Genomic DNA, 121,940 nt, shown 5'->3' with positions numbered 1-121,940 from the left:
TGTGTTTCACCAGAAAGCGTTGACGATTTTGTAAAGGGGAATATTCAATCGCTACTATATTTATTTTACCCTTCTATAAAAGCTTTTATTTTTGTTGTTTTTATGATTCAAGTCCAGTTCGTGTTCAAATAAAAATAAATAGTATTTACGCTAAATGATTAGTTTAAATTGTGTAATATTTATAGGACTAAATGATTTTAGAAGTGAGAATATATATAATTAATCATAATTAAAGCTAAAAATCTATGAACACTACAAAAACTTATTTTGCATATATAAACTTTGATGTAAATGTAGTAAACATAAATTTTTACCCAAAATTATTGCATTTGAAGGAGGTTTTGTAAATGAAAATTTGCATGTGGGGTCCTCTTAATTTCCTTTATTTCCTTTTTTCATACCCCTCATTTCTAATAAGGTTGTTGAGGCATCAAAATCCAAGTAAAGTATTTTGATGGTACTTTATAATTTGTAAATATATTTACACATCCCATCATAATTATAGAGTTTTCTCAAGGGTCCCAAATTGTCCTTCTTATCACTTATCATAATCATTTGATTTTCAATATATTTGAGTTTTATGAGTGAAGTTTTATTTCATATTTGATATTTGATATTATATTTAAATTTAATTAAGTGCAAATTTGCACATTAGCAAGCTCATTTCTAAGAACTTACTATATAATTAAGGATGTATTTTTTTTTTTTGGGGGGGGGGGGGGATTAGTAACCAATTTTTTTTGTAGATATTAATTTTTTTTCAACATTTTTGCCAAATGGAAAAAATAAAATTGGGACCATTTGTGCAAGCATATTACTTTGTCCTTTTATGAAACATCAATAGACAATAATAGTAATAACAATTAGAGGTTTGAATTTTTCAAAAGGTCGAAATCAAATTTATTATTTTCTAGCTACTAATAATAATAGCTACTCTTTTCGTCTCAAATTATTATTATTATTATTATTATTATTATTAGTTTTTATATCAATATTAAGAAAATAGTAACTAAAATATATATTGTTAATTATTTTACCCTCATTTTTATGTCATAAATTTGTCTTCATTAAATATTTACTCGGTTGATATAATTATTTTAAAAATTACGATAGATAATTTGAGATCGGAGTATATCTCGCAACAAGTTCTTGTCTGTCCCTTTCCTTTTATTTTGAACTTTTCTCCTGCCCAATATTTTTTTTTATTTAAAAAAATATCCTCTTTTTTTTTTTTTTCTCATAAATCTCTCTAAAATATGAGATCAATATCTTAGTTGCTTGACTTGCAGGCTAAATTTGGTTTTCTCCTGGCAAAATGCCAAAGTTTGGTGACAACCTTTGAGAAGCTAAATTTGTTAAATTCCACACTAATCTATTCCTATTTATTTTTTTATTTTATAAAATATTATTTCAACATCATCCAAATAAACTATAGGCTAAACAATCTTATAAATAAAAGAATACCCTAATTTTGGTCAAACTTTTAAAAATTTGCTTGTTTCGAAAAGTTGAATTGTTTTTTGAAAAATTAATTTGGAAAAATAGCAATTTGTATTTTATTAATCAATTTTCAAAAATACTTTTAGCAAGTGTTGATCAAATTTAGAAAAAAATGTTAAAATTATGAGGATTGATGAGAAGTTGTTTCTTTTTTACTTTTGAAAAATTATTTCTATATAAATAAATAAATAAAAAATTCTTAAAATAAAACTTGTCATATTAAACATTTGAACCCTCTCAATTTTTTTTTCTTAAAATTTATTTTAAAATTTTTTAAAACTTGATCAAACAGATTATTAATAACTCGACTCGCAAAAGCTAAATTTATTTTTCTCCAGGCAAAAGTGCCAAAGTTTGGTGACAACCTTTGTGAAGCTACATTCATAATTTTATAATCCACACTAATCTCTTCTTTTTATTTATTTATTAATTCAATCATAAATTATTTCAACATCTTATCCAAAATAAACTATAGGCTACATAGAATTTATAAAATAAATACAAGATGACCCCACCTCAAGCATTATTTTGTTGGCCAACCAAATCCCTAAATATTATACATAGTCAAAACCTATCAAACCCCACACCCTTTGTTTTAATTAATTTTTTCTTCAATTTTTTCCTTTATTCATAGGGACAAGACAGCTAGAGGCAAATGTACCAATTTGTGTCAATTATGTGCTATGTTAATCTAATTTAGTATATATGTCCTTTTGTTAAATATCGAAAATAACTATAATTTCGTGAATAATTCTTTAGTTAAAAGTGTCAAAATACAATAAATTTAAGAGTGATAATACAAATTTACGTTAACGTACATTTTGATATTGATGAAAAATTCAATATTATATACGTTATGCATAATTATACGTACATATTATTTTAATGTATATATAATAATATCCGCATCATAATAATGACCCCTAATTCTTCATTTTATCTTGCCCATACGTATAACATAGTATAATTAAGAATAGATATTCAAGATATTTAGATGCATGTGTGTAGGTGTATATATTATTTAGCTTATTAATTAACTTATGTTTGGGACGATGTGATCCAAAAAAGGTCTTGTCAATGTGTTGGGGAAACTTTTATATGTCCAAATTGATTCCAAAATATAAAATCTTGATTAACTATAGATAAAGGATGTCCCACAAGAAATTTAAGAACTTTTTTTTGGTACTTTGCATTGTAATTCACAATGTTTTAAAAGCTTGATTTATAACGAAGCGATAAGTACTTCTTTTATTTTTAGTCAGGAGTTTGATCAGATTCGAATTATGTTAGATATCAAAAAGATATTCTGAATATAATCGAACCTAAATATAAGTATTAAATACTGAATAAAAATAAATTTAAAAGTTCTTATCAGTCTCAAAAGAAATTAAAATAATTCAAATTGTCTTTTTAATAAAATTACTTTTATTTTTCTAATATGATGCTTGTATTTTATTTTTCGATAACCTGTATAAAACATATCACATATTTTTAAAATAGAGAAGTGTTTTTTTATATTCATTAGTGTGCCGTTACATGAAGGTGCTGATGTAAATGGTTTGCAAGGAAATTCAATCTTATTCCATTGGCTAAAACTTTGTAGGAGAAAACGAATTCTTTTTAATTATATATTTACTTGAATCTTTACGACTTTAAAAAATATCGATTATTAATTTTAACTTTGTCATATATTATATGATATTAACTCAGTTGATTAATTGTTTAATTTTTTTAATGAGTGTTCGAATTCTATTATAATCTTCTTTTCCAATACAAAATTTAATAATTATATTTTTAGGAAAAAGTAATGAATTGTAGGCATATCAATCTGTATCCATATATGGATAATTTTAGAGAATTAAAATTTTATGTTATGTTTGTACCTAATGTAACAAAAGTGTAAATAAACTCTTCAAGAAAAATGTCTTTCTTCGTAAATATAATAATCTAGACAAATACGATAAATATGAAGGAGAAGGAGGTGGGGAAGGGCGGAGTCGGGGAAGACAATCAACAATGAGATGTTTTTTTATGATTTTTTCTTTCTACTTTCATTAAGAAATTTAAGGTATCGTTAAACTTATTTTTTTAAAAAAATTAATATGAAAGATTGCGAAAGCAACATACCCTTTACATTTTTTAACTCATTATCAAAAGCTACTAAGCAGAATAATAACTCGGAAACTTATTTAAAGGGGGAGTCGCACAATAAAAATAAAAATAAAAATAAAACTCAATTTTTATTTTTATTTTACATGAGATATTTTAGAGCAATTGTACTGTGGATAAATTTTTACATAAAAGAAATTAAAAAGAGGCCATGTTCTTATGTTATTGGACAGAAAGAAAAAGAAAATAGGGTATCATTTATTTCACAAGAGAAATAATGATTTTTTATTTTTTTTTAAATAAAGTGAGAAAGTGACTGATGAAGACATTTTTTTTAAAAATTTATTTATTTATTTCTGTTTATCAATACTATATACTTCTCATCACATTCATCATAGTTGTTTTTGGATTCTTGCTTTTGGTTTATTTTGGCAAAAAAAAAACAAAAAAACTAAACATTATAATTTCCTTACAAAAAAATAAAATTTGTGACACTTTAGAAATTCTTAAATTCTAAATCAAATGGCAAACCTCAACATACATTGTTCAAATCGTTGATTTATTTTATGGTATAATACTAATTTCTAAAGTAATTTTTGCGTACCTCAATAATTTCGCATGATATCTGTTATTCCGAACATTTTGTTTACCAAAGATTAAATTGATAGAAAAAGATCACTCAAAGGTCCAAAATTTTTTCTATTTAATTAATCATTAGAAATACTGATGTAAGTTGGTCTAATAATTAATTAGTAGTGTAAAATCAAGCATTGAATCTTAATTTAGTGTCTTTGAAAAAAGATATAAACATCCAAAAAAAAAAAAATCACCTGAAATTATTGCAAATAACAATTTGGTAAACCTAAAGACATCTGAAATTTTTCTCTCCAAAAGTTATAATTAATGAAAGAATTATTTGACTTATCAAATATTAATACCATCATATAAAATAAGATACTAATATTTCTAAATTGACCTTTTCTTTTTCATTCAAGGTTCATGTTACACTCTTTTGAAAAACAACACAAAAATAAATAAAATTTAAGGTAATGATATTCCTTTTTTTTTTTATAGCCTATAGGCATGACTTTGTCCATGATCACTTGAAAAGGACCCTTATGAATGTTACTTGTGAAAATTTGGAGTTAATAACTTGTATGATCACTTAATTAATATTATTTCTTTAAAAAAATTATTTTCTTCTTAACATCGATAGATTAATAGAGAATTTTTTTTCTTTGAATTATTAATCGAATAATTATCTGAAAAAATTGAAAAGTAAAGAACATAGTAAAAATTAAAGTGATATGTCAAATAGAATTGTCATCAAAATTGATGGTACTACACTAGTGTAGCAGGTGATGATAGGCTTTCAAGTCACATCAAAAATTAATTTTTTAATTTTATTTTATTGTTATAAAAATAAAATAGTATAATAAAAAAAAAAGCAAGTGAAGGGTCCCACTTTGAAATTATTAAACTTGATAGTTTTGTGGCCATGGTTGTGACTTGTGCACAAAAAAAATAATAACTTAGTGGTTGGTTATGAATCATTTGCCCATTCAACCTAATTCAATTATTATTATTATTTTCAGTAAAAAAAAAAAAATAAAGAGAGAGAAAATAATTATATTATTGTATATCATTCAGGAATATACTTCCAATTGGCTAACTTCTTAAATACACTCAATGTTACCTTGTCTTATACAAACCATATACATTTTACCACTATACTTTACATGTGAAAAAATAAAAAAATAAAAAAATAATGAAGTATAAGTCCATAGATAAATATCTTGACCTATTGAGATCTCAATTTTAGTTTCTATGTTTTCAAATGAAGTATAACGACGCATAACCATGTAGTGCAGCGAATGAAGTTGCTTCCTTAATTAGAAGTTTCGAGTTTGAGTTTTGGATATGATAGAATCTCTCCTCCAAATAGAGCCATGCGCAATAAGAATTCAATTAACTTAAAATAAAAAAAATAACTATACACGGTATAATTTCACAAGTGAATCGGGAGAATATAGAAAGATGTAAATCATATTTTTCTTTTTCTGAATTTATTAATGTCCAATATTTATTTTGATGAATGCATTGATTTGAGAGTAAGATTTACTAAAGTGAAAAATGCTCCCTGTTTATATTGTTTTTAATGTTCTCAAGACTTAAACCAAAGATAACTAATTAAGATTGGAGGAATCTTATCTAACTTATAAGAATTCGAATCTTGTTAGGTACGAAATCAATTTTATTAAAAGCGCGTTAATTTTAATATAAAATTTTCTCGTACGAATTTAAATTTAGTCAAACTTTCTTACAAAAAATCTAATCATTTAAAATCGAACTCTTCCATAATAACTAGAATGACTTTCAACGCAACAATAAAAAATAATAGACAACTAATAAATAGGATAATGACAACTCATTTAAAATTAAATGTCATCAATTTTTTTTAAGACATTTCAATTTCTGGGACAATTTTTTAACTATTTTAAAAGAACAAATCTGAACCTAGTATCTCAGATCTCTTATTCCTTTGTTCCACACTTTATCACCCTTTTTTTAAAAAATAAATAAATAAATAAAATAAATCAATACATCATCCTAAAAACATAAAATTATCAAAACTCAATCTAGCTTAATATATAAAATAATAAACATATTCCATGTAATTCTGTAACAGAGATTCAAAAAAAAATTATATACTGCTTAACAATTTTCAATAGATCTTCGACTCATGAAGTTGTCTCAGTATATAATTGGGCAAGAAATAAAATAAAATAAATATAAAAAAGGAAAATCCTACGAATGATTGTTTTTCCTGTATCTACATCTTGCCAGCTATTTTTTTGTTATTTTATATTTATTAAAATGCAATTTACCTGTCAATAAATGGTCCTTTTATTTTGGAGTCTTTATCATATTCTATGTTTGTTTCAATTATATGCATAATTATTGATCGTAGTAGCTTTGGAAGCATTTATTGTCAAATAAATACCTAGACACTATTAAAGAAGCTTGAATTATTAGATAAACCTCATACATGCCCCCACTTTATATTAATTAATAAGCAATAAGATGATAAACTATACTTTATAATAAATCGACTAATAGTTCATGAAAAGTACTGAAATATTTGCGTTATTAAGATATATATATTTCAGTCTGAGCATCGAGATGGTTACGTTAGCTTTTTTCAATTTTGAAAATAACATCTAAATTATCATACTTTTCACCTGACAAATATATGTTATCTTTTAGTAACACATAAACTCGAGATCGAATAATGCATGTTATCTTTCTATAGCACATGTATCAAATAACTCGAGTCGGTAATAATAATCCGAAGCCCAGCTAACGATCCAAGGGGAATCACTTGACATTTCTTATTCGAGCTAGCTTGAGCTAAGGAAATTTATTCGAAGCCCCTTCGTTGAATAATTATACTATATATTCAAAGTTTTTTTTTTTTTTATGTATATATTAAATGTTGATTCCCCCGATTTAATTTTATGAAATAGTGAAAATTCAGACTCTTCATCCTGGTAGAAACAAAAGCTTCTTTGTCATAAATATCTATTTTCATATGCACCTTCTTCACGAGAGGCCCAGTATTACATACAGAGATATTTAACCTAATTGTGAGGCTCATAATTTCGCATTGTACTGCTCTTTCTTTTGAAAAATAAAGACAGGCAATATCCTCTCAAATCAGACAATCAGAAAAACAATATTAATAGAGACAAATGTTATTAAATCCAAATCGATAGATAGTGAAAGCAAACCAATGGCAACAAACTTGTAGCAGTTGTAAGAACATAATTCATAATAATCGCGATTATTTCTAAGGGAAAGTGACACATCTAACTCAAGTAGAGGCTACATCTTCTGAGTCCTAGGAAAACAAGGGAGTACATAATCTACTCTGGTACCATGTTGCAACATATCCATGTTGACTACAAGTGCATGGCAATTCAGTAACATCAAATGTCGTATCCACCAGAAATGGGGACACACTCGGAGAAGGATGAGGCTCATTGTTGTTGTGTACTCCCTAGCAGTACCGAATTGTTGAACTTTCTAATAATTTAATATTGGCATATAATTGACGTTGCCAAAGCTCAAAGCTCAAAACTCAAGTACAGAACTAAGTTGTGCACTTATGGGACATTCATAACTTGAATGGACTGCAGCATATCAGAAACAGCGATGATGAGGTCACCTGACTTGATCATGCCCCGAGCTTTTAGTAGGGAGAAAGTTTTGTTTAGGTTGCTTTCCATATCATCAGAGTAATTCAAGCGGAAAGGCATTAGACCCCATTGCAGGTTCAGGCGTCTACGTACAGATGTTGCTGTCGTAAATGCAAATATTGGGCAATCAGGGCGACAGCGTGACAAGAGAGATGCCATGTGCCCATTCTTGGTGTAAACAAAAAGAGCATCAACTTCCAAATTGTTAGCTGCAGAAGATCACAATGGAGATAATCACTACACCAAATAGTAAGAGATTAGAAATCAAAATACCATGATTCAAATTAGGGTATGTTTTTAACAAGTACCCTTGTGAGTTATAAGCTGAGCATAAAGGACTTGTGACTTGTCCCACAGAACCGAAATGTAAGACTTCTAGAAAAAATTAGCTCTCCATATTAAAAGAAAAAAAAAATTATTTTGAGAAGCGCTTTCACTTTCAAATAACATTTGCTTCTCCTTGCTGGGAAATACGGCTTGGCTAAGTTAATTTTTCCTCCTCCTCTTCCTCATTCAGCATCTCTCTAAAAAGTTCTTTCATGAAGATGAACATTCAAAAGCAAATTCCATTTTGTAACCAAATAGTATAAAGACCTTGTTCATTATTTAAGAACATCAATTATTTAGATGATCAGTAATCATATTGCTATTACTAAGGCTCAGTTTATTTCTTAGAAAAAGCATAAGACCCTTTGGGTTTATGTTAAGTCTCTCTTATTTCTTAGAAAAAGCATAAGACCAAGTTCTCTAGCCTCCTGTCTTGATATTGACATATCAATGTCAGGCACTCTATGGATGACATGCACATATGGTACATGCCCCCCTCAAAGTAGATTGAAGAACATGCTTAAACTGTGTAAGACTCCTATATTACTTGGGAAGAAGCTATATCCTTACTGCATTTGACCAATATCAAAAGACAAACAGTCAACATGACTTCTATAAACTAAATTAAGGTACAACAAATGTTTAGATAGACATCCTCTTGGAAGAATTTATATCCTTGTTATATTTGACATTTTAACAGGCAACAAAAGGCGCACACAGCCAAATGACTTGATCATAAGGTGTATAAAGAGTCTTTACCTAGAAGATCCAAGGTATACTCTCCCTCCCACCTCCCACCCCCAGTTCCAATTGTCCACACTCATTTATCACTTATGTTCTCATCATAGAAGCAAATAGATAACTGCATATAGCAAAGATGCATAGCATGTGTGTGATAGCTAATAGAGCTACTCTCTATGAGACGATAGAAATAATGTGCGAGTCTTTTTTCCTTCTGAACATTTTAAGGCATCTAGATCTGAACCATTTGTAGAATTTACATGAATAAACTGACTAGTTATGATATCCCAAAAATTAGCAGTCTAATGGTTACTTGAATAACTCAAGAAACTGTTCTTGCACATTTTCCATCTGCAGTTAAAATCTTCTGTAGTTCCTTTGTTGACTAAAAATTATCAAATGATCTACTTTCAGTTGCTTGTAGCTGAGAATTGAGCTAACTTATGGCAGATAACAAAACACCTGTTGCCGTCATCCTAAAAGAGCAACTAGAAGTTGACGCAAGAACACAACAAGGGTAGAAGCGCAGTTACATGCATACACCAAGAGTAGCATGTTATGACATATAAGTTACTATTGCAGAATATGACAATTTGCAAAAGCTTAAAAATGTGCAGAACTCATCAAAAAGGGAATGGAATTTCCAGCTTGCACTTCAATTCATTTGAAACTGTACATATAATATATGTGAAGGTCTTATAAAAGACAACATAAAAATGTTTATTCCCTTTTGAAGGCTTACTCAAAATGGCTACTTATCTTTAATGCATTATCGATATTGCATGAACATCCGTTCATCAGAAAACTACCACTATAATTTACGTGCCACATAAGAGAAGAATTGAACTAGCCATCTCAGTCTCACCCTCGCAAAGCAATTCATAGTTGATCTAAGAATATAAAACACACGCATACAGATACACCAAGATAGTGTAAACATTAAAGTCAGAAATGACGAATTCAAGAAGCTTTCTCAAAATTGGGAGAGAAACTAAAGAAAACGGGAATGGGTTTTCCAGTTTTCACTTAATCGCATTTATACATGGGTCCTTCTAATCTTTATAAAAAGCATGTATAAGTCCATGTCTGTATTAAAAGCCAAAAAAAGAAGTGTGTTTACTCTATGGTTCATGCAGCCAGAAAATTCATGTTTGAAGTCATAAGGAGGTATATCAATTCTGAAATGTATCCAAATGTTACATTTTTCAGAGAAAACTTAACATGCTGCAAGGATGAGATCCATTAGTTATACACTTCTCAGCATTCCCTACATAGATGATAGAACCATAAATAGAACTTAATTGTTGTTTTATCCAGATTTAGCAATAATCATTTGATCACAGGGATATCCTGTCTCAATAAAATGCATGATATAATAGCTGTGCATCAGAACCAATAATCCTAAGATTCATGATAGCTAATCACTTTGACATGATTACGAGGATTTTACTATTCCCACTTCTAATTGTTTTTAATGTCGTAGAAAATTGAACAGATTTAACCCAGAAAAATTCCTCATAGCACACAAATTTCAGATTATTATATCTTGCTAGTAAGCTAAAAACATGCCCAGTTTCCTTAGGTTATTTACTAACTTTAGAAAATATTGGGCAAATGCTAAAAGAGCTTTAATGCAGAATGTCAAAGTTCACGATTTTACTATTTCACCATTTAATTGTCCAGTCCACACTCCACAGACCACACAACAACAATAGAAAAAAAGTAGTTTTACATCTGCAGGCTTTGAAACAAATAAAAAGCAATGAAAATCAAATCAATTAGTATTCAAGATAGAATTTTACCCATCTTGGCGGCAGAGTTGCAAATTTCTTCTGAAATACTATCAGAAAATGAAGATGCTATGGATGGCAATTCAATAACTTCGCGGCGTTTCTGTTCTCTCCACCTTCTTTCGATTCTCAAGCTAACAGTTCTTAGAACAGTCAATGCCTTCTCAGGAAATTGTCCCATGGCCGACTCACCAGAAAGCATCAAAGCATCCCCCCGTTGCCTAACTGCTTCGGAAACATCAGCAACTTCAGCTCTAGTTGGAATAGGGTATTCAATCATAGATTCCAACAACTGGGAAGCTACTATAACAGGCCTATTCAGCTGCCTGCATAGCTGAACAATCTTTTGCTGCTCTGATGGAACCTGTTCTAATGGAATTTGAGCACCAAGATCTCCTCTTGCCACCATAGCACCATCTGATGCCTGAATTATTTCTTCTAGGTTCCTCAACGAGTCAATGCTCTCTATCTTTGCAATTACAGCAATATCACTGCGCAGCACATCAAACCAGATAAATGAATAATTTGATTGCTGAGAATCAACTTCTTAAATATATTCGGAAGTAAAGGTCTGTTCTGCTAAATGCAGTTTTATTTACTAAGAAGGCTCTTACCCATCCCGGGCCCTGGCTTTAATGTAGCTCTTAAGATGCTTAATGACTTCAGCAGACTTGACAAATGATACAGCAATAAAATCTACACCCTCGGCAATCCCGAAGTCAATGTCTAGCCAATCCTGCAGCAGTGAAAAACTTGAAATAGTGACCATCTAAATATACTAAATTTCAGCAGTTAAAAAATTTAAGGGTGTGAGAACAACTGTGTGCCTGGATCCTGAAAAAATTTAGTGGAAGTCCAGGTATATCCTAATAGCTGTTGTACTAAGCTAGAATTGACTATGCATACTCTTTGTGAAACATAAATGTTGCAGGATCAACAGTTAAGTCCTTAGATCCAGGCTACAAGAGTTCTTAGTTCCCTTTAAAGTGAGAATCTGGGAATTTTAGCTGATATAAAAGGTACTGTTTGATAATGGTGGTGACTGGGCCACAACTTCGCATCTCACAACTATATCACTGGGTACCTGCTACCTCCACCTATACAGGTATACCAAGTAACTTTTGCCAACCAAAGCTTATCATTTCGTATTCTTTTTGCGACTTTGTCCTTCTTGTGACAGTTTGTCACCTATATTGTCAAGCCTCTTTTATTTGATCTTTTGCAATCTTGAATTAAGATTTGTTGATCGACATAATTATGCAATTTGTTCATATTAAGTGTGAATTAGAAATTTGTTTTTAATATGGTTCTTAATTCTGTTGATATTGGGTTTCGACCCTACTTGATTTAGGCTTCGATCCATCTTGATATTTGATGATTCTCAAAAAACACATGTGGGGGGCAAATTTGTTATTTGACAAACTTCCTTGAAATAATTTTATGAGCTCTCTTGACACTTGAGCCTTTCTATATTGATATTGATATTTGGAAATACTTCAAGATTTGGTATTTAGTTCTTTTTATGTATTATTTGTTTACTTGATTATGTTTATGCTCCATTTGAGCTACCTATAACTTAAAAGGGAATTGGAGAATGTAATGGCTTCAAGTCTAAAGTTCATGCGCCACTAAGTTTTATGCAAGAGATTTGAAGATGGCCATTTGAAGTAGACTTTTTGGAATCTTTTATGAACAGCATATCTGCATAGGAATCTATGTTTTGTACGGATTTGGGACTTGTACATGATCCGTTATATCACACTTGTATGTAATTTTGGAGGTTTGATGGATCATATAGCGATCAATTGTAACTTGAATTTGGTGATTTGTTTGGCTATTTCAGAGTGTGCAAATCCAAGTCTTCGTAATGTACTAAACTTACATTTTGATTTGTAATATATTTCTCACATGTATAAAGAAGAAAACTAATTTATCTTTTAATACTCACAAGTTTGAAATTCATGCGTAGTATTAACCTGGAGTGGTGTTTGTACTTGCTTGAATGGTAATATTATTGGTCCGAGTTATTGACCTTACTAATTTTGACAACATTAAGGGGCAATATAACTGAACAATATAAAAGGTGCAACAATAAGGCAAAAGGTTCATACCAGAACAGCTTCAACCAAAATATAGATCTCAATTTTGATTACGTAAACCAAGCTCATAAATTATTTTCAAAGAAGCTGGAAAGGAATATAGGTGCAAACCTTTGAGGAAATTGTTGGCAGCATAGCATTGCGTTCCCTTACTAATTTACCATCCCGCCAAAATGTCAGATTAGCCCGAGGTAAAAGAAGTCCAGGATCCGTGCAAAGACACTTAACATCAGGGCCAATTTTCTCAATCACTTCAAATCTCACCATTCCACCATCTACTAGAAGATCATCACCCACTTTTACATCTGCAGTGAAACAGTTAAGCCAACAAATTAATCAAAATTAACATATTTATCAAAGCGCAAGGAATGACACCGAAAGCATATTTCTTTGCAAAAATGGTCTTTTTTATTTTCTATAGCAGGCTATAGGGCAAACCTTCAGCAAAACCATCATAGTTAACAGTGATGGTGCGTTCTGGAAGCGGTGGATCAAATGCACGAACAGTGAAATTCCAAATTTCACCATCCTGTATAAAGAGAATAGTTAGATGTTATATCTTTATTCAGCATAACAGATAATGATATATATCCAGTGTTTTCCATAGACCCCCCACCCCCCAAGCAAAATTTCATAGATTATTGTTGGTGTTCAATATTTCTTTCTGATTCTACTATGCAGAAAATATCAAGCAGATTTAAATGCCAAGAACACAGTACTGCAGTAAAAACAGACAAGAAAAACAGTTTTTAGTTCAAATCTGTAGCAAGATCCAACATTTTTTCCAATCAACCACACTTCAGACTTCTGACAAATGCTCAGCCTGATTCTCGCTTACCTCTCTTCTCTATCCAAAGTAAATATTCTCGAATGCCACTAAGATTGACGTGGTTAACTTAACCTCAGCTAGAATTCAGCAACAGCCACAAGCAAACACAGAAAGGAAGGAACAAAAGAAAACTTCAAACAGAGATCATCATTGCGCAATATCTTCCTACAGAAAATGAGCACTATTTCCCCACCCAACACCCCCACTCCATCCCATCCCAGCCAAAATAAGTATCCTGATTTTAGCTTTATCCTCCCACATTAAAAGTTTTTAATTATGATCTTATACTTGACAGAACTCCAAATCTGAATTCATGTATGCTGACACCATAAAGAGACTAACAGTTATTTGTGTCACTATCTATCAGGCTATATCTACATCCCATCAAGTAATTGTAATATTTGTAAAGTTACTTTTAGTTTTGCTGATTTAGGCCAAAAACACTTATAGAGGAATCACTTCAGAGAAAACTGCTTTCCAGATTCAAATGTAGGTGATATTTTAGATGGAAGTTTCCCACTTTCAACTTAAAGCACAAACTTTCGCTGATGAAATTAATTTTATCAAAAAGACAATATACTTGCTTTCTCAAATTCTTGTACAAACACTTGAGCTCGAAAAGTATTTACTGTATAGAAGACGAAAAGTAAAAATACTTCAAAGCTATTGAAATGGTATTTCTTTTTATAAAGTAGTAGATAACTTCGGAGAAACTGCAGAACACCCAATAGGGACCTTAGTCAGTTAAGCAAATACACATAAATGAAAAGGTTGCACCTTCCAAAAGCATCCCAGTTCTACTCATACCACAACATAAACAACAACAGATTTTGTTAAATCCCATAAACAGCTACATTGGTAAACACAAATTCTCTTATGAAAATAACACGAGATTAACTCGTCCATAAAGCAGAATATGGTACTAATTTCCTGCTCACAATTTCTTAAAATGAAAAGTTGTACCAACTTCAAGCCAAATATATACCTCAGCTTGGGTGGATGAGGCGCAGCCAATCCAACTAATTCGGTATTTGGTATATTCAAAAGACAACTTCCCATTGTCAATTGGATGATAGTTTTTTTTCCAAGATTCATGTACCTAATATTTAACAAAGTGCCTAAAAGTAGTTCTGCAAAGAGCAGTAGGTGCTTAACTAAAGCTACTTTTTGAAAGTAGTACTTCAAAATAGGACTGGAAAAATTACATCAAAGCTACTGTACACTCCCAAACGAAACCTCAGTTTATTATAGCAAAAAATGCACCAAATTTCGAAAGGTTGCAACTTCCCCAAGAATCCTGTTTTTTGCTAACTGATAAATCTATATGTTTCCAAGTACCATACTCTATGGATATGGGCAGCCTATCTACCCTTCTCGAGTTCACTTAAATACTAGACTTGGATAACCAACATGATTCACACTAAGCAAATCATCCCAATTCTTGTCATACAACAACAAAGACAAGTATTAAAGAAACAAACTTTGCTAGTTCCAAGGCACTTAAGACTTAACTTATCATAAACCAAACTACAGTATAAAAGATTTAAACTTTTAATTTCATGCGATTTCGTAGAAGGGGTTGCTATACCAAATTCAAACTAAATATATACCTCAGCTTTAGCAGATGAAGCCCCGCCAAGGTCTCCCATATGAATCTCACTACCTTCAGTATCCATCATGATGGCAACAGCAAACCCTTTCTCCTCATTCAACCTCCGAACTCTCTCAATTACCATACGATGCCAATCACGTGTTCCATGACACATATTTATCCTAGCAACATTCATTCCTTCCACAGCCAAAGCCTCCAGCTGCTCAAACCCACAAGTAGCAGGACCAATCGTACAAATCAGCTTCGTCCTACGTGTACTCCTAAACCCATTCTCCTTCAGCTCCGCCTCTGTTACAGTATCCACTTCAATCGAACTCGAATCCGCTGACGATGCGACCGCATTATTACGACCATACTCCTTCGTCACACTTGATAACACCCCTCCCGAACCATTCTCCGACACTAACACCGGAGATGACTGTGACTCATCGAGATCTGACGCTGCCGACGCTTTCACAACTAAACTCCGCAACGATTTCTTCACCGGTACACGTAAACTACCGGTTGATACGAACGCCGAAGGCCTTGAGATTGTGAGAGATGCAGGCGAACGTGAAGGCGACGAAACAAAGAAGTTAATAGCGTGCGACATTGTTTTTCTCACTGGAGATTTCGCAAATTAAGGATATTTCCGGTGATCGGGTTGACGTTACGATAATTCAGCGGAAATCGTAGTCGCCGGCGGACGGCGGTGGTAGTTAACGACGGGAGCTGAGAGAGAATTGGAGTGAGCAATTTAAATAGGGAGTAAAAGGTAGGCGGAGATAGCGAGGCAGGAGAACTTTGTTATTATCGTTGAACAAACATTAACAAAGGATTTAGGAGGATCTACTAACAAAAAATAAACAAAACTAGTCCCTCATGTTTAGGTAGGTTTAAAATGGTCCAACAAATATATTTTATACCACTTTTAAGCCTCGTCGTAGAAGACGTTTGAATTTGGATAAGCATAAAATTGTATGTTAATCGGTTTAATTTTGAAGTTTATCGTTTATTGATTTACACACATGCTAAACTATTAAAGAATCATTAATATATTAACTTATCTGTTATTTGTTATTGATAATTAATCGTTATCTGTTCGATTATTGATTTATCCATTAAGATTTGATTAAAAAAATAAAACATCATACATATGAGTTGGCAGATTTTATTTTAATTAAAAGCAAACAATGTCATAATGTAAAATAACCGAGAAATTGAAAGGCACAGACAGTCAGAAATAAAAGTATGAGACTTAACTTTAAGTGAAGAATTTTATATACTAAATGGTATAAATATAATTATTTAATATACTGTCGAATTATCGATTAACTCGTTAAGAAAAAGAATCTCAAACTGTTAAGAATTGATAACCCAATAATAAAGACAAGTCAAAATCGTTATCGAAACTGCTTAATCATTAACTCATTATCAATAATTTAATTTTAAAAAATTGATTTAAATTATTGATTCCGATTAAATTTTAAACAACCTTAATCTAAATAATAAGATATGCATAAGAATCTACATGTCTACATTTAAATACACATAGGAACATTAAGTTTATCAAATTAAGTACATTTCTGGTCTTCTTTGAATATATACTCCTTTTCATTTTAATGTCTACATTTAAATACACATAGGACATTAAGTTTATCAAAATTAAGTACATTTTTGCTCTTCCTTAAATATATACTCCTTTCCATTTTAATGTATATATATATATATATATATATATATATATATATATATATATGCCCTTAATTTAACTTCAAATTATAAATTTGATCTTTAACTTTGATAATACACAAAAAGACACTCTAACTATCTAAAATTTATTTTTAAAAAAAACACTCGACGTGGATAGGTGAACCACTAAGTTGCAACCACCTAACTAAAATAAATACACCTAGATTTTAAAATAATAAAAATAAATTATAATATAAAATAAGGTGAAAAAGAAAACAAATTCATTTCTGGAATTGTTTTTACCAGCTCTTCTCCTCTTTCTCCTTAAAAAAAACTCTAATCTGAATTTCTGAAATTCATACCCTTATATTCAAATCAAAATCAAAGAAAAAATTGTTTAAGATATGTGCAGAAAATTCATAACTTGAATGATTACCTATTCTTTCTTTCTTAATTTAGTGAAGGTATCAAAGTTCAACACTTTATAAACAAGAATTGCATATTTTTGATTAAATGTTCAAGCTAAAATGGGAATAACTAGAGGAAGCTAACGTTTTTGTTGCAAAATTATTTCAGAGCAGCCCATAGATATAGGAAGTCACGGAAATCAACCAACTTATTCTTCTTTCTTAAGTTTGCAGTATCTTTGTGTTTTAAGTTGTCAAATATTTAATGAAAAAATAAAAGATGTTTGTATATTATGATTGTCATAGTAAGTAGCAAATTACAATTACGAATTTTTAGAGGCTAAGAAATAAACATAGAATGCTAAAATTTATTAAGTAAAATGGTGCACTTAAATTGTTTTGATAAATGTCTAAATGAACTTTTCAAAGATTTTTGTTAAGTTTGAATAGCAATTTGCCTAATCAAAATATAAGAAGTCTCGTAAGTGTGGATTGGAGTAGTTGATTTAGAGTCTTCGGACATAAATTGTATTCGATTTTTACAGTTATGTACTTAGCCCATCTTGCTTACAATAGATATAGGGAAAAAAAACGTCATTATAGCTTCTTCTTTTTTTACAATAACAAAAAATAATTAAATGTCACTTGTAATTTGTGCATTATTTGCAATAAATAACAAATAATGCCAGAAAAAAGGGGAAAATGTTCAAAAAAAAAATAGAAAGAGAAAAAAAGTGAAATTTCATTTTTAAAAAATCAATATATGTATATATATAGAGAGAAGAATTGATTAAGGATTTAATAGTCTTTTCAATGGTTTTTTACCGTTGGAATTCTCAAATTTTATCTCTGACGCGCCTAATTTAGGTGTATTTCACGCATTTTGCCAGGTAGAATTAGAGTGTTTTTTAATTGAAGTTTTAAATAGTAAAAGTGTCAATTTATGCACTGACAAAGTTAAAGGTCAAAATTATAATTTAAAGCCAAGTTAAGGGTCCGATTTATGTATTATATCTTCAATTTATTTGTGTGACTTTCATTTTACAGAATGTCAAAAAGTTGAAAGAACTAATATTTAATTTATTATTTTAAATTAAAAATGTGAAAATTAAATTTTAAATGTTACATTTTTTTAAACAGAGAAGAAGAAAGTAAGACAAACAAATTGAAACAAAAAGAATAATATATAATAATTTCTGAGTGCAAACCTAACAAAATCATAAGAATCTAATTTTCAATCAGAAAACATTAAAACACCAATAACATCCAATATAGTTTTACAAGTGAAATGTGCAAAGGATGGATTTTTCCATAACTATATCTTTTACCTATGTAAGATAGAGAGATAATTTTTGATGGATCCTTGAATTTTCATAACATGATATAAAATAAATATAAGAGAAAATTATGATAAAAATAGGCCAAATACATACGCAGGTGCCTAAAGTTGTTCGCGCTTTTCCCCAGGTACCTCAACTAACCAAGATTCCTATTAAATCCTTTAACCCCCTATAATTTGATCCTTTTAAATATTCTTGGCTGATGTGGAGCCAAACGTGATCTCACGTCCTTTAAGCACGTGCAGACTCTTTAAAAGCGCTGATGTGGATCTTGAACCACCCACCAACTAACTTCTTCCCCCTTTTAACCCTAATTTCTCCATTCTTCCATTTTTTCTCCTCTTTTGTTTCTCTTCATCATTATTTCTCCTATTTAGCTCATTATATTATATCTTTTTTTCATTGATTTCTTCTTAATCATCAAGTTCCAATGTAAGAATTTCACTTTTATCACTTTAAAATCTAAGAATTTCATCACTTTAATCACTTTAAAATCTAAGAATTTCACTTTAATCCACTCGAAATCACTTTAAAATCTAAGAATTTCAGCTGTAAAAGTCATTGAAAGGAAGAGATTCTTAGGGTTTTCTCGTTTAAAAACGGGTTAGAAGTGATTTGGGGGAAAATTGATTTTTAGGTTTGATGACTTAATATGTTTTTGTCATCAAACCTAAAAATGAAGCATTCCATTAAAACCAGAGGATTTTCAAGTGATTCGCCAGTTACCGGCGAAACTTCTTCTTTGGGTTTTTCAGTTTTACTACTACTTCCCTCATTCTCGGCGTTTCTCGCCGGCGATTGATTACCAGGTTTTTCTACTTCACGCGCCGCCGGACTTCTGTTTCTCACATTCCGACGTGCATCCACCGGTCCACGTTTCGCCGGAGAATTTGACCGCCGAACCCCATTTTCGCTGGGACCGCGTCGAGGTCCATTTGGGGGTCCCACATTACGCCTTTGTTGCGGCATTCCCCTCCCCTGTACTCCCCTTGACGAAGCCGGCGACCTTCTTTTCTCCGGAGACGGCGCCGATCTTCCCGTCTGAGACCGAAAACTTCTCTCTCTAACTCCATTGAGATCTCCAGTGTTTTGCCTCTTCCTATGTACTCTAATCGGTGACCTCTGTGTCACTTCCCCATCTTCCTCTCTCTTCTCCGTCGCCGTCGCCGTCGTGTGCCACATATTGATGACTTAATATGTGGCACTGACGTGTAATTGGGTTGGAGTGTATTGGTCAAAATTTCCACGTGGGGAAGGTTCATCTCACGCGCCTAATTATCAAAAATAATTTATTAAAATTTGGCTCCACATCAGCCAAGAATATTTAAAAGGATCAAATTATAGGGGGTTAAAGGATTTAATAGGAATCTTGGTTAGTTGAGGTACCTGGGGGAAAAACGCGAACAACTTTAGGGACCTGCGTATGTATTTGGCCATAAAAATATTAAAGAAAATGCTAGAGACAACCAAAGTAAAATATTAATAAAATCGAAGAATAAGATTCTACCATTGGAACATAGAAAATACTTGACTACCTACAAATTATCAACTCTAAATTTTTCATCGTCAAGCTCTCTATTCAGTCTCTTTGGGGAAATTCGATAAAAAAAACTCTCCTATTTAAAGTCATGTTTTTGATAAAATGATAATGTGTTGTGACATTTGTAATCACTTCTCTTTAATTCCTTTTTATCGTCTCAGCTCATGATCTTATTTATTCCACATGCTCACACAGTCATCGAAGCATCCTCGTTTATATTAACTTCATCTTTTGATCGCACGAATTTTTAACTAACACTATAGTCGATCCAACAACTACTCTACAAAGTTTACATTGTGCACAACACCTCAAACTACAGTTTTTAGACTCTTGAGGTCTTGCTTTCAAATCTTTAGTTGAGTTCATCGCATGTCTCATCAATTAATATCGTTTGCAAATAACAAACAATATAATATTTCTTGAATATATCATGTCAATTTATCCATCACCACCACGAAATAGTATGTATGATCGAGAAGACACTCGAAATTCTATATGTATATATATAGGATATGAATATTTCCTATAGGCGAATCCTTTACCCATGGTACGAATCCTTGCGCGTTAGTGTATAGATATGAGAAGCACACTTTCAATAATTTAGATATGAAACTCAAATGAAAAAATTAATGTAAGTGTGTTTTTGACTCTTCAAGTTTGGCTTTATAGATAAATGCATCCATGATATTACGAGTTAGGTTAAAAACGATATAATAATCTATCCAAACAATACATTCATCGAACATACCACGCTACATCATGAAACAACCAGATAGAAGTAGAATTACATATATCAGTCTACCAGTAGAATCCTTCATAGAAGAAACTCAAAAACAGCTGAACTGACATAATTCATCATATCATTAAGAGGAGGAATCCATTGAAAATGAACGAGCTTTATATATACAAAATACAGCGCAAGATTGATTACCCATTAGTATAGAGAACTTCATCCAGTGAGAAGCATCAGCATCAATATTCACTGTAATTGCTGTAATCATCTCTGGTTGCTATGTTGTTTTCAACTCTCTCTGCAATCTTGGCTTCTTCATACTTCAATCCTTCCCCTAATGTCAATCCTCCCAATGTACCAGCCACTGCTCCAACCGCCAATCCGGTGCCTAACCCCGTCCCCATTTTCCCACTACGCTTCTGATCATAAGGAGGGTAATAATCAACAGGGGCGCTTGGCCTCGAGCCCAAACTGTTATAGCTAGATTGCCGCTCAACAAATGGTCGTGGAGGAGGGGGAGGTTGAGAGTAATACCCAGGGAAGTAACTAGAGTAAGGATCAGCGAATCCACTGTAAGGAAAAGAATGTTGCTGCGGAGGAGGAGGTGGTGGTGATGGAGAAGCAGGTGGCGGCGGTGCAACTACAGGCGACGGAGGAGGATGAGGGTGTGAGGGGTATGGGGAAGAAGGAAATGCTCTGTAGGAAGGGGGAGGAGGAGGGGGGGCAGTAGAGTAATAATAACTACAAGGAGGGGGTATTTGGTAATCGAGGGGTGGAGATAATTCACGAATAGCAAGCTTGAGTCGGATCTTACCATGAGGCCGACCGGAAGGTCGCCGGAGCTCAAAAGTTCTGATTTTGTTGAAATCGTCGACGTTAACCAGTTCCTTCAACGGAACCCTAAGTGTACCGACTAAAGGTTTGGGAGTTTCCGAAGGTTTTGAATGGAAGACCTCAAGAGTAAGAACAGCATCGTGAGGAGGAGATTGAGATTGGGGAAGATGGAGGACGAATCGTTCGTTCCAAACGGGTCGGGTATTGCCGGAATCATCAGCTTGTGTGGCGCGTCGTTGATCCGGGTCGACCCAAAAGATAACATAGGGCTTGAGATCGCCGTGATGCCAATTGACATTTTTCAGATGCTTGGCGGAGACGATGGTGATTTCGAGATCGTAGGTTTTCTGTGGAGGACGAGAAGAAGAACCAGTTGCCATTTCTGATTTTTGGGGAATGGAAGAAATGGAGAAGGTGTCTTATATGGGTCGGATAAAAGTGGATTTTGTGGTATACCAACTTTAAATTTTTCTAAAATCTAAAGAGCTAATTATTTAGATATATTTTGATTTATAATATCATGAATTTTATCGGATATATGTTTACATACATACATTTTGAAATACAAATAGTCAAAATTAGGTATACTTTATATTCTAGATACACAGTAAGTGGATTTGTATCCTTTTGTTCAAGATACATATGAATCACACGAGATACGAACAGATACATATATCTATTTATGTAAATCACACGAAATACAAACAGGTACATATACCTATTTAGTGTGTATCCTAGTTACGATGATTCACATATATCTTGAATACATAGACGAATCTCGCTTAATTACTTCATGTTTTCGCTCATCTCTCTCCCTATTTTAATGTATTTATCTGCTAGCAAAAATACATGTATCTAGGTGTATCCTTCTGAATATATGATAGAAAACTCTTAATTAGTCATAAAATACATAATTATTTGAAAATATATTTAAATTTGGCAGTATAGATGTACGTCTAGTAGTTTTTCCAAAATTTTGTTACTTTCTTCCGTCTCAAAATAAGTGTTGTATTGGCTCATGTTTGTGGAGATGATTTGCCAATCTTGTTCTTGTTAGGAATCAATTTGATAAAAAATATACAGCCACGAGCTCTCTCTTGCACAATTACTTATTTAGCTCCAAATCAAACAACTATGCCTCGGTCTCGAATAGATTGAGATTGGCTATATGAATCCTCGATATTTTATTTATGTTCAACTCATGTCAAGCTCCAAAATAAACGTTGAAACAAATAACATACAGTGGTTCTTGATTGAAGGTTTAGCAACTGAGACAGGTATTATGAATCATTTCTAACCACAACAAATACTTTACTTGTCATTATGATGTTACAATAGAAATTAGAAAATGTCATCTGCACAATGCTGAGTGACCTAGCAATAAAGATTAGAAATCTTGAATTTCAACTCTTGAGGAATACTTTTAAAAAAAAAATGTTCATTTTCTGCACATAAGACCTCTGTATAAGGCAACAAACTGTGAATACAAACACTTCAACTTCCTCTCCAATCAGTAGAACTTCCAAAATCAGATGACAAATTCACAATATCCAGCATCTGCAACCTGATGCGTCTTGTGCTCCTTCAAACCATCGATCCCAAGAAGGATTTGTTGGACCGTGTGTTCTGGTGGAGGAAATATCATAAAATTTAGCGAAATATGACACTCATAAGACGCTGCGATAAATGAAGGGTAATGCTTACATTGGTAGTAATGGATCTGGCCTTGTTTCCACATTACTTAGCATCCTAAGCCCATGTAAGAGAATCAAGTTAGATAACCATAACATGCACTGAACAGAAAGTAAGTCATCTAGCCAATGCTTTTGTGCAGATCATGTTACAAAAAGGGGCCTTGGGGCATGCACGATCGGCTCCATACCCAGAGAAGGAGTGGGATGATCTACTGTCTCAAAGCTTTACAGATATCAAGTTAAATATATTATGCTTGTACTTACTCCTTGCAAGCAGCTGATGCCTTTTCCATTTTGTCAAGCAATTCAAGTTCTTCCTGCACATGTTACATCATCAGCAATTTTGTAGTATGTATTGTCGGTTATCTACAGAAGAAGGCTTAATAAACAAATAAAAATTTGCCCAAAGGCTTTGATCAGTGACAAGAGCCCAATTTATGGGTTGGGCGCACATCATGGCTTAGATTCCTACCACAAACAAAAGTCGGGTACTTGAGAGGAGAATGGTAAATGAGTGGATCCATTATCCACCAAGTTTTGAACTGTAGGCCACTAGCCCTCATGGATTTGTTGGTTATTATAAGTAAAACAAAACAAGTAACAATCAGCAAGAAATAGATACTGTATCATGTCTGATGTTGGAACATGAAAAACAACTGAGACCAACCACTCCTAGCCTTAAACCCTTGCGAAGAAGATTGAGGCAATGCCACCAGATATGGCACGACATGTGGAAGATAACTGTCCAAATAACGGAAAGCACAGCAGCTGTCAAATTAAGGTAAGGGCTCAAAGAAGGAAGGGAGACCCTGGGAAAGAAACACAACATCAAAAGGAGTCGAAGGATATTCCATTAATGTATAAGGTCCATATTTACAGTATCCTGTTGGACTTTGTGCAACTAAAATTTGTTCAAGGATTCTAGAGCATAAGAGCTTTGCTATCATATAGAAGAAAAAAGAAGCACAACTCTTAACCCGGATCACATCCGTAGCACATATCTTTTTTGTTTTCCTTTTTAATAATTCAGGATTATTTAATGTTACACCACATTGGTCTCAGATGTATCATGCACATATTAATACAACACATGTCAAGCCCCCCAAAATGTCTTAGCCTATCATCTATACAGGTTGACACACTATCACCAAGTATTAGCTCAACTAAAATTGCCAACACTGGACGAACAGATAGAAGTATTCACTATTTTTTATTAACCACATTGGAGATACTCAAGCAAAGCCTAATGGTTGCACGAATCACATTTGCGTTGGTGCACAAACATTCATAGAAACAACAAGAAGTAGAGGGAGAAACAATCAGGAAGAGTATTGAGTTCCACGTAGTACATATCTAAGTTAACAGAAAGATTCTTGTAATTTTCTACCTGCAACTCACATATGTAATATTTAGGTTACTGAGCAATCAGAATATATCAACTGATCAACCCTGCTTTACACAACTCAAGTCTTATATACAGTGAAAAATCCAGTGACTGAGATGTTCAATCTGCATTGCGTGCTTCCTCATTAAAGTTCTAGAATCCTTAGAGAGCCCAAAAATGATTATTTTTAGATCTAATCAGGTCATATGGAACTGATAATTCCTAAATGGAAGGCCTTTTCTTACCAATTCGAATCAGCTTGTATACTACACATTTATGTCTGTGTGGAAAGAACATTTTACAGATCATCTAAGTTCGATATGGCAGTGTGTGATGGGAAATAACATATCTACTGGACAAGAGTACATAATTTAAATAGAGAAAGATTTGATTCTCCATTAGCAAAGGGGGTTCATAAGATATACCACAAAGCTCATGCCATTTCTAGTTCTCTATTAGGTGATAAATTAAGCAGTATATATGACAGACTTATCACTATAAATGAGCTTCCTTTCACAGATATGAGTCAGGAGAAACTCGGGAAAAAATATGTTCTGAATAATCACATGCATATGTAGAGAAATTGCAAATATAGTAAATGTGCTTTTTAAATGATATGTTTGACAAAAAAGTTGCCATTTTCAAAAAAATGATATGTTTTGACACTAATAAAGTGTTTTCATGAAGAAGATTCATAATTCATTTAGGCAAGACTTTCAGTAGCCATTATTTTGTGGCTTCACATATTAGGAGTGTTATTTGAACTTTTGCAGCTAGAAGTCAAGGAAAAAACATCCTTCTCTCTCTCCTAGAAACTCCTTTACATGAAGTTTACTGTAAGAAGTAAGAACTCTTTTCTCAGGTTGCTTTGCATGAACCGGAACTCTTGAACTGGTTGAAGTCCTTTGAAGCAACTCTAACCAATAAAGAAGTTCTTGATCAGAGGATAGAACATTTTAGAATTCGAAAACCAAACAAGCACGAGGTGTTGTATTTCTCTCAACATGTTCTATTTCCCAAGTTTGATGTGTAAGATCACAGGGACGTAAAATTAATTTAAGCAACTATGAACTAAGACTAGGTCAAATATTCATAAAGGTAACACCTTACAGCTCACAAAAACATCAGCGTAAGCTCACATTTTATTTTTTATAGTGGTGGTATCCTGGACAGATTGTGCGCACATCAACACACACAACCCCCCTCCTCAGCACATTGGCAGACATATTAGATACCTACACCTCCAACCATGCTAAAAGAGATGTAATTTGATAAGATTGGGTCAATTTCTAGAGAAAAAGTTTCGAAAGTCAATATATATGAATCACATCGAAATGCTACTTGTGAGTGATAATTAATCACTCTACGAACTAATATTTATGAGCATTACCAGACATTTAAGTTCAAATTATTACTCTATCTTACTCATTCTTATGACGTCTAATCATGATTGATACCATTCTGTTTTTGTACAGCTTTCACAATTTTCAAGAATTCAAATTGATAAAGTGGTTTAAATTTTAAACTTTGATGTAATGTTTTTCTATTAAATTCATGTTTTCTCCAGAAGCAGTAATATAGTTGCAAGTCAAAATTAACATCTTATTTACAATGTTCAATCAAGTCTTTCCATATAAAAAAGGACGAAGCCTGAAGGAGTAAAATATTCTAGACCTTTCTCAGAGATAATGAAATGATTAAAGGAGTGAAGCTACAAACTCATGTCAAGAAGCAAAAGTCAAAAAACAAAGATTCTAATTGCACAGTTAGAGAAGATTCTAGTATCTGTCTCCTTCCATATATAATCCGATGACCATGAAAATTTGTCTGCTTTAGAAATCCTCACAGCTAGATACCCCCAACCACCACAAAATCTTCAAATATTTGCATTTATATCTCGGAATCTCCTCCACATGTATTCCAGGGGTGACGAAGAAGAAGATTCCACTGTGTAGCTAGGTAAAAAAATTCCTTTTTATGGATATATAGTACATATTGACTCCCCTTAACTTCTTCGTAGGTCTACTCCTTTAGAATTTTGACTCCAGATATATTAAAAATCCTAGCTCCACCACTGTTTCCCATAATAAACAACAAAATTCACAATCAGGAAAAGCCAAAATAACAGAACAGCTTATTTTGTTTTCTGGCAGTGAAGCAACTCAGTTTAATTACTTTGATTGGTTTGTGGTCCGATGATACTTTTCCTACTCCAGGTTTCTATTTTCCTTGTACCACCCCACCCCCCTGCCCTACCGTCTCTTTCTTCCTCCCACTCCAACATCAAATAAGTAAGGACTTCCAGTGTTCAACTAACAACTCCATAATGGACTGAAACAATGTTCACTATATTCTTCTGATTTCAGATGTTTATAAAAAGGGGATACCTGTTAATGCCTCATCAGGTACAATATCAACAGTCTTTTTTATATATAGTTGCAAATCAAGCCTTCAAAAACTTTTAAGCAACACAAATAGAAAGGCATTTCAAACAATAACATGTAATATTGTGCAGTCTGTGCAGCAGTTTTTTAGATGGCCAGAATTCATGGTTGAAGTTCGATACTGGTTTCCAATGAAACATCAGTGAGCCCTAAATGTCCTATTTTCAACAGGTTTATAGGCTCTCGGTAAAAACTCCATGCCAAGTCCAAAACATATTCAAATAATTATTATTCGAACTCTCAAAAACAATAAGATTTCACTTCAAAACTCAAATGAACTCTCCCTACTACATCGAAAATGAAATGAAAGGGGACATACACCCTCACACTTCCACGACTCAAGAACTTTAATCAGATATGTAACATGAAATAGCTCATTTTTCTATGACAAGGGACTTCACAGCCACTACTCCTTGGGTGACCACAGGGTAAACCTCACAACAGCTCGGAAACCACACAGGAGAGGTAAACCACACTATGAAAGTGTGTGCTAGAAGATGAAATAGCTCATTGGTACATTAACTCAACCAAAAAGGTGAATAAGCCCCTCTTTTCAGAATTGAAAGTAAAGAAAAGCTCTTTTTTTTCAGTTAATGGTCAATCCATTTCACATATTACCAAACACATATAACGATAAATCCCTTTTTTTTAACATCATTCATTACTCCTATCTGCACTGTGTACCAATACAACACAACACCCCCTTTGAAGAAAGATTCAAACTTTTCCTCATACATATCAAATTCACAACAACCATATTCAGCAAACCAGAAAAAACAGACAATTTTTAAGCAACAAAACAAAAAAGTTAATAAGAGACATCAGAAGAACCTCTAAAAAACGAGTTTCCTGCTCAAGTCTCTTCAATTCAGCAGATATCCGATGCTTCCCTCTAGTATCAGCTGCTGCCACAACCGATCTCACCTGTTCTGAGCTCTCTGATTGCATTTCTCACAATTAATCAAAACCCAAATACCTATAGAATCAGAAAAGTTCAAAAACCAAAAAAAGGAAAGAACTTCATTTTATACGAAAAAACAAATCCCCAAAGAATCAAAATCGTGCAAGTGAAGCCAGAGATTCTGTAACTATTCAAAGACTAAAAACAAAAAACCCCATTTGGAAAAAGAATCAAGAGAACACTCAATTTTCATTAAAAAACAAAAAAAAATTGAGATTCTGGAACTGTTCAAGAAACCAGAAAAAGGGTTTTAGCAGTTTCTGCAGAACAAGAAATGGACAATCGAAGAGACAATGCAGAAAGTGGGGGTAGTAGAAGTGGGGTGGGGGGTTTACTTTTGTTTTGTTGTTCTACAAAGTGAATTGAAATGTTCCAAGGGATAGGCAAAACAGAAAGAACAAAGAAGAAAGATGAAACCAAAAAAGAAGAAAAAAAAAACAAAAAGGAAAGTTGGCTTTTTTGGTTTTTAAATTATTTTTTCTTTTTTGAATAATGAGAAAGTTGGTAATCTTTTTTCACTTATTTTACTTTACAAAAATATTCTTCCTTTTTTTGTCTCTTTTTTCTTTTTGCTTGTGTTTGGGTTATTGTGGTTTGAAAGTAGCTGTTTGTGACGTGAAATCAGAATTTTAATTTTATAAATAGTATTATTATACCGTTAAATTCTATATTTAGTATACTTCTTAAAAAGAAAAATGAGCTAACAGTTGAATTTATAGTTCAAACTCCAATTTTAAAATACTAAGAGGATTGAACAGGATAAGGGAAGTCTTTCGCAAAATTAGAGTTTAAATTTTTTGAACTTTAATTTTTTATAAGGAATAATGCATAAGTATGCCCTTATATATTATTTAGTGTACTCTTTATTATAAATTATATCATTTGAATAAAGATAATTGAATTCCGTATTTGAGTTTTTAACTCCACTTCAAATGAGTGTCAAGAAGGTTAAAGGGAAGAACCCACTGTTGAGTTCAACTACTGAGCACTTGGAAGTTGAAACACTGATTTGTCACCCTCAACAGTAAGCTACAATATAAATCAATATCAGTACCATCTATATTGATTTATATAGGAGAGAAATTATAATTTATATATATACAAAAAAGTTTATTTATCCTAATTTAGGTAATATTATTTAATTAATTATGAGATTTAAATAATTTATTGATTAAATCATTGGTTTACAACAAATCATTTTTTTTTACGTTACATTTCAAATAAAAGATCATTAATCTTATCTTGCTTGTAAACGATAAAAATAAAGAAAAGATAAATTAGGAAAGGAAATAACTTAACTTTGTATTTGTAGTATAATATAAAATTTAGATATTTATATAATTGGAAATTATCTCACTAAAAATACAAAGTGATTCAAGTTAATATTACAAAGGAAATAAGCGTTCAATAAAAATGTATACATGAATGACAATGATGGATGTTATTAGAGGTACGATGAGTTAAAAAATGTTAGATGAAAATGAATCGACAGAACATGAAATATTTAAATTCATACGGTATGCTAACCTAAGTTTTTGTTTTTTTTTAATTGTTGAATTTAATTATTTTAAATTCATCTAACTTCTTTATTCATATTTTTTTTCAAACTTTTTTTGAAATTTTTTTTTAAAACCAAATGACTAATAGGAATTAACTTAACATACAGTGCTAAGGTAATATAGTGTGAGACTTTGCACTGTAATATACTTTTAATTTTTTTTTCAAATTTCACTTAATGAAAAATTATTAAATAGATTATATATCGCTATTAATTTAAGTTATCTTCAATTAAGATAAAAGAAGCTCCCAAAGCTGGCAGAGAGGAGCACATGGGATTTATTTTCTGTGGGAGGAAAATAATTTATTTTTTTCCATTTTTAGTGAAGACAAGTTTTTTTCTGCTTTTTTTTTTTGGTATAAATAAATTACCTCCAGAATATTTTCTTGCCCATATTTGATATTTATCACGTGTACACGTTTACATTCAACAATTCTATTAGCGTAAAGAGGAAAAGAAACAAATAAATAATAATGCGATCATATTTGAAATCTTTTTCAAAATTTATCAGAATTCGTAAATTTAAGTCTTATAATAAATCTAAGTATCTAATCGAAACTCTGTTCAACACATTAATTCGAAATGACCTATAATGAAAAAATTAGGTAACTTTCTTTAATTTTTTAATATTTTTTAGTTAAATCAGTTGAACACTTTAATAACAAAATATTTTATAGTAAATGTTTCATGTTTTTTATAGCATGTGCCTGTTATTTTTTGGAGCTGATGAAAGTTTTTTTGCTTTCTGCATTTTTATTAGTAAAAAAGAAACTCTTCGATCAAAAAGGCATTCTAGTACGAAGACTGATCACTACTTAAGTCGCCGTTGATCACCAAAGAAATTTTTGTTTTGTATGATTAATTAATAATATTAAAAAGGGGGACTTAGGGGAAAAAATATGATAATAGATATTAGCTGGCTAGCTCCCAATTTTTAATTTATTTCTACACAGAATGTCAACAACCTTGAAATTAACATTCGAAATATTTAGGGAGTTGTGATCCATCTCAGTCCATATAATTAAGTGATTAAATATAATCAAATTGTAATGAATGCCAGATCATTTTGAGTTGGTGTTGAATTCATTTCTTATAGATTATAATTATAATGTAATGTAATTATAATATAAGCCTATGGAATTTATTGCTAACAAGAATAATTACTTCACTGTCACGCTAACCACACCATATTAATAAACTAGATCAACTTTTTAAGTTTGATTTTTTTGATGTTGTATGATTATTTTATATATTTTTTTACTTGTAACTAAGTATAATGTATTCGCATGAAGTTGCAAAGGAGTGAGGAACGTTAGTGGTAAGATGTCTTGAATTTGAGTTTTGGAAGTATATGATTTAAATTCAATCAAAATTTCAATGTAAATTTTTGATACCATGTGAAAAATCAAAACAAAATGTTTGAAGCTTGTTGATGCTTGCTAAACTTTTTTTAAAAAAAAATTAAAATTGACTATATTTTAAATGATGTTGTGCACAATTACTTGGTCTATTTAAATCGTAGTTAAAATTTCTTAATTTTTGTAAGCTTATTCTCTTTAAATTAACTTTAGGTGTCTGAATTTGAAGTTCAGATATAAACATAACACCTTTGAAATTTGACTTGTCAATGCTTAACTTCAGACAATTTAGAAATTTGTGAACTCATATATTTTTGTATGAAGTTCAAACCTATATAATTGAACTTTACAGTGATATCTCATCTCTCTGAAAAATAGTTTAAATAGTCAATCGTTTCATCTCTTATAATGTTCAAACTTTTGTAATAACACCTATATGATTATTTTTGACCTACTCACGAATTATCTATCTAACTTCATCACTAGTCCATCGTTATTTCGCTTGTAACTAACAGAATTCTTCTGCTGAATAGAATTTGTGAAAATTTTTGTTTTTCAGCTATAAAATTTATCTGTCGCTATTTTCCATTCTTTTTAGGAAAAATTAGTAAAGTAGTCATAATTTCTAATTTAATTAGTAAAAACATCTACATTTTAAAATATTTAGTCAAAATGTCAAAATGTCAATATTTTAAAAATAATTTGTAAATACTATTATTTGTCTTTCCTTTATTTTAAAAATAATTTGTAAATACTATTATTTGTCTTTCCTTTTATTTCTCAAAACAGTCCTACATTAAATATAGGGCAACTTTCACATATATAGTAAACAAAAAATTCATATTTGTATGCTATAGCAAAGTTTGCATAATTACGCTCCATAGCAAACATAAAACTGTATAATTCGCTATACATGTGTAATTGTAATTCGCTGCCCTAAATTGTATAATTCGCTGCAATTGTATAATTCGTTATCCTATTTCACTGCGATTGTATAATGCACAATTGTATAATTCGCTGCCTATTTTGCTGCAATATTTTTATAAAATTTGTTTTGCATACAGTTGAATCGAATTAAAATGTATGTATATTGCATAATTATAAGTGTATAGCAAAAAGATATATGTTTTTCTCTCGCTTTATACAAAAACAGAAACACAATATATACACTTCTGTTGTATAAAGCTAGAGAAAATTGTATTTCACTACAATTGTATAATTCGCAATTGTATAATTCGTTGGCCTTTTTCTCTGCAATATTTAAAGTAAAATGTTTGTAAATTGTATAATTAAGTGTATAACACGAAGATATATATTTTTGCATGTGTATATACAATTTTCTCTCGCTTTATACAAAACAGAAACAAAATTATACACTTCTGTGTATAAAGCGAGAGAGGCGAGCGAGAATGGAGAGTGGCGAGCGAGATTTTTGGGAGAGAGACGCGGGCAAATTTTAGCTAAAGTTTGCTATGGAGCACAATTAAATAAAACCCTAGCTATTTTATTTATTTTAGGTTATTAGTTTGCTATTATATACAATTTTCCCTTAAATATATTCACTATCCATTCAGACTAATTTATTTCCATCTTTAAGATTTTCAAATTTTTTCTCTTTTGCCATTTCACCATTATTGTCTTTCATTGTTGAAGAAGAACTAATTATTCAAGTTCATATCTATCGATTAATTCAAGAAATCTCTCAATACATAAAGGTATTTTCATAATCATATTTTATTTTGCGAGATTTCATAAGATTTTGTTTTCGAAATAAAAAATTATGTTGAATTTTGGATTGTATGTATTATAATTTTTTCGTCATTTTTTTTATTTTTATATGAGTTTGTTAACATACTCATCAAATATTTATGCATTTCAAAATTTTAGTATTTGAAACACTATTTTTATGATTTTATTTTCATATTTTTATTAAGAACATTGTATTTCTTTTTTATTTGTAGTCATTCAAATACGTATTTCATATGAATTTGTATTTCTTAAGCATAGATGTATTCTATTTTTTAACAGTCAATTTATATTTTTTTAAAATATTGTATTCTGATTATATCATTTTCACTATGTATGCTATCTTATATGAATTTGTATTTCTTAAACATATATGTATTCTGTTTTTCAACAGTTAATTTGTATTTTTCTTTTAGAATATTGTGTACTGATTATATTATTTTACTATGTATGTTATATGTTTTCCAGAATCTTGTATTCTTATTTTTTTTCATAGTCAATTTGTATACAATTTGTAGTTTGAAAGAAAAAAAAATCAATTTTAATTTGAATGGTAAAATGAGCACATAAAATGTAAAAAGTATTGGTGTACAATTAAAATGAAAACATTACAAATGAAAGTTAATCTAATAGAATGAAAAAAGATTTTTTTTTTTTAAACTGTTAATGATGAGAATTTTAAGTGATATGTTCCTTCTCTAAAAATTATTATCTCACTTTTTTATCATACTACTTTTTTGTATTTTATATAATATTATACAATTTTCTTAATACAACTAGAGAATAAATAGAAATACGAATAAAATAAATATTGTAATGAATACGAAATACAAATTTTCGAAGAAAAAATAAATACACATGAAAAAAATATATGAATACAAATATGTTTCTTAAATAACTATAGATTCATTTGACATACCTATTGGAATGAATACAAACTAATAAAAAAAAGAAAAAAAAATTATTTGAAAATGTAACTGATGTTTACCTTTTTTTAAAAAATATCCTCTCCTTTTTGTGTAACGACCCGCTAGGTCGTTTTGAGAACTAGGACTAGTTTGACTCCTTTTGAAAATTTAAAGGGGTATTTTTAAACTATTAGATAACTATGAGTACCCAATTGATGAAACTTTTATTAAATAAATAATTAGATAATAGGTTAGTGGAGTTTCACGGTTAATAATTTCTTATTTAGAAGAAAAGGAAAACGAAAAGCGGGGAGGCGAAACCTTACCACAGGCGACCAGCGAGAGGGAGAAAAATCATAGCCATCGTTCAGGTACAACCGCCCTTCTCAGAATCTGTAACTTTACATGAATTATTTGATAATCTATTTTAGTATAAAATGATTCATTATATGTATTATATTGTTGGGGTTAGATTCGAGAAAAACCTGTCAGTAGGGTTGAAATTGTTGTTGACGAATTTTCAATTCTCTTTTGCTGTATATTATGTGTTAGTAAATGGTGGAGGGGGACAAACTTATTAGCCAATCATTAGGCAATTATGCCAATGATTGGCATTGAATGTATTATTATTAAAGGGATAGAAATTGGCCATATAAGTTTGGAGAAAGAAAGAACACGGTCTCGTGATCCTTATTCTCTTATATTGTTTTTTTTTATTTATTTATTTATCAAATTTAGTTACTAGTTTTTAAGATATTGAGATAGGTAATTAAATATTAGGTGTATATTATATGATTTAACATTGAATCTAGGGTACTTGGAGAGGTTAAGGTTAAGTTCTTGGCTTGAAATTTGACGAATTGGCATACAAATTATACCAAGATTTGGCGTTTGATTAGAGATATGAGTGAGTTTAGGATCTATGATATACCTATAATAATTTGAATGTCCACAAACTCGCTTACTTATGAATATTGCATCATTGGTAGATCGTGAACATTCCAAAACTTAACGAAAAGGGAAGGAACTATCTTGAGGATTCGTGACACGAGCTCGACACTTGAGGTATGTTAAGACTTTTAGACTTGTTGAAGGACGTTTTCCTAATTAAAGATTAAAAATGAAAATAGACAAAGGGGTAAGAGGGAAAGATGATGGTCTCGTATCAATGGTGCGACGGGCATTGGTACGAGTACCGGTGTTATAAAAAGGAAAATTTCTATTATAGAATGTGGATTGAAATTTGAGAATGCCAAAGCATATGGGCATTAGATGATATATTATTGACTTGAATTCCATGTGTGGTTGTGTTTTATTTATTTCACCCGTATAGTTGTGATAATTGAGGTGGTTATGTATTATGTTCATATTGATTGATTGAGATGGATCATCATCCCCTCTATTGAAATAATATTGTGCACATGCATAGACATGAGACTGAGTATAAGTTGGGCACGTGGAGATCGTCCGTGCTGGGGATGGTGAGATGTTAAGATTATAATTTGGGCACGTGGAGACCGTCCGTGCAAAAATTATTTGATATTATGATAGTGCGTTGAGATCGTCCGCACAGACACGTGGAGATCGTCCGTGTCGGTATATGGACCTCGCGAGTCCCCCATGGGTCATGAACTCTCGATGTATTTCCGAGGAGTATCATGTATATACGGTTGAGTGAGTACTGGGTATTCTGAGACATATCATTACATGGCATCATATTGCGTTGCATTTCATCCCATCATTCATTCTTGATGACTATATGTTTCGTTTGGTGTTTGGAAAATATTAAATGTTGATTTCCTTTATTGATGAAACTTAAATAGTAAGTGTAATATATATATATATATATACTTGTACAATCTAAGAATTTATTTTCTTATATAACTCCCGTCACTACTTCTTCGTTGTCGATCAATGAGACATACTGGGTACAAGTGGTTTCGTACTCATACTACGCTTGTTGCACTCTTTGTGGTGCAGATCCGATTCCGAGTAGAAGCACATCTCGTGGAGCAATTTGAGTCCGAGCTTGGAGTTGTGGTGAGCTGCTTGGCTGTTCCGTGGCCCACACCTCCCTCTATCTTTTATTTATTCTGTTATTAGTATTCAAACAGGATATCCCTTATGTTAGATTTGTCATTTAGTTTCAGACTTGCATCAAATTTTAGAAGCTCTTGTACTTAAGACACCAATTCTTGGGGTGATATATTTTATCTTCCGCATTTCGTACTTATAAGGAACTCAATGTTGGAGATTCTTGCTAAGCGTTGGTCTTTTTTACTCATTTGTTGGTTTAGTTGGGTTAATATGTTGGGTTGGCTTACCTATTGGTTGGGAACATAGGTGCCATCACGACTTGCAAAATTTGGGTCGTGACAAATTTGGTATCAGAGCGCTAGGTTCATCGGTCTCAAAAGTACAAGAGCAATGTCTAGTAGAGTCTTGCGGATCGGTATGAAGACGTCCATACCTATCTTCGAGAGGCTATAGGACATTTAGGAAATATTTTGTTCTTTTATTCCTTATCGTGCACACTTGACCTTGTAGAAATTAAAATCTTGATTTCTCATTCTCTCTCAGATGGCGAGGAATCGTACATCGGCAAGTGGTGGTCAGGATCCTATTCCTGCGCCTGCTTTTGGGAACACTGTCCGAGGTAGAGGTAGAAGACGAGCTCGAGGTCGAGGTAGGGGCCGTGTTGCAGCACCTGTGGATGTTCAAGTACCAGTAGCTACTCAGGGTCGTGATAGGACCGTACCTCCTGATGCAGAGTTATTCATGGGGGTGTACAAGATCGTGTCGAGGGGGATGGGCCAGCTCAAGCTCCAACCAGTACTATTGTCCCCCAAGTGCTTCAAGATACCTTAGCTCGTATGTTAGGAATCCTAGAGGGGATGGCCCAGGCAGGAGCTTTGCCTGTCACTTCTGATGGCTCACAGACCCGTGTTGGAGGTCAAACTCCAGATCCGATAGTTGCTACAGATTCTCAAACTCCCAGGACTCAGCCAGCTGTCGTTGTAGCTCCTCGTTTGGATAGTATGGAGTTTCCAGATATGACATCACATTTGGTGAACAGGCCTTTTATGACTATTGATGAGCAAAAGATGTTTGGGAGGTTCAGACTAATGAATCCTCCTACTTATACTGGTGACTTAGCTGAGGATGCATATGAATTCATAGTTAGTTGTCATGAGAGGTTGCATAATCTTGGATTAGTGGAGTCTCATGGAGTTGACTACACAGCGTTTCAGATGACTGGCTCTGCTAAGCAGTGGTGGAGGGATTATATTAGTAGTAGGCCAGCTAGATCCCATCCACTATCATGGACTGAGTTTACTCAGGTATTTCTATCCAAATTTGTTCCACGCAGTGAGAGGGAGCGCAAGAGGGCCGAGTTTGAGGGTTTGCAGCAAAATGGTATGTCAGTTGCAGAGTATGAGGGTAAATTTCATGCCTTGGCTAGGCATGCTTCGATGATACTTCCCACAGAGGCTGAGAGAGTGAGAAGGTTTGTTAAGGGGCTGATTATTCCGATCCGTCTAGGAGTTTCTCAGGTTGCTGCTTCTGGTGTTCCATTCCAGAAAGTGGTAGATGTTGCTAAGGAGTTGGAGATGATTCGACGTGAGGGATTTGAGCAGCGAGAGGACAAGAGGACTCGTTATTCAGGTGATTATGGTGGTGCTCCGCCTAGGAGTCGGGGTTACTTGGGCAGAGATTATCACCCTCAGTCCAGCAGACCCATTCATGCTGCTATACCAGCGTCTGAGGCTGGTTACGCTGGGCATAACTCTTCGAGCTCGGTACATACTTCGCAGGGTTCATCTTCTAGATCTGTAGTTCGTGGAGGGCATTCTGGTCATTCCGGTTCCTCTCATTAGTCGGCGTCTCGTAGGGGTTTCTTTGAGTGTGGTGATATGGGACACTTTGTGAGAGACTGCCCTAGGACCAGACGTGGTGGCTTACATCAGGGTTCTCAGGTTTCGACTTCCAGGGCTGCACAACCTCCAACTAGGGGTGGTGCACAGAATGGTAGAGGTGGTTCTCATTCAGGTAGAGGTGGTTCTCCTTCTGGTCGAGGTGGTGGTCATGGAGGTTCACAATCTGATGGAGGTCGTTCTCACTGTTATGCTTTTCCAGGTAGGCCAGAGGCTGAAGCCTCAGATGCTGTTATCACAGGTATTATTCCGATTTGTCATCGACCAGCTACTGTATTATTTGATCCAGGCTCTACTTATTCTTATGTGTCCATGTATTTTGCTCCTAGTCTGGATATATTGTGTGAGTCTCTTGATTTGCCGATACGTGTTTCTACTCCTGTCGGGGATTCTGTAGTTGTAGATCAAGTGTATCGTTTATGTACTGTTACTTTGATGGGGTATTATACTCATGCAAATTTAAAGGTCTTAGAAATGATAGATTTTGATGTGATTCTTGGTATGGATTGGTTATCTTCTTACCACGCAATTTTAAATTGTCATGCCAAGACCATCACTTTAGCTATGCCTGGAATTCCTATAGTAGAATGGAGAGGTAATCTTAGTCATCCTTCTAAGGGTGTGATATCATTCCTTAAGGCTCGTCGGTTGGTACAGAGAGGATGTTTGGCGTACTTGGCCCACATTCGGGATACTAGTATTGAGACTCCTATGCTTGAGTCTATTCCAGTAGTGAGTGAATTTTCAGAAGTATTTCCGACCGATTTGCCAAGTCTTCCACCAGATCGAGATATTGATTTTTGTATTGATGTGGAGCCAGGCACTCGGCCTATTTCCATTCCTCCTTATCGTATGGCACCAGCTGAATTGAAAGAGTTGAAGAAGCAGCTGCAGGATTTGTTGAGCAAAGGTTTTATTAGACCAAATGTATCTCCTTTGGGTGCTCCAGTGTTATTTGTGAAGAAGAAAGATGGATCTATGCGTATGTGTATTGACTATCAGCAGTTGAACAAGGTAACCATCAGAAATAAGTATCCGATACCTCGTATTGATGATTTATTTGATCAGTTGCAGGGTGCTTCAGTTTTCTCCAAAATTGACTTGAGATCTGGCTATCATCAGCTGAAGGTTAGGGCGGAGGATATCCCTAAGACGGCTTTTCGAACACGTTATGGTCATTACGAGTTTTTGGTGATGTCTTTCGGACTGACTAATGCCCCAACAGCTTTTATGGACTTGATGAATGGAGTGTTCAGACCGTATTTAGATTCCTTTGTTATTGTCTTCATAGATGATATATTGATATACTCACGCACTAAGGAGGAGCATGAGCATCATTTGAGGATTGTTCTTGGGATTCTAAAGGAGAAGAAACTTTATGCAAAGTTTTCAAAGTGTGAGTTTTGGCTTAGTTCGGTAGCATTCTTGGGACATGTAGTGTCCAAGGAGGGTATCATGGTGGATCCTAAGAAGATTGAGGCGGTTAGAGATTGGGTCAGACCTACTTCAGTTACTGAGATTCGGAGTTTCTTGGGCCTTGCAGGTTATTATCGACGGTTTGTTGAGGGTTTCTCATCCATTGCATCTCCATTAACTAGATTGACACAGAAGGAGGTGACTTTTCAGTGGTCTGACGAATGTGAGGTTAGTTTCCAAAAGCTCAAGACTTTATTGACTACTGCTTCGATTTTGACCCTACCCGTGGAGGGAGAGGGTTTTGTCGTATATTGTGATGCTTCTCGGGTTGGTCTTGGTTGTGTGCTGATGCAGAAGGGAAGGGTGATAGCTTATGCTTCGAGGCAGTTAAAGGTTCATGAGAAGAACTACCCTATTCATGATTTAGAGTTGGCGGCTGTGGTGTTTGCATTAAAGATTTGGAGGCATTATCTTTATGGTGTGCATTGTGAGGTGTTCACGGATCATCGTAGTCTCCAGTATATATTCAATCAGAGGGATCTAAATTTGAGGCAGAGGAGATGGTTGGAGTTGCTCAAAGACTACGATATGACTATCCTTTATCACCCAGGCAAAGCAAATGTTGTAGCAGATGCCTTGAGTCGGAAGGCGGTAAGTATGGGTAGCCTAGCCATGTTACAGGTTAGTGAGCGTCCCCTAGCTAGGGATGTCCAATCCCTGGCCAATAGCTTTGTGAGGCTTGATATTTCAGAATCTGGTAAGGTATTGGCTTATATGGAGGCTAGGTCATCCTTGTTGGAGCAGATTCGAGCTCAACAGTTTGATGATGGTGATTTATGTATGATTAGGGACAAGGTTTTAAAAGGAGAAGCCAAGGCTGCAATTCTTGATAGTGAGGGAGTTTTGAGGATTAAGGGTCGTATATGTGTTCCTCGTACAGGTGCTTTGACTAGATTGATCATGGAGGAGGCTCATAGTTCGAGGTACTCTATTCATCCGGGGGCTACTAAGATGTATCGTGACTTGAAGCAACATTATTGATGGTGTCGTATGAAGAAGGACATAGTAGATTTTGTATCCCAGTGTCTGAATTGTCAGCAAGTGAAGTATGAACGCCAAAAGCCTGGAGGTGTGACACAGAGGATGCCTATACCTGAGTGGAAGTGGGAGCGTATTGCTATGAATTTTGTGGTAAGTTGATGCTATATGGGTCATTGTGGATCGACTGACTAAGTCTGCACACTTTTTACCAGTTCAGACGACCTATAATTCAGAGAAGTTAGCCAAAATCTATATTCGGGAGATAGTTCGTTTGCATGGGATTCCTATATCTATTATTTCTGATCGTGGCACCCAATTTACTTCTCATTTCTGGCGGTCTATGCAGAAAGAGTTGGGCACTCGGGTGGATCTTAGTACAGCATTTCACCCTCAGACTGATGGTCAATCTGAGCGTACTATTCAGGTTCTCGAGGATATGTTGCGGGCGTGTGTGATTGACTTTGGTGGTCAGTGGAACCAGTTCTTACCTCTAGCGGAGTTTGCTTACAATAATAGTTTTCACTCGAGCATTGAGATGGCACCATTTGAGGCTCTATATGGCAGGAGATGTCGATCTCCAATTGGCTGGTTTGATGCATTTGAGGTTAGACCATGGGGTACAGATTTGTTGAGGGAGTCCTTGGACAAGGTCAAGTTGATCCAAGATAGACTTCTCATGGCTCAGAGTAGGCAAAAGAGTTATGCAGGTCGAAAGATTCGTGATTTAGAGTTTATGGTTGGAGAGAGGGTTCTACTTAAGGTTTCACCCATGAAGGGTGTGATGAGATTTGGAAAGAAGGGCAAGTTGAGTCCAAGGTACATTGGTCCTTTCGAGGTTGTGGAGCGTATTGGTGAGGTGGCATATCAGTTGGCTTTGCCACCTGGGTTGTCAGGTATCCATCCTGTATTTCATATTTCAATGCTTAAGAAGTATCATCAGGGTGGTGATCACGTGATTCAATGGGATTCAGTGTTACTTGATCAGAATTTGACTTTTGAGGAAGAGCCGATCACCATTTTGGATAGGCAAATTCGGAAGCTAAGGTCCAAAGAGATTGCTTCAGTAAAGGTTCAGTGGAAGCATCGTCCAGTGGAGGAGGCTACATGGGAGACAGAGGCAGACATGAGGAGTAAATATCCTCATCTTTTTGAGCGTCCAGGTTAGCTCTTTTCTTTTTTTCCGTTCGAGGACGAACATTTGTTTAAGTGGTAGGTGATGTAACGACCCGCTAGGTCGTTTTGAGAACTAGGACTAGTTTGACTCCTTTTGAAAATTTAAAGGGGTATTTTTAAACTATTAGATAACTATGAGTACCCAATTGATGAAACTTTTATTAAATAAATAATTAGATAATAGGTTAGTGGAGTTTCACGGTTAATAATTTCTTATTTAGAAGAAAAGGAAAACGAAAAGTGGGGAGGCGAAACCTTACCACAGGCGATCAGCGAGAGGGAGAAAAATCATAGCCATCGTTCAGGTACAACCGCCCTTCTCAGAATCTGTAACTTTACATGAATTATTTGATAATCTATTTTAGTATAAAATGATTCATTATATGTATTATATTGTTGGGGTTAGATTCGAGAAGAACCTGTCAGTAGGGTTGAAATTGTTGTTGACGAATTTTCAATTCTCTTTTGCTGTATATTGTGTGTTAGTAAATGGTGGAGGGGGACAAACTTATTAGCCAATCATTAGGCAATTATGCCAATGATTGGCATTGAATGTATTATTATTAACGGGATAGAAATTGGCCATATAAGTTTGGAGAAAGAAAGAACACGGTCTCGTGATCCTTATTCTCTTATATTATTTTTTTAAAATTTATTTATCAAATTTAGTTACTAGTTTTTAAGATATTGAGATAGGTAATTAAATATTAGGTGTATATTATATGATTTAACATTGAATCTAGGGTACTTGGAGAGGTTAAGGTTAAGTTCTTGGCTTGAAATTTGACGAATTGGCATACAAATTATACCAAGATTTGGCGTTTGATTAGAGATATGAGTGAGTTTAGGATCTATGATATACCTATAATAATTTGAATGTCCACAAACTCGCTAACTTATGAATATTGCATCATTGGTAGATCGTGAACATTCCAAAACTTAACAAAAAGGGAAGGAACTATCTTGAGGATTCGTGACACGAGCTCGACACTTGAGGTATGTTAAGACTTTTAGACTTGTTGAAGGACGTTTTCCTAATTAAAGATTAAAAATGAAAATAGACAAAGGGGTAAGAGGGAAAGATGATGGTCTCGTATCAATGGTGCGACGGGCATTGGTACGAGTACCGGTGTTATAAAAAGGAAAATTTCTATTATAGAATGTGGATTGAAATTTGAGAATGCCAAAGCATATGGGCATTAGCTGATATATTATTGACTTGAATTCCATGTGTGGTTGTGTTTTATTTATTTCACCCGTATAGTTGTGATAATTGAGGTGGTTATGTATTATGTTCATATTGATTGATTGAGATGCATCATCATCCCCTCTATTGAAATAATATTGTGCACATACATAGACATGAGACTGAGTATAAGTTGGGCACGTGGAGATCGTCCGTGCTGGGGATGGTGAGATGTTAAGATTGTAATTTGGGCACGTGGAGACCGTCCGTGCAAAAATTATTTGATATTATGATAGTGCGTTGAGATCGTCCGCACAGACACGTGGAGATCGTCCGTGCCGGTATATGGACCTCGTGAGTCCCCCATGGGTCATGAACTCTCGATGTATTTCCGAGGAGTATCATGTATATACGGTTGAGTGAGTACTGGGTATTCTGAGACATATCATTACATGGCATCATATTGCGTTGCATTTCATCCCATCATTCATTCTTGATGACTATATGTTTCGTTTGGTGTTTGGAAAATATTAAATGTTGATTTCCTTTATTGATGAAACTTAAATAGTAAGTGTAATATATATATATATATATATATATATATATATACTTGTACAATCTAAGAATTTATTTTCTTATATAACTCCCGTCACTACTTCTTCGTTGTCGGTCAATGAGACATACTGGGTACAAGTGGTTTCGTACTCATACTACGCTTGTTGCACTCTTTGTGGTGCAGATTCGATTCCGAGTAGAAGCACATCTCGTGGAGCAATTTGAGTCCGAGCTTGGAGTTGTGGTGAGCTGCTTGGCTGTTCCGTGGCCCACACCTCCCTCTATCTTTTATTTATTCTTTTATTAGTATTCAAACAGGATATCCCTTATGTTAGATTTGTCATTTAGTTTCAGACTTGCATCGAATTTTAGAAGCTCTTGTACTTAAGACACCAATTCTTGGGGTGATATATTTTATCTTCCGCATTTCGGACTTATAAGGAACTCAATGTTGGAGATTCTTGCTAAGCGTTGGTCTTTTTTACTCATTTGTTGGTATAGTTGGGTTAATATGTTGGGTTGGCTTACCTATTGGTTGGGAACATATGTGCCATCACGACTTGCAAAATTTGGGTCATGACATTTTGTTATTAAATAATTATATTCTTTAAATAAACAATTAATAAAAACATAAATAAGATACACAACAAATTAAAATTTTAACATTTTTACTCAATCTTGAAAGTATTGCTAATGAGCGCTCTTAAATATTAAAATATTGACATTTTGAAAAATTTCCCCTTTAATTAAATAGTTATTTTTGATATTTAGAAATCCAAACCACCAACTTCTCCAAGCTTGCAACAACGTAGCCCAACATGATCCCATTACCAATACATTTGGGCCTGTTTTGTGAAAACTTAGCATGTTGATTTATTGAAACTTTATTTTATTCTCCAATAAAAAAACTTTATTCTTTAGTTATAAAAAGAATTATTTCAAAATGTATTTAACAATCCCCTACTGAAGTTACACAGAAACTGACGGAGAAAATCACACACTAAATGAGTAAATAAAACTTAAAAAAAGCATAATCCACGTAGATTATGAAATAATGATGAGATTCTCACCTTCAAGTTTAAATTTTAAATAGGGAGAAAATTCTATAATCTCAAATTTAAATCTTAGATATGAAAATATTCTACTAAAAATATAAGTACGACACCAAATAATAATAAGAAATATATATATATATATATATATATATATATATATATATATATGATCACAGGAATTATTATTTTAATTTAAAAATTGTATAATATATCAAAATTTAACTTTAGAAATTAAATTTCAAATTTTAAGAATGTTCCATTCCAAGTCTACTTTTATAAGTTAAAAATAAAATGTTGCATGCCTTTCTTCTATTCTTCTTTTTCCGTAAAAATATAACAAAACATGACTTCATAAATTTTAAATAATTAAAATTTACCACCAAACTTCTCCAGTGCTGATTTCTTGGTGAAAGTTATATTGCATGGTCTCCATGTGTCATGTAAATATGAACTAATATTTACAAGTGTCTATTTTTTGGATTAAAAAATCTGTTACCTTTCCTATATTTAATTACCAATCTGGCAAACTCAACAAAGAGCTAAAAAAAATCTCAAAGGAAAAAAATGTGGAGAGTTTCAGCAATGCTCAAAAACTTGATGAGGAAAAGAATAATCCCAACTACTTCCAAAAGAAAAATGAGCGATCATGTCGAACCTGAGAATGTAATCAAGGACTCATCGGGAAAAATATCTCCAGCGGATTTTCCGACAATCACGTCACCGCCGATCACCGTACCGACCGATGCAACTGCGGTGCCGGAGTCCCAATTTGTACCGGATTTTGATGCAGATCCACCTATAAGGCCTGGCGATAATGATGATGATCAGAATGAGAGTAATCTAGAAGTTTCTACTCCGCAGCCGGAAGCGGCTGATGAAAAACCTCCGCCGTTCTAACTTTTTGTATTTGTATTTATTAGTATATATATATATATATATATATAATAGGCGGGAAGAGGAAAATTTTGAAAATTGGCTTGCTCATTTGTCAAACTTCCAATTTCAAATTTTGTGCAAGATGATATTGAGTTGAGCTAATTTAATAATTGGAGTTGTGTGGAATTAGTCTCATTAAAAAAATTGATATGATAGCGATTCCGTTTTATTCATTTTTCGTGATTGTTTTAGGCACTTCAATGACTTTTTTTTAATATATTAACAAAAGTCAATGTAAATATTAGTTGAAACTAAAATGATTAGTAAATATGGAGATGATAACCAATTGTGTGACAATTTTAATTTTTCGTGATTGTTCTAGGCACTTCATATATTAACAAAAGTTAATGTAAATATTAATTGAAACTAAAATGATTAGTAAATATGGAGTTGATAACCAATTGTGTGACAATTTTAATTTTAGATGGGAAAATGGTATATAATAATAAATTATTAATATAAATTAAATATCATAATTGCAGTTTAAATTAATTGACTCCGTATCAAATTCTACTGATTCGCCTTTCTCTTTGGTGAATTTTGGTCGACGGTCTCTTCTTCAAACTCTCTCGCTTTTATATAAAACAAATATGTAAAATAAACATTAAAATATGTTTATGTTCGTATAAAATGAGAGAATACAATTTATATATGTTTGTTTTACTCTTTCAGATATCTCTTGCTTGTTTTGTCCATCGCCTTTTTCGCTCATAATATGTAATTATATTAAAAAAAAATTATTTTGCTTAGTTTTTTTCTGTATTTTTTTTTTGCTTTATTCAATATAAATTATACAAAATATAATTTATAGTTTATGTCTATATTAAGTGAGAAAAATTTAATATACACATTTTATTTCGATTTATTTGTGTACGCATTTAAATTTTATGTAGATATATAAATACATAAAATTGAATTGAGAGATTGTTAACGATTTATACAAACGAGTGATTGACAATGATTTATACAAATGGTCTACTAGCAAAATATATAAATCAAGTGAAACCAGCGAATTATATAATTTAATGTTCCAAATTAGTGTTTGTTATAAAGCGCAAATATACAAATTGTAATTATAACATACAAATTAAATTTTTATGATTGACAACGAGTTATACAAATAGTCTACCAGCAAAATTATATATAAATTTAAAGTGGACAGCGAATTATACAAGCTAATGGTCCAAATTAGTGCTAACTATGAAGCGCAGCTATCCAAATTATAACTATAACATGCAAATTAAATTTTTATGATTGACAACTATTTATACAAATGATTTACCAGTAAAATTATATAAATTTAAAGTGGAGCCATCGAATTATACAAGTTGATGCTTTCAACTAGTGTTTATTATGAAGCGCAATTATTCAAATTGTAACTATAATATATAAATTAATTTTTTATGTTTACTATATTTAAAATTTGCTCTAAAATAAGTATAATAAAATATTCTTTTTATTTTAAAAAGAATGACCTCCTTTAATTTTTAGTCTATTTAAAAAAAATAATCTTTTTTTATAACATTTTAATTTCATCTTTTCACGTGATATGTTTAAGATCATAAAATTAAAGAATAATTTTGTACATTTAATCTATCTTTACGAGAATTAAATTTTTTTTATTCATTTAAACACAGTGTGAAGTCAAACTAAATTATTTATTGTAAATAAGAGGAAGTAATTTTCTAATTAATAATATTATAAAAACATAGACTAATACGTGTCAACTAAGAGTCCATTTTTTGCCACGTACGTACCTGTGCACGCAAACACTACTTTATTTTCCCTTCTCGATAAAGTCTTTTCTTCTAATTCTTCATAAGCCTAAAAAAATTCAAAAACTCCTAAAGAAAAAAATAAAAAATGAATCCAATTAATATTTTCCCTAAAATCTTCTCACAATTATCTTCACTTACTAATCTCCATAAGCTCTCACAAATTCGTATTTCTTCAACTCAATTAATAATTCACCACCGTGGAGCCCGTAAATATTCCTCCGACGATCATCCACCGGAAAAGCCACCGCCGGAATTTCCTGCGGCTCCGCAACCAGACAAGCCTTCGGAGTCGTCCGAAGCACCTAGCGCTCCGGACTTCAATGATGATCCGACTCCGCAGTACCGGGGCGGCCCGTATGGTTCCGGGGCAGCTATACCTCAGCAAAGTTCCAAGTCAAAAGTGCGACAGCCGCATGGTGCTGAGGTGAAAACACCTGTTCCGCCGGATTCCGATGATATCGTTTCGTCTTAATTGTGAAATCCGATGTGGCGGTTTAATATATCTTAAGTTAATTAAAGCGCTTAATTTCGTAATAAGATAGCGAAATTTTGTTATAAAAATAGAAAAATATAATGTAACGGTATTTTGATTTTAAAATGTAATGGAAATTATAACATATTTTCTGTATCTATTTTACAATCTCAATTTTGTATTATAAAATAGATACCAGGACATATATCTGATTTAATTATTTTTCATATCTACTATATAGCAATATTATTTATTAAATCTTGTGTTATATCAGATACAAGGGGATGTATCCAATAATTAATTAATTCATGTTCATAACATACGTTCTATAGTGTATCAGAATTACTTACATATATGCATGTGTCATACTTATTAGTTTAATGTTATTTTTTTTTTTTAAGAAACATTATTCTTTTAAATAAACGGAGGGTTTAATAGATAAATAATATTGTTTTTTAAAAAAACAAATAAAATTGAACGAGTAAACAGAAATTCAAAAAATATCCACCATTGTGGAAACAAACAAGTACTTTAAAACTTATGTATTATAATTAAGTTTTAATTATTTTACTTTTTAATATTCAAATTTTAAATAAGGAAAATTGTTATAGAACATAACTAGGACTCCCTATTTACTCTACTATTTAAACTCAACTTTATGTACAAATCTCTTTCAATCTTTTGTCTGCAACGTACTTAATTTGAGTATTTTTTTTGGATTTGGGTTTTTTTGGCTCTTACTACAATGGCTGATTTATTGCCTCAATGTCTTATTCATAAAATACTCTGTATGCATAGTTTTAAAAGAGCAGCCCAATTGAGTATTCTTTCTAAAACATGGCTACAAGCATGGTTGACTATTCCCAATTTGAGTTTTTCACTTGGTTATCTCGAGCACCATATGAAAAAAGTAATGGATAATATCATGGAGAGATATCGAGATAAAAAAATCCCCATTGAAAAGTTAGATTTATCATACTCTATTCGTTCTAATGAATTTTTTCCTCTGTTTGATAAGTGGCTTGATATTGCACTTCAGAATGGTGTAAAATATCTCGTCTTTCGCGTTTCTAGCCGTGAGGCATACCCGTTGCCTGTGTTAACAATCTTGGCAAAAAAATCTTTAAGAGAATTAGTATTAACAGGTTGTGAATTGCACTGTGATTCATCATCTAGTGGCGGCGTGGTGAATTGCAATTCGTTGAGGAAGCTTTCTCTAACTCGTGTTAATTTAGGTGAAAACACGCTTCAGATTCTACTTAATAGTTGTCGATTTATCGACACGTTAATATTAGATTCTTGTCCTTGGTTAAAAAAGATTGAGATACTGAATAATCTTCCAAAGATCAAGTCGGTTTCTATTCGTCACTCTGACCAACTGCAGCTTGTAAAAATTGAAGCACCGTCTCTTGAACACTTGTATTATTTTACTGGTGCTGAAAAGTTTTGCATTGATGCCCCAAATTTGGTGTCATGGGAGTATACGGGATTTAAATTTCCTGCAACTTTTTTGGATGCTAATTTGCAACGGGATTGTTATCCTAAGAGATTCGTTCTTGATTCAACGAGCAAAACAATTGCAGATTTTATGGATGTTTTAATGCATATGATGAGATGGAGTTATTCTACTTCTCATGGAAGCAACAAGCTTTTGCATCGTCAATTAATAGAAGTTAAAGCCTATAAATTTGATTGGGAAAACCAGAGATGGCATTCTGATCCTATGGAACTTGGAAATGGAAGGAAGGTAATAAGGGACGATAACGATAAGTTTTGCTTTTTATTAAATTGGTCATGCAATTAACATATCTCTCGTTCAAAATTGTAATGCATAAGTTCATTAATATGTATTTTTTAGAATATATTCTAGTATCTTTTGAGATACTTGTATTAGATAGTATGATATTTTAGTTATCGCAAACTATTAGAGAATTTCACGTAAATCTCGAAATATTCGTAAAAAAAACAGATACATTATGTTCGTTAGCTTGATATGGCATAATGGCAATGGATAATTGCGTTGATAGTAATAATTAATTAACATTTAAATTGAACATTTACTAGAAGTTTTAATACTAGAAAGCTTCAAGCTATGTGAGCCGCAAGATTTCCAATAATTTTTAGAACTTATCCTTTTTACATTCTATCACTTTTGATATTAAGAACACCTAATAATTTTTATAACAATATAATCTGGAAAACACCTAATAATTTTTACAACAATATATCTTTTCCAGATTCTACCTACCACGTTTGATATTAAGAACACCCGTAACTTTTGATATTAAGGCCATCTGTTTGTATAATATGCAGATTTTGTTCCATGAAATTAATGCTACTTTTCTCGTCTCTATCGTGTTACCCAATATATAGTCAAAAATGAAGAATAAGACTGAATTTATCTTCTTTAATCGTTCTGCATAAGTTGATGATAATCCATGAACAACACAAATAGTAAGGACCTCAATCGCCTTTTCCCTTCAAAGGGGTGTAATTCTAATGACACTCCTATTTATACTTGTATAGGGATGCTTTTACAAATTATTCTAGATACTTAAACAAGAAAAATCTGGATATCTTTATCTACTAACAATCTAACAAGAATCTAGATATTTCTAGAATTCACAATAACTATCTACTTCTCTAGAACATCTTTACAGTTCCTAGATACATCAAGTATTGAAGGTATAACTTTAAAAAGTTCTACAAAATATCTAAGATTATTTGTACCTCCAAAAAATCATAAAATTTTTCACAACATTGCGGCCTTTGCTTATTTACCCTTTTTTGACTTTGCTATATTTACCTGTGTCATTATTATATGTGTCATTAGTAATGACACAGGTAAATATAGCAAACCCTTTTTAAAAACTTTGCTATATTTTTTTTTCCACAAAACACAAATACTAATAACACTTTCAGCCTTTTCGAAAAACCACTACATTACAAGTTTTCTTTGATGAACTAAGTATTTATAAACTTTCAGCACAAATAGGCCCTTTGCAGTGGCATGACTGGTCCCAACGATCAACGAATGACAATATCTAGGGGATGAAATCACCAAGAGACGGAAATATTCTTATCAACAAGTTTGAATTTCACAACTTCACAAAACATGATTGGGCTGTAAAATATTGAGCTCTGGAATCAAGAATCATATGCTTCAATTTCAACACAATTTTAGACTACTTTTAGGAATGAACATTGATAAACTAACTGCATTACCAATCTAATAAAAAATAAACGTCCTTCCTGTCCTCCGGAGCCAGTTCCCCACTTGTGAGTTGCAGCTCTTGATTTTTCCCATCAAACACTTTTATTTCTTTCAATTGACTATGCCAAGGACTAAGATTCTTCATATACATCAAACGACTAACGAAACATGTAATCATTTCAACCGTTGATGATAGGTTGAGTCTCCTGGGATTACAACTCCATAGCAAAGCATCCACAAACGTTGAACACTCCCCATATGACCTCATAATGTTGACATTTAAAACGTCCACTCGGGGGCTAGCAACTCCATGATGCTGCTGCAAATCTCTCATCTCAATCTCATTGTATTCGGGAAAACAGAGGAGAACTTGGGACCAAGAGATCGGATTTGATAGAAGCTTTCTCAACATACTAAACCATGCCGCATCTAAATTGTTGTTGCCATGAAGAACTATTTTTGAGTGCTTCAATCGACTTGACTCTTTCGCAATTTTAAGTTCAGGAATTTGATATCCTATATACTCAAGTGATACCAAATTCGAAGTTTCAATCTGGCTTATACCCAAACAATACTGAATCTTCAATACTTCTAGGGATTGCGATCTAGAAATAATGTCATCGAGAAATCCATTACATATCTTCACATATGATAGCTCTAAAGATTTCAGATTATGACATCCAACAACAACCAAATTTCTCGATAAATAACCATTGTAAAACAAGTGTTCAAGGCTTGGTGCTTCGATTCTCACACGTTGGTTTCTATTTATTGATAGGGAAACTGACTTGAGCTTTTGAAGATTCATAAGCTCAATCTTTACCAACCCCGAACAACGATCAAGGGTAAAAGAGTCGATGAACGGACAACTATTAAGTAAAGTCTGAAGCAATTTTTTGCTTATAAATATATAAGATAGAGAAAGCTTTCTCAAAGAATGACAATTCGCGGGTTCATTCGCGAACCCAGTAGATGGCGAAAAATGCACAATGTAACAACCTTTCAGATCCAATTCTCTTAAAGAATTTGCTGCCAAGACATTAGAAATAGGAAAAGGATATAACCTAACTGAATAGAGAAAATCTACATAGACTATATCTCTTACCCCATTCTGAAGAGCAGTGTCAAGCCACTTGTCAATTAGGGAGAAAACTTGATCACGACGATTTAATTTCGAACTATGTGAAAATCCAAACTTATCAATTGGGATTTTGTTTTCCCTGTATGTCTCCATAATTGCATCCACTATTTGTGTTTCTTCGAAATATTCCACAAAGAATTCTAACTTGGGAAGAGTCGACCAAGCTTGAAACCATGTTTTTGAGAGAATTCTCATTGTGGATGCTTCGCCATAACTAAGATAACAGAGAATTTTGTGAATCACGCATTCAGGGAATATGTCAGCCGTGGCTGCCATGGCCGTGGCTGCCATGGTCGTGGCTTGAAAGGGGAATGAACAAATACAATGGAGAAGTAAAAATAAATACTTTAGAAACCCTAATTAATTTCTACCGACTTTACCCTTTTGTTTTTTAACTTTATATTGGAAAAAAAAAACATAACATGTCCTTTAACTTATCTTAATTTACATTTATGTCTTCTAACTTCGAGTTTGTATAAATAGACACTTAAACTTGTATAAAGTAGAACAAATAATCACATACTTTTTATATGTCATCTTACCTGACAATTTGCATTTTTCGTGGTATCCTTCGTGTTTTAGGCCACTTACAATTCAAATATCTACCTATTGAACTTTATACAAATTTAAGTGTATTTATGTATACAAAAAATTGAATAACAAAACACTTGAATATGTTATGCCTCTTCCTTTTTTTAAAAAAAATAACTTTGAAAGATAAAAAGTAGGTTTGAAATGGTTTTCATAAAAATAAACAAATTAGCTAGTACGAAATTAGTTTAAATAAGAAAATTAAGTAAATATGAAATGGTAAAAAGAGACCAAAGTATATAGGCTATACAAAAAAAAAAGAGACCAAGTACTTATAGAAGACAAAAAATCCCCAAGTGATTAAAAAAAAAATCCAAAGATAAAAGTAAAATGAAGTTTTAATACTAGTAAAAAGATTCAAGCTTGACATGTTACGTATTTGGAATTTGTATAATAACATATTTTTATTATTATATTAGTAAATTATTATTAAAGTTTGTTATAACTACGTAAAAACCGCGGATAAATTTACTAGTATAACAGTAATATCCTATGATGTATAGGGTTTTGATTTACTCTTCCACTTCAGTTGTCAATTCCCCTGCAACTTACATGTGGAAACAAGCTCAGTTGAAATGTTGTCTGTATGCCTCATTCACAAAATACTCTGTTATCTTAGTTATGGCGAAGCAACATGGATGAGAATTCTCTCGAAATCATGGTTACAAGCCTGGTTAGATCTTCCCAACTTGGAATTCGAAGTCAGTTCGGGCAAAAGCATAACAATAGTGGATGAAATCACTAACAGATATAGGGACGGAAATATTCCTATTGACAAAATTGAATTTCACAACTATTACAAAGCCTGATCATATTTACCCTCCGATTGATAGGTGGCTCGACATTGTACTTAAAAGTGGTGTAAGACATCCTGTGTATCGAGATGTTCGATTTAGCCATTGAGCATTGTACTGGGCTGAGAAATATTAAGCTTTTGAATCTTCGTAATATTAGATCACTTACCATTTGTATTCACCAACTCGTTAAAATCCAAGCACCAGCTCTTGAACACTTGTCTTATTCTAACTATTGTTTGAAACTATTGAATATTATTGACTATGAGAATCTGAAATTTTTAGAGATAATCACGGAGGTATCTTATAGATATCTCAACGACCTTATTTCAATACCTTACTGTCTTGAGAGACTGATATTATCGGAGGCTCTTTCACAGTCGTAAAAATTTAATTTTGTTTAATGTTAGCTTGATACTTCGATTTGATATGTTAGTCCGAGGCTTTCTTGTAGGTGTTATGTTGTACTTCAAAATCACAGAATCTATTGAGCTATACTCAAATAAGAGATCCCAGTGTGATACTTGAATCACACTCAAATCTGCTGGTGCATAGTAACAATTTTGTCTTAGTACTCATTTTGTTATTTTTGGTTAACCGTGGTACCTAGGACAACTTGAGCGCACCAAGACAAATTACACGGAGTATCTGTCACCTCTCACTAACAACATGTATTAGATAACCCTGTCCATCAAGGCTATAATAAACTAGAAGAAATCACAAGTTAACTCTGTCCGCCAAGACAAGAAATCATTTGATTTTTGTTCTGTTGGGATTTGAATTTGAAAACCTCATGTGCTTAACATAGTAAATTGACCGCTAGATCACACCCTTGGGTGCGTTTTAGTACTAAGGTAGTGCAAACTAGTACTAAGACGAGTAAACGTAGTTTAGCATAGTATATATCTCTTTTTAGAACCCATCAAAGACCAAGGTACTCTGCTTTCCCTCTTCTTAGATGCAATCAGATTTGTTTCTTCAGTAATGTTCATTTTCCTTTGAGGGCGTTTTCGTTCTCCATTTTCATTTCATAATAATCCAACGCAGTTAGATAGTATGAAATAAATTTAAAGATGAAAAGGTAAAGAGAAATAATATGTAGGCTATACACAAAAAAATAATAATTAGGCCAAAAATTTATAAAAGAAAAAGAATCCCAAAGTGATAAAAATATTAACATAAAGACAAAATCAAGTGTTGATAATTAAAAAAGATTCAATCTTGAAATCCTACATATTCGGATTTTGTTTTGTATAATGATATATTTTTATTATTATATCTGTAACCAATTGTTTAAGTTTGTTGTAACTGTTCTATAAGCGCCGATAAATTTACAAGTATTACCGTATACTCGGGTTTCTATAATATATATATATATATAGGGTTTGATTTACTTTTCCACTGTCACATCCCCTGCAACTTCTAAACCATGGGGACAGCTGACATGTTGCCTATATGCCTCATTCGCAAAATACTCCGTTATCTTAGTTATGAAGAAGCATCTCGGATGACAATTCTCTCCAAAACATGGCTACTAGCCTGGTTGGATATCCCCAACTTGGTATTTACAGTCTCGTCGGTCAAAACCATAACAACAGTGGATCATGTCATGGAGAGATATAAGAACGGAAATATTCCTATTGAAAAGTTTGAATTACACAACTCTATAAAGTCTAAACATATTTTCCCTGTGATTGATAGGTGGCTCGATATTGCTCTTCAAAATGGTGTAAGACATGTAAAGTACATAGATGTTGAAATTCCAACAACATACCCCTTCCCTATTGTTAAATTCTTTGAAGCAAATGTTTTACGAGAACTGGTCTTGAAGGGTTGTAATATGATGCATTTTAATCAAGTGGTGACGTGTCATTCTTTGAGAAATCTTTCTCTATCTCTTGTACTCTTCGACGAGACCATACTTCTGAATATACTCAATAGTTGTCCGTTCATTGTTGAGTTAAGCATTGGGTATTGTACTTGGCTGAAAAATATTGAGATCCGAAATCTTCCTAATATCAGGTCTCTTGTCATTTGTAATGATGAGCCCCTTAAAATCCAGGCACCGTCTCTTGAACGCTTGTATTATAGTAGTTCTTGTTTGAATAAATTGAATATTGTTGAACATAAGAATCTGAAAACTTTAGATATATCATGCGCAGAGATATCTGATGTATATCTCAACCACCTTATCTCGATACCTTACAGCCTCGAGAAACTGATACTAGCTAACATAGCTTTTGGAAGATTCGACATTTGCAGGAGTCAATCCCTAAAGGTGTTAAAGATTCATAATTGCAAGATCATAGGAGAAATTGATGCTCCAAATTTGGTTTCGCTCGAGTATAAAGGAATTGATATTCCTCAGCTTAAATTTGCACAAGAATCAAGAAAATTGAGGCGATCACGTATGATTCTTTATCCCTTGTTCGATGTAGATGCATCATGGTTTTGTCAGTTGAGGAAATCCTTATCAGATTCAATCTCGTGGTCTCAAGTTACCATTTACTTTTACAAATGCGAGGAGATAAATGTGATAGATTTGCTACTGCAACCTAGAGTTGTTATCCCCAAAGTGGACATTTTAGATGTGAACTTCTCAAAGCCGAATTGGGAGTTCCCGACATTTATTGATGCCTTGCTGTGGAGTTGTCATCCCAGGAAACTTGACCTGCAATCAACAAGTGCAATTTTTACATGTTTCATGAATCGTTTCACGCAGATGAAGAATTTGCGTCATGGTCGATTAAAAGAAGCAAAAGCCTACAAATTTGATCAGAAAAGTCAGAGTTGGCATGCTGTAGAACATAAAAGAGGAAGAGATCTCTCAATAAGGACCAGTAGCAAGTCGAAGAAATACTTCTTTTTATTAGATTGGTGATGCAGTTTATTCCATTGCAAATTGAATGCCTTTATTTTTAGAAGTAACAAACTGCACTTCAATTTTTCGCAGCAAAAAGTAATAAATGCAGGGAGATTTACTTCATTTTTGTCTTCCACTAGAGGTTTTTTATCAGTAGTGAAAATTTGATTAAGTTAACGTTAGCTTGAAAGTTGTTTTCTGATATTTGGATTTTTGATATGTTAGTCCGAGGCCAACTTATAGTTGTTATGTTATACATCGAAATTACAGAATCAATTGAGATATATATAACTCAAATAAGAGATCTGTTGAATGCCTTGAATAGGACCCGTTACAAACAGAAAGGACGGGGTCTCGCTGTTCTTGGAGAATTTCGAGACAACAAATTGGTATCAGAGCCTCTCGGTTAATCGGTGTTCTTGGAGAATTTCGAGATGTCTGCTTTGAACGTGAAAATCGACAAATTCACAGGGAGGAACAGTTTCAGTTTATGGCAGGTTGTGAAGAGAATTTTCCGGTACCTTAGAGGTACATCTGACGTTGGTCTCATTTATGGAGGTGATACTCAGTGCTTGGTTACTGGCTATTCTGATTCTGACTATGCTGGAGATGTTGACACAAGAAGATCGATGACTGACTATGTGTTTACCCTTGGAGGATCTGTCGTCAGTTGGAAGGCAACTTTGCAACCTACAGTGACTTTGTCTACTACGGAAGCGGAGTACATGACCTTGACAGAGGCTGCAAAAGAAGGGATTTGGCTGAAAGGGCTGGTTAGTGATCTTGGTCTGCATCATGATCAGGCTACGGTGTATTGTGACAGTTTGAGTGCAATTTGTCTAGCCAAGGATCAAGTCCATCATGAGAGAACCAAGCATATTGACGTGAGGTATCATTTTCTGAGAAGTGAGAAGAGAATCAAGGTGAAGAAAGTAGGAACTGCTGATAATCCTGCTGATATGTTCACAAAGCCGGTTCCACAGAGCAAGTTGCAACATTGTTTGGACTTGCTCAACATCAGAAGCTGTTAATTGCCCTGCGGGGCAATTCTGAGGAAGAGGGGGAGGCCTGGCACTATCATAGTGCGTCTGAAGAATCTGTTTGGAGAATTCAAGTCAAGGTGGAGATTTGTTGAATGCCTTGAATTGGACCCTTAATTATCTGTCAATTCTGTATTTTGGGCCCAAGCCTGTTAGGGCGTAGCTTAGCACTATATATAGACGCTATGGCAAACCCTATTCTGTAATTCTGTTCTTGCCTCTCCATAATAAAACTGCTCCCCCTCTTCCCGTGGACGTAGCCAATTTATTGGTGAACCACGTAAATCTGTTGTCTTGTTTTTCGCGTTTATATTTTCTCGTATTATATCAAATTCCGCACAACAAGATCTTACTGTGTTTTTGTCTTATAATTCTAAAAGTAGTTGCGCGTGTATGCAACTGATAGGCCTATTAATTTCATCTTGAGACCTCTGAAGTATGTACTTTGTTGAAAAAGGAGAAAGTTATGCTGCATATAAATATAATTTCGACTTGTGATATCTGTGATCTTTGCATCGTTTCTTATTTAGTAGCAGTATAGAACCATTTACCACCTTTTTTTAAGGTTAACCGTGGTGCCCGGGCCAACTTGAGATATCGTAGACTAATTCCCTGAGATATCTGTCACTTTTCACTAAACAACAGGTACCAGGGAACCCCATCCATCACCGCTAGAATAAACCGGAAGAACTAACCAATTAACTCTGTCAGCTAAGACTAGATATCACTGTGTTTTGTCTCCGTTGGGATTTGAATTTGAGACCTCATGGTGCTTAACATAGTTTTTAATCACACCCTTGGATGCGTTTCCATACTCAAACTTAGTAGTTCATACTAGTACTAAGACGATTACATGTAGTTATAGCACCCAACAAAGACCAAGAAAACTCTACTTTCCTTCTTCGTATATGCAATCAGATTAGTTTCTTCAGCTGTGTTCATTTTCCTTTGAGGGCGTTTTCGTTCTCCATTTCCATTTAAATAGTCCCACTCAAACTACCTATCTTATCAAGTACTGTGAACGTAGCGCACTTCCAGTTCTAACTTCTTGCAGCTGGAAGCTAAATGTCATTGCAAAATTTATCGAAAAATAAATAAAGCACAGAGCCAACTTTCCTACCTTTGAGTTCTGTTTGAAAATGTTTTCATAAAAATGAACAAGCTAGCTAGTATGGAATAAATATAAAGATGAAAACGTAAAAGAGACCAAATATGTAGGCTATACTAAAGAAGACAAAAAAAAAAACAGAAGTATTTATAAAAGACAAAAAATCACAGGGCGATAAAAAAATTAAAGATAAAAATAAAATTACAGATTTTTTTTTTTTTTAAAGATTCAAACTTGAAATGTAACATAATTGGATTTTCTATAATAATTAGCTGTTATTTAAGTTTGTTACAACTGTTCTAAAAGCGCGGAAGCTATTATTTAAGTTTGTTATAACAGTTCTAAAAGCGTGGATAAATTTACTAGTACTAACAGTATAATAGGGTTCCTAGAGTATGTAGGGTTTTGATTTACTTTTTCACTGTGACTTCCCCTGCAACTTCCAAGCCATGGGGACTGCTGACATGTTGCCTGTATGCCTCATTCGCAAAATACTCTGTTATCTTAGTTATCGAGAAGCATCCCGGATGAGAATTCTCTCCAAAACATGGCTATTAGCCTGGTTGGATCTTCCCAACTTGGAATTCTCAGGGAAAAGCATAGCAATAGTGGATAATATCATGGAGAGATATAGGGACGGAAATATTCCTATTGACAAATTTGAATTTGACAACTCTAAAAAACCTGATCGTATTTCTGGTCTGATTGATAAATGGCTCGGCATTGCTCTTCAAAATGGTGTTAGACATCTAGTTTATAGAGATGTTACACATTCAAAAATATACCCTTTTCCTATTTTCAAATTCTTGGAAGCAAATTATTTAGGAGAACTAGTCCTGATGGGTTGTGATCTGATGCATGTTTCGTTATCGAGTACTAGTCATGTTGTGACGTGTCATTCTTTGAGAAAGCTTTCTCTATCTCGTGTACGATTAGATAAGAACATGCTTCAGACTATACTCTCTAGTTGTCCCTTCATTGTTGATTTAATCATCAGGAACTGTAGTCGGCTGAAAAACGTTGAGCTCCGGAATCTTCCTAAGATCAAGTCACTTGCCATTGATATTGACCATCCCGTTAGAATCGATGCACCAACTCTTGAACACTTGTATTATTCTAGTTTTTGTTTGAATAAATTGAGTATTGATAAATATAAGAATCTGAAATCTTTAGAGATATCATGTACGAAGATATCTGATATGTATCTGAACCGCCTTATCTTCAGACCTTACTGCCTCGAGAAATTGGTATTAGCTAACATTTCTTTAGGAAGGTTTAACATTTGCAGGTGTCGATCCTTAAAGGTGTTAAAGATTCATAATTGCAAGAACATCGGAGAAATTTATGCTCCGAATTTGGTTTTGTTGGAGTATAAAGGAGATGATATTCCTGAGCTTGAATTTGCACTAGAATCAAGACAATTGAAGCAGTCACAAATGATTCTTTATCCCTTGTTCAATGTAGACGCGGCATGGTTTTGTCAGCTGAGGCAATCTCTATCAGATTCGATCTCTTGGTCTCAAGTTACCATTTATTTTCACAAATACGAGGAGATCAACATGAATTATTTGCATATGCAGTACTTTAGAGATGCTATCCCCAAAGTGGACGTTTTAGATGTAAACTTTTTAAGGCCAACTGGGGAGTGCTTGACTTTTGTGGATGCCTTGCTCTGGAGTTGTCGTCCCAAGAAACTCAACTTACAATCGACAAGTGAAATGTTCATATGTTTCATGGATTGTTTGATGCATATGAAGAGTTTGAGACGAGCTCTTATTCATGATATTAGTTGTTTGATGCATATGAAGAGTTTGAGACGCGCTCTTTCTCATCAAAAGCGTGGTCAATTAAAAGAGTTAAAAGCCTACAAATTTGATCAGAGAAATCAGAGTTGGCATCCTGTAGAACACAAAAGAGAAGAGCTCTCAATAAGGACCGTTAGCACGTTGGAGAAATATTTCTTTCTATTAGATTGGTGAAGTAGTTTATTCAATCGCAATTTGAATTCCCTTATTCTCTTATAAGTAACGAAATGCACTTCCATTTTCGCAGAAAAAACTGTTTTTTCATCTTCCATTTTCTTAGTCGTAAAATTTGATTTTGTTTATGTTAGCTTGATACTTGGATTTCTTTTAAGGGAAGGCAATATGAATATAGTTTTTGTGTAATCATTGGTTTAACTTGCCTAAGATCAGATTACAGATATATGATGTGAAACAGAACATTTCCTCTAACTTATAGCAACGGTATAGTTGTCTCTGTGTGACCCTTTAGGTCGTAGAAAAACAAAACCATTCTCGTTGTACCTTGTCAAGTAATGTGAACGCAGCGGGCTTTCAGTGTCTAACTTCTACTACCGATTTTTTAACTTTTAAATTAGAGAATATGAAATAAAAGATAGGTTTGAAAATGTATTTTTTTCTCATAAAAATGAACAAGTTAAGGAGTCTTGTTGACTAGCAAGTATAATTGTACAAGGACTCTATTTATGTTCTAATAGGCTTTATTTTATATAAAAAAAAAGGCCATGTATTTATAAAGGAAAAAATGGTCAAATATACCCCTAAACTATTTGTAAAGGTCTAGACATGCCACATGGAATTGTCATTTCATTTTGACCTTACCACATAACATTTATATGAAAATGGAAAGATATTCGGACTCATAAACACCTAATTCGACTCATAAGCTCCTTTTAAATTCACTATCGACCCATTTTTAACAATTTTGTTTAATTTTTATTATTGCGGTAAATCCCGAAAATAGGTAATTGATTAATAAAAAATAGGAAAAATATGAAAAAATATAAAATTAACGCAAAAAATTTACAAATAAATATAGTAACCTTAAATCTAACATTTCAATTTTTTTTAAATTTTTTATTTTTCGATAAATCTCGAAAATGAGTAATTGATTAATAAAAAATATGAAAAGTATGAAAAAAATATGAATTAACGCCAAAACTTCACAAATATATATAGTAACATTTCAATCTACAATTTTTTAATTTTTTTTTATTTTTCGATAAATCCCGAAAATGAGTAATTTTTTAATAAAGAGGGAAAAATATGAAAACAAAATAAAAAATATACGTCAAAATTCACATATAAATATAGTAAACTTAAATTCAATAATTTCAACAATTTTTTTATTTTATATTTTTTCATATTTTCCTATTTTTTTATTTGTGATTTTTTTGTGTAATTTTTATATATTTTTTCATATTTTTTTGTTTGATAAACTCATTTTTGGGATTTATCGAAAAAATTAAAAATTAAAAAATGTTGAAATTGTTGAATTTAAGGTTACTGTATTTATTTTTTTAATTTTTGGCGTTAATTTTATATTTTTTTCATACTTTTTATTAATCAATTACTCATTTCGGGATTTCTCAAAAAAAAATAAAAATAATAAAAAAAATGTTTAAATTGAATTTAAGGTTATTGTAATTATTTATGTATTTTTGGCGTTAATTTTATACTTTTTTCATATTTTCCTATTTTATTATTAATCAATTACTCATTTTCGAAATTTGTCAAAAAATTAAACAAAATTGTTAAAAATTGATCGGATAATTTATTTAAAAGGGGGTTGATTTATGGGTCGGACTAAGTGTTTATGAGTCTGAATATCTTTTCATTTTCATATAAATGTTATGTGATAAGGCCAAAATGACATGACAATTCTATTTAGCATTAAAGAAATGAAAAATGAGTTGGATATGTCCAACATGACAACTAACGCCCATAAGGGCATATTTGGACCAAAAATTGGACAGCGAGGGCATCAGTGAACCAAACTTTAAACGGCGGGTATATCTAGACCTTTTCGAATAGTTTAGAGGCATATTTGACCCTTTTCCCATTTATAAAGCATAATACATAAATATGTCCTTTTACTTGGCTTTAAATCACATTTATGACCTTCAACTTTGGGTGTGCACAAGTAGACACTTAATCTTGTATAAAATTGAACAAATAGACACACAGATCCTACATGTCATTTTTTGTACTACATGGCGTGTTACGTGTATTTTGCCATGTCGGACTTATTTATTTTAAAGTTGGATAGTTAAAGTGTCTGTTTGTGCATTATGAAAGCTTGAGGTCAAAGTTAAACTTTGAAGTCAAGTTTAGGGTCCAATATATGTATTATGTCATTTATCAAAGACAAAAAGTTTCCCGATAAAAAAAATTAAAGTAAGTGTTAATAATAAAAAGGGAAAATGCACCAAGTACCTCTAGACTATGATGGAAATCTCAGAGACACACCTTAATTAAACTAAGGTCCTATTACCCCTGAACATATTTTTTTGTAATTTTATGCATCTTTTTGGCTTACGTGACATCCAAATATCTTCCGTGCCACAAATGTGTGGAATCACGGAGTGTGCCACGTAAGCCAAAAGATACACAAAATTACAAAAATATAAATTCAGGGGTTAGAACCTTAATTAAAATTTTGGTCATAGTCTAGGATACTTATGTATTTTTCCTAATAAAAAAGATTCAAACTTGAAATATAGCATATATGGATTTTTAAAATAATATATTTTTATTATTATATTAGTAAGTTGTTATTTAAGTTTGTTATAATTGTTCTAAGAGGGTGGATAAGTTAAAGTTATTTTTTAAGTTTGTTATCATTGATCTAAAAGTGCGAATTGATAATCTATATGACACTTTTAATATTTTTTATTTTTCAAGAGTCAAACAATTTTTATACTTTTTATTTTTTTAGAGTCAAACGGTTTAAGTTTGATTGGGAATTTGCGAATGTAATTTTCGATTTTTTTGAAATGAAATTTATATATTTGTATGAAAAATTAACCGTCAAAATTAGACTTGTTTGAATCTCAAAATCCGAAAAGTGTCACATAAAATAAAACGAGAGAGTATTTAATTTTAAGTTTGGAGATTATATATTAGATAATCACTCAACTATGAGTTATTTTTTCAAAAAAAGTTACTCAACTTTAAATTTTAATACAAATATCACTCAATTATAAGTTTTTTCTCAAAAAGCCATTCAACTTTGAGTTAAAAATTAAACTTGAGTGACTTTATGAGATAATAACTCATAGTTGGATGGTTTTTCAAGAAAAATAATTCATAATGACTTTTCAATTAAACCAAACTTGAGTGACAATTTGAGAATAGAGTAGTGGTTGAGTAAGCATATGAGATATTCACGTGAGATATTATTCCTTTTAAGTTTGTTTTTGAGAATAGAGTAGCTGGTTGAGTAAGCATATGAGATATTCACGTGAGATATTATTCCTTTTTAAGTTTGTTAGAACTGTTCTAAAAAGGTGGATAAATTTACTTGTGTAACACTACATATGAATTGTTACCAAGAATAATTAGGTTTTAATTTACTTTTCCAGTACCTCTTCCCCTGCAACTTCTAAGCCATGGGATCGGCTGACATGTTGCCTGTATGCGTCATTCGCAAAATACTCTGTTATCTTACTTATAGAGAAGCAACTTGGAAGAGAAGTATCTCCAAAGCATGGCGACTTGCCTGGTTGGATCTTCACGACTTTGAATTCCCGAAGGAAGACGAAGCAACAGAAGATAATAGCATGGAGAGAAATAGGGACGAAAGTATTCCATTTTATCGTAATTTTTTTAAGGTCGACTGTGGAATGCTCGACATTTGTGGATGCTTTTCCATGAAGTTTTCGTCTCAGGAAACTCAATCTACAATCGACAAGTGAAATGTTTACATATTTCTTGTCAAATAAATGCAGAGAGCCTTACACCTTTTCTCTCTTCTATTCAGAGGTTCTTTCTTAGTCGTAAAATTTGATTTTCTTTTTTAATATTAGATTGATATTTGGATTTTCTTTGAACCGTAGGCAATATGAATTGTTAGTTTATGTGAAACAGTATATTTCCTCAACTTATAGCAACGGTATAATTGTCTCTGCATGGCCTGTAGGTCATAAATTTAAACAGTAGACTTAACTTACTGACATCAGAATAGAAAAATCAGAGGATCACAATAAATACGATCTACTACAGCTTATAAATCAGACAGAAAACTTCAGAATCTGAGACTTCACATAATTTTAAACTTGTCGATAAGGACTTCTTCGTGATTCCTTCTATCCTAATATATGGGATAGAATCATCTGTGCAACAGAATCGCCAAAATATAAAGGTCCATACAAAGTTTCTTTTAGTATAGTTTATCGACCTGGAATCGTAGTGAAACCAATATCATTTGCTTAATACAGATACAAATATTTGATCATACAAAAAAAATAAGAATGGAAGGAGTATCAAATTTGCAGTAGTTTTAACAAAGCAAAGTCCCACTGATACCTGCAACTATCTTTATCTGTCGAATTTCATGTTAGCAATAGGAATTGAATCAACAAATCGTATAGACTGATAGAAGTATTGTAAAAAGGAGCTAGAGTTTCATGTTATCAATAGCAGATGCATAAGCATCAATACAGTAAAATTGTTCAAAGGTTTCATACCGAACAACTAGTCCCTTTTTTACAAACAAGAGGATCTATAACAAAAGCAGGTATTGCCTCAGTGATTATTGAGGCAATACGTGCCCTAGTAAATGGTCAGAGAGACAACTTATACTCGATTTTGCCTTTGTCAAGCAGCGACAGGAACATATGAATCGTTATTGTGAAGTTCATACAGTAAACGTCTCATAACGAAGTACTGCAACATCTATTTATCTCTAAAAGCAGGGGAACCAGGTCCATATACATCTATTTAACGCGTCATTACATTTGTCTAAAAAAACAAAGGTGCTTAGTGGTTCAATAGACGATACTCCCACCAAATAAGAACAGATGCACAGACCACATAAAGCAGAAGTCTAAAACAACAACTCTATACCATATAATTTTTTCTTTTCAACACAGTGATAGTGTATCACCAATCTAATAAAAAACGAAACCTATTCCTCTCGGTATAGTACCTTATTGCCTCCTTTCCCCTTCCGAGTTCCACAAAATGCCATTTCACTTCTCCCCAATCAAAACTATAGAGTTCTACTTCTTTTAATTGATTCAAACTCTTCATGTACATTAAACGATCCATGACATATGCAATCATTGTAACATTTGACTCAAGGAGAAGTGTCCTAGGATGACAACTCCATTGCAATTTAGCATCCACGAAAATGTTAGGCACTAGATTTCCCTTATACACAAGTGACACCAAATTTGGAGCATCAACAATATCCAACTTAGGAGACATTTCCGGTTCAGTAACATACGACAAGTGTTCAAGTGTTGGTGCTTGAATTTTAACGAGCTGGTTTCCAGCTTTCCAAATTAAAACCGACTTGATCTTTTGAAGATTATTATTCATTAGCTCAATCTTTTTTCAACCCGTAACAATTATCATACATGAAACTGACAATAAACGGACAACTATTAAGTAGAGTCTGAAGCATGTTTTTATCTAAAACTACATCAGATAGAGTAAGCTTTCTCAATGAATTGCACTTCATCACACTACTAGATAATGAAACATTCTTCAAATTACTATCCTAAGAACCAATTCTCTTAAAAGATTTTGATGCAAAGATTTTGAAAATAGGCAAGGGGTACGAGGTATAGTTAGGAACACCAAAGACAATATGTTTTACACTGTTCTGAACTCTAAAGTGCAATGTCAAGCTATTTATCAAACATAGGGAGAACTAAACGCAAATAACTTAAGTCTGATAATTCAAACTTTTCAATAGGGATTTTTCCATCCCGATATCTCTCCATAATATTATCCACTATTTTCATTTTTATATTGTTGTGATACTCAATTGTGAAATTCAAGTTGGGAAGAGTAGAACATGCTTGCAACCATGTTTTCGAGAGAATACTCAATCGAGTTGCTTCTGTAAAACTAAGGTAAGAAAGTATTTTATGAATGAAACATTCAGGCAATAAGTTAGCCATGGCAGGGAAAAGTTGCAACGATACAAATTAGAATAACCTATACATAAACCCCATGATTTATGAAAGACAAAAAATGATGGTAACTTTTTTAAATTTATTTTTTAAAAGAATTTTTTAAATCAAAAAACAAAAATACCATAAAAGAAATACCAAATCTTTCTTTCACTGTATATGTTATTAACTTTAATATTACTTCTCATACGCATGTGTTTATATTTTGTGACAGAGTCAATTTATTATTATATATGCATTATTATTAATTTTAATATACACATGGTATAAGTTTTTAATTTTATATCTAAAGTATACCGTACATTTTATGGCAAAAGTGGAAGTAGTTTTATGTTGAAAAAATTGGTTATTTTATGTCATAACTAATAATAGTGATTATAGCCGTCAATATGGGCTAGGCTCGTTGGGCCGGTCTGGCCTAACTCGAGATTTAATAGGGCTGGGCTAAGATTTTTGGAGTCCATTTAAGAAAAGGGTTTTTTAGCCCGGCCTGAATAAACCTGCTCATTTGGGGGCTTGTGAAATTTTGGTAGGGCCGGCCCGTGGGGTCAATAAAAATTAATTTAAAAATATAATATAATATTAAAATTTAAAAATAAAGAGAGTGCAAAATTAAAACAATTAGGTTATATTTCTATTTAGATACTTATACTTTTAGTTGAAAAAAAAAACTTAATAAATATTAAGGAAAATGCACAAGTACCCTAGACTAAGATCAAAATTCCAGAGATACACCTTAACTAAACTAAGGTCCTATTACCCCTGAACTTTTTTTTTTTTTGTAATTTTATACCTCTTTTGTATTATGTGGCACTCTATGTGACTCCACGCAATTGAGGCGCGTCAGAGATATTTGGATGCCATTTAAGCCAAAGAGGTACACAAAATTAAAAAAAAAATAAGTTCAGGGGGTAATACGAGCTTAGTAAGGTGTGTCTTTAGAATTTCAGTCATAGTCTAGGGGGTACTTGTGCATTTTCTCTAAATATTATAAAGATTATTATATTTGTGAATTTGATTAACAAGTAGTGACAAGGTTTCATTTGTTTCCATTAAGATTAGGATGTTTTAATTTGAATACACATTTAAATATTAAGATGTGCATTAAGATCTAGATGTGTAAATCTGAATAAACATCTGAATATTAAAATATTGTCTCTGAATCTGAACACTATATTATTGGGATAGTCTGTTTTCAATATCTGAATGCACATATGAAATTAACGTTATATCAATAAAATATTATAAAATCATTGTTGGTAAAATAGTTTTTTTTCCATATAAAATAATATTTTGAACATTTTTACCGTAACAAGGTAATATGATTTATGTTTTAAGAACTCAACATCAAGTTACATCATTAATATGACTATTTTTTGCACTCAAATACTTTGAGAATCTAATATAATGCAATTTAAAATAGTTTATATAGAGTAGTAAATATATAGTTTAGAAAAATATTTTATTTTATTATAGAATTTTTTTATTGTTATCGATCAAATAACTAATACTTTCTTATTTTTTAAAATCGTGCTAAATATTATATCATGAGAGTGCTTATCAATTCAAATATATTGATTAATTTAGAAAGTAAAAGATGTATATTAAGTTAATATGAATAAAGGAAATTATAATGACAAACATGTAATTAATATTAATTAAATAAGAAAACAATTTTTATGAGTTGTCGTGATTTAGTTGAATTAAGATAGGAGTCTTATTTTTTAGTGTGAATAGTGTTAAGGGTGTGTTACAGATCTGATTCATTCAGATATATCCAGACCCATTAAAAGGTTTATAAGAAAATAAAACAAACGAACTTAATGAATTGAATCTGAATAATTAAGATCCAGTTCTTAAAAAAAAAAACTTAATGAGGCAAATCTGAATAATTAAGATTCAAACCCCATTAAGTGCAAACAAATGAGGCCTAACATAATGTTAAATTTGTCGATATTTATGATAATAATTTTAAATTATAATTTATAATTTAATTTAATAATTATAAAAAAAATATCTTTTTAAAAAGTGGGCTGGCCCGGTAAGCCTGTAGCCCACGTACTTGTGGGCTGGACCGATCATTTTCTGGCCCACACAAAAAATAGGCAAGCCCGGCCTGACCCGTAAAATGTCAAAGCCTGTATAGATTAGCTCGGATGGGGTGGGCTAGCCCATATTGACAACTCTAATAGCGATGAAGGTGGAGTAGGAAAAATAACATATTAACAAAGGATGATATACGAAAAACTATAAAACATTCTCATGGCCCCTTCTTTACCACTAAACATCAGTCAACAGTTTTAACAGTAGGTTCATAAGTTATATACACTTATATTTATTTAGGTTCACAAGTTAATATATATATATATATATATTTAATTTTTTAATATAAATACATGGTCTACGGAAAAGCTATGGATTCATAGACTCCACTTTATTAAGTTTTTGCTACGTCCATGCCAATTGAAATAGTGCTTCATGTCCAATTTGATCTCATATATATAGTCCTATAGTGAAATCGGGACAAGTCGTAGAGGACGTAATTTGCCTACAATAAGACCACTTTTCTCCTCCGCATCCAAATCATCGTTGCCTTCAACAACCCAATCAAATGAATTCAACAACGAACCCAACATTATGGGAACCGTCCTCATAGCCAAAGATATTGCAGGACACATTCTTCGACCAACACCAAAAGGAATAAGCTTAAAATCATCTTGACCACGAATATCCATAACATTAGAACCCCAAAATCTTTCAGGTTTAAATACCAAAGGATCCTCCCAAATAGTAGGGTCACGACCTATTGACCATATATTTACCATCACTTGTGAACCCTTTGGTACAAAGTAGCCACAAAGTTCAAATTCTTGCTCCGCCTTACGAGACAAAAGAGGAACAGGCGGGTGGATCCGCAATGTCTCTTTCAAAATGCAATGCAAATAAGGAAGCCGAACAAGATCGGCTTCCTTTATTGCCTCTTTCTTGCCAATAACTTGTGCGAGTTCCGCTTTAGCCTTTTTCATTGCGTGTGGATTTTTCATCAGCTCTAGCATTGCCCATTCTAATGTAGCGGAACTCGAATCAGTTCCCGCAATGAAAAGATCCTGCAGCATATGGGTAGATCTAGTCACTCGAAAACGGAAAATATGATGTAGTTGGACTTAGACACATAGAACATGAGATTTTAATCGAAGAAAGAAAAGAAAACTTTTGAAACTCTAACTGCTAAGTGATCTGATCTAACTTCATATATTCAAGATAAGATATCTAAATGGAATGAGTGAAAAAACATCTAAAATAAAAGGAGACATTTTGCTTATTATTGCTTCTTTTTTTCCTTAGTGTCGATACTTGTATCGACTTGGCTATATAAATACGTATATCAAGTTTATTTCATTAAATTTATCAAATGACTCTTGTGAAAATCACTTTAATACTTAGTTTTAGTCGACTTTTTTCACAATAGAATATTATAAATCGATAAAATGGAGATAAGTTTGTTAAATAGTTGTCAAAATGTGACTTATTTTTGGGACCCAACTCTAATTAGATATATGGATAGAGTAGGGTGGTGGATGACGTAAGAAGGGAAGGCCCACCCCGTGCTTTCGAGACTTAAAAAATGGGGAAAACTATACAAATTTGATCCATTAAGTAAAGTATTTAGCCAAAGTAAATCCAATCCAATATATTTATCTTGATTGGATCTACAATTCAAACTAGTTACCTGACTACCCCTTGTTTTAATTCAATGAACCACTACTTCTTCATTCTTGATCCCATCAGAGTATATACATTGATTTATACTTTGATGGTAACCTTTTTAGGATATAATGTTCCTTCCTCAAAAAAAGAGAGTATTGAGACATATGATGTAAAAGATACTCTCTCTATTTCATAATAAGTGAATTATTAAGTTATTTTTTTATATTATAAGTCACTTTTTCTATTTGCACTTGCATTTAGAAATAAGGTAATTTTACTCTGCCTTATTTAATTAGTTATAGATTTTCTAGGTTAGTCAAAGTAAATTTATTTTTAAGATTAATTAACTAATAAATAAGGATATAATGAGCAAAATATGATATTATATGCATAAAGTTTATAAAATGATATATATTGAAGTCCAACTATTTTTAGAGAAGAGTGACTTATATTATGAATTTTTAACCAAACTAAGTCATTATATAAAATAATTTACCAAAGTAATACATTTTTCTAAAATTTTACAAAACTAGTATAAACGTATTTCACGGTAATGTTTTAGGGTATATTTTATTTTATAAAAAACTAACAGCATTAGGTTGATATACGTTATTGTAAGTAACGTTTTACTCCTAAAGCGTTACTGTGAGTAACGTATAACAATCTGACGCCATTAACTTTTAAAAAATAAAATATATCCTAAAACGTTACTGTGAAATACGTTTATACTAGTTTTGTAAAATTTTAGAAAAACATATTATTTTGGTGAATTGTTTCTCCTTATATTATCTCCACAATTCACTTATTTTTTCAAAGCATTTAATTAGCAATACACTAAAACTAAAATAGTCTAGACGATGCATGCATGAATTAATTACCAGACAAAGGTGTTCGATTTGATTTCTATCCGTAGCAATATTATTGCCTTCGCCATTGCCATCTTTTTCTTCACTCATATTTAGCAAAATATCCAAAACGTCTTTAGTTTTCTGGTTCTTCTTCCTTTGCTCCAATCTTTCATCAATAAAATCTCGAAAAATTCGAAACATTTTAGCAAAATCAGCGCAAGTGCTTCGATTAATCCCTTGAGGATCGATCCATTTCAGCACAGGGAAGTAATCCACCATGTTAAACTTTCCGATCTGGAATGTAATACTCCGAATCACATCCTTGAATTTCTTCTCCGATTCCGCACACAAATCCACTAAATCCGCGGAAAAAATCGTATTCGATAAAACATTAATCGCGATATCAGAAGCAGCTATACCAAAATCCACGGCATCACCGGTTTGGCTACACCGATGACAGTAAGCAATAAGCTCTGAGATTTTCGTCGACCGGAGATCCTGGTTCGCGTCGAGCTTGTTTGCATTGACGATACACGAATTCAATATCGTCCGGAGATTTTTCCGGCGACTGCTGTCGACCGGTAGCCATACGACGGAGAATTTATGGTGGTTATGAGCTTCGACTGCATCTTTGGGTGTTTTACTTGAAAAGGCGGAATCGTGTTTTTTGACGGCTTCTTTAGCCACGGCTGATGAGGATATAACGACTGTAGGTAATCGGCCCAATTTGAGACTTAGTATTGGGCCGTATTTGTTAGCAAGCCGTTCCATCGACTTATGGGGCGGAGCACCGAATATGTTGTGAAGATTTCCGACTAAAGGTAGAGGAATTGGTCCTGGTGGAAGTTTCTTATTATTACGAACACGGATCGAAGTCCATGCAAGTAATAATAATACACATATAATTCCTATGTAAAACATGTCGATCGATGGTATCATAACAAAAAAAATAGCTCAATGTGATAGAAAATGATTTGTGTACTGAACATATTTTGACATTCAAATTTTGGTTCTACCACTAAAAGTATCATTTTTCTATATGATACTCCAGTATATATAAATATTTATGTACCTATTGAACATTTCGTGTGAACATGACATAGAAAGTGATATGTGCTTTAATAGTCACTCAATTTGTTAAAATTGGAGTGTCTACTACGAGAAAAAAAAAGAGAGTCTACTGTTTATTTATTCAACATATTACTAGGCCTTCCTAACATGTAAGATAGTAAAGAAATCACGTTTCTTAATTAGGTAGACTAGGGATCAGATTTTGGATTGGCCAATAGTGTGTAGGAATATTTAGATGAATCTTTTTAATAGAATGTGAATTTATTCATTTAAAAATAAAAATAAAAGTAAAAGACTACTAACCATCAATTTTAGATTTGGATTTGGATTTGGTCAGGTAAAATTTTTTGTGGTATATGTGATACTTATGTTGGTAAAGGAGCAAAGGTTGTGATTTTTATGTTAGAAAACATAGTTAAATAACGTCAATGAAAAAAAAAATTATAATAATGTGATCATGTTTGAAATTTTACGTTGCTGTTGTAGTTAGTATCTTGCATATTTGTGTTCGAAGAAGAGGAGCAAAACAAACGAAGCATGCTCAAAAGTAAACCAACCCCTTGGACTGCTACGAAAAAACACACCATAATCATAGACATTTTTGTATACACACAAGTCTTTGATCTCCAATATGCATTGTGATTTTACGGCTCAAAAATTCCTTTGTCATGTAACAGAGAAAAACTATCAGACACCATTGATTGATATGAGATACACGCGCATAAGAACTCGGTGTTTAGTTGATACATGAAAAGAAAATGGACTATAGAATAATGTCTTCTGATATGCAAAATATTATAACAAACCAAAAGAGGAGAAAACAAAACAGGAAGTATAACTTATAGTCATCACTCAGAAATTCGCGGGCTAGCTCACTCTCACACACTTTTTTCAGTATCTTACAGACTATACATGGTCATAACACTCCATAGTGATGAAAAATGCCATATGAAAACATCTTTAATATGGTGAAAAAATCAGTCAATCGAAAAAAAATAAATAATCGAAAGCATAACACAAATATCTTGTTGAGTCTGTTCAATAATGTGTAGCTGCTGTGCAACATATGCAAGTGGTGAAGAAAGATGGTCTAGGCTTGCGTTTTCCGCTCCCTTTTGGTGAAGTTAGACAAGTTTCCTTTTCTTCTGATGCCTGAAAGTCCTCTCTTTTTGTAACAACAACATGGTTCTGTTGTGTTTCAGATGTAACCTTCAGATCGCCGTTTTCTCCTTTGTTTGACAAGCCTAAAAGAGGAGTACTGGAAATGTCTGAATCACTTCTTTCTACTCGAATAGTCTTTTCTTCGACTGTCACTGCCTCGTAGTCTAATGAGGTTCGGTTGTATCCAGTTCTCGTGATTGAGTTTGAAAACTTTGCGTTGGAGCCAACTGATAAGCTTCTCGGAGGAGTCTTTTCAGGACAGAGAAGTGGAGTTTGATCTGATTCTGAAGATCTTCTGTGAACACCAAAATCGAAGCTTGGAGACTTTCGAAGCTCATTTCCGTTGCTTGATTTCTGTGGGATCGTTTGGAGACTTAAACTTCCAATACTCTCTGGTGCTTTGGAAGGAGTTTCATTGTGAAAATTTGGCACCTTTTGATCAAAAGAACATTTTCCATTGGAAAATGCTAATGCTTCAAGACTTGGCTGAACATTCTGTGCATTTTCTGTCTCTTTTTTTGATATATTGAGTTCAAAAACACCAGAGTCCTCAGTGACAACAAATTCGCAGTTATCGTGCTCTGTCAAGTCTGCGTTGTGTTCTTTCTGATCTTCAACAGACTCAAAACCCTGCACTCTTCCATCTGCATATGCTATATCGATACCATTTTCCGATTTTGATGGCCCCAAATGCAATATGCACTCCTCCCTTGTTTCCTGTCTACTAGGCTTCTCAACTTCAACCTTTTCTTGTTCAAGAAAACCATTTTCTTCTGTAGTTGTTACAATGAATTTGGTTGGGAGTACTCCAATTTCAGGCACCATTTCAAATGTTTCTTCAAAATTCACATGTTGTTCTTCTGGTGGTGCGTGATCATGATAAAGAATATCAGGTTGAACATTTATCTCGAGCCTCGCTTTATCCTCCTCAATTGAATAATCCAGTACACTATCAGTGTTATTGTTGGTTCCTGTTTCCTCTGTAGCTTCTATGGGGTGTGATTCAACTGAAGGAGCTGAATTGTCATTCTGCATTTCATGCACTTCCTGCATAAATGACTCAGTTTCCTTCGGATCACATTTCTTTACCGCGTTTTCTGATTCACTTGATGTCAATTCAGCCTCTGGAGTATGAATCATGGATTTGTCTTGTGGCTCAACAACTGATGCAAGCGAACTCGATGGAATAATCTGTGGACTATCTGCCAACAATGAGCCTGTAGTATCACTAGGACTGGACTCCACTTTAGGAGTTTCATCCAAATCAACCTGATTTTCAGCACTCGTATTCTCATGTTTCTCCTCATTTGACATATCTCCCGTGGCATCCAGTTCTCCCACCAAGCATTCCTCTTGTTTAGTGATAACGTTTTGATCATTGGCATCAGCAACAACAGTCTTGTCAGCAAGTGAAATTTCAGAGCTGATCAACTGAGTTTTATCCTCATTCTGTCCTGATCTTCCCTCCTCTGGAGTTTCTTGTTCCTCACTTGGTGATGAATCGAAGTGTTCTTCTACCGTATCAGTAGCAACACTTGAGGATTCAACTGGATCAAACTTCAAGACTTCATCATTTGATAAACTTCCTTCTGCCTCACCTGATATAAGTTTTTACCAATTAGAGAGAAACTCAAATTCTTGCTTACTTATCTATTGATGTCTACATGACTATTCAGTTATCGAAACATAAGTTACAATCATAAACTTAACGTCTGCTTGCTATTATACAAGCAGGAATATAGTGACCGGTATAATTAGGTCTACGATGACAAAAAGATTCTGACCTTTCTCGTTACATATTTGGTCATGAACTTCATCATTTTCCTCAAGAAGTTGATCAACTTTTTGCCCATATTGAGAAGTATGTGTTTCAATATTAGTGACTTCACTCAATATGCCATTAGCATCTGTTTGAACTTCAGAACATTGAAAAGGCTGCTTAAATTGTGTCTCTCCCTTATCTTCATCTGCATAAGAAATTTGATTCAAAAGCAGACTACCACAAAAACAGATAGTACTAATGAAGAAAAGCTAATTCCATAATCAAGAAAACAGCATCGAAAAAAACAGACCTGTTTTTTCATCTTCATAGTTCTTAAGTTGAGGTTCTTTATCTGTTGAAGTGTCAAAAGTAGGCAAAGCTGCATCTTTCTCATGATTATATTTAGTTTCACCTTCAGGAACTATGTTGTTTTCCTCTTTAACACCATCTACATTGCCAGTATCTTCGCCTTTTTGTTGAACATCAACTGCAGCATTCTCTGCTCAACATAAATCAGTAAACACATCAAACAAACAGAATCTTGATATTCTAAACCAAAAAAAAGAAACAATCTTGAACTTCAACTAATCATCAAGCACATCAAACATACATAATCTTGAAATTCGGAACGAAAAAGACACAATCTTGAACATCAACTAATCATCAGACACATCAAACAAACAGAATCTTGAAATTCGAAACGAAAAAAGAAGCACTAATGAACTATAAAGCTGTTCTGTTTTACCTTGATGATCTACTGATGAATTTGTGTTGCCCATCTCATTTACCATAATCTAACTAACAATCCAACTCCTGCAATAAAACAGTGTTTTAATCATACTCTAAAGACAAGTGTCAAAGATTATACTATGATTAAAATTAAAAAAAATTAGGGGTCCAAAAATCATTAATACCATGATGATGATGACAACAGTGATATTCACATGCTAATAGCTAATATTAGAGGACAGCCTTAGACCTTTTTAAACATGCCAGTGTGTTAATAGTTGATTAGTGTGGACTCCTCCATTAATATTTGCTTCAACAATAAGCCTTTAACAAAGATGAGCCACAAAAACTAAAAAATAAACACAAAAAAAGCAATTTTTGACTTAAAAGTTTATTTTAAGTAAAGAGTGTTCTCTTATGGGGACACAAGATGCTTCATATACTAATTTTTTTAGCCTGTTTTCTTTTTCTTTTTCTTTTTCTAAGTAAAGTTTTGTATTCATTTTTTTTAAAAAAAATTGGCAATTTAATATTTGTATCTATGCCAAACCAAGTACAAAATTGCATTATGCGGCTTGATGCTTGCGTTTTATGGGACACTAGCTTAATTTTAGCTTAGCTAATATTACATTAAAACATCACATTCCTTGTGTTACTAATTTTTAGTGCTGGCATGATCATTAAACATAAACAAAGTAGCATATAAATGTAATGATATATGTTTTTTCTCAATTTTAATTTGTTTGTCATACTTTTTAATAGTCTGTCTTTTCTTGACTATTCTTTATTTCTGACTTTCTACATAACACATTTAAGATCATAAGATTAAATGATATTTTGGTACGTTCGACAAATCTTTTGTTTAAGACGTCCAAAAGTTTTCTTTATTTCCTTTTGAACTCAGAATTAAATCAAAATTGAATAAACAAAATTAAAACAAAGAGAATAGCAAATAAATTTCTAAATATAGATTATCTAAGTTCAACTGAACATATTGCTTTTTGACTCAAAATATGTCTAAATATGCCCCCAAAAAAAAAAATTTACCTATAATAAAATCGCACTCATTCTGAATTCATTTACTCTGAATAATAATATGTCCCTCTCCTTTCTTACAACACATGGAAGGGCCACCATTTTATATTTACAAATAAATAACTTAGTAGTTGATTAAAAGTATGAAATTCATGAATAAAATGATTGATTAATTGGGTCATTCTTTTTGGCCTAAACAAACTAATTGTGATGGACTTGTTTAAAGGGTGGGAGCCAAATAAAGCTTGTTGCTTTGCTAATTAATCTCATCAATAACTTCTTTATTGGATAAGGAATAATGGTTCCATTAAGGTCTAATTTTCAAAGATTTCTTGGTGTTAAAGCTTTAATCCAATCTAAAGATGGCCATGTTTAGAATGTTTAGTGCTAAACTCATCATCATTTTCTTTGGAATTTTAGGCTCTTTTTTTTGGACCATTTAATTCCTTTGATCAATTGTATTTATTACCTTTAAAAACGAGGGTTGGTAGAAGCCTATAATGTGAATGTCTTTCAAGAATAAAACTATTATTTTTTTGAAAAAGAATTTAAGATGCATATGATGACTGAAATTTTAGCCAATTTTAACATGTGTTTTAGTGAGAGCAAGCATAAATGAAAAGAAAAATTAAAGGGTATTAAATGATTTTGTTTATATTTATTATTGTTTTGACAATTGATGACAAACTATGTTTCAAATTTGAGTTCATTTGGAATCGACCAAGTGTTGAAATTCGAATAACAAAATTATTATTATTTTGGCAAAACAATTTCACACACATAACTAAGATTTACGACAATTTTTATACACACATTATATGTAAATTTTCAACCTTAGTCATGGACGTCTACTTGCCAATAGATCAATGCCCAATAACTCATGCAGGTCCAACAATCAATGGCTCAAAGTAAAAAGCACAAATGTTACGTAATACGCATATGTCTATTTTTTAATTTTATATAAATTTTAATGTTTATTTATGCACATTTAAAATTAGATGATATAGACATTGTCTGGTTCAAGCAATGCAGTTGCTTGTCATAAATTACACTTTAGATTACCAAAGGAAAACTAACTACTACTATATATTCTATTGTTGTTGTATATAACTTTGAGGGAAACTACTGATTATTAAAATCCAGCAAACACACACTAGCAACAACTTAATAGAGATATTTAGAGATAATAATTCTTATTGTTGTAAAAATATTTTTAGCGATAATTGAGTTAATGTCATTATATTCGGAATCACTAAAACCTTTAATGCATTTATATAGAATCATGATAATAAACATTCTTATCATATTAGTATCATTAAATAAAATATAATAATTATATTTTTATGAAAAATTACCTAAATACACAATTTATTTGATCATATTCTTTAAAATTTTCTATCATTTGAAAAAATTACAAAAATCTCAACTCTCTTCTATTCTCGGATGAATCACTTTACGCGATGTATTGATCGGATATATTACTTTACGCGATGTATCGAGACATACACAATATATCAGGACGTTGAGTGATATATTCGAAACCAAGATACAATTTATTGGGACACTATTGAGATGTATCCGTAATTGAGACACAACTTATCACGACGTTTTGAGATGTATCAAAATTTCACCAAAATTTAAGAAATTTTTGTGATTTAAAAGAGAGTTAGGGTATGATATGATTAGATCTTAATATTATCAGATTTATGTAAAAATTTCATATTATTATTGCTGCTAAATAATTATCATAAATTCTTTCTTTGTTATACTAGCATCCAATGGGCCATGACTCATGTAGTTGTCTACTGAGAAACTATGTTGCATTTGCAAAAGAAGACTACTTTGATCTTGGGTCTTATTCAATATTAATATGTTACTATAAGATGTACGACCAATTCAAAATCAAAATTGAGATTGAATTTTATTTGTACTGTTCGTAAGCAAGACAAGTTTATTGTGAGATTATCATAAATGAAAATTGAGATTGAATTTCCTATATTTTAGAAATGTATACGGATATTTATGGATCTATTCATTCATCTAGTGAATTATTTAGATACTTAATGGTCTTAATAGATGCTTCTTCTGAATGATCTCATAGTGTGCCTATTATTATCTCACAATTTGATGTTTGCAAAAATAACGATACAAATAATTGATTACATGCATAATTTTTTAATAATCAAATTAGTACGTTTAGCAATCGAATCATGACTCACCTCTAAAAAGGATAGAATAATTAAGAAGAAATAAATTTAAAAATTACTCTCGAAATAATAAAATTAAAATTTACTCATATAATAATAAATTAAGAATTTACTAAAAAAAAAAAAAACGTGACATACTAAAGTTGGAGTTTACAAGTATGTAAGTCAAATTTTATACACATCATATGCAAATTTTCAACCTATGTGACGTCCAATTCAATACATCAGTGCCCACCTCATGATGGTCCAACAATCAGTGGCCCAAGTAAAAAAAGCATTACGTAACACAATATGTCACGTAGAATATATATATATACATATCTATTTATTTAATATTATATAAGTTTTTGTATTTATATATGTACATTTAAAATTAGAAAACATAGATATATTAAATAATGAGGAACTTTCGTAAATAGTTATTTTAATAAATTTAATAACACTTTATAGCTATAGTTTTTATATTTATGGATTGTAGCTACAGTTTAAGTTATTTTATTTATATTATTCGTAAATATGTATAATTCACAGGTTTGTATAATGCATGAATATATTGGTATATGTAACGACCTGTTTAGTCGTTTTTGAACAGTAGAGTTTATTCTGGTAATAACTGTCTGGGTCGACGGATCCCACGACGGACCGTCGAGGGGGTCTCGTTCCAAAACACTTAGATTCTAAAAATTTGGGTACTGAGAACAACTCTTTGAACTTCGCGACGACATGGCAGGACGGACCGTCGTGGGCACGACGGACCGTCACAGACCCTTTAGTGAAATTTAGTCTCTGAACTTTGTGACGGAAGCAGCAGGACGGACCGTCGCAGGCACGACGGGCCGTCACAGGCTGCGTAAACCTGACTGGGTCGGATTCCTGTTAAAAGTTTTTAAGGGGCGTTTTGGACTATTCCTGCTTATGATTATAAAGTTAGTGGTTTAATGTTAATAATTCAATTACTTGGGGGTTAAAGGAGACAACCTTGGAATAAATAGTGGGTTCCTTTTGTCATCTTTTATGCTTAATTATATGGTAATTAGGGTAAAAGAAAAAGAGTTTGAATAAGGAAAAATAGAAAGAACAGAGGAGAGGGACGAACGAGCGAGAGAGGAGAGAACGAAGAGGAAAGCAAAGACCTTGAGAAGTAGCTCGCTTGATCACAATTCTTCGGTGGAGGTAGGTTATGGTTTATGCTACTTCATAGTAAACTCTTAATAGCGAATGATATGTGTTGGGTAGTATTGTAAAGTCTTCTATATGCTTAATTGTGTGCTTGCATGATGTGATTATATAATTGTGATAAAATAAGCATGATGAGGCTGCTGAATCTTAAATCTTAAAACCTCTTTGTTAATGATGATGTCTTGGTATAAAAGAAGGCTTGATGAACTAAAAGAATGAGGTTAATGGATCGGGTGTCACGTTCCGACACCAGGATAGTAATAGTGGATCGGGTGTCGCGTTCCGACACCAGGATAGTAATAGTGGATCGGGTGTCGCGTTCCGACACCAGGACAGTAATAATGGATCGGGTGTCACGTTCCGACACCAGGATAGTATTAATGGATCGGGTGTCACGTTGCGACACCAGGATAGTATTAATGGATCAGGTGTCACGTTCCGACACCAGGATAGTAGTAGTGGATCGGGTGTCACGTTCCGACACCAGGATAGTATGAGGAGGATCGGAGTGTCACGTTCCGACACCAGGATAGTAAAAAGAATTAATCTTGAATTATGCTAATATACTCAAATTTAATGAACCTGTTTCCCAAATAAGTATGGTGTGGAGGCTTGAGTCCTCATAGATGTGCTTGGGTTGTGCCCAATGGTTCATGTGTTTGTTGCTTGCCACATGTTAAGTATTGTAGTTGATTTATATTATTATTCATTATATATTGCTCTCTATTCTGAGTTGGCCGATGATACCTACTCAGTACTTGTGTTTTGTACTGACCCCTACTTGTATGTTTTCTCTTTGTTATTTGTGGAGTGCAGCAAACGTACCGTCGTCTTCAACTCAACCGCAACTCTAGTCAGCCTTCATCACGTCAGATTTCAGGGTGAGCTATTGTTCCTAGCTCGGACTGGATTCTCTCTCATTCATGTCTTGATGTCCTTGAAGTTCGAACATGGACTATCTCTTTTATTTGTTTTAGCTACCTAGACATTCTTAGACTTAGTAATTTGAGGATAGATTGTTCTTGTGGTGATGACTTCCAGATTTTGGGAATAGTAATTTATACATTTTAGAAGTTATTATTGATTTCGTTAATGAGTTTTAAGTCTTCCGCATTGTATTTTGTTCATTTTGGTTCAATTATTGATAAATGATTTGGGGTTTAGATTGATTGGTTCGCTCACATAGGAGGGTAAGTGTGGGTGCCACTCGCGGCTCGTTTTGGATCGTGACAGCATAATTCAATTATTTTTGTATAAACTCGAAATAACGAATTTATATAATTATAAACATTCAAATATAAATAGTTAAACAAATTATATTATACAAAAATAAGATAAATTATATATACAAATTTTGAATTATACAAACGTGCGAACTAAACAAAGCTAAAAAGCCAAGTTGCATAATTATAACTAAAATAGATTGCAAATTATAATTAAGACAAATTATAGATATGTTAAATAATTAATTAATATATATTTACTTATATGCACAATTTTCACTTAAATAATTTACATCTTAACCAACGACCAATCAACAAATCCTAATAAGTTTTGTTCCCTTACAAAAGTACACATCTACAAATTCTCTTGATGTAGAATAAATAGCAAAATTGCATTTTTAACATTGACCAGGTCAACCAATGCAGTTGCTTGTCATAAATTACCCTTTAGATTACAAAAGGAAAACTAACTACTACTATAGTTTTTGTTGCATAAAACTTTTAGCACATTTATTTATATATAGAATCATGATAACAAATATTCTTATCATATTAGTATCACTAAATAAAATATAAAAGTAATTATATTCATATGGAAAAATTACCGAAATACACACACTACATTAAAATTGTTCTTTAGCGACAATTAATTAGCAATTATCGCTAAATGTATACTTTTAGCGGTAATTAGTATTCATTGTATATGTCCCTAAAGGCTTTAGTGACATTTGATCTAATGACACTTAACTAATGCCTGTAAAGGCTTTAGCACCTTTATTAATATGTTTATTTATTATCGTTGAAAGTTATTTTTGTTGTATTGACAATTTATTTGATCATATTCTTTAAATTTTTATATCATTTAAAAAAATTACAAAAATCTCTACTATCTCATATTCTCGGATGCTATCACTTTACGCGATGTAATGATCGGATACATTACTAACGAGATGTATCGAGACGTACGCGCAGTGGCGGAGGCGGAATTTTTATCGAGGGAGATCAAAGAATAAGTAAGCACACTAATAATATACACAAATAAGCAGGTCGTGTTAATAAAAGCGGGCGGGCTCAAATATAAACTGGTCGGATTTGATTTAAGCAACTAAATAAAATTCAACTTTACCTCAACATAAAAAATAAAAATCAAAGAAGTATGTGTTTGACATAATATTAAAATGAGTACGAGAGAATCTATTTTTAACAAAAATTTAATTATCCAAATTCAATCAAGACAATAAAATTGGCGTTGAAAAAAATAATAATCAAGACGGAATAATATCACAAAAAATCTATAATTATTTATAAATTTTTAAATGATTACACCTATTTGTTTAATCTTACTTATAATTATATAATTCTTTAATCAAATATAAATGAAATGTTTGACTTAAAATGAGTGTGAGAGTGTCTTTTTAAATTTAAATTATGAAAACTTAATTTTTTTTATAAGTTTTACTTGATGTTATAAAAATAGAAAAGAAAAAGCAGCTCAAACTATAGAAAAATAATGTTATTTACCGGGATTCGAACTCGTGCGCATTTAGAAATTAAAAATAAGAACAGCTGAAAGTTGAAATTATTATATTAAAAAGGGATGCAAATACTCAGGTTCGAACTCGCAAAATAAGCGCTGACCTTATGAAATCCTGAACCCCCTAACCACTGAGTCAAACCCTTTGCTTATGTTTAGGGGGTTCATCACTTAATATATACTTGTAAATCAAAAAATTTATCCTATATATACAATATAATTTTTCCGACGATCCGAACCCCCTCGGCCCCATGTACCTCCGCCCCTGGTACGCGAGTGACATATCCGAAATTAAGACGTAATGTATCGTGACATTTAGATGTATATGAAATTGAGACACAATTTATCACGACGTTTTGAGATGTATCGATCAGGATTCCACCAAATTTAAGAGATTTTTGTGATTTAAAAGGAACTAGAATATGATGTAACTAGGTCTTAATATTATCATATTTATGTAATAATTTCATATTATTATTGCTACTAAATAATTATCATAAATTCTTTATTTGTTATGGTAGTATCCAATGGGTCATGACTCGTGTAATTGTCTACTGAGAAACAATGTTGCATTTGCAAAAAAGACTATACTTTGATGTTACTATAAGATGTACGACCAATTCAAAATCAAAATTGACTAGGGTTGACGATGAGTGTGCCTCTTCTTTCTCTTATCCACAAGACTTCCAAAGGTCTTTATGGGTGTTTTATTATAATACTAAGAAAATACATCTTTGCTTTAATTTTATTTATCAGGTTTTGATTTGATACGAAATTTAAAATAATAAAAATAAATTTTGTAAGTTTATAATCTTAAAATAAAGATATTTAGAATGTATTTAATTAATATTTGTATGATCTGAAACATGTCAAATGACAAATTAGAATTAAAGAGTTACAAAAATAAAAAAAAGAAAACACTACTATTTTTTAAAAGGACTACTAAGAGAGAATTTTCCAAAGAATGTGTTGTTGTGTCTATCATTTCTCATTATAATAATAAAACTTGATTGTTTACTTTGAACATAAAATTCATATTGATAGTGAAAGTATACTATCTTAGAAAATTGTATCGTAAGGTATAAATCCACATCAAAATTTTCTTTCACATTTGTCTTTATATTAAGTCTTCATTTTCTTCCCAAAAATCAAAATGCACTCTTAAATACCTAACATTGACAAGGAAAAGTTAAGAATATCATTAAGAATCCCCTTTTATAACCTTCTTGGAAAGACATTATGGAACTTGAGAGATCCTTTGCAACAAACTTCATACATAAGCTTTTTGGAGAAAAAAAAAATACTAGTATATAAACTTAAAAATAGTACTTCCTCCGTCCCTTTTAGTTGTCATAATTTTCCTTTGCAACAAACTTCATACATAAGCTTTTTGGAGAAAAAAAATACTAGTATATAAACTCAAAAATAGTACTTCCTCCGTCCCTTTTAGTTGTCATAATTTTCTTTTTCAGTTAAATAATAAAAAAATTGACTAACATTTTAGGACATATTTCTTCATAATATTGATATGCAAAGAAATGCAATTTATAGTACTTTAATTTTGTATAGTTTTTGAATATCTGAATTTTTAGTTTATAATATGAAACTAATGTAATCTAATTCAATTTAAAAATTTCGTTAAATTAACTTTCGAAAAACGCAATACGACATCTAAAAGGGCATGACAGGAATTCTCTCTTTGTCACACACTATTTTAGTAAGTCCAAAATAAAATGACATATTTGTATATTTAGTACTAAGAATTTAACTTTAAAATGTCTATTATAATCACACGAACATTTATGACTTGTTTTAAGCTACAAATTTCAAAAGTCAATTTTTATTTCTTAAATTTCGTATCAAATCAAATAATATCACGTAGATTGACGAGACAAAAAGAGTATGAATTTTGAGGTGGCAAACTGACATCATAATAATATCATCATTTGACACTCAATATCTTACGTAATACAATATTATCATAAGAACTATTCAAATTGTTAGAGGACTTTGTCCATCATTTAATGTACTCTTTATAGAAGTTGATATACATGAGAATGACATATTCAAAACTATAGACTTAATTTTATTTCATCAAAAACTATTTTTGCATAATTAGTTTTCTTAAAAAATGAGATTTATAATTTTTAAAAATAGAATAAATTATGTACTACGATAAATAAAAATAACACAATAATATTTAAATTATTTATACTAATAATGTAGAAAACATATTATTGCATCTTAATTTAGAGTTCGAGCCGCTGTTCGTATAAAATGTACTTAACTATGATTAAGTGTAATATGTATTTTCACTTTACCTTTTAAATACTAAAAAAATAATTTTATTAGTCTAATTTTACCCATTAGGGATATATATATAAACAAACTAACTTGAACGGCAAAACAAAAATAAAACATAGAACAACGTAACTATAGTGTCACTATATATTAAAGCTCCAAAGTGAAATTGGGTAACATAAATTAAATACAACCTAATTATTAATGAAATGGATAGCTAATTAAAGTGCACATAAGTTAATTCATGCAACTTTATCATCAAAATATAAAATAAAAAAGAAATTTCCTACTTAACAAGAAAGCAAAAATAATAAAATAGTTGAAAACTTGGAATAAATTCAAAATTTCCAATATTATATTGTTTGTCATTTAATTTTATGCCTAACCCTAACTGTCATAACATTTATTAATAAAATAACGGAGACAAATTGTCGACATTAAAAGAAGCTGCATAAGAATGAAATAATCTTAATATCTAAGTTAACTATATAGTTGACCATATAGCTGCTATAATTTGTCATTTCATTATCATCAACACATCAGTAGCAGTTTTTTTTTTTTTTAAAAAAAGAATATTCACACTATATGTCCATGATAAATTGGTTAATTGAAAAGATTATTAAACTTACCTTTTATTTTTCTTTAATTTCAAATTTGAAAAAAGTGATGATAGTAATGTACACTTAAATGAAAATTTTGATTATCATAAGAATGTCATATTCAGTGTAATTATTTGATAAATATGATATTCTAAGAAAAAGTACTGTGTAAGCAATTTTTTTTCTATCTTGTGAAAGTAGAAAGATTATTTCTAATAGATCGTCGACTCAAATAACAACATATTCAATATAATTTTGTAAATGGGATATTCTCGAAAGAGTGATGTGTATGTAATTTTTGTTCATACCTTATATGAAAGTAAAAAGATTATTTTTAATAGATCCTCAACTTAAAATAATAACATATTGAATGTTATGTTACATATTAGATAATATTCTAACAAAAGTGATGTGTACATGATTTTATTTCAACTTTGCGAAAATTAAAAAAATTATTTTCGATAGATTCTTTACTCACATAATCTATTATTTTAAAAATGTGAAGACTAGCTATATGAAAAATCATAAAGAATATTTAGGAAACCACATAGAAAGGACTAGAAAGTGAACGAATCAATGCAAAAGAATACTAATCCCCAAAGTTATGGGATTGAAGGGAACATCAATTACACCTCCACGCATAACTTAGGAAGACAGCAAGTTCAAGTACCTTTTTAGGTTTGTTTACATGTGAAAATGTTTTTCACGGAATTTTTTTTTAATGATATTTTTTGGAAAATAAATGAGATATATATTTATTTTTTAGTATTATTTCATAAATATTTTATATAATCTAGATAAATATTATAAAAAAAGAATCGAAGGGTATGTAGGCGTGTGCGGTGGTGCGGCTCTGGAGTAGGGCGGAGCTACCTTGGATGAACCCCCTTCGATGGAAAATTCTACTATGTGTACATGACTAAATTAATATTTTATGTATATATAGTAGATGTCAAACTCCCTTCGGCTACTTTGTGTATCTATTTCTACGAATTTTGAACATTTTATTGAAAATCCTGACTCTACCACTGTCTGGGAGGGTGATGATGGTCGCAAGCCTGTGTTGGAGGGTGGAGAGGAGACAACTATTCAGTTTCATTGAAAAAGTTATTTTCCTCATTTAAAAAGAAATTATTTTCGCAAAAAATTGATCTCTGAAAACATTAAAAAAATATTTTTCTCCGTATCAAACATAAATAATATGTCCAAACGGTAGAAAATTCAAGGTATATACTTGAATCAATAGATAATACTATATAGTATGTGTACGTATTTATGTTGAAATTGTACAAGCAAAGTTGTTAATATAACGCGCAAAGAACATATTCGAATAATGTTATTTTACTGCACTGAAATTCCTGGAAAATCCTGATAATAATTATTAATTCGATTAATAAAACAAAAAAAAATTCAAATCTGAAAATATTGTTCTTTCCTTATAGATTTGTTTTTCTAGTGCATCGTATCATTTGATGATATCACGTGAATCACTAGAAACATGTGAAGTATATGACTAACTTTGAAGCAGACTATCATGAAATAAAAGATCTTCTTTCTAAAGAAAATCGATTCGAAACTTTTATATGTCCAAGGTTCAATATTAAAATCATTTACACATTTTTTGAAATTTGTGTAGAAACGAATTTATGATATAAATTTTATAGGTGATGTTTAAGAATTTTCAGCAAATACTTTTAAAGTTATATGTAATAAGTAATATTTATTATTTATTACAAGTTTACTAAATTTATGTTAAAAGTACTTAATTTAGATGTAGTCCATCCCATGGATTAATTTATTGAGTAGTGAATTTCTATATAGATGGATGGAAATAATTTAGTAGGAAACATGAAATGATAATTCTAGCAAGTTTAACATGGAAAAATGTTAAACACGACACAATTAAGACCAAAGCTTAATGTTCATTCAAATTTTGAGTCAGTTTGATGTATCAATTTTAAATAACAAAGTTAAGGATTATATAATCTTTCTATTTATGTAGCAAATGATGAATTCTTTAGTGAAAATTATAACTCTGTTATTAAACTGAACCGACTAGGTTTGGATTTCAAATTTGTCGACAAGATTAGGTATGTTTGATAGTTCAATATATGAGAAAAAAGCTTCTATACTTCTATCTACTTTAGTTGCAAACTAGGCCCTATGCTTTAAAATTGTGGTCCCACTTTTTATTTCAATTTTTTTGCATCTTTGGAAAAAAGTCTTCTTTTGTTTTCAAAGTTTAACACGATATACAATTCTCATTGATATGTTTTTATTATTATACACCCATAAGATGATCAGCTTAATAGCCATATTTGCGACCCCATCTTAATAATCATTTTTCAAATTCGACGAGTGAAACTTCAAGACAATATCCTGAAACTTTACATGTGAAATTTGAAACTTTAGAACAATAAATTATTTACAAAGACTAAAAAGTTAACTATTTATGACTTTAACCAATTCACCCAAATAGTGTAGAAGGAAGCTGGAAATGCTTGGACATGGACATTAATACAGATACATGGCCCTCCAATGGAAACATACTTAAAAGTCAATAAACTGCCGTTATAACTTCTTACGCGGGGGCATATTTTAGCTTCCCTATAAAAAGGATCTTCCATGAAACAAATTTATTCATCCAATTCCAAACACAATTTTATCTTTTCTTTCGTATATCAATTAACTACGTCTCAATCCTGAACTAGTTAAGTTTCATCAATCGTCATCATAATACAAACATTAATTTCATTACGCTAGCATTTTCCACCTTTACAGTCATAGAAAGGCCTGTCCATGATGTTTCAAGCAAACTTGCATTATCTCTGCATGCACATTACACTTGATTTGCCATCTGAAGTTGATTTCTCCAGCAAAAAAAGATGGCACTTAGCTTTTGCTACAATCTATTGTTCCAGAGCTTTTGAAATTAAGACCAGCACTAAAGCATTACATGGAGCTGCCTACAATCCAAGAAAAGCACGTCATGTATCGACTGATACAATCGCAATTGATGTAGTTCAACACCACCCTTTTTTCTCAGGCATTGATCAGTCAAATCTATCTAAGCTTGTCAAGGATAAAAACATCGACAAACTTGCTAACCTTGGAGGTGTACAAGGTGTTGCTGCTTCTCTCAAAAGTGATACAACTGATGGTGTAAGCGGAGATTCAGAAGATGTTGCACGTAGACATGAGGCTTTTGGAAGCAATACGTATCGTAAGCCACCTAGTAAAAGTTTCTTCATCTTTGTTTGGGAATCATTCAAAGATCCTACTATCATTATACTTTTGCTCTGTGCTGCTCTGTCTCTTGGATTTGGAATTAAGGAGCATGGACTGAAAGAAGGATGGTACGATGGAGGGAGTATTTATGTCGCGGTGTTTCTTGTCATTGCTGTTTCGTCTATTAGTAATTTTAGACAAAACAGACAGTTCGATAAACTTTCCAAGGTGAGCAAAAATATCCCAGTCGAAGCTGTTAGAAAGGGGAGGCGCCAACAGATATCGATATTTGAAATTGTTGTTGGAGATGTCATTTGCTTAAAGATTGGAGATCAAGTCCCTGCTGATGGGATTTTGGTACAAGGTCATTCTTTACAAGTGGATGAATCTAGCATGACAGGTGAAAGTGATCATGTCGCGATTAACCTTAGACAAAATCCGTTCTTGATTTCTGGGACAAAGATTGCCGATGGCTATGGCATGATGCTTGTGACATCAGTTGGAATGAACACGACCTGGGGTGAAATGATGAGCCAAATCAGCAGTGATTCTAATGAGCAAACCCCTCTCCAAGAACGACTCAACAAGCTTACTACATCGATTGGTAAAGTTGGGTTGCTAGTTGCTTTCTTAGTTCTTGTTGTCCTATTGGTTAGATACTTTACTGGGACCACAAAAGATGAGTATGGGAACAAAGAATTCAACGGGAGCAAGACATCATCTGATGATGTGATCAATGCTGTGGTGGGAATTGTTGCTGCTGCTGTTACCATTGTTGTTGTCGCAATTCCTGAAGGCTTGCCTTTAGCTGTTACACTTACTCTGGCTTATTCCATGAAGAGAATGATGTCTGATCAGGCAATGGTTAGGAAGCTCTCCGCATGTGAGACTATGGGATCTGCCACCACCATCTGTACAGACAAAACAGGTACTCTTACATTAAATAAGATGACCGTGACAAAGTTTTTCTTAGGCAAACAGCACGTGAAGGCAGAAAGTCATACAACAATTTCAGCCAAAGTTCTTGAATTATTACACCAAGGGGTTGGATTAAACACTACAGGCAGTGTTTTCAAGTCCACGGATTCATGTTCCAGCTTCGAGTTCTCAGGCAGTCCTACTGAAAAAGCTATTCTTTCATGGGCTGTTATGGAATTGAACATGGATATGGATCAAATCAAAAGAAATTTCAACATTCTACATGTGGAAGCTTTCAATTCAGAGAAAAAGAAGAGTGGTGTCCTGGTCAAGAACATCAGTGATTGCACAATTCATGCGCACTGGAAAGGTGCTGCTGAAATGATTTTAAGAATGTGCTCCCATTACTATGATCTAGAAGGGAACGTAAAACCTCTAGAGGAATCAGATAAGGAAGAATGTAACAGGATAATTGAAGGAATGGCTGCCAGCAGCCTCAGATGTATCGCATTCGCACACAAACAAGTGCCAAAAGCTGAGCAGAAGGATAATGAACATATGCATGGAGATATTCCAGACAACTCTTTCATTCTTTTGGGCTTTGTTGGCCTAAAAGATCCATGTCGGCCAGGCGTGAAGAAAGCAGTGGAAGCTTGCCAAAATGCTGGTGTGAACATCAAGATGATCACTGGTGACAATGTGTTCACTGCAAAAGCCATAGCAACAGAATGTGGAATTCTTCATCCTAATCAGGAAGTAGATGAAGGAGCAGTCATAGAAGGTGAAGAATTTCGCAACCTAACAGATGAAGTACGGATGGAGAGAGTGGAGAAGATACGTGTGATGGCAAGATCATCCCCTTTTGACAAACTTCTAATGGTGCAATGCTTGAGAAAGAAAGGTCATGTGGTTGCGGTCACCGGTGATGGAACGAATGATGCACCAGCTTTAAAGGAAGCAGATATAGGACTTTCTATGGGGATTCAAGGCACTGAAGTAGCTAAAGAGAGTTCTGATATAGTCATCTTGGATGATAACTTTGCTTCAGTTGCCACAGTTTTGAAATGGGGAAGGTGTGTCTATAACAACATCCAGAAATTCATCCAATTTCAGCTCACAGTAAATGTGGCTGCGCTCGTGATCAATTTTGTAGCCGCTGTTTCATCTGGTGAGGTACCACTCACAGCAGTACAGTTGCTATGGGTAAATTTGATCATGGACACATTAGGGGCACTAGCACTCGCGACAGAGAAGCCAACGGAGGAACTCATGAAGAAGAAACCTGTCGGTAGGACTGCACCGCTTATTACCAACATTATGTGGAGAAATCTAATGGCTCAGGCCTTATATCAGATTGCTGTTTTATTGACCTTACAATTCGGAGGAGAATCAATCTTTGGTGTCAGCAAGAGGGTAAACGATACATTGATCTTCAACACGTTTGTTCTTTGCCAAGTTTTCAATGAATTCAACGCGCGAAACCTGGAGAAGAAGAATGTCTTTGAGGGAATACACAAGAACAAGTTGTTCATGGGAATCATCGGAATAACATTGGTTCTCCAAGTGGTGATGGTGGAGTTTCTAAAGAAGTTTGCAAATACAGAGAGGCTGAATTGGGGGCAATGGGGAATCTGCATTGGATTTGCAGCTGCATCTTGGCCAATTGGTTGGCTTGTCAAGTGCATAACTGTCCCAGAGAAACCAATCTTCAGTTATCTCAGGTTAAAATAGAGTAAATTTAGATGTTCTAGTTTGTTGTGAAATGGTTGATTTATGTTGCATTCATTTATTACTCGCTACTTGTATTTGTGTATGGTATGTTTTTAAATAAAGATTTGTATAGAATTCTCTACTACAGTAACGGAGTATAGATTTACAGTTGAAAATTACTCAAGTATTAACAAAAATATCAAATTAAGAGTTGAACACATCTAGAAGTGTAAAGTCCAGAGTTTCTCCCTTTGCATATCCAAATTTCTCCACTTCCTAAGTAGTAAAGACAAAAGATATTCAACAAATAGACTGAAAAGACTAAAGTTAACTCTTTGGAACATCAAAAAAAGAACTTAAGATTTTTTACAAAAGCTTCTAGAATGATCTACAATAGTATCTTAGATATATTTATCTTAAAGCTAGATTAATAGCTACAGTAATTTCTAGAAGCATCAAAATAGAGATACATCAGGCATTCACTCATTGTCAATCATCATAGAATTCGGAATGCAATAAAACTTGTCTTCAAGTTGATCATAGCAGGGTTCAGAAATGGAAAATGTGTGTAATATAAATCCCAAGGAATGAGAAGAGATGTCAGTTTGTTACCTCTTTCAGTTTACGCAATATAAACTGATCGCCGATCGCCGATCGCCGATCGCCGGTGCAATGCCTGTGAATTTTCAGTCAGAAGTACTTTCCGGCACCGTTGATTTTGTATCTGTGTTCCTAATTTGACCTACTGAGTCATATCAATTTGGGGATTGAGAAGTTGAAAAGATCAATGAAATTATGTGAAACTGATCGCAGAATTAGAGCCTTCCTTTCCAAATATCTTTTGCGCCCATGTTACAAAAAACATTGTTTTTTTTTACTATTTGAATTGAAATGATAACCCAAATTTATTGTGATTTATAGTAATGGGTAATTGATTTAGCTCTTCCGATAATAATTTTAATAATATTTACTATGAGTTATTGATTCTTGGCATTTTGATATTTTTCATGACTAGCCCTGTAATTATATTTATATCAATCGGCATATAAAATATTTAACGTTTAGTTTCATATTTTTATTTTTGGCAATTTGAAACTTTTAATTATACTACAATGTGTCTGTGTTTACTTTTGTACAAGATATAATATGTCAACTCACGTGTATGGTTTATTTTGTTTGTTATTTTATTTCTAAATGATTTTCAATCATTATTCCGTGTCAAATCTTAACTGTTAAAAACCATCACTGATTGTCGATAAACAATATCTTAATAATTTTAAACTAATTTAACGTATTTTTAAATCGATAACCGATAAAAATTTATGTTCTAAAAAAAAAAAAAGTTTGCAACCCTACTTTCTGCCTTGTTGGACTCGAGCTTTAATATCTTTTAGCCTATTTAGTTTCTTTGATTGCAAAACACAGAAAAAAGAAATACTTGAAAATTAAGAATTGAATAATTAAAATTAAGATCTAAAAGATAGACATACTTATTATTTACTAAAAATTGAATAATTAAGATTCCAAATCCCTATTAAATATACAAACAAATAAGGTGTTTGTCTCTTCTTTGTTTTTATTTTCTTGAATGATCACAACAATACTATATTCCATATAATTTGAAGAGGGTGGATACATGCAAAGTCAAATTATTTTCTTTTTTGAACCTATTTCTTTCCTAAATTATCAATTGCATCTTATTTCTAATTTTTTTTCTTGATTTATTCTAAACATTATCGGTACAATTGACTTTTATCAAAACCATACGTAATGACAATAATTATATTGTGAAATAAATAAATGGCTGCTTCATTTCATAATTAAATACTTCACACACGGATCAATTGTCGACATGACCAAATTATAAACAAAAAGAAACCTAGCTACATAATAATTAGTAGTCTTAACAGTTAAGTTAAAATACAATAATTAATTTATCATGACTTAGCTTATACGTAAGTCATTTATATCTTTCCTTCTTATATAGCAAAAGCTTAATATATCATTCAATAGTACGATAGTTAAGAAATCATTATCAGCTAATATGCTACAATAGGTGAAAAAATTACCTATTACCTGATTGTGTTAAGTTTCAATTAAATTCGAATTACATACCTTGGTCAGATATATTATATGTATATTGAGTATAAGTATATACAACAAATATGTTTTATAGTTGACTGAAGTGTTTTGGATCATAGTTATCTCAAAATTCTATTATGAAACTTAATTAAATTAACCGTATCACAAATGTGAATTATTTAGATGAATTTAATATATAAAAACTCAAAAATATTGAAAGGAACTCATATTTAAAATTTGGAACTATTTGAAGAAAATTTGAAAAAATTATAAGTATGAGTATATATTACTCATATAAAAAACATATATTCTAATACATAGTTATACATCATATATAGACAATTTGTATATACTTCTTCTATCCCACTTATACGAATGTATTTCCTTTTTCATCCGTTCCAAAAAGAATAATACATTTCTATATTAAATAACAATTTAACTTTAAAATACCTATTTATCCTTAATGAATGATTTATGACCACACAAATATCTATCATCTATTTGATTTTACCAAAGATGATGAGAACGTGAACTCACAACCATTTATGCGTTGGAGAGATCGGGCCCGGGTACATATTCACCGCGACATGCTGATCCGCGATTACTGATGCTACAACACCGCTCTTGCCGCGAAAAAAGCTTCTAAACTACAAGTTTCAAAACTATTCATTTATTTGTTAAATTGCATGTCAAGTCAAAATACTCATATAAAATGAGACGGATGGAATACTATTTGTATAACATCGATACATACTGAAAACACATCTATTTTATTGAAGAGAAATTATGCCGAATAACAAACATTTAGCCTATATTAGGTACTATAGCTACAATTCCCCCAATTTTTGCTATTCGCCTGATTACAGATCTGGAATTTGCATAACTCAATTTCTGATTGTATAAATTCAAAATTTTGTATATACCTTATATATATATATATTGACTAGCGAAACATACAAATAGACAAAAATGTACAAACAACGACGTTCATAGCAGACGAAACTATAACTATTAAATGCAATTATTGAAACTATAAATCTATAACTATAAAACTTTATTATATTTATTATGTTTGTTATTTCTAAAATTTTCTCAGAAGTAAACAATTTGGTCACTTGTACAAGAAGCCCAACTTAATTAGATCGTGGGCCGCAAGAAAATAGTGGAGACCGGAAAGGCGGTTTATGGAAATATCCATGAAATTGCATTCAACATAACTTCATAGACTTGATTACGCGGTGTATTAGTACTTAAATAATATGATTAACTTCAGGGGATTATTACTACTTCACTCAAAAACACAATCACAAATTATTTGATTTTTTTTGTGATTTAATTGTTCATCGTTATTATTATACACATTTTCAATCAAACATGTTTGAAGAAAACTTGCATTACCTATTCATGAACAAAATCACAACTGATTTGTCAAAAGAAATTGAATTGTCTAACAAGAAAAGATGGCACTTAGCTTTTGCTACCATCTATTGTTCCAGAGCTTTTAAAACTACCCTTGTGCCATCTTATAATCATGCCTACTATCCAAGAAAAATACTTTGTGTGTCGAATGATACAATCGCGATTGATGTAGTTGAACACCACCCTTTTTTCTCAGGCATTGATCAGTCAAGTCTAGCTAAGCTTGTAAAAGATAAAAACTTTGACGAACTTGCTAACCTTGGAGGTGTACAAGGTGTTGCTGCATCTCTAAAAAGTGATACAACTGATGGTGTAAGCGGAGATTCAGAAGATGTTGCACGTAGACATGAGGCGTTTGGAAGCAATACGTATCGTAAGCCACCTACTAAGAGTTTCTTCGTATTTGTTTGGGAATCATTTAAGGATCCCACCATTATTATACTATTGCTCTGTGCTGCTCTGTCTCTTGGATTTGGAATTAAGGAGCATGGACTGAAAGAAGGATGGTATGATGGAGGGAGTATTTATGTCGCGGTGTTTCTTGTCATCGCTGTTTCGTCTATTAGTAATTTTAGACAAAACAGACAGTTTGATAAGCTATCTAAAGTGAGCAAGAATATTCCGGTTGAAGCTGTTAGAAAGGGGAGGCGCCAACAGATATCGATATTTGAAATTGTTGTTGGAGATGTCATTTGCTTGAAGATTGGAGATCAAGTCCCTGCTGATGGGATTTTGGTACAAGGTCATTCTTTACAAGTGGATGAATCTAGCATGACAGGTGAAAGTGATCATGTCGAGATTAACCTTAGACAAAATCCGTTCTTGATTTCTGGGACAAAGGTTGCCGATGGCTATGGCATGATGCTTGTGACATCGGTTGGAATGAACACGACCTGGGGTGAAATGATGAGCCAAATCAGCAGTGATTCTAATGAGCAAACCCCTCTCCAAGAACGACTCAACAAGCTTACTACATCGATTGGTAAAGTTGGGTTGCTAGTTGCTTTCTTAGTTCTTGTTGTCCTGTTGGTTAGATACTTTACTGGGACCACAAAAGATGAGAATGGGAACAAAGAATTCAACGGGAGCAAAACATCGTCTGATGATGTGATCAATGCTGTGGTGGGAATTGTTGCTGCTGCTGTTACCATTGTTGTTGTCGCAATTCCTGAAGGCTTGCCTTTAGCTGTTACACTTACTCTGGCTTATTCCATGAAGAGAATGATGGCTGATCAGGCAATGGTTAGGAAGCTCTCCGCATGTGAGACTATGGGATCTGCCACCACCATCTGTACAGACAAAACAGGTACTCTTACATTAAATAAGATGACCGTGACAAAGTTTTTCTTAGGCAAACAGCACGTGAAGGCAGAAAGTCATACAACAATTTCAGCCAAAGTTCTTGAATTATTACACCAAGGGGTTGGATTAAACACTACAGGCAGTGTTTTCAAGTCCACGGATTCATGTTCCAGCTTCGAGTTCTCAGGCAGTCCTACTGAAAAAGCTATTCTTTCATGGGCTGTTATGGAATTGAACATGGATATGGATCAAATCAAAAGAAATTTCAACATTTTACATGTGGAAGCTTTCAATTCAGAGAAAAAGAAGAGTGGTGTCCTGGTCAAGAACATCAGTGATTGCACAATTCATGCGCATTGGAAAGGTGCTGCTGAAATGATTTTAAGAATGTGCTCCCATTACTATGATCTAGAAGGGAACGTAAAACCTCTAGAGGAATCAGATAAGGAAGAATGTAACAGGATAATTGAAGGAATGGCTGCCAGCAGCCTCAGATGTATCGCATTCGCACACAAACAAGTGCCAAAAGCTGAGCAGAAGGATAATGATCATATGCACGGAAATGTTCCAGACAACTCTTTCATTCTTTTGGGCTTTGTTGGCCTAAAAGATCCATGCCGACCTGGCGTAAAGAAAGCAGTGGAAGATTGCCAAAATGCTGGGGTGAGCATCAAGATGATCACTGGTGACAACGTGTTCACTGCAAAGGCCATAGCAACAGAATGTGGGATTCTCCATCCTAATCAGGAAGTAGATGAAGGAGCAGTCATAGAAGGTGAAGAATTTCGCAACCTAACAGATGAAGTACGGATGGAGAGAGTTGAGAAGATACGCGTGATGGCAAGATCATCCCCTTTTGACAAACTTCTAATGGTGCAGTGCTTGAGAAAGAAAGGTCATGTTGTCGCAGTCACAGGTGATGGAACGAACGATGCACCAGCTTTAAAGGAAGCAGATATAGGACTTTCTATGGGGATTCAAGGCACTGAAGTGGCTAAAGAGAGTTCTGATATTGTCATCTTAGATGATAACTTTGCTTCAGTTGCCACAGTGTTGAAATGGGGAAGGTGTGTCTATAACAACATCCAGAAATTCATCCAATTTCAGCTCACAGTTAATGTGGCTGCGCTTGTGATCAATTTTGTTGCCGCTGTTTCATCTGGTGAGGTACCACTCACAGCAGTACAGTTGCTATGGGTAAATTTGATCATGGACACATTAGGGGCACTAGCACTCGCGACAGAGAAGCCAACGGAGGAACTCATGAAGAAGAAACCAGTCGGTAGGACTGCACCGCTTATCACCAACATTATGTGGAGGAATCTAATGGCTCAGGCCTTCTATCAGATTGCTGTTTTATTGATCTTACAGTTCCGAGGAGAATCAATCTTTGGTGTCAGCAAGAGGGTTAACGATACATTGATCTTCAACACGTTTGTTCTTTGCCAAGTTTTCAATGAATTCAATGCGCGAAACCTGGAGAAGAAGAATGTCTTTGAGGGAATACACAAGAACAAGTTGTTCATGGGAATTATCGGAATAACATTGGTTCTCCAAGTGGTGATGGTGGAGTTTCTAAAGAAGTTTGCAAATACAGAGAGGCTGAATTGGGGGCAATGGGGAATCTGCATTGGATTTGCAGCTGCATCTTGGCCAATTGGCTGGCTTGTCAAGTTCATAACTGTCCCAGAGAGACCAATCTTTAGTTATCTAAGGTTGAATGACTTGAAAGCACTGTTCAAATGAGTAGATTTAGGTATTCATTAAGTTTTTTTCGTAAGCTAGTAGTTCCAATGTATCTTTTTGATTAATTGATGATTTATGTTACATTCCATTTTTAATCCTAGTGCACTTTGTTCATGATTTCTGATGCTTTAGACTGGCATTTGCAATGGCTAAAATGTGTGTCATAACTCTACTCGCGCAATTCTTAGTACCTAATAAAAGTAAAAAATTAAAACAAGTATACATATCAAATTTAAAACGTCAAATGTTATGCAAGTACAAATAGATGCAAGAGTCATAGAATGAACAAACAAATATGGTAGGAATCGAGAAGGCAAACTTGCTATAACCTAAATCTTAAGTAACTTAAATTCTGGCTGTTCCTACGACTAAACAAAGGCGTCTTTGGAACAGGTATGCATTTTATGAGCAAACTAACTTGATATGATAAAGCCGCTATCCCAATGCATACTTTCCACTTCATCCAATTCAATCTCTCAGTACATGCTAACTCATTCAGCATTTCGATCATTGCAAACTGGACAACGACTATCATTCCCACAATTCCCCAAAATAACGTCTTTGTTTTGAGCTCTCTGAGAAGACCCCCTTCGTACTTTCTCAGGTAGAATATGTTGAATAATTGGCAGAGAACAAAGACGTTGAAGATCATTATGTCCTTTTCCTTGTCACTTAATTGGTATCCTGATTCACCTGTGAATTGGATGGTAAGCACCACGGAGATCAGGTAGAGCGCTTGACCCAATATATTTTTCCACTGATATTGGTTATAATTGGCTCATTTTTGTCAGTTGGTGGCTGCTGCATGAGCTTTGTTCCAGGCCCATCGATAGTGAGAGCTACAGCTGCTAATGTCCCTACCATCAGCTTTACCCAAAGTACCTGAAGCATTGCATAGGGAACATTGCCTGCTGAAATTACTGTGACAATGTTGATGGTCACGGGCTCGCTAGCTGAAATTGATGTCACAAAGTCTATTACCAAAGAAGCAATAGTTGCTGTTAGTTGGTATTGGGTGAATATCTGAACATTGTTGTATGTGGTTCGGCCCCAACTTAGAGCTCTAGCTATGGAAGCAAAGTTATCATCCATGATGACAATATCCGAGCTGTTGCATCGGTTCCTTGATTACCCAATGAAAGCCCCACATTGGCTTCTCGAAGTGCTTCTGCATCTTCTTCACTCTGTCTCCAGTACCTGCAACAACATGACCTTTCTTTTGCAAGCATCGTACCATTAGAAGCTTGTCCAGCGTTGAGGCTCTTGCGATCACACGAATGTTTATGCCAATAGTTACAAAAAGCAGAGAGACTAATAGCAAGAAACAGGGAAATTAGTATAATTCCCCCATCCAAACATCCTTTCACCCCATGTTTTTTTATGCCAAAAACAAAAAGTTAAAAGTAAATGATTCATATTCATCGATTCAATTAATTCTTTTTTAACAAATTGAAAATTTGAGTTTCAAAAAAATTAAATAAAGATAGAATAATAAACTTATTTAATTTATTAATGCACATAAAATTCATGTAAATATGTATAGAGGGAGTAAATGATTGTTTGTCTTTTTGTTCTGGTCTTTGTTTAATAAGATTATATAAAGATCGGAAAAGGGTCTAAGATACCCTTGTATTGAAATTGGTACAAAATTATCCTTCATCCACCTATTGGCTCCAAAATGTTCTTTTCATCCACCTATTGACTCCAAAATACCCTTGTCATCCACCTTTGGGTTCAAATTGACCACTTTTTTTAATTGTTTTAAAAATAAACTTTTTGAATATTTTGAAAAATAATTGGCGTTCAATTATTGGTTATAATTTTAATTTATTAATATAATTTATAAACCAATTCACTACCCACTCATTACTAACTAAACTTCACCCAATTAATAATCCAATTATAATATCAAAATCATCATAAACACTACTAAAACACGATGAAATTATAGATTCCTGAAAATGACATTCAAAATTATTCGAGCCCGAATTGAAGCCCCAATAAAATTTAGGTTGAGCCGCTTTTTTAGGAGGACACTTTCTTTCAAAATTGAATTAGAAATTTATGATTAAAGGTAAAGAAGTAATACATTCCGAATTAATTCATGCACTTTTTTAAATACAATTTTTTAAATATATTTTTTTTTACTTTAAAACCTTTAATATATTATTTTGAAAAAAAGTTACCTATGAAGTAACATCACATAATTGAGACGTAAGAATAATTAAGATGAACATAGTCAGACTTTTAAGTTTATCGGTGATTTTTATTTAGCCACTTAAATGTATGATAATTTAATTCTATAATTTTTTAAAACTCTCAATTGACAGTAGCTTGCATTAATAATGTGACAGGTTTATTAATTTAGAGGAATTTAATTAGTAATGGGTGGGTAGTGGATTGATTTATAAATTATACTTATAAGTTAAATTATAACAAGTAGTTGAGCGCCACGTATTTTAAAAAATATTTAAATAGTTTAAATATAAAACCGTTAAATAAGTGGTGAATTTTGAACCAAAAGGTGGATGACAAGGGTATTTTGGACCCAATAGGTGGGTGAGAAGGGTATTTTGGAGCCAATAGGTGGATGGAGGTTAATTTTGTACCATTTTCAATACTTTAAGGGTATTTTAGGCCCTTTTCCGTATAAAGATTGGATTCCAGCTTGGCTTATATATACGAGTGAAAATTTTTATTACGAATAAGACACAATTTAAGTTATCATATTTCAATTTATTGATTTAATTATTCTCTCATTTTGTACATAAGAAAATAATTATTTATCTATTTGTTTTAACCCATTTTTTAAAAAAAATTATTTTATCAATAAAAATAAAAAGGCATGAGCATACAAAAATTCAAGTTAATTTTTTAAATGGTCACTTATATCATATATATTGACCACTAAAATTATTTCTATTTCTTTTTTCTCATTTTTAATTATAGTACTTTAAAAATTTTCACCTTCATATTTTGTATCATTTTAATATCTACTTTTAAAATTTATCTAAAACTTATTTTTTACTTTATTTGAAAATTGATGTTTGATCATGAAAATCTGAAATACAACTTTTCAACTTGAAGGTATATTTCAAATTTAAAAAACAAATTAGTATAATCTATTTTTAAAACTTATTTTTCACTTATGATATTATATTTAAGTACATTTAAACATGAATATTATTCAAATATTCTTTTATTAAAATAAAAAAATCAATTTAATTTTCAAATTTTGCTCCATATATTTCAAAATAGTTAAAAAACATATTAAATACTATGGTCAAATGCCAAATATTTGTTAATGTTTAGTTTAATAACAAGTGTTTCACTAATTTTTTTTTTAATGTTTATGTTTAGTATTCGTGTTTGAATGTATTTAAATATAATATTAAAAGTGAAAAATGAGTGTAAAAACATATTATACTAACATGATTTTTAAATTTAAACTATACCTTCAAGTTCAAAAGTTGTATTTCAAAATTTCATGATCAAACATTAAATTTCAAAAAGTAACAAAATAAGTTTTAGATAAATTTTAAAAGTAGAAGATAAAATGATACAAAATATGTAGGTGGAAATTTTTAAAGTACTATAAATGAAAACTCATAAAAAAGAAATATAATTAATTTTAGTGATCAATTTTTATTACATACGTGACCATTTGAAGAATTAACTTGAACTTTTGTATGCTCATGCTTTTTTTATTTTTAATGCTAAAATAATTTTTTTAAAAAATATTGGTTAAAACAAATAAGTAAATAATTATTTTCATATGTACAAAATGAGAGAGTAATTAAATTGATTTCAAAATAAATTTAAGAAAGAAAAGAAAAACAGAAAAGGAGAACACTACAAGAAAATTATTGATTACATGGGGATTTTTCTAGGAATTAGTATTAAAATTTGCAGGAAAGTAAGATTTCTGCGCATTTTCATACTAATCCCCAGAAAAATCTCCATATAATTAACGATTTTCTTATAGTGGAAAAAGGTTAAAAACAAAAAAGAGAAATAGGTTCCACGAGTTCAAATATAATAATAAAGTACTCCTCGTACAATTAGTGTAAGTTGTACCTCATTCATGATAAACATTTTCGGTGCATTAGAACTTAAAATTCAACATTTTACCCTCTGAATTTGATAGAACTTGAATTCATTATTTTATCCTTAACCAATGAGGTAACAAGCCAAGGCGTAATATGACTCACCCATAAGCCTTTAAAAGAATATTATGTTCAATTATAGAAACAAAATAAATTTACTTCTTTGTACTTCAATTCTCTTTTGAAATAAAATTGTTAAAATTACACAAATCAAACTCTAAAATTATTGGAGTAAAAAAATTAATGTTTCAATCTTTATAGAACAGATGTAATATAATAAGTCGTTCATATAGAAAAGATTTAATGTAAAAATCGAAACAAAAATCTTTTAAAATGATTTCTTTCATATTCTAGTAGAAATATAATACTAGACAAATTCTTTTCAAGTTATAATTTTCCCCTTTTCTTCTTCACGAGGAGGGAGTAAAAGTTGTTTTAATAATTGCAATATTCCTTCAATGACTCACATAACCTTTATAAGGAAAAAATGATAAGAGATTTTCAAAAATGGAGAATATGCAATTAGATTTGAACAATAGTACCATTCTCTTTGTGAATTAAAAAGTATTTTCTCTAATTTATTGATAAGTATGTAATTCAATATGAATCTTATGTGAGACATCTATTAATTATTGGTAATAAATATATTGATGATAAAAATCAAATTCTTACAAAATGTGTTCGCATAAATATCTAAAAGCCACAATGATTTATTCATGGTAGAAGATTGCAATATCAACATCTTTTAATAATCATACTCTATTATAACAAGAACAAGAAACAACACAATAACTTGATTAAGTTCTTAAAATCCGTATTATATATTATTGGCCTTTTCAACTTCAAGAAGCATGTTAAAGAACTTACTAGCAATGGTTCAATTACTCCAACAATTTCATCTCACCTCAAAAAAAAAAAAAATCAAGAACAAATGAATTTTAGTAAAGAATATAAGAGAATGAAATCAATATGAGATTATATCAAACATACAACTTTTTAATCACCCAAATCAAAAAATTTATAAACTACTCAATGATGATATCTTTTTTCTTAGTGAAGAAATTAAATAAAAAAAAATTAGAATAAGAGATCAAAATGTGGATAGAACATGCAGATAACGTGTTATAAATAAAAAAAAATATTAAGCTAAAATAATAAAGAAAAGAAAAGAGAGAGAAGTAATTGTTTTTGCTTCTATCTTGTATATACTTATTTCACATAGAATGAAAGGTTTTAAGCCTTCAAACTTGGTGTAGTATACTTGACCTCCGAGATGAGTGGGCTCATCCACATGTACATTCCATTCTTTGTTTTACAATGTACATCGACTTAGGTCTCATTTGTTTTTAGGAAAAAAGGTCTGATATCCCTCAACTTTGTTATTTGGAGCTGATATACCCCTTGTTATAAAAGTGGCTCATATATGCTCTTACCGTTATACAAACGGCTCACATATACCATTGTCGTTACAAAATGGCTCACATATACCCTTCATTTAACGAAAGTTAAAAAATTAGCTTTAAATTTATATTTATTACTTCTAATTTAAAAAAAAAAAGTTATTTAAGGGTATATATGATTCCTCTATCAAAGTTCAAGGTATATTTTAATTTTTTTTAATACATAAATTAATTTTTAACTTCTTTTATTATAATTATTTGAGTTTCTTATTCTTATTTTGTTTTTTTCTTACATTCCTTAGTTTAAAGAGAAAAAAATTAAACAATTTTTTGTGTGTGTATTGTAATTTAATTTCGTATTCGAAGAAAAAATTTGGTCATCTACAATAAGTTTTACAAGAATATTAGTGAAACATAAATAAATTTGATTATCAAAATAATAATTATAAATTAGTCATTGAAACAAAAAAAAGTCAAAAAAAATATGTTTCACGAGGATTAAATTTACTCATATAGGATTATATTTTTTTGAAAAAAATAATAAAAATTTAGATTAAAATATATTTTTTTTCATTTCCATTAGAGGAAAAGGATATATGTGAGCCATTTGTTTACAATTAGGGGTATATATGAGCCACTTTCATAACAAGGGATATATTAGCTCTAAATGACAAAGTTGAGGGGTATATCAGACCTTTTCCCTTATTTTTATTAAGATTAAGAGGTCTGAATTTGAATACACATTTGAGTATTAAGATTTGCATTAAGATAAGATGTTTTTATCTGAATACACATCTGAATATTAAGGTGTGGTCTCTAAATTTGAACACTAAATATATAATTAATGTTGTTTGATTTCAATATCTGAATGTGCATGTGAAATTAACATTAAATTAATAAAATATCTATTATTTGATTTATCGGTTTTTTATCGTTATTAGTTAACTGTTAAGATTTGACACAAAAGAAAAATAATTGAAAATCACTTAGAAACAATGTGACAAACCAAATAAATCATGCACTTGAGTTCACAAGTTACATCTTGCTCAAAAGCAAACATTTTTACATTGTAGAATAACCAAGTGTTTGACACAACCAAAAATAAAATTAGAAAATCAAACTCTAAGTCGAGGACTTAATATACAAAATGGTATAAATATAATTATTTAATTTACTATCTGATTATCATTTAACCGTTAAGAAAAAAAATTTAAACTGTTAAAAATCGATAACCCGATAACAAAAAAAATTAATACCGTTATCAAAACCGTTAAACTAATAAGCCAATATTATAACCGAATACCTTTTTCTATCGATTCAACTTATCAATTTTAATTCGATTTTGAACAGCCCTGCTCATACTCATCGTACGTAATAAGCCAAGCTGGAATGCAATATCTACTCTCATAAATTTATCTTAAAGAATGACCAATCTCAAGTCAACAACAAAAAGACCAACATGTTTTATGTAATAAATATAGCTATGGTTGTCAATCAGTTTCCTTTTTCTCTGTGTCTATTTTCTATCTTTACTTATTATTAAATTTTTGAATTTTTTATCGTCATTTATGTATATCAGATATTTTATCTATTTATGTATACTCAAAATTAAGCTATTAAGTAAATTTATGTATCCTTTTTGTAGAAATTTTTTACTCCATTTTGTAACTTGTTGCACTAATGGGGACTTCGTTGACGACATTATATATATTCTACACGTATTATTATATCAAAATTACAGGGAAATTTCCTTTTGCTTTTTGGATCAGTTATTTTACGTAGCCTCTTCATTTCATGCATGACAATAATCCAATCTTCTTCTTTTTTTCTTTACTTTTTCCACAAGTGTATTACAACTATTATCCAACCTGTTTACTTTTTTTATAAGTGTATTACAACTATTATCCGAGCCGGAAATTTAGTACTTTGATCAAAGACGAACTCAGAATTTGAAGATTTGGAGGTATGTGACTCAAGGGTAAGGTTAGCAGTGGCACCAAGGTAATGTTAGCAAAGTTTGTTTAGGCTTTCCAAAGTTTGAGGCCCGATAAATTTATTAACGCAGTCATTATTAAATAGGGTGTGCAAAAACAGAATCGAAAAAAATGTTATTGAGTTATTGTGTTTTTGATGGATTTATAAAAAAAATTTATTGGGTTACTGGTTCGGTATCGATTTTTACTATTGAGTTATTGGGTAAATCGATAACCCAATAAGAGGGTAATAATTTATTATTTTATTCTTCTTAATTATTAAATATTAATAATTTAATATATAATTAGACACTATAATCATATCAAATTATTAGTACTCTAGCAACTTCACATTTCATGCCGCTTTACTAGTTTTTACTATTTACTCAAAACATAAAAGATTAAAATAATTCATTTGATTTTAAGTTTGTCTTGTTGGACTAATTTATTTTAGTTTTAGTTTGTAATTGTAATTTTTAGCATTTACTAGTTTGTAAAGGTCCGTAATTTGATCAACATAAAAAATTTCATACTATGTTTTGGTGATAACATGTAATTATAGCCTTTGTATTATATTTTCTCTTATAAATGTAATTTCTCATTATCTTTCTTATTTCACTATATAAAAACATTTAGAAAAGTGATAAGACATATAATATTTTGTAAATATTTTCTTATTGGATAAACTGAAAACCAAATCGATAATAATCAAAAACTGATAAACCAAAAATCGATAAAAAAATATCTTATTAATTTATTAATAGATTGCTAAAGTCTTTAATTACATACTTACCTATAAAGTATTGATTATAAGTATACATATTCATAGCCGCTAAATATAATATAGCCGCAATAATCTAATTAATCCACACAAAATCCTTTATTTATCCTATATTAAATCAGCATACACAACCATGAAATTATTATTATATATAAGTATTCTATCATTTCAAAAAAAAAAAAACCAAAAAATACAACCCAACTCAACAATCATTGTACTGATCACTTTTTATCCTTAGCTTGCTCCTTTTGCTTTTTTTCTTTTCTTCTTGCTTCTCACTCGATGATATTCACATTAAAAGTTAATTATTTTTGTATTCGCATTAAATAAGAACTCCTTTTAAAATAAAACACTTTTTATTAAGAATTTTTTTAATATCTCAAACTTAAAACTTTTTAATTAAGTAAGAACAACCTCATCCACCGCAGCCGTCAACCGTTTTTCATTATCTGATAAGTCATAGTCATATATATAAGCCAAGCTGGAATGCAATATATACAAAGCTTATTAAAAGAAAGACCAATTTCAAGTCAAGAACTAAACAACAAACTTACTTTTATTATTAATGCTGCAACTTCCATGAATCATATCATCATCTCCTCACTCTGAGCAGCCTATGTGTACGGTACACACGGTGTTCCCACGGCTTACTTTTGTCTATAAACTAACTTGTATTCATCAGCTTGTTGATACATCAAATCCAGATTTTTACTCTCTTTCCAAAAACTTGACATTTCAATCTCACCAATATTTTTACCAAAATATGATGTGTGATAACATATTGCAAGTCCAGTTAACGCCTATTTTAACGTCCCCCGCCAGGAAGAAATGGCATTGGGCGTATAAAATCGTCTGTAATGCCAGGGCATTACTGTATACAGCCAAGAAGATTGTTGCTGAAAACAAGCCTGACATCTCAAGCAACTATTCGCGATCTCGATCCTATACAGCTGTTGATATCGAACCAGGATGTTTTTCCAAAATCAACAAGCAAGTGTTAGCAAATCTCGTTCAAGAGAGAGATGTTGAACCGTTTGGTGGTGTGGAAAGAGTGTTGCTTCTCCTGAAAGCTGATGCTGACAAGGGCATCTTAGGTGATGTTGAGGATATTACTTCGCGGCGTAAACATTTGGGGACTAACACATTTAAGAAGCCATCAGTAAATCTATTGCAGATCCTGTTGAAGAGCCTAAAAGATCCTAACATCATCGTTGTACTAGTGTATGCTGTTTTATCACTCGGTTTTGGCGTTAAAAAACATGGAGTGAAAGGATGTTTGGATGGGGGAATTATACTAATTTCCCTGTTTCTTGCCATTAGTCTCTCTGCTTTTTGTAACTATTGGCATAAACAGCAGCTTTATCAACTTTGTAGGCCGATTGAAACTGTCCCAATTCTTGTGATTAGGGATGGGAAGGATACGCGTATCGCGTTATCTGAAGCAGTTGTTGGAGATATCATTCGCTTGAAAGCCGGAGATCAAGTCCCTGCTGATGGGATATGCATAAGTGATCAAACTTTACACATCGATGAATCAACTATAACAAGGAAAAATGACCTTGTGGAAGTTAACAGTAGCACCAATAGGTTCTTGCTATCGGGTAGCAAGGTCTTGAGGGGTAACGGACGAATGCTTGTTACAGCAGTTGGCATGGATACAGCATTGGCAGAAATCATTAGTCCAGCTTGTGTCAATCATGATCATAAATCTCTTTTACAGAAGAAACTGCATAAACTGACCTCGTGTATAGCTAAGGTTGGTTTGGCTGTTAGTTTCTTGGTTTTCTTAGTGTTGTTGATCCGTTACTTCACAGGGAATATGCGAAACGATGGGAGGAAGTTGTTCATTGGAGGTAAGACAAGTATACAGGATGTATGGAAAGCCTTTCTTGGAATTCTAGCAACTCCTGTTGCAATTGCATCGGGTGCTATTCCTGAAGGTTTAACGTTAGCTTGTGCACTAACCATAGCTTACTCAACCAAGAAGATGATCGCTGATCAAGCACTTGTTAGAAGTCTTTCAGCTTTTGAAGCAATGGCCTCCGCTACTGTGATTTGTACGAATAAGGAAGGTGTACTGACTGAAAACACTCTGCAGGTCAGCCAGTTTTGGCTACACGAAGAGTATTTTGGAAGTTGTGCTTTCCCCTCATTTGCACCAGAAATTCTTGATCTTCTTCATGAAGCAATGGCTCTGAACACAACCAAAATCTCACCGGGATCTTCGGTTGAACACATGGAGGATCAAATTCAAAATGCAATTTTGGCATGGGGCATCAAAAGCATGAATATGAACGTACAACAACTGAAAGAAAGATGTACACTTGTCCATGCTGAAAGCTTCAACTCGGAATACCAAGGGCGTGTTTTGATAAGGAGGAATGCTGACAGCAGAGTACATGTGCACCACAAAGGAACTCCAGAGGAAATACTGGCCATGTGTTCACGTTACTACGAGAAGACAGGGGATGTCAAAGATATAAGTGATGATACTAGAGCATTGTTGCAAGAAAGAATTACACAGATGAAAATGGATGGTTTGCACTGTGTTGGTTTTGCATATAGAAGTGTAACAGCAGAACATCAGATTGATCATGAAGGGAATTTCCATCCCAAGCTCAAAGAAGATGATTCGATTTTATTAGCATTTCTCGGTCTGAAAGCTCCATGTAGAGAACATGCAAGGAAAGCTGTGGAGGACTGTCAAGATGCTGGAGTGAACATCAAAATCATTACAAAAGATGATATCCAAACGGCTCGTGCATCAGCTGTTGATTGTGGTATAATTGATCCTCACAACACATCCACTGGAGAAGTCATTGAAGGAACAACATTCCAAGAATATACTGAAGATGAAAGGTTGGAGAAAGTTGATAACATTCGTGTGATCGCAAGAGCCTCAACACTGGACAAGCTTCTAATGGTACGATGCTTGCAAAAGAAAGGTCATGTTGTTGCAGTTACTGGAGACAGAGTGGAAGATGCAGAAGCTCTTAGAGAAGCCAATGTGGGGCTTTCATTGGGTACTCAAGGAGCCGATGCAGCAAGGAACAGCTCGGATATTGTCATCATGGATGATAACTTTGCTTCCATAGCTAGAGTTCTAAGTTGGGGCCGAACCACATACAACAATGTTCAGATATTCACCCAGTACCAACTAATAGCAACTATCGCTTCTTTGGTGATAGACTTTGTGACAGCAATTTCAGCAAACGAGCCCGTGACCATCAACATTGTGACAGTAATTTCAGCAGGCAATGTTCCCTATGCAATGCTTCAGGTACTTTGGGTAAAGCTGATGGTTGGTACATTAGCAGCTGTAGCTCTCACTATTGACGGGCCTGGAACAAAGCTCATGCAGCAGCCACCAACCAACCAAAACGAACCATTCATAACCAATATTATGTGGAGAAACATATTGGGACAAGCATCGTACCTGATCTCAGTGTTGCTTACCATCCAATTCACAGGTGAATCAGGATACCAATTAAGCGACAAGGAAAAGGACACGATGATCTTCAACATCTTTGTTCTCTGCCAACTATGCAACATATTCTACCTGAGGAAGTACGAAGGGGGTCTCCTCAGAGAGCTAAAAACAAAGAGGTTATTTTGGGGGATTGTAGGAATGATAGTCGTTATCCAGTTTGCAATGATCGAAATGCTGAAAAGGTTTGCATGTACTGAGAGATTGAATTGGCAGCAGTGGAAAGTGTGTATTGGGATAGCTGCTTTATCATTTCCAGTTAGTTTGCTCATAAAATGCATACCTCTTCCAAAAACGCCTTTGTTCAGTCGTTGGAACAGGCAAAACTTTAGTTACTCCAGATTTAGATCAAGTGTTACGTTATAGCAAGTTTGCTTTACCAATTTCTACTATATTTGCTTGTACATTATATTACACTTACATCTGTTTGTATTTTCTTTTTGGCTCATAAAACTCTTTCTTTAGTGTTATATTTTTGGTGAAAATGTGTGCTGATTTGCATTTTCTTCTTAGTGATCATATCTCCTCGCAACAAACGGTTTGATGCATTGAATTGAAACCTGGTACATAGTTCATTTTCTTGAACCAATGCAAAGATATAACACCAGAAAACCTGAAATTCATATTTATGACAGAGCAAACCTATGATACAACTCCACACAGATGTGTCGACTAAGTTAAGTTGCCATGTTTTGTACTTGATAATTTACAAGATGGAGACACTTTTTCTCACACCAACAATACCTGTGTCTCACTATTATTATTTTGTCCTTTGAGAAGAATGTAGTACCAAACTTGGGGCTACATTAATCTTTTTAAAGGTTCTCCCAAACACATTGCCATAAACCTTGATAATGATGATAACTTCAAACTGGGACAGGTTCAGGAACGCTGCCATTCTCGGATGGAGTCAAACTATCATAGTAGTCCACCAAGACCTTCCAACCACCGGGGCACATAAAACCATCTGGAGGGCTCTCTTTGTTCTTGGCGAGCGCTCGCATCTGGGATGAAGGACAAAAAACAGTTGAGCCTTTAAATACAGGATATAGCTTAGTGACCTTTCTACAGCATACATACTGTATCCAACTCAAATTTTAACTACTTCGGATTCGATGTCAAATATGTCTTCTACACTTCTATCTATAGCGTGGAACTGGAGGACTTTTCTTTCGGTCAGGAGTGTGGTGGGGGAGAGGACAGAGAAAGACAATGAAAAGAAGATACCTTGGTGCCTGATATGAAAAGAAAATCTTGAGGTCTAGAGGGATCAAAGAATGCCATTCCATTCTTAGTCTTATCATATGCAGCCACCTACAGAAAATTCAAAAAATTTCACATTGTAGACGAAAAAAGTAAATGATATAGAATGCACTTTACACCACAAGTCATTTTGTTGTACCTTGAAAGGCAAGATATTCAGACGCTCCAGCCCAGGAGCCATACTGAGTACCTTCTTTCCATGATCTGCATCATACAGATCCCTCTTCTCCAGTGGATGGCCCATACCAGCTGGATCACGGCCCACAATGTAGAAGTTAGCACCTGCATTGATGCGAGCCTTTGCATGCCATTGGACTTCTGTTGGACCAGCATAGTGCATAGGAGATGGGAATATAGAGACTACGGTGGTCTCTGGATCAAGCACCCCATCCTCAAGTACCTAAGAAGTAAGAAGCAGCACTATACTATAAGAATCAGAATGACGATATAACAACTACTACTCCAATTGAATCCCAAATTAGCAGGGGTAAGCTTGAATAGGCAAGTACTTAAAAAAAACTCATGTTTGTCTATGAATAAAATGGGTACAGGTGGTTGTTAAGTGCTTTCTTTTATAGCAAGTCATGTCCAAGAGCACAAACCATCTCATGTTGCTTCATTCGCCACTCAAGCGGAACATCATCTGCTTTTGTGTAACCTCCAAGAGGATGGAGCAAAAGGATAGGATTCTTGTATCCCATCTCAAGAAGTCGACGACGTGTGTCAGTCATCAATAATGCATGGCCATTATGCACTGGATTTCTGAGTTGAAAAGCAAACACTGCATCTGCATTGCGCCTTGTAAATTCATCTCGAAGTTCAGCAGGGGAAAGCCGGAACCTGTCAAGACCATCATGATACTTGATTGGTTCTATAACTTCCAAATCACCACCAATTAGCCAGTTTCCAGCATGAGTTATTGCTTGCTCTGCATAAGGTAAACCTGGGGCAGTGGTTCCCCAAGTTCTGGCTGTCCGTTCTTCTTTATTATGCTTGTAGATCTCAACACTGAAATTATGAAATGAAGAAAGAGGGCATTATAAGTGATTACTTGAATTTGCACGCAGATAACAAGCACAATAACAGTTAGTCCAGAGAAAGGTAAGGTAAATCAATTTGCTAAACACTAAAGGATATCCATGACATCAATGACTAAGATACAATTCAAAAACGTAAAAAGGGTTCACTAAGGAAGCCACAAAGCAAGGAACTACATAATGTAATTGTTCCTTTAGTTTTCTTCAAGCAACTTCCCAACCTTCCTTGCAGATTAGAAAGGTAATGTTTGTTTTAATATATTGACGCATAAATTTAAATAATCCATGGAACTACATAATGTGATGTTATTTTCGTCGAGGTTATCCAACAGACGAACCTGGTTGTCTTTTAAAATGCCTATTAAAAGTTTCTTGACAACAATGGTTGACCAAAAAGGCCGAAACAGTACAAGCTTTTACTTTTTCTCCTAAGCAAGTAGTCCTGCATGGTACAGGCATTTTGTTTTCTTCCATGCAAGTAGTGTTAGGGGTTATTGATGTGTACAAGAGTGTGTCATTGACGTGTAGTGGTGTTTGTCTCTGTTCAAATAAGGATCACTTTATCAAATGAATAGGGGGGGACCATAAGGATGCGCCTAATATCCTATCCAAGAACCATACATGGTAACACCAGTCCTTATCATTTTAATAGTGAAAAAGACTGGATAATGAAATGAATCAAGCATGGTAGGATGTCAAGTGTAATATCACTAGTAAAGCATGGGCACACAAAAACATTGAGCAAACATGAAACAATTCTGTCCAGACAACACAAGACAGAGATTTGGGAGCAATACATATTACACAATGCCTGTACCACCCATTTGGACCCAAAATCAAGGACCTATAGAATCATCACAGATCATTTTACATCTATTATATGTATGTACTTTATGTCTAAAGAAAAATATTCTAACACACGCAGCGATCGCAAATGCCAACTCAATTATGTCCCCAAATAACACAAAAAACCCCAGAAGTACTAGCCTATTCACATAGTAAGGAGTTCAAAGTTATCCTAAGGTACCTTTGTTTCAAATGCTGAAATGATAATAATAATTCACAATATGTTACCTACTTATCCTAACTGCCATCTACAAACATGAAAATACTCATGCAACAAGATTCCACTTGATGAATTACGATATTCGATAAGAGACAAGTTTGATTTTTTAAAATCCACTTATCAAATCACATAATCAAAAAGACTCCACATTGTGTTACTCCTTATTAAGTTCCAAGGTTATGTAAGGTATAGAATATACTCCCAGTGCTTGAGAACAAACTTTTCATTCGGGTTGCATCACATTACAAACAAAGTTTTTGCTTTTGATTCGAATTATGTACATATTCACTCCTGCCCATTTTATGTGGTCCCAAAAAATGTCAATTTCTTATAATTACAAACAATTTAACTTTAAAATTCTCTTTTTACCTGAAATAATTTACGACCACACGAATATATAACCTCACATGTTTCAAAATTTCTTCTTTTTTTTTTCTTCTTAAATAAGGTGTCAAATCAAATGGGGCCATATAAAATGAGATGTATGATATATATGAACATATCAATTAGTCGATCATCTAGTTGATTTGAAGGTAGAAATATTGCCTTAAACACGAAAATATCAATCCAAAATGTATAAGAAGAGTAAACAAAAATTGTCAAAAATGTTCTTACTCGTTAAGAATGGCAATAGGATTGTCCTTATCATCAACAAGGGCAACACTGCTCGAATCACCGATGTTATTCTTATTCGAATCATCAATGGCGAGCACAATCGGCACCGACATGTTGACGACTGAGCCGTCACCTAATCGGAGCGAATTGAAATGAAGAGTTTGGAGGAACTCGGATTCTCTCATGAATCCTTTCAATGGACTAGCCCAGCCTTCACTGAGCACATGTACCCATTGGATATCAATCTTCGATAACTTGATCTGTGGAAGAGACAAAGCTTGTCTCCTCTTCAAATCTCTTTGTGTCTCCTCAACTACCAGCTCCACAAGTTTTCCACCATCCGGCTCGATCAGCCCGCATCGGATTCGGGCCGCCGCCAACGGCCCGGCCCGATACCTGGAACGCCATGAAAGTGGGATATGTTGAGGTAAAACGAAATGGGTTTTGTGGGTTTTGGGTAAATATTGAGATGGACCTGGAGTTTTGAGAAACAGAGAAGCCATTGTCGCCATTAGAGAGATACAGTGTGGCTTTCTCGTCTCTGTTTGGGGGTTTGAAAAAAAAAAGTTGGGTTTTTAATGGAGTTAAAATGGAGAAAAAGAAAGTTGGTGGGGTCTAAGGGAATTGAATACTAAATATTTGGACTGATAGTGAAAGAAAGGAGAAGAAAATGGAAGATTAAGTGCAAAATGACTTGGAATTTTTTTGGAAGTATTTGTTGTTAATTTTGGGGAGTGAACTTGGACACAATTGTTTTGGATAATATGATCAAATTGTTTTGAAAATAATTATTCTAGTTAATTATGTTTAATATGATTTGTGACTTATCATATTTTTATTTTAATTTGATTTAAAAAGAACGATCTTTTTCCCTTTTTGATAACATTATAATTTTAATTTTTTACGTAACATGTTTAAATCACAAAATTAAAGGGCATTTTGATATACTTGACATAACTTTAATTTAAAACCATAAGATTAAAAAGTTTTCTATATTTTCTTAAACTCTATTTCAAGTTAAACTATGTATACTTTTTGAAACAGAGAAAATATTTAATTTGGTCTGAATTGACAAGTAATGTGTACAAGTAAACCTAGAGCTTGTTTAACTTGATTTTATTTTTTTACTTTTTTGCTATTTTGGTTTTAAAAGCAAATGTTTATAAATATTATTTCATTTTATTCAAGCGCTACAAAATTGCTTAAAGTTATTTTCATTTAAAAATATCTATAATAAGTCAATTCGAATAGACACTAATACTTGAACAAAATTCAATAAACGCACAAATTTTAATGACAATTCATGTAAAATACTCCTAAACTAATGTGTACCATATATCTATTTATTCAATCTTCGATATTTATTTGAGAACGTTCAAAATTAAAACACACACACGTATATTATCTTTTTATGACATATTATATTTTCTTTTTCTGATCAGTTATCATGCAAGTGCCGTAGGATCGTAAAGTACAAAGTGAAATGGTCAAAGATGTGAAGTTCTAGATTCTGATCCCTCTATAAATGGGATAAATCTACTGTAATAATATTTCTTTTTTTGGGAATATTTGCTATTATTATAAGTTTTTCTTTTTTGTTGCATTTTTGCTTCAGTATATGTTATACATATTTTATATTATATATATATTTATATTCAACTTTTTAATCATGAGTTCCTTGTGTTGCATCTTGTCATTCAGAAGTAAATATTGTTCGTTTTTTTAAAAATAATAAACTCTATTAATCTGAAAAAAACAGATAAATTAAACATAATTCTGGTTTCCTTAGTAATTAAACATGATTCATATTTTGTCCGTTTAAAAATATATCTTTTTTTTCTTTAAAGTCAAATTACATAAATTTTAATTAATACTTTAAATGTATTTAATTATTTTAATATAAAATAAATTGATAATTTATAGTGTATTTTCATAGTTTTTAAATATCTAATTTTGATCAAATAAAATATTGAAAAGTAAAAGATAACATATATTTTAAGATGAACGGGTATATAACCTCTTTTCAATGTGAATAGTAAACGACCCTTAGGATGTAGATTCGGGCATGTTGATTATATCTTATTTTGTTGGTTAGTGCTTTATATTAGTGTTAATCATGAAAGGATTATGGAGAAAAAAATGCATAATTTTATCCAAACAGAAGGATAAGACAATCATTTCGTAATTACTGCTTTCTCCGTTCCAAAAAAAAAATGTCCTTATCTCTTTTTAGTTAGTTTCAAAAAAAAAATATCATCTTTCTTTTTTGGTAACACTCTAACTTTAATTTTTCACGCGACATGTTTAAGACCACAAGATTAAAGGGCGTTTTGGTACATTTGACATAACTTTAATTTAGAATCATAAAATTAAAAAGTTTTCTTTCTTTTCTTAAACTTCGTTTCAAGTCAAACTAGATCATCTTTTTTGGAACATACGGAATAACTAAGAACAACCTTTTAGGCAAATGACAAAATGGTCCTTTATGTTTGACACTAAGTTCAAAATAGTCTCTTAAAGTATGTTTTGATAGTATTGGTCTATTAAAGTTTGTAAAAAATCAACACTTTTTTTTAATCTCCATGACATATTTAACAATCTCTATTTGTTAGATTTGACAAAAATGGAGAGGGGAGTGGTTATTATTTGTTGTTTTTTGTGTACAATTTTCGTTATTTTGATCTATTTTTTATTTGAATTTTAATATAATTTTTTCTATAATTTCTACAGTCTAATGAAACATTGCATTTTTAAAATTAAATCCTTACTCTCCATAGTTTATGTCGAATTTAACATGTAACATATTTGACGAAAGACCTAAAATATTAGCTTTTAACATATTTAAAGGATCAAAATTATTCAGAGCATACTTTAGGGTCTATTTTGAAACCTATATTAAACACAATAGATCATTTTTGACATTTTTCTACTTTAAAATTGTGGTATTCTTTAATCAATTACTTTTATGATATAATAAAGATTTCATCCAAGTGGGAGTTTTGTCTTTACCTTGTCTTTATATTATTGTTATGTACTTTGTCACTTTCCACGAATCAACTCTTTATATTGCATTCAAAATTGCACAAATAAATACTATATAGTAATTTCTGTTTACATAGGAAAGTGACATAATACCCTCTTATTATTCAGCGCACACTCTTATTTTTATCCAAATCATGAACCTTGTTCAATATTACGGCAAGATTCAAATGTGGTCTTCATTAGGTTATAAGACACTTGTCTTGCAAAATAATAATGATATAATGACCAAATTAAAACATTAAATAATATCATATATGACTTACTGGTTAATGAAGTGGTTGAGATATCTGTTCAAATTTCAGTGAAGATAATTTTTTTTAGATAATTCTTGCCATTTATCATATTTTTGGGTAAACAAAGTTATCTGGTAATTGTTGCTGGTAGGAGATGTCAGATATCCTGTAGAAATAGTAGAGATTTACAGAAACTAGCTCGAATACCATAATTATAAAAAATAAAAAACTTTCAAACAACACTAGAGTAATTAGTATCAGGTAATGCTACATGGCCAAAAATATTGGTTTATAATGTCTTTTTTATTTTAAAATAAATTAATCTTTTTTTATTTTTAATTAAAAGATATTAAAGTTAAAAGGGTAAAAATATTTTAAAATATAAAATAACATAATGTAAAATATGTTATTATATCATTTTAATTAAATTTTCTGGCTAAAAGAATTTTTCGTTAGTATTATTATTATAATCAATTAGTCGACTAAGGTAGTCAATGATCACCAAGATTCATGACTTATTAATTAATTATACATACTTTTAATTACTATTTGTTTGGTTTCAGCTTAATCACGTAAGCATATATGTAACTCAGTGCTACGAAGCAACGTAACACATAACACATACGAATGATTAATTTTTTATTAGTAACAGAGAAAAGACATAAAGTGACACCTGATGTTGTTTCAAACTTTCATAAAGATATTTAAATTATGCAAACGTCTTATTACTCCCTTAAATAATCCTGAATTGATATTATTACATCATTTTTTATCCACCTAGTATGGAAAGTATATACACTCTGTTAAATAACGTGAACAAACTAAAAAATGAATATAATTTTATTTTTATAAGTATTTTGCTATAAAATATATTTTCTTATTTTTCTTATTATTTTAACTTTTTCTCTTTATTAGTTTTCTTTTTTTCTTTCTTCCTTCTTCTTCAAAAATTTATTGTAATTTTCATGGTAACTTTTCACTTTCAATATCATTTTTTATCACAACTCCAACTTCTTTTTTTACTACAATTAGTTTAACTTTCTTCACCTTTAAAATTATATCTAAATATTTTATTACATTTCGAACAATTTGATAATCCACTAGATTTCAAGATGATTAGTAGGTATTATTCACTTTTTAAAATTCAAATTCCACTTAAATTTTTTCAAATACAAAATTATCATTTCTAGTTTTAAAATTTTATGAAATGAGATAAATTAATTGATGATACCTTCAAAATTTTAATTTTCTTAAAAAATTATTAGTATTGTTATCAATATCACAAATACTAGAAAATAGTATAATTTAAAAAAAAAAAAAAGAATCTGACCGAAGAAGAAGAAGAAGAAAAAATGGAGGGGCTCAACTTGACGTAGGGATGGGGTGAGATGAGAGTGGGAGGTGAAGAAGAAAGAAAAATAAAGAAAATGAATAGAAGGGTAACTTGAAAGTAGGGGTGAAAGATAAAGAATTTAAAGTGAAAATAAAATTAAAATAAATCAAAAAGTAAGAGAGAGAAATAAAGAAAACTTAAAATGAAAAATATATATATATATATATTTTAAATTCAATTAACACGTGTCACACAATGATTAGTGTGTGATAATCACTTGCTATTTAAAATCTGGCATTGATTGAAAAATGTTGTAATAATATATTATCAAAATTATTTAGAGGGTAATAGGACGCCCGCATAGTTAAGGTATTTTTTTGAAAATTTGAAACAACTTGAGGTGTCACTTTATGTCTTTTCTCATTAGTAATATAAAATATCATGTTAGTTTCCAAAAACCCTGTCATGTTGGTCAAATATGTACTTCTATTTTCTTTACATAGTACTTTCTCCGTCTTAATAATATGGTGCTTTTTGAATTTTGAGATTCAACTAAGTATGATTTTGATCGTAGATTTTTCATAAATCTTTTAAATATTTTGAATTATCTATTGTTGTGACTTATAGTGTTTTTACGTAGTTTATAAATATATAAATTTCATTTCAAAAAAATTAAAGATTTCATGTGCAAAATTCTGATCAAACTTAATTTGTTTGACTTTCGAAAACGAAAAATATTGCAAAATTAGGAGAGTAGATACTAAACTGTATTCCTGAATATATGCGCAACTTCCTTGATCTGTTCATTGCTTTGGAATATATTTTTTGATGTCTGCTTACTTAATGAGATGGAAGTGTCTGAGAGGGGATGAATGTATTTTACATGATAGAAAGCATCTGATCATCAAAATTTAAATACAACTAGAAGTTATAATTGGAATTCAAAATAATCCAAAAAATGGATTTCACTTTAGGTGAATTGTATAAAATAATAAATTATTAATTCAAATTAGATGTTATAATCATAGTTTATTTTATTGTAGTTTGCAGCAAACATTCCATTTTTTCATCTGATTTGGTATATAATTAGTCATTTTCTGTATACAATTACTCATTCGGCATATAAATGTATAAAATGTGTTTGTATTTGTATAAACCGAGAGAAAATGTATATACAAATACAAATAAATATATTTCGTCCTATACACTCTTATAGTTATACAAGTACGTATTTTATTTTACAAATTACAATGTATAAATGAATTTATACAAAATTGAACAATTTATATCAAATTGGATGTATCTATAGAATTATACAAATCAAAAGCTTCATGCCAAACATAAAATTTATTATGTGGCGCAATGATACAAACTATAGTTATAACATACAAATATGATTTTTATGTTTGTTATATGTGAATGTTGCTCTTCACTTTACCCCTTTTATAATTTTTCTTTTTTCAAATTTATCTTAATTATATTTATATAAAATAGGGATAAGAGTCTTAAAAATATCTCAACTTTGATCGAATTTGTTGTGCGATATTAAACTTTCATGAGGACCTATTACCTCCCTAGACTATTTAATACCATATTTGAAAGACATATATTCGCCACGTGCACATAAAAATAATGTGAAATTATAAACAGTATTGTATTTACATGGGGACACATATATCTTTAAAATACACTATTAAATAGTTCAGGGGATAATAAGTCCTTATGAATGTTTAGTATCGTATCAACAAATGCGACCAAAATTGAAATATTATCCAGACCAATATCCCTATAAAATATCATTTTCATATAAATAAATACATTCTAATTTAAAGTTTTCATTTTAAACTTACATAAATATAATCAAACACAATTACAGTCTAATTTTAAAATTTTTCATATAAATTTTTACTCCTATTTTTATTTTTATTTTTCCGTGGCCAATCGCCCAACCACAACAAATTAAATAGAGCAGCCCTAAAGTAGTGTACTACTTGTGAAACTACAAAATCTTTGCAAAAACGTGTTCACATATATTTCGTTTATGTTTGATTTGTTAGGTGCTTATTTCGTGTTTAAATTAAACAAAAAATAAATGCATATCTGCCAATGTTAAACATTGTTGATTAGGAAAATTAATTAATTTATTTCCTTTTATGCTTTGTTTAATATTTAAATCGATATGAAAAAGTGAAACTTCTACCTTTCTCCTAACATAATTCATGGCTCCAAGTAAGGGCAACATTTAATTAAGTCAACACCGATACGAAAATATATTTATAGATTCTTTTAAAAAATATGAAATTTAAAATTTTGAGAAATAAGATATATTATTAGCTACAATATGTAAAAATACCTGGTATGAAAAATTTCAGAAAATTATTTTTAATTTCATGAGTTATTTTCTACTCTAGTAAAAATAAAATATGTCTCTAAAAAAGATTCATTCATAAATCAAACACTAAAAATCATTTCCGAAAAATATTTTCTACTCACCAATCAAAAATGAAAAAATAAATAAAAAATTTACTTATTTTTCAGGAAAACATTTTCCATGGAAAATATTTTCCTTCGTACCAAACACCCCCTAAATGAAGATGGAAGAAGTTGATGTAATCTCACACTTAAATAAATTACTATAAATTGTGGCCTTCATTACCAAGCAAAAGCCACAAGCATAACAACTACAAATTAACTCTTTTTTTTTTAAAAAAAAAAAAATCACTATGATTTCCTCATCACATCATCATCAAAGATTTTTCCTTTGCATCTTCCTACTTAGTATTTTATCATCTAATTCACAAAGCCCTTATTTTTTTATCGTATATATTGAAAATCAAACTCCAAGTCCTGTTGCAACAAGATGTTACGTATATGGGTTATATCGCGGTGAGTCCTTAATAAAACCAAGAGCGATTGATAATTTCTTTGAAAGCATTATTCCCGGAATAAATAACACACTTTTTTGTGCTTTGAGATTAGAAAATAAATACGGATTTTTCAAGTTATTTGACTTGAATGACGTAAGTATGTGTTACATGACTACTGGAATATATTATTGTAATTGGAAAATACGTGAAGAAGGACTATGCATATTGTCTGAAGGTAATTGTGTTATGTTCAAATGGAATAATACTACTCTATCACAAATTAAACATATTGAAAGTCATGAACACATTATTTGGAAGCAAACTCCTTAGTGAACGATAAAATTATTGTAGAATTTTCATGATTTGAAGTTTTATAAGAAAAAATAATAATCATGGGTTGAGTATAAAACCTTTTCATTCTATTTATTAATTCTTCTTACCAAGATCAGTTTGACGTATATTAAGTCAAAAAGAAGACATATTAAGTCAGACGGGTTGCTAAAGTTTAAATATGTTGCTTATATTGACTATTTCTTAAATAGTGGCCCTAAAAGTGGTTATTTGTGTCACTATTACTTTGCAAATGCTAATAATAAAACTAAGAATTAAATTGTGTTTATTTTTAGTTAAACAAAATGCATATCTACGAATGTGAAACATTGCTAATTAGTGAAATTAATCAACTTCCTTCCTTCCAATAATTTGTTTAAACCGGAAAAAGAAAAAAAAAAGAAGCACACTTCTACCCTTTCTCCTATCATAATTCGTAGATCCAAATAAATTGCAACATTATTAATTAAGTTAATATTAAATACTCGATTAATAAAACTGAGAAAAGTCTGAAAAATATTTCAAATTTTTGGAAGAAATTGTTGTTACGATACTAAA

The 121,940-nt window shown here is 32.2% G+C and overlaps 13 protein-coding genes and 1 long non-coding RNA gene across 14 annotated transcripts; 6 read left to right on the top strand and 8 right to left on the bottom strand.

The window, feature by feature from the left end:
* Window positions 1–7,364: 7,364 nt before the first annotated feature.
* On the bottom strand, window positions 7,365–16,208 carry LOC101261160 (pyruvate kinase isozyme A, chloroplastic). Its single transcript, XM_004247570.5, has 6 exons — window positions 15,265–16,208; window positions 13,264–13,354; window positions 12,937–13,130; window positions 11,341–11,462; window positions 10,739–11,217; window positions 7,365–8,077 (listed from the first exon to the last, which is right to left on the bottom strand). The coding sequence occupies exons 1-6, from the start codon at window positions 15,856–15,858 to the stop codon at window positions 7,776–7,778; spliced, it is 1,782 nt and encodes a 593-aa protein (XP_004247618.1). The 5' UTR covers window positions 15,859–16,208; the 3' UTR covers window positions 7,365–7,775.
* On the top strand, window positions 8,841–9,677 carry LOC104649379 (uncharacterized). The gene is made up of 2 exons (XR_743321.3): window positions 8,841–8,968; window positions 9,351–9,677. It is a non-coding gene; the product is annotated as an uncharacterized lncRNA (long non-coding RNA).
* Window positions 16,209–19,026: 2,818 nt separating the features above from the next.
* LOC101257303 (pre-mRNA-splicing factor CWC22-like) lies at window positions 19,027–20,135 on the bottom strand. Its single transcript, XM_069288962.1, has 2 exons — window positions 20,071–20,135; window positions 19,027–19,955 (listed from the first exon to the last, which is right to left on the bottom strand). Exon 2 carries the CDS (start codon window positions 19,864–19,866, stop codon window positions 19,318–19,320), a length of 549 nt encoding a protein of 182 aa, XP_069145063.1. The 5' UTR covers window positions 19,867–19,955; window positions 20,071–20,135; the 3' UTR covers window positions 19,027–19,317.
* A 729-nt stretch (window positions 20,136–20,864) lies between these two features.
* On the bottom strand, window positions 20,865–22,305 carry LOC101260868 (protein SRC2 homolog). Its single transcript, XM_004247569.5, has one exon. It carries the CDS (start codon window positions 22,169–22,171, stop codon window positions 21,197–21,199), a length of 975 nt encoding a protein of 324 aa, XP_004247617.1. The 5' UTR covers window positions 22,172–22,305; the 3' UTR covers window positions 20,865–21,196.
* Window positions 22,306–23,051: 746 nt separating this feature from the next.
* LOC101260574 (guanine nucleotide-binding protein subunit gamma 1) lies at window positions 23,052–28,891 on the bottom strand. The gene is made up of 4 exons (XM_010328395.4): window positions 28,145–28,891; window positions 23,750–23,802; window positions 23,496–23,540; window positions 23,052–23,417 (listed from the first exon to the last, which is right to left on the bottom strand). The coding sequence occupies exons 1-4, from the start codon at window positions 28,259–28,261 to the stop codon at window positions 23,333–23,335; spliced, it is 300 nt and encodes a 99-aa protein (XP_010326697.1). The 5' UTR covers window positions 28,262–28,891; the 3' UTR covers window positions 23,052–23,332.
* Window positions 28,892–50,612: 21,721 nt separating this feature from the next.
* On the bottom strand, window positions 50,613–52,037 carry LOC101256126 (F-box protein At5g03100-like). The gene has a single exon (XM_004247633.5). The coding sequence runs from the start codon at window positions 52,035–52,037 to the stop codon at window positions 50,613–50,615; it is 1,425 nt and encodes a 474-aa protein (XP_004247681.2).
* Window positions 52,038–54,560: 2,523 nt separating this feature from the next.
* Window positions 54,561–56,012, top strand: LOC138338651 (putative F-box/LRR-repeat protein At3g28410). Its single transcript, XM_069289628.1, has one exon. It carries the CDS (start codon window positions 54,561–54,563, stop codon window positions 56,010–56,012), a length of 1,452 nt encoding a protein of 483 aa, XP_069145729.1.
* Window positions 56,013–58,591: 2,579 nt separating this feature from the next.
* LOC104649392 (F-box/FBD/LRR-repeat protein At2g26030-like) lies at window positions 58,592–60,121 on the top strand. Its single transcript, XM_010328429.2, has one exon. It carries the CDS (start codon window positions 58,592–58,594, stop codon window positions 60,119–60,121), a length of 1,530 nt encoding a protein of 509 aa, XP_010326731.2.
* An 8,204-nt stretch (window positions 60,122–68,325) lies between these two features.
* On the bottom strand, window positions 68,326–71,670 carry LOC101260270 (geraniol 8-hydroxylase-like). The gene is made up of 2 exons (XM_004247567.5): window positions 70,674–71,670; window positions 68,326–69,194 (listed from the first exon to the last, which is right to left on the bottom strand). The coding sequence occupies exons 1-2, from the start codon at window positions 71,580–71,582 to the stop codon at window positions 68,595–68,597; spliced, it is 1,509 nt and encodes a 502-aa protein (XP_004247615.2). The 5' UTR covers window positions 71,583–71,670; the 3' UTR covers window positions 68,326–68,594.
* A 779-nt stretch (window positions 71,671–72,449) lies between these two features.
* LOC101255536 (uncharacterized) lies at window positions 72,450–75,751 on the bottom strand. Its single transcript, XM_004247631.5, has 5 exons — window positions 75,552–75,751; window positions 75,383–75,450; window positions 74,948–75,136; window positions 74,660–74,842; window positions 72,450–74,473 (listed from the first exon to the last, which is right to left on the bottom strand). The coding sequence occupies exons 2-5, from the start codon at window positions 75,426–75,428 to the stop codon at window positions 72,753–72,755; spliced, it is 2,139 nt and encodes a 712-aa protein (XP_004247679.2). The 5' UTR covers window positions 75,429–75,450; window positions 75,552–75,751; the 3' UTR covers window positions 72,450–72,752.
* Window positions 75,752–87,844: 12,093 nt separating this feature from the next.
* On the top strand, window positions 87,845–91,445 carry LOC138338172 (putative calcium-transporting ATPase 13, plasma membrane-type). The gene has a single exon (XM_069288893.1). It carries the CDS (start codon window positions 88,244–88,246, stop codon window positions 91,319–91,321), a length of 3,078 nt encoding a protein of 1,025 aa, XP_069144994.1. The 5' UTR covers window positions 87,845–88,243; the 3' UTR covers window positions 91,322–91,445.
* Window positions 91,446–94,652: 3,207 nt separating this feature from the next.
* LOC138338179 (putative calcium-transporting ATPase 13, plasma membrane-type) lies at window positions 94,653–97,966 on the top strand. The gene has a single exon (XM_069288902.1). The coding sequence runs from the start codon at window positions 94,757–94,759 to the stop codon at window positions 97,847–97,849; it is 3,093 nt and encodes a 1,030-aa protein (XP_069145003.1). The 5' UTR covers window positions 94,653–94,756; the 3' UTR covers window positions 97,850–97,966.
* An 8,909-nt stretch (window positions 97,967–106,875) lies between these two features.
* LOC104649390 (putative calcium-transporting ATPase 13, plasma membrane-type) lies at window positions 106,876–109,962 on the top strand. The gene has a single exon (XM_010328427.2). The coding sequence runs from the start codon at window positions 106,876–106,878 to the stop codon at window positions 109,960–109,962; it is 3,087 nt and encodes a 1,028-aa protein (XP_010326729.1).
* A 233-nt stretch (window positions 109,963–110,195) lies between these two features.
* On the bottom strand, window positions 110,196–114,357 carry LOC101259979 (ATP sulfurylase 1, chloroplastic-like). Its single transcript, XM_004247566.5, has 5 exons — window positions 113,578–114,357; window positions 111,462–111,867; window positions 110,999–111,259; window positions 110,824–110,910; window positions 110,196–110,600 (listed from the first exon to the last, which is right to left on the bottom strand). The coding sequence occupies exons 1-5, from the start codon at window positions 114,087–114,089 to the stop codon at window positions 110,463–110,465; spliced, it is 1,404 nt and encodes a 467-aa protein (XP_004247614.1). The 5' UTR covers window positions 114,090–114,357; the 3' UTR covers window positions 110,196–110,462.
* Window positions 114,358–121,940: the final 7,583 nt, after the last annotated feature.

The sequence above is a fragment of the Solanum lycopersicum genome, chromosome 9, assembly GCF_036512215.1.
Source record: "Solanum lycopersicum chromosome 9, SLM_r2.1".
Taxonomy (NCBI): Eukaryota; Viridiplantae; Streptophyta; class Magnoliopsida; order Solanales; family Solanaceae; genus Solanum; species Solanum lycopersicum.
The sequence above is the reverse complement of the archived record's forward strand: the minus strand, read 5'-3'. Positions and strand labels throughout refer to the sequence as shown.

What these genes read in the sequence shown, in the direction of transcription:
- LOC104649390 (XM_010328427.2), top strand. Translation starts at nt 106,876, where the DNA reads ATGTGTGATAACATATTGCAAGTCCAGTTAACGCCTATTTTAACGTCC.
- LOC101257303 (XM_069288962.1), bottom strand. Translation starts at nt 19,866, where the DNA reads ATGTGGCACACGACGGCGACGGCGACGGAGAAGAGAGAGGAAGATGGG.
- LOC101255536 (XM_004247631.5), bottom strand. Translation starts at nt 75,428, where the DNA reads ATGGTAAATGAGATGGGCAACACAAATTCATCAGTAGATCATCAAG. An exon ending in TTCATCAGTAGATCATCAAG is followed by an intron (nt 75,137 to 75,382) that starts GTAAAACAGAAC and finishes TATGTTGAGCAG; the next exon opens with AGAATGCTGCAGTTGATGTT. An exon ending in CTATGAAGATGAAAAAACAG is followed by an intron (nt 74,843 to 74,947) that starts GTCTGTTTTTTT and finishes TTTCTTATGCAG; the next exon opens with ATGAAGATAAGGGAGAGACA.
- LOC101261160 (XM_004247570.5), bottom strand. Translation starts at nt 15,858, where the DNA reads ATGTCGCACGCTATTAACTTCTTTGTTTCGTCGCCTTCACGTTCGCCT. An exon ending in CTATGATGGTTTTGCTGAAG is followed by an intron (nt 13,131 to 13,263) that starts GTTTGCCCTATA and finishes GTTTCACTGCAG; the next exon opens with ATGTAAAAGTGGGTGATGAT. An exon ending in TGCCAACAATTTCCTCAAAG is followed by an intron (nt 11,463 to 12,936) that starts GTTTGCACCTAT and finishes TCACTGCTGCAG; the next exon opens with GATTGGCTAGACATTGACTT.
- LOC138338179 (XM_069288902.1), top strand. Translation starts at nt 94,757, where the DNA reads ATGTTTGAAGAAAACTTGCATTACCTATTCATGAACAAAATCACAACT.
- LOC101260574 (XM_010328395.4), bottom strand. Translation starts at nt 28,261, where the DNA reads ATGCAATCAGAGAGCTCAGAACAGGTGAGATCGGTTGTGGCAGCAGCT. An exon ending in GCATCAGCTGCTTGCAAGGA is followed by an intron (nt 23,541 to 23,749) that starts GTAAGTACAAGC and finishes ACATGGGCTTAG; the next exon opens with GATGCTAAGTAATGTGGAAA. An exon ending in CCAGATCCATTACTACCAAT is followed by an intron (nt 23,418 to 23,495) that starts GTAAGCATTACC and finishes TTCCTCCACCAG; the next exon opens with AACACACGGTCCAACAAATC.
- LOC138338651 (XM_069289628.1), top strand. Translation starts at nt 54,561, where the DNA reads ATGGGGACAGCTGACATGTTGCCTATATGCCTCATTCGCAAAATACTC.
- LOC101260868 (XM_004247569.5), bottom strand. Translation starts at nt 22,171, where the DNA reads ATGGCAACTGGTTCTTCTTCTCGTCCTCCACAGAAAACCTACGATCTC.
- LOC138338172 (XM_069288893.1), top strand. Translation starts at nt 88,244, where the DNA reads ATGATGTTTCAAGCAAACTTGCATTATCTCTGCATGCACATTACACTT.
- LOC104649392 (XM_010328429.2), top strand. Translation starts at nt 58,592, where the DNA reads ATGGGGACTGCTGACATGTTGCCTGTATGCCTCATTCGCAAAATACTC.
- LOC101260270 (XM_004247567.5), bottom strand. Translation starts at nt 71,582, where the DNA reads ATGATACCATCGATCGACATGTTTTACATAGGAATTATATGTGTATTA. An exon ending in AAATCGAACACCTTTGTCTG is followed by an intron (nt 69,195 to 70,673) that starts GTAATTAATTCA and finishes CATATGCTGCAG; the next exon opens with GATCTTTTCATTGCGGGAAC.
- LOC101256126 (XM_004247633.5), bottom strand. Translation starts at nt 52,037, where the DNA reads ATGGCAGCCACGGCCATGGCAGCCACGGCTGACATATTCCCTGAATGC.
- LOC101259979 (XM_004247566.5), bottom strand. Translation starts at nt 114,089, where the DNA reads ATGGCGACAATGGCTTCTCTGTTTCTCAAAACTCCAGGTCCATCTCAA. An exon ending in GAATGAAGCAACATGAGATG is followed by an intron (nt 111,260 to 111,461) that starts GTTTGTGCTCTT and finishes CTTACTTCTTAG; the next exon opens with GTACTTGAGGATGGGGTGCT. An exon ending in TGAATATCTTGCCTTTCAAG is followed by an intron (nt 110,911 to 110,998) that starts GTACAACAAAAT and finishes AATTTTCTGTAG; the next exon opens with GTGGCTGCATATGATAAGAC.